The following is a 144,179-nucleotide window of genomic DNA, read 5'->3' on the forward strand; positions in this document are numbered from 1 at the left end:
TCTGAATAAGTGCATGAATGAGTCAATGGTAATAAAAACTTCCTTTGGTCTTTTCGAATGTTATGCTGTCATCACATAGTGGTGTCAGATTTTGTTTAGGGCATCCATCTATTGTTGTGTAGTGGGATCACTTTAGTTTAGAGAGGTACATGTTCATTGAATGACTTGCAACACAGTTTAGTTTAATTTGAAGAGCACTTTATTCGAGAGGTGTTTTGGAGTGATCTCCTCTCTTCAAGCTTCAGATTGCAAGTCTCTTCTCGATGATACAATTCTCTTCATACATTGAATGATACACATTCAATTGGTTATATGGTTGTAACATGCTGTGAATTGGGGTGGAGTCTTCCTGTTAAGAAGGGTTTTCAATTGGGCAAAACTTTGGTTATAGAAACAAAGGCGGGACTAGGTTTAGGAAAGAGGTAGTATTCTCGGATTTGGATTCAACAATTCTAAGTAATCAATGGAGGAAGGGCAGGATGTTTGGGTTGGACTCAGCCTGGTCGTAAATTTAGATGGAGCTACAACAACATTCACCATTCTGTTAGTATACTGGAGGGATGATGGAGGTCGGTGACTCACTGGATGAGGTGGAGAGTATTGGTAGGGGTCATTGCTTGGCCGGAGGTGAAGAGATATATCTGGTCATCATAGTGGAACGGAGGGGGGTAGTGACAGCTTAGTGTATCATTACACAACACTATCCAGACTACTTGATAGCAACCTTGTCAATAATGTGCACTGTTTCTGAAACCCAGTTTTAAAAAAATGGTTCGAGTTTACCAAGTATTCAGACACAAAAATTGGTATCTTTACCTAAAACTGCCAATGGCATTCCATCAGATGCCGAGTCACAAACAGCATGACCTTTCATGAAAATGGGCAACTCTCAATTTGCTAGCATACAAGAGTATGCACATAAAATACAGTGCACACATTGTTGACTGATATACCAGGTTCCCATATGGAACAGGTTAATTAGTTCCTTGAATAAATAAGATCCCTCTAGGTCACCAGCAGCAATATATTTAAGTGATGATTGAAGAAGAATTCAAGGAAATACAGTCAATCTTGATACAGCAAACAGTCAATATGCTGCAGTACACCTATTTGTTATTTTGCACAACTCAAGTAAAAAGGCCAGGCTCAGAAATTATGATCAGAGTTGACAATTTTACAACCTTATGCAATAACAAGACTAAAGGAACTTCAGACATACTTAGATACAGAGATTAGTAAAACTTCATTTGTTTAACCCATTTTAACTACAAGATTCTGAGCCCTCCATAGACTGTGCACCAAAGCCACCAAGTTGTTGTCAAGATAATGAAATAGATTTACACATAACATCTAACCTTTATAATAATCGTCCCCAAGGTACAATAACTTTGAGCATGACCCCCTGTCGGCCTGTGAGTGCAACCCACCGTACAGTGCAGAGAATGCCATCGCTTCCAGGTCTGACCTCAACCCAAAGAACGGGAAGTATCCCTTCTCTGCCCTCGGCCATCGCCTACATGGTGCTACAGACATGAAGGTATCTATCGCACTGATGACGTACATGTCAAAACAATGATGAGACATATAAAACAATAAGATGTTGATGTCTTTTGATGCACATGTGATAAGAATGCAAACAATTGGTTAGCCAAAATACTTCCGTTACAAGTAGCAGTGTCTTTTATTATACCTCTTTTTGTGTGTTTTTGATTCCTTAATTTTTTATGCAAATGCTCACATTTTCTTGACCTGTCACTGAAATATTTTAAGGCAACGTTATTGTCCATGACTTATGGTGGAGCTAAGATAAGTGTTCCTCCAATAACCGAGAAAAATTACTTTTTGTGATATTCCCTTTATATTATCTTTATGTCGTGCTATGACTGTAGCATCATGCATTGTTGCAGAGTTCCACATAGAGAGAGAGACACATGATATTAACCAAAAATTTAAGAATTTATAACTTTTGAACAGACAAAAGATTTCCCTCATATTTCACTAATTTTCTTACATTTACTAAATCCACATGATTTATATGTTTGGGGGAATTTTCCATGTAAAGCATGGCACCATTATCTTCTGTAACAATTTCTTTATCAACACTGATTGTAAACTGAGTGGTTTAACATGGTATATCCACAAAGTTACAGAAGGTGATTTTTGTTAATGATAGCGCAGTTGTGATGTGTACTGAAGTCATATATATTTCAAAGACAATTGACATGTTATATGGTAGACCAGTCTTTTACAATGTAAATTAAATAGTGATTGCTTTCAAGTATTTGATGTGTAGGGTTCTAGGATATGTGGTATATGTCATGGGTATTTATAGTGACACAAAAATACACTCAATGTTGCAAGTTTTTGAAATATAGCATGACATGCTTGCTCTAACACACAATCTCACTCACAATTGTGCATTACTTGTATACTGTGGGATAATTCAAAGACAGCTTCTAGATGTTAAAATGAGTTTCTCACTACTTGTGCTTGACCTGTAGGTGACCACTAGTTCCATGGTGAAAGAGCTGTCTATGGTGGCCGTGTGTGGACCAACCACTGACCAGCAACCTCCCTTCCAGTGGAGCAAGTCGGACTTCAACCAGACCCTTCATCTTGGTCAGCCTGATCTCTTTGACTTCAAGCCGATCACGGTCAAGTGGTCTGACTAGTAAGAAGTGACCCAGAGGAGATATGAGCATCATCACATCAACTGATCAGCAGTGACCAGTGGAGGTGATTATGATCATTGTCACATAAACTGATAAGAAGTGGTCAATGGGAGAGATAGACACTATAATATGGAGATTTCCATTCTTCTTTGCCTCCAATTTGTAATGCACTTAACCCATTGAGGATGGACTGATTTTACTACAACACACATTTCTCACAGACACCTGTCCCAGTATACTTGGGACTCATCCTCAATGAGTTAAGATATGCAGTCAAACCTGTCTAGTGGGCACCTGTAAATAGTGACCTGCTGATCTATGAACCCACACTCCCTCAAAGACCTACATACTGTGTTACAGTAACCACCAGTCTGATGTGACTAGCAGTCATCTGTTCATGTCCCATAGTTGGTATATCACCATGTGAGGTAGCTACTCACTCCATGTTTCACCTTACCTGCCTGTGGTATGACTAGAGTTGTCACGACGCAACCCTTCTAAAAGTCAACCAAACTGTTGCCTTTATAGCAAAAATGGTAAAAAAGTGAAGAAAATCTCATTTTCAACTCATTTGTTTTCTTGACAATTATGACTGATTTTATGTGACAAGATCAAATTGACCTGAGATAAAAACAAATTTGCTGCTAAACACAGCACAAAGCAGTGACCGTCTGTCTAAAAAGGCTCTGATGTTGGTTTTGAAATCCCTATAGACAGGTTTGACTGTATTTCTAGAGTGATTTATGGGTGATTATCAGTCACTCCCAGATTAATATAAGGATATTATCACTTGAAATTGATGCATTTACCGTGTGTGAGACATGATGGGGATGGCAGGGTCGTTTTCTTTGCATGCGAGTTCTTACGAGAACTAAACCAGACATTCTAGACTTGACGTTGTCAGGAATGGCAATGGACGAGCAACATACCATGTCACCATGCAGGAACCTTGCAGGAATCATGCAGGTACCAGCCATCAAACAGCACTACAATGAAATGCAGTGTATATTGACTTTGTTTAATTTTCCATGTAAGCTACACGTAGTAATACACTGTTAATCTTGCCGTGTTACACATCACATTGTATGTTGCACATTTTCAACTTAACTTTAACTGTGAGTCAGATAATCAGTAAAGTCGATGACCTAAAAATATAAACTTAAAAAACATGTGTGTCATGTATACTGTATGCAGGGCTCCACACTAACTTTTTTTTTTGGTGGCCCAAAGGCAAACATCCTACCTTTCTTGGTGGCCCAATCAGGCCACCAAATTCTTCATTTCTGAAATTTTGGTGGCCCGACATGCATTTTTGGTGGCCCCGGGCCACCGGGCCACCGTTAGTGTCGAGCCCTGCTGTATGACATAATTCTCAATTTAACTATTTTCCAAACTGTTCTCAAATATAATGGTCCTCCTTGTTACCACTATATCGCTAAAAATGCTCTCTTCATAGTTGTCGGACATACAGTGGTAACAGAGGTTGATATACTCAGTAAGTGTTGTTTGACCTACAGGAGTGCAATTATTTGAGACAGGGTCATAAGATTCTCTGTTTAGTATATAAATGACGCACAGGTCTGAGTGCGTCAGTCGGAATTGTGTGCATAAGTAACTATGGAATGCTTAATGGAATGGTTTAGGCTAAATTCCATAGTTACAATTATACCACATGTGATCATGACTGTTGCATAGAGAGATGCTGTTACATTCAGTCTTTCCTTAAAGTCTATAACTGAAATTTTTAAGCAGCAGGCTGTAGATTGTCCCTACATTCAGACGATCCCCCAGAAAGCAGGGGAAGTTTGGAGGGATTGTATCTTTTTTACGATCGACCATCCACAGGTACATTGAAATCCCCTGCCGAAAGGGGACAAAATTGTGGCTGGTGGTTTCAGCTGTGTGTTAGGTCACCGTATGTGGCGCTGTTGGGTGCATCATTGCAAATTTATACGATTGCCTGATTCACCACCATATTTCGAACATGTGCACTAATGAGGAAAACAGCTGCGCGAGAGATCAAGGTCAGTTCCCCGCCAGAATTTTGTTGCCGGACTCGACAAGCTTGCCGGGGGAGCAGGGAATGACCCACCGAGAGTTCACACGATGGGATGGCCGGGGAAAGTCCTGGCAAATAGGACAATAATTCCCCGCGAATCAGGGATCATCTGAATGCAGTTATACTTGACCTGAAACTTACAAGTTGCCCAGCACTTCATACATAATTATGTAGATGCGTGAGTCTACCATTAGAATTAAATTAATTTGTGCAGTTGCTGTACCTAGTATGTAGGTATGTCAACCAGAGTTATCAGTTAAGAAGCAAGTATACCAATCCATTCCCTTTGTGAAATCTACAGATTGTGACCATATTATGTCGAAAAAAAAAAAGAAAATTATATGAATTATCACAAGATTTAGGCTCTTTTTGTAGTTTCCTTCTAAAATCAGGTGGGAATAATGTGTATTTTTTATACACACATTGTACCAGGTATTTCATTTTATCTAAAATATCGGACTGAGCATGAATCAAGGTGTGCTTGGAAGTGCGATACAAGGTTTTATTTCTTATTTATTTTTTTTATTTTTTTTTTAGGGCAGTGTTTGGCACAAAGTCCTGAAATATGGTGTCGGAAGCTGTTACATAGTGCAATTTATAGTACACGTATATTGGTAGAATGGGCAAATAGTGATGGATGATCAGTAAATCAACGTACAGTAACTTGGAATACGGTTGATGAGCTGTGTGCTGTCAAAGATGTGCAAAATCTTATGATGCTAGTTATGTGTTAAAAGACTGCAATTATTGCGCTACACTAAAGTCTATGACAGTGAAACATTGATACCCACAGTAACAGTTGGTACTTGTTTGGATATTATGCGTGCCCCCCCCCCCCCAAAAAAAAAAAAAAAAAAAAAAATGAAATGAAATATGAAAAAGAGGTTGAGTCACTCTAAATCATTCACAACTAGGCCAGGCTAGGGTTTTACGGGATTGGGCTGGTAGATTATATGATCAAACTCTCATAGCTTTCTCTAATGTAGTCTAGCAGTCCATGTCATGGGTTTGTGTACAAGTGAAATAAAAGAGTAATTGCCTAATTAACCCTAACTTACCTGGGCTATTTAGCAAGCTTGAATTCCTGGGGGGGGCCATTATGGCCCCCCCTTCAGATCTCGGCCGTTGATCGCGCGATCGCCGCAAAATTTTGCATGAACATAAAGCCGGATGTAATCTACAAGACTGTTAAGTTCAATTTTCAAAAAATTTGCAGTTTTTATTTTAAATTAATTAATTATGCAAATATATGCAAAAAAACTCATTTTCGTCTATAATTGGCTTATAAAAGCTTATGGAATGCTGATTTTTGTTTCAAATTTTCCTAGTGACATTCCGAACATTTGTACGTAAAAAGAAAATCAGTATCAAAATTAATTTCCTATGTTTTCTATTGTTTTATCATTTTTTAATGTATTTCCTTGTTTTTTCGAACTTTTGTTTTTGTTGTTTTTTTCAGCAGAATTTGTCATACACATCTTTAGAAGCATAGCTATACTAAAATACATTTATTTCAGCCATTAAAATTAAAAATATGAATCTTTATATGAATTAATTGAAAAAACACAATTTGTATTGACTTTGTACACAAAATCACGTTTTTGAGCAATTTTGGGGTGGACGAACATTTTTTGAAGGGGCGTGGCTTCGGAACGGTATGCCCGGTTGCGACAAATTTGGTCTCAAAAGTTGCGCGAGACTTGAAAGTAAAAAGTCAGTGAGCGGCGCGGTCAAAAAATTTTGCGCGGCGGAATGGTCGCGGAATTTGTCGAGGGGGGGCCATTATGGCCCCCCCCCCCCAGGTAAGTTAGGGTTAAGCTCTGCAAAGTTTGTGTATTACTGTTATCTGACAACACATGTATAGTTCATTATCATCTTCATGCATTATCTTTCATTGCTTTTATTGAATAGGGCATTAAAACAATCGTATGACACCCCCACCCCCCCCCCCTCCCTTGCAATTTTAAATAGATACACAATGTATTTAAGAGTAACAATGGTGTGAAGATTATAGCTAACAAATGTTTCACTTTATGATGTTGGAACTGAGAATTTTTTTTTTCTGCAATAGAATTGTCTTCTTAATATGCAGTGTGTTTGGGAATACCAAACGTACTTGCACTTGATTATGCATCTATGAGAGTTTTCGAGTTGTTACATTTAAAAGATCTTTATGGTTCATGAGGTTTTTTATGCTAACTCGATTTACTCTACATGTGTAAAGTCTATATTGTCTGTATAATGTAATTTGCCTTTTTGTACCATTAAAATTGAATTGTATATTTGCAACAAACCATATTTGTCAATGTCTGCTTTCTAAAACTAACAAAGTCTGTTTCTGCCAATTTGATTGAACAAACTGTAGTTCCAAAGAGCCAGAGTGTAATTCTGCTTGATTCTCATTTAAAGGACAAGTCCACCCTCATAGACATGTGGATTGAGTGAATGCATTAATATTAGTAGAACACATCAGTGAAGGTTTGGAGAAAATCTGACAATCTGTTCAAAAGTTATGAATTTTTAAAGTATCTGCGCAGTCTCTGCTGGATGAGAAGACTACTACAGTGTATGACGTCACACGTGTTCAACGATACATGTATAAGGAAAATATAAAGAGAATTTCACAAAATTTAGCTTTCTGAAAAAAAGTATACATTTCCTTGACTTGTCACTAATGTATGTTAAGGGCGATGTTCCCCTTGCCTTGCCTTAAGCGAGAAAAGTGAAAATATGTTGAATTTTCTTTTTATCGTTGTACACATGTGACATCACAAGCTGTAGTACTGTAGTCTTCTCATCCGGCAGTGACTGGGCAGAAACTTCAAAAATTCATAACTTTTGAATGGATTGTCCAATTTTCCTCAAACTCTCAGTGATGTGTTCTACTAATATTGCAGCTGCATTCACTCAATCCACATGTCTATGAAGGTGGACTTGTCCTTTAATCTCATTAACTGCAAATTGATGGCATAAACATAGTGTGATACACTGTATACATTGTACATGCAGATACGCACTGTAACTGCATTTCATGCAACTGTTCTTAAGTGTAATCCACATTGGATGCATTCTACTGGACATGTTTGATCACTTATGCACCAAGCTGCCAACTAGTGAATAGCGGTGTTTTTTGTTTTTGTTTTTGTTTTCGTTTTTTGACCATATAGTATGTTTTTCCTGTGTAAAAGATGAAAATACTGTGTGCCTTTCAATTGAAAAGTTACCCTTTTTTAGGCATTTTATTTCAAATGTTTTGTATAGCCGGTACTTCCCTATTTAGAACCCAAATACTTTGTTTTATGCATCATAACCAGAATTTTTTGTTTGTTTTGTCTGCAGAAGTTGGTACAGTAGTCCAGCATTAACACATAAGGTTCTGGTTTCTTGTGGTACAATCGTACTTAGGCTGCGTTCACATAGAAGTATTCGGTATTCGCTATTCGCTATTCGCTATTCGCTATTCGCTATTCGGGCCCCGAATAAACCATCACCCGCACCGTCAACTTACCATCCCATGCAGTGAGGATTTCTTCCTCCTACATCCCAGCAAATCTTATAAACAATTTCTAAACGGCATCAGAATGTCAGTCTACATGCTTATTTTTGCTAAAGGGCAAATCCAGACCAAAATTGTCATTATTTCATAAACGAGAGACGGTATACGCAGCAAGAAAATCGAACAAGTTCGATTCCCACTTTGCTATACTTTTCGCAGCTATTCGGTACTTTCGAATAGTGCCCTCCTATGTGAACCGGTGTGAGGAAATCCTATCATTCGATTCAAGCTATTCGCGTGCCCTCGAAAAACGAGCCCGAATACCCGACTAGTATACTTCTATGTGAACGCAGCCTTAAGTGAACATCATGGCTCACAACTTAGACTATCTTCACCAGTTATTGACCTTCTTATCAGCTTACTTGTGACATGCAGACTTGTATTGTCACAAAGAATGTCACACATGTACAAGATATCATGAAAGGGGTGTAGGCATTGCCTATAACATAACCCATCCGTGTAAACAGTTGCCATTCATTGTTAGCAGGACTTGTTGCCATAACACAAAACAAAATAATGAAAACACAGACTGAACTTCGGAAAATTACATCCATGTACAGTGTACATGTATGTAGATAAGCTCTTCATACACTTATCATACTGAGCTGCATGCATAAGGAAGTTGTGTGTAACACAATTTCAAAAGCCACTGTTTTGGCCAAGAAAATATTTCCAGGTGAACTTCAAAATGAAAGTGGATATACATATGAATGTTTATCCTCATATCTGGGTCATACACAGATTCATTGCACATTGGATGAAATTTGTTGGTCTGTTTGAATTGCATTTATTGCCCAATATGGCAATTCATTGGTCACTGGCTGTCATTTCTACAGATTTTACACATAATTTCATAAAGATGCAAAATTCTAAATATGAAGTATATTTGCACAATCAATACAACAAAATATGTTTACTGGAGTGGTCCAAAGGGCTGTAAATCAGATTGTCTATTCTTAGGCCTTAAAAAACAAAACTGTACCTTTAGGTAATACATTGTACTATTAAATAGCTAATGTTACTACATGTAATTGCACTATTGTAACTAAAAAAAAAAATAAAATCGCCAGGGCATAAAGGGTGATTTTAATTATCCTCTGTTAAAATGATAATACCTGAGACATGCTACCCCATACTGCATAGATACATAATATGACTTGGCTGCTTCCTAAATTAGCATTTAAGAATTGTTGTGTGAGCAGAGACTGTGAAAAGTACAAACAGTGCACACATACAAAATAAAGTCCCACATACATGAATTCCTCATTTTTGTATAGGTATCACATACACTCCTAATTGATTTTCTGTTCATTTTAATCTGCAAAACTAATTACCAGCGATGATCCTCTCTGTTAGAAACAAAACTAATGGGATTCATCATGAATTCTTGATAGACCAATATCTTACGTGTCTGAAATGTGATATTCACTACAGCAATATGATACTGTACAAGTCATATTAACTCTTTATGTGCCACATTCGCACATCCGACTCTGTCGACGGCGTGCCAACTTCGCATATTCCGCTCAAACGCACAAACCCGTCCAAACCGATTGATAAATCGCCAAAAGCCGCAGTACCACGAAAGCGTTTCTCGCGATTACGTTCCTCTCATATATAGCTTGCATCTTATGTGGTGATTGACCAACAAGCAGTGTTTCCTAAAAATTCCTACCCAAGTTTCTGTCACTGCTTTGTGTGCAAAAGTCATACATTTACAGTATTGTAGCTACTGGGCATTTGTAAGGAAAAGAATTATAGATTTGTCATAGAATTTAAATCAACGCAAAGCTTGGCGTTTTCTCTACAATTTTGCTCACTTCGTCTACAATTTAACAGAAATCTGTAAAACTTCTATAAATTTGAAAAACAGAATGTTTTCTCAAAGCATGAATACACTGGTGTGTCAGAATAATGTGGCACACGGGGGGTTTCCACCCTGGCACATAAAGAGTTAACAACGTTTCTACATAACTATAATACAATTACATAAAGTTGTAACACACCTCCCTTTCCGAGTAGCCACCCTCATATGAATGTCAATTGCATCATGCCACGAAAGCAATTTGAAGTCCAATTTTCCTCAAGCCTTCACAGATGTGTTCTACTACAGTTTAGTGTACTGCATTCATTCAATCCATATGTACATGAGTATATGAAGGTGAACTTGTCTTTTAAATTCCCACAGGCCTGGTGTGGACACTCGGGGTTTCCTTGCTTGCATGTGTGTGTACTTATACCCTCAATACCTACAGATACTTATTCATCATAAGCATGCAACAGGGGATTACGTCACCCGAAACACATCACATTATTATAGGATGAGCACAGATTTCCCCGAGTGTCTGTTTTGCAAGAACAATCTTTCTGGTCTTATCTGCTTAATTTGGAAGCAGATAATATGACTGAAAATACTGGAAAGGGGCAGAAAGAATGATATTTTTCGTTTGTGAAATTCATAACAATGAAGAAAATCACATTGTATAAAATGCGTTTGTTAAGTTTTTGAAACACCAGTGCAAATAGAGTGACAAACATGCGTTGTTTACCGTAACTTTCAAGGTATTTTACGCTATTGGTGCCCAGCAAGAATGCGATGATTTCATGAATCATTTTGGCTTAATCTTATATAATGTCATGATCGTTGCGCCCGCAGGGATTAGAAATGCGTTCTTTATTTCCTTCCGAAAATCTCTTCTCGTTTTGTACATCCGTTCTTGAAAAATATGCAACAGGGAATTTGGAAGGTTGTGATCCTTTTTCCGCAAATCTGTACCTCGTAGACCATTCTGAAAGAAAGGAAAATCTTCATCATGAAATGCAGTGTTGAATGATAATGAACAATCGCAGGTCTATTCAAACTGTGGAATGCGTTTGTTTCTTTTTCTGAACACCGACTCAAGTAGATTAACATGCGTTATTCAACTATTTTTACGCTACTGTCATTGGGCGGGATCGCGTTGATTTCATTAATCATTTCGGCTTTAATCATACACACTCATATTCACATTATCATATGTTAAATGATAATGAACAAGGAAAAGTAGAAATTACGCGGTGCGTAATATATGTCCCCGCCGGAAGTAGCATTTAGTAGCAAAATGTACAATGAAGGTAAAAAGATCAAGGTCAAAGGTCAAAGAAGTCAAAGGTCAAAATTCTATGTAGAAGTTTTGAAGCTCTCACCTAGTGCCATCACATAAAGCAAATGGAATTGAAATCGGGTTAGAAATGGCGAAGGAGTAGGATTTTGTAGCCAATGTACAATATAGGTCAAAAATCAAGGTCAAAGGTCAAAGAAGTCAATGGTCAAAATTCTGTGTAGAAGTTTTGAAGCCCTCACCTAGTGCCATCACATAGAGCAAACGGAATCGAAATCGGGTTAGAAATGGCGAAGGAGTAGCATTTGGTAGCAAAATGTACAATACAGGTCAAAAATCAAGGTCAGAGGTCAAAGAAGTCAAAGGTCAAAATTCTGTGTAGAAGTTTTGAAGCCCTCACCTAGTGCCATCACTTAAAGCAAACGGAATTGAAATCGGGTTAGAAATGGCGAAGGAGAAGCATTTTGTAGCAAAATGTACAATATAGGACAAAAATCAAGGTCAAAGGTCAAAGAAGTCAAAGGTCAAAATTCTGTGTATAAATTTTGAAGCCCTCACCTAGTGCCATCACATAAAGCAAACGGAATCGAAATCGGGTTAGAAATGGCGAAGAAGTAGCATTTTGTAGGCAATGTACAATATAGGTCAAAAATCAAGGTCAAAGGTCAAAGAAGTCAAGGTCAAAATTCTGTGTAGAAGTTTTGAAGCCCTCACCTAGTGCCATCATATAAAACAAACGGAATCTAAAACGGGTTAGAAATGGCGAAGGAGTAGCATTTTGAAGCAAAATGTACAATATAGGTCAAAGGTCAAGGTCAAAGGTCACAACTGAAATTCTGTATAGAAGTTTCAAAGCTCCCATGTAGTGCTATCATATAAAGCAAACAGAATCAAAATCGGGTTAGAAATGGCGAAGGAGTAGCATTTTGAACATTTTGATCACACACGGACGTACAGACAGACGGACAGACGGACAGACAGACGGACAGACGGACACACACACGTACGGAGCCCGTTTCATAGTCCCCTGCTCGAACTCGTTCGGCGGGGACAATAAAGCCAATCTATATGCAAACTGTTAAATGCATTTGTTTCTTTTTTTGAACACGGACTTAAGTAGATTAACATGATTAACCTGCATTATTCAACTATTTTTACGCTACTGTCACCCGGCGGGATCGCGATGATTTCATTAATTATTTTGGCTTATATCATACACACTCATATTTACTAACCAGCAAATCAAGTGTATGTCGGAACTAAAAATGTTAACGATATAATGATGAGTTACACACGCATTCCAATTGTACCTTTTTGGCCACGAGTGTCGCTACAATATCATGAAAAGTTTTCGAGTGTGTTATTTTTTTTTCTCTCGTTTTGGTGTGGTCTGACCTTCTATCACACACGCCGTATCTCGAGAAAAAGACAATCGATTATTCAATAACTTAGTATAGGAATATCGGAAGGTATTCCTGTGTCTTATCACGTGGGTTAGAAGAAAACATGGAAGAAACGGTACTCTGCAAAACGGGAAAGACATGGATAACATGAATTCAGTTTTCAATGTTTCGTCTGTCGCGTGTTTGAAAGCGGTAAGTCAAGAACTTAGTAGGAACATCGGAAGGTATTCCTGTGTCTTATCGCATGGGTATAGAAGAAATCGTGGAAGAAACGGTAGTCTGCAAAACGGGAAAGAGACGTGGAAAGCGTGAATTCAGTTTTCAATGTTTCGTTTGTCGCGTGTTTGAAAGCGGTAAGTCAAGAAATGGAACCTCGTTATATCCGATCAAATTGCTTATGTTTTTCTTTATCATGATGCACTGAAATTGTCCTCGTTATAACCGGAATCTCGATATAACCAATTCGTTCTGCCATAGGTTTACACGCAAAGGAAAACGGGACCGACATGATCACCTCGTTATAAGCGGTTCCTCGTTATAACCGAACTCGTTATAACAGGGTTTCACTGTAGTCTTGAGTGAAAGAAAAATCTCTCAATATTTCAAAATGCAAGGCACTCAGTGGAAAGTCAGTGGGCTACTGGCTAGTAATGCAGCATAGATGACCTCTACAACAGGTCAATTCATCCCTACTAAAGCAGGAAAACTTAAAAAACTTCCTAGAGATCATGAGTCCAGCACTGCAATCAGTTCTTGGAAGTCTGTCACAAACCACTTGGCCCCTTCTTGCACCTTGGTTCTGATCTGATTGCCCCCAAAACCAATGAACGCATCCTGGAGATAAAAAGAAAATAAGAAAAAAAAAAATACAGTATATAGATATGAATGAGAAAAAATCTGCTTTACTATATGCCCGATAAAAAAACTGAGCTTGGCACAGATGGTTTGGAGTGACCTTGAAAGGTTGCTAATTATGTATGCTTGTCATCTATTTGTTGTCCGTACTAAGTAGGACACAGGAGTTTGTATCCGTGTAAAGCTCACCAAGATCAACAAATGATTTACTGTCAGTTTCAGGCTGCCTGAACATGGCACAAAGTTTGCTGAATCCCCAGCAATGTATACACATCCTGATTCTATACTGGGAGTCCCAAAAAAAAGCGGAACAGTGGATTTTCAGTACCTTGCGTTCTAAAAGTGATATATTTTTTGACATTTTTAGAAAGAGCATCTTCCGCAGAAGACAATGATACCAAAATCATTAAATTTGGTGCAGAACTTTTTATTCTACAACCACTTCTGTAAATGCAGTCATTTTCAAATTTCGAATCAAATGAGCGAAGTATTTGGGTGCGACACGCCTTCCATACGGTGTAATTATGTAAGCCCGTTGATCCATGTCAACAAAAGATACAGCTTTCACATTGGGCGCGCGCACACACACAAACACACATTTTTTTCCTGGCCCTCATCCTATGTGAAAGGTCTATCTTTTGTTGACATGGATCAATGGGTTTACTTAATACACCGTATAAGGAACGCGTGTCGCACCCAAATTCATTGCTCATATGTCGCAAAAATCCAGCGAAATTTGAAAATGACTGCATTTACAGAATTTGGCGTAGAATGAACAGTTCTGAACCAAATTTAATGATTTTTGGTATCATTGTCTTCTGCGGAAGATGGTCTTTCTAGTGATGTCAAAAAATATATCACTTTTACAATGCAAGGTACTGAAAGTCCACCATTCCGCTTTTTTTGGACACCCGGTATAATTGCCCTTGGCTTGTAATTCCCACAATGCAGCTCATACACAGTAAAAGAATCACGCTCTACTTTAGTTGACAATTTCACCGACAGGCAAATCTATCTCTATTCATAAAGCAGGTCTGCGCTTGTCATGATTTTTGAATGCACCGCTGTGGGCAGCGAACAAATATCAATTCAATGGAAGAACCATAATATCTGATGACCGACTCCCTTTATAAAAAAGTAACTTCCAAACTTCAACCAAGCAGCAAGATAGTTACAGTCTATGCTTCTCATGTATTTGTACACGTGTAGGTTTCAAAATTGTGAATTTGGGTCATGTTACTGTGTCACTTCACATAACCTCTTGCTTATCTTGTTCTAGAAATGTCTGTGAATTTGAAGTAGTGACATACTTTTGCACATAAGGTGTTACTTAACATCCACAGTAGACTCCCGTTTTAACGAAGTCTTCGGGACCGGCAATTTTCTTTCCTTACATGTATATCGAGATTTTATTATAACCGAACAAATACACAATAAAAATATATAGAGTGGATAATGTTGCAGCCTGAATTTTTACTTCATTTTAACCGGAATTTCTTTATTACCGTGTTGGTTAAACAGGAGTAGACTGTATGAATTTGAACTGTAATACCCAACAAGACGTCCATCAATACAAAAGAGTATGTGGAGAGATCCCAAGGGATTACATACTGCTGGAGGGCATGCTTCCATATCCGTGGCTCCGTCACCGATCATTACAAGTCGCTTGTAGCCGTGCCGCTCCTTTAGAATGGACATGACGCGGGGCTTCCCTCCTGTACTGCAAGTTGGCTCACGGTCATCAAACGTCACATAATTCCCTGCAGAGAGAACGATATGAAATGAATTGAACTGTAGGGATTTATGGGATATCCCCAGAATAAGTTCAACTTGTGTATCCAGAATTTATCTTTCTAACAGCAGATTTCTTTCGTCTGACAACATTTGTAAGTGTTTTGCTTGAGTGACCAAACAGCACTCTGGAATATAATATGTACAAGTTGACACATCTTTTTCCTACAGCTTTTTCTAGCACATATCCTCATTCACAAACGCTGCTGTGTGCAATGCAAAAACAGATTTGCCCGCAAACAAGTGAATTCTGTCCAGAATGTTTTTTTTCCCTCTGATCCCTAGTTTCCATCGATACTACAAATTCATGTCTATCGCTCTATGCACTATGCATGAATGGCAACATTACAAGCTTGTTTGTATATACATGTACATGTATTAGAACTGTTTCTATAGTGCCATATTTCTACCATCCTACGCTCAAAACTTACCATCGTAGTCAAAGAGGAGTTTGTTGGCAAAGATGTTGGTAGCAGGAATACCAAGTACCTTGGCAAAGCTCCTGACGATGCAGGTGAAACCACCGGTTACCAGGTAGATGGCCACGCCTAGCGACTTCAGCTTCCTCACAAGATCCCTGTAGGAGGCAAAAAGGTGTCATCATCCACCTCTGAATGGCAAGTTTGATTCATTTGTGACCATGCATCACAAACAAACAAAAAGTGGCATGCAGAGATTTTGTACGAGGACTGAAAATAGGTGTAATGGGTCAACCTAGCCAATCTTGAGTTTTTCATATTTTTGAAAGAGCGATCACGTTTTTTAGCAGTTTTTCTCAAAGACTTTTTTGTAGAATAGTGTGATTAGGTGTGTCTTATAGCAGGGCTCCACACTAACTTTTATTTTTGGTGGCCCAAAGGCAAACATCCGGCCTTTTTTGGTGGCCCGATCAGGCCACCAAATTCTTCATTTCTGAAATTTTGGTGGCCCGACATGCGTTTTTGGTGGCCCCGGGCCACCGGGCCACCGTTAGTGTCGAGCCCTGCTTATAGAGTTCCCTTTTCATTCCTCAAAAACCCTGAACGCACCCTTCACTTTTCACTCTAATAACTTTAAAAAGAATGATGCCACTGCTTTGAAAGTTGGCATTAATCACGGACAGAATAAGTTCATAAGGCATGCTCAATTTCAGCTTGATCTGATAATCCCTTCATTGCTGTTGCTTTGGTGATTTACATCGTGTGTTTTGTCTCTTTCATGGCACAGATAGCACGGCTTTGTAAGGATTAAGCCTTGAATAGGTTGTGTACTTCAGAGCCTCTGTTCTCAGTTCACACTTTTCCAGAGAGTGTGTTTTCTTTCCAGTATTTAGGGAGGTTTTATAGGAAAGTCCATTTTTAAGCTTAGAGTCTGCTCATTCAGAATCTGCCCGTTACTAAAAATCCATGCCTGGCGACTTTTTGTTGGTTTTGTGGTGCAGAGTCACATAATATGGTCAAATATTAAACAGAGCTATATTCAACGTCTTCAAATTCATCAGAATCGTTCTCTAAGAGCAGCGTTGCAGGTAAATTCAAGATATCCAACTAATTTGTTATACTCACAAATTGATGTTGACACACTTGAGATGAGAAGAAATAAACATATGTTGTGCACAATGTATAAAGTCGCTTATGATTTAACGCCTAAATATATTTATAAGTGAAATGCTTGAGTTGATAATGTTTGATTATGATTTAAGGAATACAATGCTGATATTCAAGTTACCATATATCAAAACCTGCTTTAGGCAAAGGAGTTTTAATTTAAATCCAAAATTATGGAATACATTGCCAACATGCAAGCAAACAATTTTTAGCAGTTTAGACAGATTTTAATTTTGTATCTGACACTACAATGATATTGTACCCCTTCCCCATTTTTTTTTTTCAAGTAAACCGAGAATGTATTTTTTTTTTTCCTGTAAATAATTTTTTCTTTCTTTTTTTACTTTAGCTCTGATTTGTTTCATCTACAGTTGAACCTCTCGTATCCGGACAAGTCGGGACCGGGGCTCATCCGGATAAGGGCAATTCCATGGGAATGTGGACATGGCACTAAAATTTCAAGTTTATTATATTGCAAAAGAATTACTCATTATGTATTACCCATATATTGAAGTTGAAGAAACTCAAAGAATTATGTCAATCGGTCAAATATTTCCTGAGAAACAGCTACAAATGTTCAAGACAATTTTTCAGTCATCCAAATTGCTAAAATGCATGCTTAACTTGATATACATTTTTTTAAAAGAAAAATCCTGCTAGCACTTCAGTTAAATCATTTTAAAGAAGCAAATTGGTTCTACTTCAGTCTCCCATGAGAAAATTTCTATGCCACCTTCAAAAAATTTTTATCACCACCTGAAAGTTCAGCCCTTGAGCCATGTAACGCGAGTTACCGAAACAAAAAATATTTTTCATTCTGAAGGAAGCAGTGGAGGTAATTTGTTGGGAATCATAATTTTCTAAATTCATCACACCCTGATACTGTACACAGGATGTTGACTTGAATAAACACTGTCATCACATTAAAAAATGTCAATGAAAAGTGTAACGCGAGTTACCATGTAACGCGAGTTACCGGTATGTAACGCGAGTTACCGACTATAAACACAAGTTTCCACCAACGTAAGCAAATTTTAACACTTAATTGAGCTATATCATGGTGAAAACAATCAAATCTAGTGTTATACATACTATGCTGGACTGAAACAAAGGAGAGTAGCCTAAATAAACTGTGATTGTATAATACTAGCATCAAGGCCACTGATCACATGCCACATTGAGGAGTCTAGCCAGGCTTACTGCATGTGTACATAGTCTGTACATGTACATCCAGCAGTGAACGAGGTTAACCTAAAATTTATCTTCTGAAATTCCTGCATTAGTATTACAGAATTTTTATTACAGTAGACCTATAAAGCAGCAAGTGTTGGTTCTAATACTTATTCGGTGGTCTAGTGAAAATGACGCCTGTCCGGAGATCAGAAGGTTGTGGGTTCGAATCCGGCCTGCTCAAGTACCCATGTGTGCCCATGATTTTTTATCATGGCTACTAATAAAACACTGATCAATTCAGTTTTTATTATGTTGATGTAGGGCAATTTGTCAATTAGTTGCAATAATAACATCTCAACGAAAGAATTTCATGAATTTGAATAATTATGCAGTACCCGCTGCATGATATAAGGATTAGAACCAACACTTCTAGTCGGGCGGAAGTTTGGTGGTCTAGTTGCGAGATGATGCCCGTTCGGAGATCAGGAGGTCTTAGTTCGAATACTGCTCGAGTATGCACGCCCATGACTTTTTTAATCATGGCTACTACAAAAACACTGATCAATTGAGTGCTTATTTAAGTTGATGTAGGGTAATAAGCCAGTTCGTAATTACACTGTAGTTCATGTACACATTGGTACAAATGACCTTTCTTTTCTCTCAGTTGGTTCGGCACTTCACTCTTTTTCAAAGTGACATAATGCATAAAACTTGCCTGACATAACAATTTATGGAATTCATGTTCAAAAAAAGAATGAACTTTCATTTCGATCAGGGGATCAGAATACTCCCATCAGTTTATAATTTAGCAAGCATCCATTTCATTGTTTTGTATTGAATGCAGTAACAGCTTATTTCCTTTTATATTGCAAAATACCATTCTTGCTGTCAGGTGGATGTGCTGGCAAGCATCAATTTAGATAAGGATCACATGAATAATCATCACATCACAGATGCTTATATCAGTGAATTTACAAACCAAAATGCCTGTTGGGACAAATGAACTTTTTCTGCTCATGCGCAAAGTGGAATTACGAACTGGTCTATTTGTCAGTTAGTTGCAAAGAAATTAGAGTTTTCAAAAAGACAGGATTTTAATTTTTGAAAGATTGTAGGCTTTTTTGTAAACTTGTCAATAGGGTTTGATACTTTTATGTTTTGTTTTTAAAAGAATTTCAACATCTTTCATTTTTACACTCTGAAAATTATGTACTTATACACCTAAATCATCTGGGTATATATTGAAACATATTCAGGGTCTCTTTGAGGAGTGAAGCTCTTTTTAGTCTTAAAAACATTCTTCTCTATCAATTGGGTTGATTAGTAAAATATTTGTTTAACATTTATTCATTTTACTATGTACTAAGCATCTCTCAAAATATTCAACACAAGATTCAGTGCCATCAGAACAGTTGTATGTCATCAATTTGTGTCACCCTGTGTTAGTGGACATAATGTAACGCGAGTTACCGTAACGCGAGTTACCGATAAAAAGGCTCCCTACATTTTACCAGGTCATTGTTACTCAACTTTGATAGTGTTAATTCATGAGTCCTAACCCACTATCAATTCAAGGTAGGAAAACTTTTATCAGGATTGTCTAGTATGAGGAGACTTTCCAAAAAGAGGCCTTTATAGAATTGACCATGTCCTTTTTGTGTAACGCGAGTTACCAAAATTAAATGATTCAAGAATCCCAACATGTTTGTCCTTTATTTTTCTTTTTGGATTCATTTAGTTGGTGTATGTCTACTTAACCAATGATGAAAAAAGTAACTTGTGGATCCTTCCAATTACAAAGATATTGGCACATTATCCCATAAATGTACCCATTATTTGTAACGCGAGTTACCGTGGAATTGCCCATAAGGGATTTGGCTGGATACGGGAGACTCAATGCTTTATACATGTACATATACATACACATGTACTGATGTAGCCCATTGTAGTATCGCATGTAGTAATGTGTATACTGCAACCTTTTCATTGTTACATTTGGGGATGTTTCAGGATGTTGAAATGTCTGAAGGTAAGCTTTGGAAGGAAATTTGATGCAATGTATGTTAATCATATTGGAAGTAATATGTAATTCATGTGTGTTTGGGTAGGAGTTCTCAAGGAGTTGGGAATCCCCCTTTCTTCCCGTAATTATTATAAAAAAAAAAATCACGGCGAGATTGCGTCAGGATAATAGAGAGATCCGGATAAAGGGAGGCCGGATAATAGAGGTTCAACTGTAATTGTATTTTGTATATATGTTTCAGGTACATGTGTATATGTTTTGAAAAAAGTATGGCCTTTTTACCTCATGATGCACGGACATGAGGAAGAACAGCCGTCTGGCTGAATCATGTGCCGTGCTGAAATAAATAAGTGAAATGAAATGAAATGATTTTGTGTGCTCCACTGGTGGCTGAGCAAAAAAACATACAAACAAACAAACAAAAACAAACCAAAAAAAAAAAAAGAGAGATATCAAACTCGTCACTGAAGACGAGTTAGGTGATACGCTGGGGGTCATCGGATATCGGTCACGGGTGATCGACAACGAAAATTATGTTAAATAGCGACTTGAAATTATATTGAGAAACACTCGTGAAGTCCAGTTCTTTATACAGTCCTACATAATTCAGATCAAATTGTTTCTGTCATGCAACCAAGTGGAAATTTCATGCATGTGTCAGCGTGTGCAAGTAAGTCGATTAGACAGGCTATGTAACTGAATATTTACCAATAGGTCTTCAAAATGTAAAAAAAAAACCCACAGAAATCAAACATGGTGATAAAGTCTTTTAAGAGTCACCTTCACTTTAACACTTGTATTTTCAAATATGAACTTTGAACATTACTTGCATAACCAAGAGGGCTACAACTGTATGTCTCATCTCATCGTCATTATATAATATGATCAGTTTGACAAACTCTATAAGCCTGCAAAATTTTGCAGCAGTCGAAGCAATGTGGTCTCCAAGAAAGGAATATTGTGTGTGTGTGTGTGTGTGTGTGTGTGTGTGTGTGTGTGTGTGTGTGTGTGCTTATGGGTGTATTTACATGAGAACGTGATTTCTACATTGACGAAGGTTAATTACTCCATTGAAGAAAAAGTAAAAAAATAAAAGTATTTTGTTTCGTGTTCTTGTGGGGTTCAAACCCGCACATGTGTAACCTCTCGTCTCTGGCGCCAGAGACGTCGCCTTTAACCTCTCAGCTATACGTCTCGACTAGAAAATATGAGGAACGTAAGCTTATATGTGAAAGATAAATCAGGAATCGTTTTGTCCACATTCCATTCTCATTTTCAGCTTTAAGCTGCAAAATTGTCAACCTGATGAGGAGATTTGAAAAAATAAAATGCATGATTACTGCAGCTTATTGTCTCAGCTACAACATACATGTACTTAAGTTTCAGAGGAAATGGAGCAAAATCAGCTGAGGTAAAGATGCTTGAACGCTATCAAGTCAATGCATGGTTTTTAAAAAAATCCCCTCCCATAGACATGATACATAAACTTGGCTGATTTTTAGTCTTTGCCTTTAATCACAATTTCCAGTACGATGGCGTTATCAAATTGCAAAACAATGACATGGACTTGAAAGAAAAATCTTCAAAGTACAACATATCCGAATTTGGGATAATATTGAGCTAAAACAACAGAGATACCAGCAAATGAATGTCAGAAACAGTACCTCAACAAAATAAATTCCACTTTTTTGATTTCAGATGACGATATGATGACGTCATCGAGTTTTCCTCTAAATATTGATACTTGAAATGTTACAAGTCACATGCTTTTGTAATATGCAATAAAACATCTATAGGGTTGCCGGCCATTTTCAGGAGCTATGACGAAATAAACAAAGACATGTTTTTCACTATATTTGCACATACACACGCAAGCGGAATTTTAACTTTGACGCCAGTGCATGCCTTTGTTATAGGTCAAAATCGATCGGAAATCAATGGATATTGTTACTTAATGTGTCAGGAATCCAAATCAGTCAAAAAAAGTGCATTTTCATGTTGCTTTCGCGCTGTGTGCGCGAAAACATGTGGACGGACGCGCATGCGCGGAATTTTTTGAAACGCTTAAAATTGTCTGAAACTTCAAGAAAACCAGTCGGGAAGCCGTTTTGAGCATTTTAAATTTTTGACGCACGCATACGCGCACATCATGTTGACCTGGGTAATTAGCATAGTACCGGATGATCAGTCGTGACTTGAACCTTATGTCTACTGAAAATGGTAGAGAAACGGCATTTAGTTATGAAGTTATGATCGATCATTGAAAATCACAAAAATGGCGCCTAGATGACGTCACAGATAAGTCATCGTCATGAAAATGTTGCTGTGACATACTGAGATACACTGTATTGTCATGAGATATGATGACTAAAAATTTCATGTTAATTGGTCAAGTCATTATTGAGATATTTTGTTCACAAAATTTGTCAGAAAGAAATGGGAATTTTGAGCAAACACAATAAGTGATACGCCGTTAGCGTATCACCTAAAAAGCATGCATTTTAAAAGAGCTAAAGTACTCACTCGACACCCTTGGTAAACCTGGGTGGATTCTCCTTGTTGAATCTGTCCATGGTGTCCCTGCTTGGTTTGATCAGATCCAGTCTAGCTTCCAGTGTCTCCTTGTAACTCATCTGACCTCCCATGGCCTTGTTGGTCCTGTTTGGATGGCAGTGGAATTAATTGGATGGTTTACTGACGTTTTCATGTATTCATGGGCTCTTTGCCTTTTTGATTTGATTTGATTTTATTTTATTGTTCCACATCTCAAACACAAGTAACATGATACAATCGATGAACATAAAACTGGACATGTAGCGTCGTAATTACAAAGAATACAAGAGAAGACAGTTTTACAAACATGGGGGACCTACAGTGTTAAAAAGCAAAGCTTGTAATGTATAGGTCCCTATATAGATTAAAATATTGGCCTTATTAAACAAACAACCTAGTAACAAAAACTATGAAAGGAAGGAAAGGGACGTAAAGGAAAAGAAAGCCAAAAGAGCAAGAGAAACAAATAAAATACATCAGAACATAACGAAATAGCCACCTGTAATGCGCTTGCAAGATTCCTTGTCACCCGAGCAACATGGTTAAATGTAACTGTAGGAATGCGCAAAAATGCACGATACATGTTAATTCAGGAATAGCCTTGACATAAACGACTCAGTAAAAAGAACGAAAAGCGAACCCGGAATACCTAATAAACAACGAATCTGATAATGAGGAAGTTCGAATAAAATTGCATGCTGTATAACTAAACATAAGCCTGCATGAGGAATTTTTTTAGTTTACATTTAAAACAATTTAGTGACAATGATGCAGTGATGTTAGAGTCAAGGCTATTCCGGAATGTCAGACCTGTGTGTACTATTGTTTTAAGCGCAAATGCAGCTTTTACTGGAGAAAAATGGAAAGAGTTTTCCTGTCTTGTAGGGTAGGAATGCATAACTTTATGTTTTTTACAAACATGGGAGTAAAGCTCTCTTCAAGACCTCCCCAATTTACCTGTTTCAGAATTACTATCATTCAGAATCTATAAAATATAATTATTTTAATTTTCACATTTCAGTTGTCATCATGTCAGGGAAGGTTCTGTCATTTTTTTCTTGGTGTCAGGAATCTGTTCTTTTTTTTCAATGTATTTATAGAACTTTCACAGGTTAGTAATTTAAAACTGATCCATTTCTCATCTACTATGGGATATTGTTGATATAAATGTCTTCCTATTGCCTTGCATTGTACTTGAAAATAAAAGAAACATTTAATTGATGACCATCAAAATGAACTTTAGTAGAACATGCAGGTACATACAGCTACCTAAATTTAACTACCCTTCTTTGAGTTACACAAGAAAGACGACTACACTGATGAAATCACTGATTTATGTGAAATCCATTTTGATAGATCTAGTATTACAGATCCTATTGCTTTGCATTATACTTGTTATGACCTTCAAAATGAGCTTCGGTAGAATATGCAGGTACATAGGTTACCCAAGTTTAACTACTGTTCTTTGAGCTACACAAGGAAGGTATTACTATGCTTCAATGATGACATCAGTAATTTATGTGAAATCTTGAAAAATAAAATGTACCATATTTATGTGACCGTGCATCACAAAACGAACAAAAAGTCGCACGCAGTGATTTTGTACGAGGACTGAAATTTGGTGAAATGGGTCAACCTAGCCAATCTTGAGTTTTTCCTATTTTTTTAAAAGAGCGATGCTTCTCCTACATTCTGCTGAAGTTTGGGATCATAAATCGAACAGGAAAGTGTATTTTAGCAGTTTTTCGTGTACACTTTTTGTAGAATAGTGTGATAAGGTGTGTCTTATAGAGTCCTCTTATCATTCCTTAAAAACCCTGAACGCATCCTTCTCTTTCAACTCTAGTAAATTTAAAAAGATGCTACTGGCGTCGGGCATATGCGCCCCTTTATTTATTGCTACAAACAAAAAGATACAAAATTGAAAAAAAAAAGGGGTGTGCATCGCCCTTAAATTTGGCACACCCCCTCTCATTTTTTCAAAGAAAGCATTATTTGAGCTGGCCTTTTTTTTTTTTTCTTTGCTTGACAGCGGATGAAACCTGGAAGTGGCACCAGAAATATATTTGTGCCCCCCTCCCCCCTTACAGAATTCCTGGATCTGACCCTGCATGGACAATAAAATTTGTATGACCTGGGAATTAGAACTACACCTTGAGAAGTCGCCATCTGAATAATGGATTATGAATCATTATCACAGTTCATTCTCTGAGGTTTATTAGACTTCTCTGCCAAAACACATTCATAATCGCTTGCTGCTTTTTGTTATTAGATAACTGCTTTTGGACTGAGCGACAAATTTCAAAAAGTATGAATGTTAGTATTGCAAATCAAAATCCTGTTGTATGTCATCTATTCTTGCCCTAACTAGGAAGTGGGGGGGGGGGGAGGGGAGAAGAAGATCAGAGGGGTCTTTACAGTTCTTTAACTTGGTCACCGACTCCGCAGAACTTTGCCAGTTCATCTATGGATTCATCCTCGATGAGCGTGCTATCCACATCAAAGCAGACGGCATCTGCATCTTTGAAGACATTCTTTACTTCATCCAGTGTTGCCATGGCGATATGCTGAGAAACTGTCTTCTTTACTGCAGCCACATACAAGTGTAAATCACTGCAAGGGGTGAAAAGAAGACTATTTTGGATAATAATAATATGTCTTTCATGTCACAAGACAAGAATATATGACTGATGACATTGCTTCTTAAAATTGCTCTGTTTTGAGACAAAGACTCCATGCAATAGATACACAAACTTAAAATCTGATGTTCTGTCATTGTAGCACCTGTCAAAAAGCAGATGGTATAGTATCCAGTACTAAATAGAACTGTCTATAGACTTCATAGAAGACAGATATTCTCTTTCCCAGAAAACCCTAACGTTACATAAAAAGTGATGAAGTCCCTCAATCTATGAAACCACATGTGTCGACCGACCTCCCAATAAATGGCCCCCAAGGCACCGCCAGTAGTTGACCGAAAGATCTGTCTGTATCTGGTCGTTAGGCCTTAACGTTAGGGATATGTTCCGCGGAGACTGCATCTGGCTTCACGGATCCCCTCCTACATTGTCTACAGGGGAGAGTGATACTGATAACGTCAATATAAATAAAAGACTCCTCCGGACAGACAGATCTTTCTCTTCTGTCTACAACACCAGTGCAGTAGTTACACACAACACATCGATCAATGTCAGTTACTTATCGTAATTCAACCTTTAAGTTAACGTTTTATAAAATGAAGCATGCACTTCTCATCTAGGCCTACGTGTCGTATTACATTCATGTCGGTTGCTTGTGGAAAATGAAGCACTTTGCTTCATAGCAGGTATAGCTACATCCTTGTTGTCAATGACCATGTCAGCAAGTATACCAATATTGTCTATCCCAATATAACAGGGCCCGAAAAGCATAAGCACAGACTCGTAGCCTAGCGTAGGGTCGCCATTCCTCAGGCAGCACCCGGCGCCGGCGAGGATCGATTAGCGTCCGTGTAACTTGCATAGATCTCTGCTCTGGTCTAAGCATGAGGACGACCGGTGCACGTAGAGTTCTAACTGTTACTTGTAGATTTCTACTTGAAATTGGACATTGCAGTATGAATATGATCTACAAAATCCAACACAGCAGTAAGAGAAAACGAAAGCTTACCAGTGTGTGACTGTGGTCCTCAGCCCAGTTACCGCAGCTATGCTGTAGTTCAACGGAGATGGTCACGGCTTCTGCACCCGTTGTAGTCCGCGTACGAGACGAGTCGCATGTACGCTCTTTGCTAACTAGCTAGCTAGCTGCATTTTGTTTTGTTAGCGGCGCGGGTATCCACGCCAGGCCGCCAGGTGCCGTGTGTACCGCGCTAGCTGGGCGAGGAGAGTGGAAAACTGTCGCGTGCACGTGAATGACATGCACAAGACACACACACAACACGTGTGCAGATAACTGTTTCCTACGTGTTGTATCTGGCTGGATGATTGCGCAAGCGATTTGTCGGCAAGTGTGGCGAGGATTTCTACTCTCAAGAGCCCGTTCACAAATCATTAGTAAACCCACCGTTGGTAGAACTTCAAGACAATTTCACATCACCATGGCATCTAGTCGGAGACCGGAGCATACGGCTCCTCCAGAGATGGTAAAAGAAAACATTAGTGGAAGTAGCTAACGTTAACGCTGTATAGATGTCAATTGGGACAATAGTCCCACATCTAGATTTCTGCGTCATGCACATTATGAGAATATGACTATGAGGCTCAAATCGTCTAAACTTAATTTGATTAGAATCTAATTCAAATCTTTCCTATATGTTTTGAGGTCTCACTTTGCCTGTGTCATGGTTGTGCCATGAAATGGTTTCATATATGAGCAGCTTATTTTATCTATGTAGAACCTGTGAGTGTGATCGTAACGTTACATGTCATTTGTTGTCATGCTTACCTACGTCAACCGTTGTCAACGCCACGGGTGGTCAATAAAAAGATATAGAACGTTAGATCTAAAGACATTCAAAGACATAGATCTATAAAGACTAGACCTACTTTTAAGGTACAGCTGTAGTTTCTACATTGTAGTAACGTTAGAAGATTGCATGAGCATGATGAGCTAGAGCTTTAGTAGTAGGGTAGTACCCCATCCAATTACCGGACGCTTTTTTTTCATGGCTTTTAATTCCGTACCCAGAGGATGATATTTCGGCTAAAAATAACATCACTTATTCACAGACTCCTGGAAATTACGAATTCAGCCAACTTGTGCCAATTGTTCGTTCCAGTTTTTAGAAAATATGCTTCAAACATACCCCTCTAAAAAAAAGTTGTCTTTTTGTGCTGTGCAAAATCACATTACAATTACCGGACACGATTTTCACAATGAAATAATTGACATCTTTCGCACCTAGTCCTTGCACCAGAATCACAATTTATCCCACAAATCACCGTACACATTCTCACCGAGCGGATGACAAAAAATAGGCAAATGAGGCTCAAATTTCATATTTTGCGGTAAAATGTCTGTCTTGAACATTTTGAACAGTTCACGCAATAAAAACTGGTTAGACCCAGTCTCTACTTCTAGTTTACGTGCTTTGTCTATGGGAGCTGCACGCGCGGGCGACGAGTTGCGGACCGCTTTAATAGCGCACAACTATTCCGCATCGTTTGCATTTGAGAACGATAGCTACAAATTTCCGATATCGATCAGTGAACTTTTGGTTCTATTGGAATCTTCGGCGTTTTTCCTGTATGTGAGTGGGATTTCATAGAATTTCAGTCGTGAAATATGATTCAGACATGCATAAATATTAACTATGATGAGGTGCGGGTCACTCAACTGTAAATTTGAGGTAAAATGTGAATTTCTTTGTGTTTTTACATTTTTATGTCGCGTTTTTTATGATTTCGGTCCACACAAAGTTCTGTGAGGCTAATCTACGAAGTCTCGCGCGTATAGAATGTCATTAGTATGCAAAAATGTGTGTGTCCGGTAATACATGTACCATGGTGTCCGGTGACACCATGCTTGCATATATACTTACAGTACAGTAGAGGCAGCGACAGCACAGTAAGACGAAGAAATGGAATTTACAAATTTTGTTGCTCTGCACTGTCAGAATTGAGGGTTTATGTCGAGTCTTTATGTACATATGTGTCACATTCGCACACCCAACTCAGTCAACGTCGACCCAAGTTCACATATTCTGCAAAATTGCATAGGTCCTGCCCAAAGCAATTAATAAATCGCCAAATGTCACAGTACAATGAAAGCATTTCCCACACTTCCATTCCTGTTGTGTAGCTTGAATTATATGTGGTGATTGACTAACAAGTGGTATTCCCTTAGAACTGGATTTGGGAGTAAATTCTAAGTTCCTGCCACTGTTTTTTTGTACAAAAGTCATCCTTCTGCAATAATGCAGCTGCTGGTCATTTGGAAGAAAAACAATCATTGATTTGTGACACTACAGATAATACAGTTTACATCAAAGCAAAGCTTGGCATTTTCCCAACACCTTTACTCATTACTTGTCCATGGTAACAAAAATATATGAGACTTACATAGATTTGAAAAACAGAGTGTTTTCCCAAAGCATGAGTGACTATGCTGCTGACTCAGAATATTAAATGTGGCACATGGGGGATTTACACCATGGCACATAAAAAGTTGGATGTGCATCTAGATTGTTTGCTGAAGTTATTATTGATGTGGTATCAGAATGATGACAGATGCAGCTGATAGGCATGATCCTTGTAAAGGGTAATAACTTGATGGATGTAAAGGTAGTGTTAGACTATAAAACACTGTTTTCTTAACTGTATTCAAATTATAGTGTTCTATGTAGAATCTTAGTATAATAATGTTAAATGTTCTTACTGTACTCTTTGGTAAGTTCAAGGCTACAAGGCACCAATTGTATTATTCATTCATTCACTTGTTTTTCTTATTTGATGGCATTACTAGGGGAGGTAGACAAACCGGAAATTCTATGGAAAGTTGAGATACCAATGGTTAACTTGATGTTTAATGTTTGCCTCTCCTTCTCTCCTTGGCAGTTTTATAATGACGAAGAAGCCAGAAAGTATACCAGCAAGTGAGTATTCCTCTCAATTTTTACCCCAACTCGATGCCTGCCTCACCTCTTTGTAAGGTAGCATTCTATTGTATACATGGCACTGGGTGACCTTCACCCAATAATAAAGGCATTTGAAATAATGTATATCAGAGGCAAATTCAACCAACATGATTCTTCAAACTGAAAGTTTAACTAGAATAGTACCAATTTTTGATTGTTTTATCATTAATCATCTCAACATCAATGTGCTGTTTGTATGACACTTAATGCTATAACTGCTCAGATCAGGCCTTCGAGGTAAGCTAAAATTTTGATTTTTTTTTTCAACAATTTGCTGGACGTATTTTGCTCTTGTCCTTAGAAAGAGGCTTTTGAGGTAGGCTAGAATTTTGATGTTTTTTCCAACAATTTTCTGGTTATATTTTGCTCTTGTCCTTATAAAGAAGGGTTGCAATGTGCTGCAGTAAAACATTAGCAGAAATGGTTTCATGTGTGTAATGGTCGTTTGATACGACAGTCATTATGGTGCTTCATTGATACTTTTATTCTTTTCTCAGCTCAAGAATGATTGAAATCCAGATGACGATGTCTGAGAGAGCCATAGAACTCCTCGCACTGCCTGCAGACTCACCATCATACATCTTGGACATTGGGTAATTATTACAGATATCACCCTTCCACCACTGCTAGAAAACAGAAGGCAAAAGTAATTTTTGAAGGAAATGGATGGTGCACTGGGGAGGGTAACTAATCAGTCATATTTATAATATCTTAAATTCTAGTTTTGATAAAGAAGTGCTGGAAGAAAAGGTACGGCTATTTACAGCCTTGCTCCATTTCAGGTGACCACAAGTTGTTTTTTTTGTGTACATATATTTTTGTACAAGTTACATGGTTACCATTCCCAACTCATATTTTGTTTTTAAATGTACAACATGTGTCATATCAGGCATGTATACGGTAACCAACTACCATGTTTTCACCATCAGTTAGTAGAGGTGTTTTCTTTACTCTAAAGAGCTAAATGTAGCTTTGAAATGAATAGTATATATTGTTATTCCTTTTCTAGAATTTGATTTAGCATGCTATAATGTTCACAAACTCCCAATTTTTAAGCAAAATATAAACTTTTTGCCTGTAGAATAATTTTTGTTTATTTGTTTGTTTGTTGGCTTGCTTGCTTGCTTGCTTTTTTGTGTGTTTTTAAATGCCATCTTAGCAGCCTTGCATTAAATGTTTATTGCACAGAAACAGGAGATATCAGTCGTCTGCCTCATTTTTCAGATGCGGGTCAGGTCTGAGTGGTGAAGCACTGACCGAACAGGGACACCACTGGGTAGGACTGGACATCAGCCCCAGTATGCTTGGTAAGTAGTAGAGGTGGGCTATAGAGGGTCAATTTTAGGTCATATTTTCAAAACATGCTCATCACACCTTAGTTTGATGACTTTTTGCCTACTGACACCATTTTTGAAAAATAGAACGGAAAAAATGCAAAATCCGGGGTGCCCCAGCCGAAATCGTAAAAAATCCAAGATGGCCGCCGTTTCGGCTTTAAAAAGACATTTTTAGCTCTGGCTCAGCTATTTTTTGGTCTATTGTGATGGTTTTTGTGTCTAACCCCATGTTTTAGGGGTCAAGGAAATGAATTATCATGATAATTTTAGTGGAAAACCTAAGCTTCTACATGACACGAACCTTTTCCCCATATTTAGGGGTAAATTTCCTTCTCCTTTACCCCTACCCCAACCGCCATTTTTTGCCCTTTTTTTCCGCATTTTTTTTCAAGTCATGTTAACTACCATACCCTTAATAACAAGTTCTAGCAATCTGTTTTTTTTTCTACCGACAATACAGCAAGAAATATACAAATAACTTACGGCATACATGTATGTGTCATGCCAATACTGGTATGTGGCTGGTGCATTCAGAATGCATGGTAACTGTGGAACCAGTATAAAATACTGTATCTGCTTTATAGTGTCCATTAACATTTTTGTCCTAAGACCTTTAACAATATAAATAGATAAATATAATAATAAATAATAACAAATAACTTACATTATACATGGTTTACATAACGGTTATTACAATGTTGTGTCATGCACATATCGGTATATAGTGTGGCTTGTGCATTCAGGATGCATGGTACAGTGTACATTGTAACAGAAGCCAGTGCTTATACTGTATCTGCTTTGTAGTGCTGATAAACATTTGGTATTCAGACCTGTAGTGCATGACACATATTTATGTAAACCATGTATAATGTAAGTTATTCGTATATTTCTTGCTGTATTGTTGCAAGAAAACACCATATTGATAGCTAGAACTTGTTATTAAGAGTATGGAAGTAGTTAACATGACTTGAAAAAAAAAATACGGAAAAAAGTGCAAAAAATGGCAGTTGGGGTAGGGGTAAAGGAGAAGGAATATTTATTATCATATCTATTTATTTATATTGTTAAAGGTCTTAGGACCAAAATGTTACTGGACACTATAAAGCAGATACAGTACAATACTGGTTCCACAGTTATCATGCATTCTGAATGCACCAGCCACATTACCAGTATTGGCATGACACATACATGTATACCGTAAGTTATTTGTATATTTCTTGCTGTATTGTCGGTATAAAAAAAAAAAAACAGATTGCTAGAACTTGTTATTAAGAGTATGGTAGTTAACATGACTTGAAAAAAAAAAAAATACGGAAAAAAGTGCAAAAAATGGCGGTTGGGGTAGGGTAAAGGAGAAGGAAATTTAACCCTAAATATGGGAAAAATGTTAGTTTCATGTAGAAGTTTAGGTTTTACACTAAAATTATCATGATAATCCATTTCTTTGACCCCTAAAACATGGGGATAGACACCAAAATCATCACAATAGACCAAAAACTAGCCGAGTTATGGCCAAAAATGTCTTTTTTAAGCCGAAATGGCAGCCATCTTGGATTTTTTACGATTTCGGCCGGGGCACCCCGGATTTTGCATTTTTTTCGTTCTTTTTTTCAAAAATGGTGTCAGTAGGCAAAAAGTCATCAAACTAAGGTGTGATGAGCATGTTCTGAAAATGTCACCCTCTATAGCCCACCTCTATAAGTAGTGGACATTAGTTTGTGGAAAGATAAACCTTGAACTGCTGTTCCAACATAAGTCCTTATTTTTACCCAGCTCATTGTCTTTTGGTATGTTTCTACACATCCCCAAATTTGGGTCTATCGGATTCTGTCCAATAGAAGAGCCTGTAGAAACGCACCAGTATCGGATTTTTCAGATTCCAGTAGCCACTAAAACTCTGATCTTCGTAACCGTCTCCTGAGGTAGTTCTTTCAGGTTAGTTCCCCGTTTCAGCGCTGTGGAAACATGCCAGGTTAAATAATCTGATACAGCTCATGTGAGGTCGCGTTATGACCCGGAAGTATTATCTGAAGTTTCCTTTGCATGGGTTGTGATGCTTCATCAGATAGTGCCAAACTAGACTGAAAAAAACACCATCGAAAACGCAGTTGAATGCATTGATCAGCAAATCCTACCAGCCACCATGATGGATGTTTATTTACCCCCAATGCACTAAGCCAACTTTCCAGACACCCAGTCACAACTGCATACAGGTGTAGAATTGGATACTAACCAATCATAAGCTTTCCGTGGAAACAAGCCGGGTCTGCGTTAGCGCAGTATTTACCGTAATTCCAGGTTTTCAAAATTCTTGGTCTATCGGATTCTCTGTGGAAACAAGTTGTTTGTTACTTTGTCACAAAGTTTTAGTGCACTAGGCTGTGACTTTAGTTTCCTGTACGTGACTCTCTGTTTTATTCAATATTTTCTCCCATCAGACATTGCCATGGAGAGAGAGGTGGAAGGTGACGTCTGTCAGGCAGACATGGGACAAGGAGTCTTCTTTAAACCGGGAACATTTGACGGTGCAATCAGGTGATTGAATGACATGTTTACCATTCTTACCTTTGTCTAGTAAAGCATTTTTAATACCAGTTGCAATATTACATGAATTAAAATGATGGATCAAAGCTTCAATACATTGAATTTATAATGAAACATCATTTTGATAAAATATATGGGACTGAGCAGATTCATTTGGGAATGCATGTGCAGTGAAGAGAGACCATTGTCCCCAGCAGAGAATCTATTAAGTTACCTATGTACCTGTATTCCCCTAGATGTCGGCATTCAAATACACATTGCACTCTTGCAAAAGTTGCATGGTTGCAATAGCTAGTCAGAGTAATTACATAAATGTAATTAATGTAATTTATGAATCTTCCAAAAAGTAATTTTGTTTATAATTTTCTCATGAGTGTCAATTACTCCTGCCTTCAATACTATCATAACCACATCACTGAAGATAAATTTGCATATCAGTAATGTGATCTGCTTTCTATTCTTGTATACATAAAATAGCTGTTTTTGAGTATTTGTTTTGTTAACTCCACAGTATCTCAGCATTACAATGGCTCTGTAATGCAGACAAGAAATCACATCATCCACCTAAAAGGTTGTACAGATTCTTTTCCACACTCTATGGTGCCTTGGTGAGTCTTGTTCTCATTGTTATATGTAGAGAAAGAATGTTTTTGTTGTTTTTCTAATAGATATTTTTTCTTGTAGATTTTGTTGATGTTCATCAAATGTATGTTAACCCTATAAAGCCCAAGCTATTTTGACCCCTTCCAGGCCCAAGGGGGGGCACATTGTGCCCCCCTATATAACTTCTTTATTATATGATGTATCACCGTCATATTTGGCACATGGGTAGAGCAACTCATACTCTACATGACCCAACATTTAAAATTTCTCAAGGTCACCTATTGAGGGCGCTATTTGCCAAAATACAAAGAAATACATAGGAAATATGCTAAAATCATATTTTTTCTTTATATATCTTTATCCTATGTGTATATGTTTTTATTTTATATCAATCATTTTTACATTTGGCACAAAGGAAAAGCAAGTCAACCTTCATTATTTGTTATGGTTAAAATTTCTCAAGGTCAACCTGTGGGGGCGCTATTCATTACAAAATAAAGAAACATATGAAACCTATGATGTATTGCTTGGGATAGGTACAAATATTGGTATCACATCTAATATTTCCATAATATTGGAATTCTGAGTTTGCAGATTGATAATATTATCAACAAGTGATATTACAGGCAAAGCTCGCATGATAATGTCACAAAATAAAAGGGTAGTCTTTGGAAAATGCTGTATTTTAGATTATTTCTATTATATCTATTGTTTGATGCCTACGTCATATGAAAATAAAGGAAATAATAAGAAGACCATTTCAGGGTAATATTTGACCATAATTACTTCACATTTTGGTCCTTCAGCAAATTACAGCCAAGAAAACCCTCATTTCATTCATTATTATATTGTTGATTGAAATTTGAACAGAAAAACATGCAAAATCTGATGAACATGGTTGTCAGGTTACGGTTGCCATGGCAACCAGCAATATCAGACATAGCTAAATTATATATCAAAATGTTCGCAATAAGATTTTAGGAAAAGTCACCAAATTTGGTTGAAATCAGGTAAAGGGTGTAGGAGTGGCGAACGAAAATTTGGTAGGGGGGGCACAATGTGCCCCCCCTTGGGCTTTATAGGGTTAATGATAGTCATTGATTCATCCATAAAGTTACAAATTAGTGTGTCATTACATGCAGCTTTCATGCTTCTACATGCAAGTGGTGTACTCATTGTACACTACATTGGTTTTAGACATTTTTTGCAAGAACTGAAAGTGTCCTTTTTTGAACCCATCCCATTTGAGATTCTCAAATATCCGCAGACTTTGTCCATTGAACGCTGGGTTTTCACAGACACAAGGTGAATATCTCTGCTTATTTCTATTAGTGAGATGCAGCCAAAGTGTCACATGGATTTGCGTCAGGATTTGGATTTGCTTTTGAAAGCAATACGCACTTTTTTTTTTCATTGTGATATGATGAAGTGATCTGTGCTAACATTCTGTTGTAAGCATGATTTCATGTAATTCATTATTTTGTTATTTTACCCCATTTTACTGTATTTCAGAGAAGAGGCAGTCGAGCTGTTTTCCAGTTCTACCCGGAGAACCCCAGCCAGCTGGAACTCATCACATCTCAGGCAATGAGGGCAGGCTTCACCGGAGGACTCGTCGTTGACTTCCCCAACAGTACCCGAGCCAAAAAGTGAATATGTCTAGAAATATTGTATTGTGTGCCATTTGTATTGGTCTGTGCTCTTGTACAGATCACCCCCCCCCCCCCAATGTGTGTCATGATGTAAACAGCAATGGTTATTCATCAAGAAGTTCAAATATTCAAATACAGTTAAATCTGTCTGTAGTGGCTACCCAAGGGATACAAAAAGAGTGACTGTGCACAGGGTCTTTCACATGGCTGCTTCTCAAGGGGGTGGGGGAATTTTCAGTGGCCACATTCAGCTGGTGGCTACTGTAGACAGGTGGCCACCAAGGCAGGTTTGACTGTATGTGTATTTGGGCATACCGCTGCTGCAGCATGTGTTTATGAGCTAGGTAGCAATGTTGGTATGTTTATTTGCTGGTGCTGCTAATTGCTATGTGCCGTGAATAGCAGAGTGTCATGGACTGTGCTTAATGATAGGGACATGTGATGAACAAGATGTATTTAAAGATATCTCTTTGCATTTTGTATTGCAGGATGTTCCTGTGCTTGTTTGCTGGTGTGTCAAATCCACAGCTACCAAAAGTAAGTTTCACTTGAAAATACATCTACAGTTAAACTCGCATAAGTCGATCTTCTCGGGACTGAGCAAAACACATCGACTTAGGCGATTTTCGACTTGTGCGTAAGTCGAAAAAAATCGACTTACAGTTTCACCACACGTACATACATGTATGTATAATGTACATGTATGTTGTCTACTCTGGAGCCGAGAGTTGGAGCGGTGTGCCGCAGCACGGGTCGCCCGGCAGGGCCGCGGCTAACTTTGCATGGACAGTGTATTAGTATTGGCACAGGTCCGATTACATTACACCCTTGTTAAACCTTGGGGAAGTGAATATGAACGATATTTGAGCAGTGATTGATTCCAGTTTACCATACCGTGGCTTGAAATGCGTGTAGAGGTGCAATTCAGATTTACCCGTGCCCGTAACTTTCCCCCTACTTTCCGCTTTGAAAACTCAGCAGCTTCATCCATTATACCACTCCACTGCGCAGCGCTGCAAATGCCAAGCTACACTGCAAGCTCAATACTGTACATGTAAATGAACGCATGTGTACTGTACGAACGCTGTACGTACATAGCGCGACAGCTGACAGGGCTGTACCAGCGGACCTCGAAACAAGAAGAGAGTTCAACGATCCCATGATATCGCTTTGAATTTTGATTTTAGATCATTTTTTTGTCACCTCAAACTCATCTGACAAATAAAATAATGATTGAGTAATAAATAATGAATAATAAATGACAGTGATTTATTACACAATAAAATCTTATTCGACTTAGGCACAGTAAATTCAATGGTTTTTCCGTGAAAGTGTTCTTGGAATTTCATCGACTTAGGCGAGTATTCGACTTACAAAATTCGACTTGTGAGTGAATTAATACACGTAAGTCAATGGGGAAAAATCGGGACTTTTTAAAATCATCGACTTACGCGATTATTCGACATATGCGACGTCGACTTATGCGAGTTTAACTGTACTTGAATCATACTGCCATTTTCATAAGTTTAAGATGGTAATATCCTTTTATTTATGACATTTTATTTTGTGGTGTGGTTTTATTTTCAGTTGAAATAAACCATAGGAGATCATAAATGAAGCATATTACCTTCTTACTTGTTCATTCATTTATTTACGTATGTATCAGTCTCTCAATCTACCTTTCTATTTAACTGTCTAACGTTCTCTCTATCTGTTCATCTGTTCATCTATCTGTCTTTCTATCTATTTATTTGTCTATCTATTGATCTCTATATATCTATCCATCTATCTATCTCTATCTATCTATCCTAGCTATCTATCCTATCTATCTACGAAGTATCAATCTAACTGTCTTTCTATCTATCTATTTCTATGTATCTATCTGTCCGTCTATCTATCTATCTATCTATCTATCTATCTATCTATCTATCTATCTATCTATGTATCTTTCTCTGTCTGTCTGTCTATATATCTGTATTTTTATCTATTCATTCATCCATCTCTATGATATTTGTTAATTCAGGCCCTTGGAACTGAATCAGGTCATGGTGTGCAAACACAGGCCTCGTTTACAGACTCCAGGATGAGGTTCAAGAACATGAAGGGGAAGAATGTGAAGAAGAGTAGAGACTGGATCTTAGAGAAGAAAGAGAGAAGGAGAAGACAAGGAAAGGGGTGAGTTATCACTGGTGTAAACAGGGTACCCTGACTGGGAGAAAACTGATGCAGATGTAAATGATGCTGCACCACTTTTTGTCTCGCCCACCGGAGGTGAAGGCGAGACTAAGGGATCCAAATGGCGTCCGTCCGTCGTCCGTCACAAATGTTAAAGTTTACCTGCAAGACTCTCTTATGATGCATAACTTGGCAACTGTTACAGCAATGGCAGCCACACTTGGGTGATAGAAGCACTAGGGGTATCTTCATGTTATGGTGTTGTCGGAGGTCATGTTATGATGTCAAAGGTCATTTGAGGTCATATATTAAAGAGTATGTGCAAGACTCTCTTTTCTATGTTAAAGTTTACCTGCAAGACTCTCTTTTGACAAATAACTTCACATAAGTTGCTTGGATTACAACCTAACTTGGGTCATAGATGCATTGGGGGTACCTTCATGTTATGGTGCCGTTGGAGGTCATAGGATAAGGTCAAAGGTCATTTGAGATCATACGTTAAAGTTTACTTGCAAGACTCTTTTATCACACGTAACTCGACACATGTTGCTACAATGGCAATCAAACTTGGGTGATGGATGCACTGGGGGTACCTTCATCTTGTAATGGTGCCGTAAGAGGTCACATGATAAGGTCAAAGGTCATTTGAGGTCATACGTTTAAGTTTACTTGCAAGACTCTCTTACCACTCGTAACTCAGCACACGTTGCTATAATGGCAATCAAACTTGGGTGATGGTAGATGTCTCTTGGGAAGTTGAAGGTTACCACAAGGTCAAAGGTCACAGACAGTGGTCAACGAACTTTTAGGGCCCAATGTTAAGTTTTTAGGGCGCATTTCGTTTATGGCTCATAACTTTTGATCCCTTTGTCCGTTTGTGACCAAATTTGGACGGAAGATGTCCCTTGGGGAGGTGAAGGTCGTCACAAGGTCAAAGGTCACAGACAGGGATCAACAAACTTTTAGGGCCCAATGTTATGTTTTTAGGGCGCGTTTTGATTGTGGCTCATAACTTTTGATCCCTATGTCCGTTTGTGACCAAACTTGGATGGTAGATGTCCCTTGGGGAGTTAAAGGTCATCACAAGGTCAAAGGTCATAAGCAGGTCAATTAACTTCTGGGAGTTATAAAAAATAATAATTCCTTGTATGCGGATGGGCGAGACACAATTTGGCACTTGCCTTGTGCTACCAAGGTAGTGGAGTGCTATGTCTGAAAATGACTTTTTTTTAGCCTACATTTCAAATTTAAAAGGATGGTATAGGGTTGGTGGAGATGAGGATTGGGCTTTCAGCTTTTTGTGAGATACCAAGAAACCACTTATAAAAGTAGAGAGCATACCATTCTAAGAGGAATTAAAAGTTTATTGGATGAAAATTGGTTTTGGAATATCCTGGCTGAGACATCCAAAAGCAAGGTAAAACAAAGCAATCGTAATAAAACGTGGGTCCCACCTTTTATTGGGATCACTCTGTTATGGGTATCTCAGCCATTCAAAAACCAATTTTCATCAAAGAAATGTTGAATTCCTCTTGGAATTACATGCTCTTTCACATTTCGTAAGAGATTTGTCATCATCTCACAAAAAAAAATGTTGGAAACCTGAAGTTAGGTCTCAACCAAAACTATACAAACCCTTTGAAGGTTGTTCACTAATTCCACCCTGAATCAGTCTGAATGGAAATCTCTTCAAAGTTTTGCCACACTATATGTTAGGATGAATCATTCTGATCTGTGTGCATCTAGAGAGAATGATAATTATACTTCTTGAATACATATAATAGACTTTACTCTCTGTTTACATTATGTTTAGCCGTTCACTCAAGTACCTTTGATGCGTCATGATTACAGTAGTAGGGAAAGATATTAAAAGTTTCCCTTAGTGAAATCACAACCAAGCAATTTTCATTTAGTAACACATTGAGTGTAAAATATGATATGCTGTCTGTGTTATTTTGAGGAAGTCCCTGAAACCTCTTGCTTCTTGTTTTCTGCTCACAATTGTTCACCCAGGGATGTGAGGCCAGACTCCAAGTACACAGGAAGGAAGCGTTCTGGAAAGGCATTCTGAACGGGGTCATTGGACGTCTTGCTTACACCTACGGACAAACACTGTGAACCAGAGGCGAGGAACATTACAGGTGCATGAGCGGTGTATGAACTTTTAGGCAGCTGCTTCTACTGAGAGGAAGATCTCGTTCAAACTTTGGAAATCAGGAGCAGTTCTAGTAAGAGGAAGACTTTTTGAAAGGCTGTTGGCATGACTGGCAACCATAGACAAATGTTTCAAAGTAGGACCGAAACATTGCAGACGCGTGTGTAGTGAATAAGCTTTCAGGCTGTTGTGAATAGGAGAAAAGCCTTGTTCACGCTCACGATGGTCACAGCAGAAGAATGACACTAACCATAGCAAATATGCACATTTTAGGCTTGAGTGTGAAAGTGTAATCTTGCCATTAAGTGTTAACCCCAGCGCACTCGCAAGAGATTAATGTAAACAGTCTGACGTGGGAGCTTCTTACACACCTAGAATCTTTGTGTGTATACGGTTCAATCATGACCAAAACTTATTTTACAACCCTTAGGGAAATGGCATAAAAGAGATATTGCAAATCAATTGCCTTATTCATGTCTTTTCTTTCCCTTTTTCTTTGGATATGTCTTGTTACTTGTTTTTAATTGTTTTATTTTTTATCATTACATGAGCATGTAACTGGTTCATCCTTATTAGGTGCATATCATTTAACCAAAACTCAACTGGTAGTGTTACATGTGTCAGTCACATTCTTTGTTTGGACGTTGTGGTTTTTCTTTCCATTTTTCCTTTTTTTTTTTCTTTCTTTCTTTCTTTTTTTTTTTTTTTTTTTGCGCATAAGGTCACAGTGGTCAAATCTCTTACCAAGATGTGGTTAGTTATGATTGATGAAGATCAAAGTGATGAGCAACAATGGGGCAAGTGGTTATAGAAGGAATGCTGGCTGAAGGAGTTTACTCTCTTTTTGTTGGGTATTTGGGAAGAATACTCACTTAAATAGATTGTCCACAGTGTGTGCTTTGGGTAAATATAGCTTTCAAGAAATTCAAGGGAGTTTGGGTGCAGATTCAGCTGTTTCCATCTTGTGATGGAATATTGCTAATACTGTACAGTGTACATGTTTGTGTCAGACATTTCAGTATATTCCTCACTCAAAAATTGGTATGACTCTTCCATACTTTGACTTACTGACACTCAAATTTAAACTTCCATATATAAAAGAACAGTTCTCAGTAACCATAAAACAACTAAGACTGGCTTTATACAGCTGCATTTCATGTATATGACATTTACAATGGATTTTGGAAAATTCTGGAAAAAGTGTGCAAAAAATGTGAACAGGTTTAATGAGGAGCTCATATTTAGGAGAAATGCCCATGAATATGTGGACATCATAAACTGAGATATTTTTACATTGTAGTTCTTAACTATGTGTAGTGATTATTATGGTGTTGTGAGTGAGATCTGTGGAAGGGAACATCAGTAATTTTGACCATTTGTACTGTGTCTTTCACAATAGAGTGCCACATTCAATAAACAAAACTTGGCAAGTGCCAAAATCAGGTAAACCTTGTGTGTGGGCTCCCTGAAGGCATCACCTAATAGTTACGACTATTGGCGATTGTGGGGGAAATACAGAATGTCTCCAATGAAAAGTTTGAAAATGCTGTTCTTGGAGGTTGTTATTGTCTGAAAAGGCACTCCTAGAAATGTCGCATAACATTACTTTCTCAATTTCAAACACCGTACATTGCACTCTTGTGAGACGAAAATAAAGTATAAAGTACACTGTATCAATGAAACAATGTAAGTATTCAGGTCCCAAAATTCTTATCTATGTATATCCTTGCTTGAACAAAATTTCAATGCACAGTATACTGAAAGAAAAATGTTGGTCTCGAGGACTTCCTTATAGCAGGAGTTTCTATAGACAGAGAAGATTTGATATTTTTTAATGGTGGCACTAAAAGTATCATTCTCATTAATGTGCCCAGTGTGTACAAGAAATTGTTCTGTCAAGGTGAGAATATTACAAATGATCCACCATCAAGAAATGATTTTTATTCAATATGTGGGCTGGAATATTACACTTTGTAAGGGATCACACAATATGTCAGGACTGAGAGTTTTGTATGGGGGAGAGGAAGCTGCAATAAATCCAATACAATAAGTAAAGGAATTGAAGAAACAGTGGCAGTTGCTTTGTAACAAAAGCAATAGGTCAGTGAAAATTTTGAGCAAATCGAAAGAGCAAAGGAATTTGTACATGTACCACCCATATAATGCTGCAGGCACGATGAAAGAAGTCCACTCTGAAGCGCCTCCATGATGTTGTATACCATTATTGGCTATATACAGCTGTATCAAGTAGTCACCACCCCCTTAGTTTGACTTGGCACGAATGGTTTCTTGTAGAAGAGCTGTTGTGTTTCACTGAATGCATTGATCCTCACACTGGGACTCAGTAGCTCCTCTGACACCCCCTTCATCAAGATGCATTAGTTTATTGAGCTCTCTGGGCCCCGTTTCATAAAGCTGTTTGTGAAGATACGCACGACTTTACAAACAACTTAAATATGGCAAGCCAAGTGGGTTTCCTAATCATTGTTAATTTCAATAGCTGAAGTTGAAGTTTGCAGATGATAATGATTACTCTTAGATGTCAACACACTTTTCAGTGGAAAGTGCATTTTTGCCCCAATGTAGATGAAATGTGGACATACAGTCGTACATTTGTACTTTGTTACAATGTAAGGGAAAAAAAAATGGGCACACATATTGGTCCTTGTACTTCATATTCCAGTCGTTGGTAAAGTCGTGCATAACGTTATGAACAGCTTCATAAAACAGGGCCGTGCTTCATTTGTGCATACAGTGTATACAGGCAGTGTTGTTTAAACCTCAATTTTAGCATCATGGAACAAACAGTATGTCATACTTTGCTTTCTGTTGAAGCATCAGTTTGAAATAAGCTATATTTATACAAAATACATTGTACATTCATTTAAAAAAAAAAAAAAAGAATAGTCTCTGTACACCATCATACTTTATTGTTGTATGTACAATGTATTGTGTACCATGCATTCATGTCTGTCCAGTGCGAGTGAAGTTGGTTGTACATTTGTACATGAAGTAATGCAAGTGTCAAATTGTATTTGCATATGGCTAGGATGGAATTTAAGAGTCCCACTCATAACTTTGGATTTTCATGGTACAGTGGAAACTCAGTATAACAAGATACAGTGTACATTGTACTTGGGACCAAGACAATTTGTTCTTTATATCAGATACTTTCTTATGTATCAATAGTCAATAAATGATACAAAACAAAGGAAATTATTGGGACTGGAGAAATTAGTTTGTTACATCAGAGGTATTTTGTGATATCAGATCTTTTTGTATCAAGTTTCCACTGTGTGATACATGTACATGTGCAGGGAAATCCAGTGAGAATTACCATGAGCACATTTCACCTATTAAAGGTCCAGTTTACCTTTGGGAGCAGTGATTTCAAAAATTTTCAAGATTTCATATTTGATGCATATGTGTAGGTCTGTTGTATCATAAAACATCCTACCATATGAAATATTTGCAATAAAACCTAAGATATAAGGAGATATCAGGGTTTTTCTCAATAAACCGTAACTGTATACGGTTTAGTCTGGAAAATTGTTTATTATAACTATTGTTCACATTTTGTGTATTTAACAACACTTAACATCGATTATACGGATTCACATTTTGACAGTGGTTGTTTCTATCCCTAACTCACACTTTAGAACTATTGTACAGCACTAATGCTTTCATCTGCAAATGGTAAATTATGCCTTTAACCCTAACTTACCTGGGGGGGGGCCATAATGGCCCCCCTTCAATGAATTCCGCGACCATTCCAGCATGCAAAATTTTTTGACCGCGCCGTTCGCTGACTTTTTAATTTCAAGTCTCGCGCAACTTTTGAGACCAAATTTGTCGCGCCCAGGCATACCGTTCCGAAGCCACGCCCCTTCAAAAAACTTTCGTCAACCCCAAAATTGCTCAAAAACGTGATTTTGTGTACAAAGTCAATACAAATTGTGTTTTTTCAATTAATTCATATAAAGATTCATATTTTCAATTTTAATGGCTGAAATCAATTTATTTTAGTATAATTATGCTTCAAAAAATGTGTGTGACAAATTCTGCTGAAAAAACAACAAAAACAAAAGTTCGAAAAAACAAGGAAATACATAAAGAATTGATAAAACAGTAAAAAACATAAGAAATTAATTTTGATACTGAAATTTTTTTTTACACACAAATGTTCCGAATGTCACTAGGAATATTTACACCAAAAATCAGCATTCCATAAGCTTTTATAAGCCAATTACAGACGAAAATGAGTTTGTTTGCATATATTTGCATAATTAATTGATTTAAAATAGAAAATTTAATTTTTTTGAAATTTAACTTAAAGGTAGGGGATACCTTTTACAGACCTCCCAAAATGCAGCAAAACATTAAATATGAACATCAGGGGACTTGTTTAGGCCACTGCTGAGAAATTTGGAAGTCAACAGTTATCTACAATTTGAATAATGCACAAAACTCAACTACTCAGTAGTTCTGTGTGTCAGCCACATTTAAGCCTTTTTGTAGCAGTCTTCTGTATTTTTTTATCTATAAACACAAATCTAAAAGTATAAGAGCTGATGTAATAACATATAGAGTGTGTGGCAAGAATGTATATAGAAATGTTTGTAAGTTTTGATGAACTTTCTTCACAAAATATACATGATGGACACACATGTAGTGCATGGGTCTGCAAAGGTAGCCTAGTAATGTACTGGAATTTACAGTGAGCCCCGAAAAAATTCAATTCAAAATCTAACGGTCAATAAAAATGTACTAAATGTTACCTTCCACTTTCAATACTTTATGGGAGTTTCTAAAATGAACCTCTCTTCAACATACCACTGTATTTATACAACTCTTTATTTAAGGCATGCAAATGGGATTCCCAACAGTCTTGTAGATTACATCCAGCTTTATGTTCATGCGAAATTTTGCGGCGATCGCGCGATCAATGGCCGAGATCTGAAGGGGGGACCATAATGCCCCCCCCCCCCCCCCGGGAATTCAAGCTCGCTAAATAGCCCAGAAATAGCCCAGAACTGTTACCACAAATAGATTTGGTATAAAGAATCAATTTGTGGACCTTTTTATGACTTGCCAGATTCCAAAAACATGCTATTTCTGTGTTGGCTGCTTGATATTATTCATTGCTACTTCACTCATATTTCCTACCGTGAATGAAAATTTCTTTCATCAAGGCCTTTGGTCACATAGCATTATTTTTTATTCACTGCAGAATAATAAGGAGAAATTTATGACCAGATTCTTGAAAGAGCATCATATTTTAAAACTAAGTACATGTACATGTTTCTGTCTCAAATTGGCAAAAACTGTTTACAAGTACTGTACATGTGCTATTTTCTGTCTCATGCTGAATTCCTTCCACTTCTCAAAATGCACATACATTGTACATTTACATGTACAAAGTTACCAGTTTAGTGACAAGATTTTATTTTTGCAGTTATAGCAAGGAGGTTCTAGAGAATGAGGTCACAATCGTCTTGTTTCCTTTGCTAGATGTTTGAAGCCGCCGCTCAAAAATATTTGAAGCATGTGCCAAACAGATACGAAGACAATCGACTCGTGTCTCATTGCATAATCACCAGCCACTTTCAAAGGAAGATATGTCTTTGTGATGGTAATTATGTACTTTTCGCTATCCCTTCTTCTAAAAGATAGGTGGTACAGACACGAGGATGCGCAAATAGAAATTGAGCAAAAAACGCTGAAATAAAGATGAAATTACTCGACTGGGCATGCCCGGGCACTAATCTGATATATCTATCAATGAAGAATTATACTTGAAGATTATTCCATATTAGTTTCATTTGTGGAAATTAAGCGGAAAAGTGATAAAACCAGCTTTCCAGGATGGTACAGTTTTAAACATTTTCACGTGATACAGCTCTGATTTACACTTTTGCACAAATTTCTGGACGGGATTGACTTTTGTTTTACATGCTTTATCATTAACTAAATAAGCAAAATATGGTCAACATTATGAAAATGTTCAAAATGAATCTTCAGATTGCTCAGCAAGACGGCAGCAACATGTTTTCACTTTTCTCGCATAATAAGAGAATGCTTGACTTCCCTCTTTCAGAAGGCAGGGGGAATGATATTACCCTTAACATACGTCAGTGACAAGTCAAGGAAATGTTCACTTTTTTCAAAAAGTAACATTTTGTGAAATTCTCTTTATTATTTTCCTCATACTGTTGTACGCATGTGACATCATCAGCTGTAGTAGTCTTCTCATCCAGCAGTGACTGAGCAGACACTTCAAAAATTCATAACTTTTCAAAAGATTGTCCAATTTTCCTCAAACTCTCACTGATGTGTTCTACTAATATTGCTGTATGCACTCAATCCACATGTATATGAAGGTGGACTTGTCCTTTAATGATTGTCACATCTTGATACTGTATACACGTGTATATCAAAATGTTGTACTAGGTGTTAATACTAAAAACATTTCCCACTTTTGATGCTCGATAGCTCAAAAACTATATACACTGTACATGTATCAGAAAAAAAAAATGTCATCGATATGAGTAATACATGTACAGTGTAGCTGAATAGTGTACAATTTAGTTGGAGTTGATTTGTATATGAAAACTTAGATCAGTTTCATGAAATCCATGATTAATTTCAAAGTTAGGTTCCAGATTTTGGTCAAAGTTTTACCCTCTGTACAAAATCTGAACTTTACACAGGAACTAATGTGTATGTGAGTGTGTACACAATGACCATGAACAATGGACCTGGATACCACCTGTTCAGAGCTCCGCTCCAAGGCACATGTATGCTTTATTAATTATTTATGATGGATTGTCTGGGCACTGCTAGTCTGAATTCCTAGCAAAGGGTGAAATGCATGCACATAAAAAAAGTAAGCACATGTTTCCAAGTGCTTGCATACACCACATTTCAGAATGAATAAAGACTAGCTGTGATAGTAGAATTTCTCATGAATAAATAATGAGCATTCTGATCTTGGTCATTGTCCAGGACCATTGTCTGGGTGTCAACTACACACTCCCATACACACCAATGGACTCCTGGGCAAAGTTAAAGTTTTGTACAGAGAGTTGAAAATACAATGTAGAGCAAAATCTGAAACCCAACTGAAAAATTTATGTTTAATATAATGAAACTGAATTATGCTGTCATTTTGAAATTGCCTTCAACAAAATTGTACACTATTCAGCTATTGCTCATATCAATGTCAGTGTTATCAGATATATAGTTTTTGAAATATTAAGGATCAAAAGTGGGAAATGTTTTTTGTAACACCTAGTACTGGTGCATGTATTACAAAGTGAATTCCTTGGTTCTTGGGAGTGTGTAATACATGTAAATGTTCAAGATACCAAACATTTAACATACTGATATTGAAGTACAGTACAAAGTGCCATCTCCAGCTCCAAGGGGTTTGGAAGAAAAAGAATGCTACAAATTGAATGAGCACTTGCTGGATGATTTCCAAGAAGCTACCAAGTTACAATGAAGTTGAGTATAGTGATTTTACAGAATATATCTGTACAAGGAAAAACACTGCACATACTTTCCACATTACACTGTATGTGCAGTGTTTTTCCTTGTACAGATATATTCTGTAAAATCACTAAACTCAACTTCATTGTAACTTGGTACATACTGTATGTACAATGTACAGTCAACCTTGCCTAAGTTGAATCTAGTGTGTATTTGGACTGAAGAAATACAGTATCGGGTAGCTTTGACTAAGACAAATTCAATTTATGAGGGATTAAAATCAATAGAATATAAAAAGAAGAGGACTTGAAAAGACCTCTGACTTTAGGCGATTATTCAACTTATGCGAGGTCAACTTAAGCAAGGTTGAGTGTATGTTGTTCACTTGAAAGAAAAGAAACACAGGGAACACATACATATCTGCAAATTCAAACATACATTCTGTTTAATTTTCGTGTTAAGGGACAAGTACACATGGAGAAGAAAAAAAAAAAGGAAAAAGCATCCCACATACATCTCTGGGTTGTGCTTAGTGTTTCTGTTGCTTGCATGGAGAAGTCCCATACCTGTACACACATGTATGTCTATAGAATTTAACGAAGTCTAATTGAACTAGGATTTTTCAATGCCGAGATGAAGGGGAAAGCAAAGTGCCCACGCAGACTATGTTCTGGTGCATGACAATGATGCAATCCGTTCAGCAGAAAGACTGCTTCTACCAATAATTCTGCTCCTGTAAGTCAAGTTTCACATGCATATAAGATATGGAATATAATCAGTGACAAAAAAAAATATAAGAATGTAATTTACATCAACAACATAAAGTCGTATGTGTGCAAAAATACTAGCCTCGAGAATTCTTGTAAACACTCATAATTCAGACTAATTGCATATACATGAAACTTGTGAACGGTACATGATAATGAAATCATGCATTAAATCGGACACCGGTAGGATGAGTATTTGAGTCATACCCCCATCTTGCACACAGATGTACATGCACATTTAATAAGGGTCGACACTCGGCTCTCTGGCTCTAAGTGTATGAATGAACAGCAAGCTTTCAGAACTACTAGCTCTCTGCCTTCTGTAGGCTAGGCACTCATCTTCCAATGGAATCACCACATGAAACACTAAAATCTAGGTGCTGTACCTCAGTTTGTTCATTAGCATATCCATGTCATGGTTGGGTTTGCCTTCCCGAGAATGCCCCCCTCCCCCCCCCCCCCCCCCCACACACACCTTCCAACAAATAATAAAATACATCATCCAAAAGAGGTACAACCTTTATCAAAATTTAACCCACAAACCCAAAGTATGTTACATTTGAACGTTCATTATGAGTTTATCGTAGTTAGCATGTGAGAACAGGTACTACAAAGGCCATTTGTTTTGTTTTGTTATTTCCAAATGACCAAAAAACAAGTGTGTCATGACGGAGAACCGACCTTCACTACTTTAGGGCATAAGATGTGATAGCTGTTTGTGCAAATGTCTGTTTGTTCAACAGAGCTCCTGTGCACTGAATCACTTTCATGTTTATCCAACACACTGAATGGCTTCTGTGGCATTTGTACAGCCAAAGTCTGAACCAGACCAGGGAGTGTTTCTACTCATGTTCTATACAGCCAAGATCTCCTTGTGATATTAGCCTAGAATGGGATCTGCCAAGGTACAACACTACAAATAATTGTCCACCATGTGGACACGCCGAGCCTGCACTGTACAGGTGAGAAAAAAAAGAGGAAAAACGGAACAAACAAATTGTCGCAACATATCGGTATAAATTTGATGTCCCTTTAGCTTGCAGCTGGCTGACAGTATCAGACAATAATGTCAAAACTTCATGAATTAGATAATGGAACACACATACATCTGGTCAGTTATCAAAGCAAATGAAAGAAATATGATTCATTAAAAGGTGAATATCATTTCATATACAGCTATGATACAATGCTTCATTTTTAAAGCTTGGCCATGGGCACACGTTTCCTCTACATTGATCAGAAGGTATCTGAAGTGCACCTGTAATTTACTTCACATTTCAATTCTCAAAACGGAAACACACTATAAATGTGCAGTCATAGTTATTATCATTTGCTTTTTCATTTGTGACAATGAATAAAACATCCTTATGACCAAAATATCAAAAATGTTCACACCACATTGATACAAAACTTCAAGTCTTGCTTTTACTTCACAGAGAAATATAATTACAATGTACATACAACCTTGGGAAGGTTGGGTCGTTTTATCATCTTTGCTTTACAGAAGGCAGTTAATGCTACCCCTCATGGAATAACACCATTCCTTTGAACCAAACTATCTACAAAGCAAATACATGTATTAAAATTCTCTCTCTTTGAGGTAATGTGTCCCGTCACCTAACACGACATGCATCTTCACACAATTCGTCACTGAAAACGTCTCTTGCGCGACTAATTTCTCATTACTAATCCAAGGAAGGGATAACAGGGAATAACAGGGAAGTACTCTACGAGCTATGGCCGAAATCATTCTCGAAAAATGTCAGTGGAGTAGAAAATGTCACATATTGTGAGCACATAAATAAAAGCGGAAACAAACAGAGCTATAAATACCATGCCTCAGTAGATTCCACTCCTTTGCGTGTAATCATCTGGAACTCCCGCTGACTCCTACGAAAAGATTTCCCATTCTATTATTATCTCTTATCTTTCTTTCTTTGCCTTTTTTTTCCTGATGAATTAGTGGAATGGGTTGCCAGCATAAAACAGAGCCCAGACTGTGACAAGGAATCCAGATGATTACATAATTGACACACAACTGTTACCATGGTAATTACATGTTTTTATCCTGGCTAGGAATTATATCTCCTCGTCATCATCAGGTAATGCAGTGTTCTGGGCTTCCTGCAGGGAGCAAAACATAAAGAAAAGAGAGGTAAATTTCACAGTAATCAAGTCTAGTAACATGTTTAGATTTTCATTAGTTCATTTTTCATTAGTTCTTTCGGATGACTAGAAAAGATGGCCCCATGCTTACCTAACATAGCACTTGACACTGCATGCAAATTAGAATCTCCCATGTTTTGACATTTAGCAGATACAGGTGACTGGATAAACATTATAAATGTTATAATGAACATGGTTATAACGAAATGTCGGTTACAAGGAAGGTATTTTTTTTTTTTATTGTTCATTCATTCGGTTATAACAAAGTTTCGATATAGCAAAAGAAAAATGCCACTCCTAAGGACTTTGTTACAATGGGAGTCCACTGTACTATATTCCTCTAGCAAAATATCTTGAATAACATGACATGTTTAAGAGCCTTGGTTCAACTTTCTAATGAAAACTAACATGGACAAATAAACCATGAATTTCATTTCCTCCACAAAATTTATAACCATCTTAAGTCAGGTGTAATGCAAAAGCCAGGCCTGATGATCAATCTCAGTGTTCCTTGAAACCCCTTTTAGAGAGTGCCCCCAAACTTACTTGAAGGTCTGCCTCATATTGCGATGCCAATGTGGGGTCCATGGTGATTTCTGGGGGCTGGAGTGCAGGCATCTCCACAAACTGCAGCTCAGCCTCTCCACACAGCTTACGGGCCAGCCACAGGAACGGCTTCTCAAAGTTGTAGTTGCTCTTGGCGCTGATGTCGTAATACTGCCAAGAGAGAACAGGTATTAAGGAGACATTGGTTACATGTGATACTTTCTTTGATCTTGTGTGTGTGTGGGGTGTGAATTGCATTGGCATAAATACATTTCCTATACCGTAACATAGAAGCAAGATCAATACGACATGAGTAAAGGTCTAAATCTGATCGATCCTATGTACTGTATATATATGCATATGCCTTTGCCACAATTCACCTTTTATTGGTATTATGTTTCTTCTCACTGAGGAGCCTGCTGGTTGCACAATGCACAAACCCACAAGAATGAAACAGAACAGTCAAGCACACAAGCTATTGTGATAGATAAAGGGATTGGTAGGATTGGTTAATCTACATCTATTGTCAGATGAGACATCTGCACCTAAACAGGCATAAATCCATGCTCATCAACACACAAACTCTACAGAAACAAATTCTAGTAGATATTATACAGGTAGCACATAATAAATAAGAGAAAGACATGTACCATCTATGACATATTTCAAATCTAAAACAGTCAACATCAGAGAAAAAAAAAGATCTTTTTTGTTTGTCCTGTTTTTGCTAGAATACCTTCAGCCCTTTACAAGTACATTGTACCATCACATTTTCTGCTTTCCCATCCATCAATATCATATCATACTATGTGTGTAACCCTATCAAAGCAGAACATGTTCAGAGGGGAAATTTATGAGTGTATTTCAAGTGTACAGATACGACCTCGTTATAACGGGATTCCCCTGTATGACTGAACCATTTCACCACGGAAAATTGTTCCTTCAATCTGTGAAGATGTTGTCCCACAAGAAGAGTAACACCACACTGGCAGACCAAAGGTTGGATTCTCTTGCAAGCTGGTTCAACTCTGATGGCAATGAGGTTACCGTCAGAGGGAATATGCTTGCTTTCAGAGAGGCAATGATTGCATGAAACTGTACCCTCTCTGGACCACTATTATAAAAGTCAGAATTTTATCAAAACTACAGTATGGAATTCAATTCACTTTTTGAGAAAGCATTCATTATTTTGTTTCTGCTTTCATCAACTAAAAGCTTAATGTGGGGCATTTGGATAAGTGTATCAAAATGTGCTGCAGGAAAAATTATACAGTCCATATCATTTATCAAGTTTATTCTGTGAAACAGTTTTGAAGACTTAACTCTAATGACCAAGCCACCCAGCAGAGTAATAAAGTACTAACCAGCCTACATGTATTTTGGCAGGTGAGAGTACCAACACTTGTGAAAATACTCTAACAAGGATCTCTCATTGGTACCAAGTGACAACAGCGAACTACATTTTGAAACAAATTACAACTAGTAATTTATCAAGAGGGAATCCTGCTTTCTCAAGTTCACATCTATGAGGTAAACGAATTTCACAAATGTCCCTTTTTTGCTGTTCCTGCATTTCTGAAAGATGTATCAGCAAGCCAGGACCAAGACAGGAGAGAGAGAGACAGAGACACAGAGACAGAGAGACAGAGATACAGACAGACAGAGATACAGACAGAGATACAGACAGACAGAGATACAGACAGAGATACAGACAGACAGAGATACAGACAGAGATACAGACAGACAGAGATACAGACAGACAGACAGACAGACAGACAGAAAGACAACCATAATGAGCTGATCTCTTTGATACCTGGAGGTTCTTTTTCCTGTGGAAGGTGATGGTCTTGGCCTTGACCTTCCTGTCTTTAATGTCCACCTTGTTGCCACAGAGGACGATGGGGATGTTTTCGCACACTCGCACCAGGTCGCGGTGCCAGTTGGGCACGTTCTTGTACGTGACTCTTGATGTGACGTCGAACATGATGATGGCACACTGGCCTGGAAAGAAATACATAGGTCATCTTTTTAAGAACATCAGTTGTGCTTATACCCACCACATTTTTGCAAATGCTTCTAGCAATAAGGCTTCTAGCCATCATAATATTCATCAATCATACATCCTATAGGATTTATTACAGTGGACTCCCATTATCACGAAGTCCTTGGGACCGGCAGTTTTCTTTCGGTATACTGAAATTCCATTATAACCGAATAAACAAACACTAAAAAACATAGAGCAGATAATGTTACGGCCTGAATTTTTACTTCGATATAACCGTATTTGTTTAACGGGAGTGCACTGTATTCAATTACCTTCAAGCCACTGTGACTACCAATTTACCATCTGTAATCCTTACCTGATAAACCTGTTTTATGTCAGTCATAAAAACTCTTATTTTACTCCATACTCTATTTTACAGAAGAGGACAAAAAGCCTTTGAGACATTGTAATGGCTAGCTTTTACCCTAAGAACAAAGTGTAAAAAATAAAAACCCTCTGTCCCCTTCTGCACTATCAATACTGCTACTAATTAAGTAACAGATTTTCCAGATCTGTGTTGCTATACAGACAGACGGACACGTGACAAAATTTCAGACTCAGAAATGGCTTACCTCTTTCACAAAGCACACATTTAGAAATTCTTCAGAAAACTGTGCGAAATGCACAAGGACACTACCATCAAGTAATAAAACGTTTAGTCTGGATATTAATATTTCATCAACTTGGTGTTTCTTATAGTCAGCTTTTATCATACAACATCAGCCAAAACATATAGTATTACAAATTGGTTAAAGGAGAGCCAACATAATAGGAGTTGTTATTTTTGCCAGGATTTAATCTTTACAAATTTTGTTAATCATTATTGAGCTGCAAATTTAACAACACACAAAAATATTGGTACCCAGAGAGGCATTAGTGCACTTGTGATAGTCTCGATTTTTAATTGCAAAAATGACATCTCGCAAAAATGTCTGTGACCTCCTCATTCACACAAATATCTGTAGGCGAAAAACAGCTTTTTCAAAATCACTTAGAGTCCATGCCTACCCTGGATGTAATAGCCGTCCCTCAGACCTCCGAATTTCTCCTGACCTGCTGTGTCCCATACATTGAACCTGATTGGTCCCCTATTTGTGTAGAACACCAAAGGATGCACCTCAACACCAAGGGTTGCTGCAGAGTAAAAAAAGAACATCTTTTATTCATAATGAAATTAATCACAAGGAAAAAACTCCAGAAATTGTGGGTTTTAAATTTCTCCTTTGATTGTATCTTTGTTACACGGTGGTATTTTTTTTTTTTTTTTTTTTTTTGCACGTAGACCAATATATTCAAAATTAACAAACTTGCAACGATTTGCTTCCTTGAAACAGATGTGCTGTAAATCGTCTGCAAGGCTTGAAATCACTAACCTTTCTTCAACAAAGGGAGAACCTTTTCCTCTCATTTTGTTACTGCAATTCTTATTCATGATTTTGACCACTCTCAAAACTGCCTTACAGGTCCCAATTTACCAAATAACATATCCATATATTATATGGTGGATACCGTGTATGTGTGTAAGATGGGGTAAAACAGGGGAAACTAGCGACGAAAAGTGAGTTTGAATTCATATTGACAATTTTCCATCAGGAAAAAAACAAAACAAAAACAGACCAACAAGTCTGTTATGATTCCTGCCAACTGAAAACTTTAAGCATGGAAGATGACATATTGAGCATTGAGTTTTGTGGAAGCTAAACACACATAGAACCTCGGAATAATGTCACTAGCTCAAGTGAGTCAAAAATCTATGTGAGAACTAAGTGCTTCTTCACACAGAATTGTCAAAACGACTATGTCACTCACCAATGTATTTCTTTTCAAACTCTCCTGTGAGATGACGTTTAACAAATGTGGTCTTTCCTGTACCTCCATCACCAACAAGAACGAGCTGTTAAAGTGGAATCACAAAATGGTTACAAAATATATCTTTTTCTTTGGAGTTTACTGACACTGAACAATGGCACATGATAAAGCTATTGGGGAATGTATGCTGGATGATCTAACCAATAATAGACCTTTAACCTTATGAAAATGCGCACACACAATGGAATGATGGCATAGGAACTGACAACAGTGGAGTTTATTCCCGTAAATCAACATTTTGTGTGAAGCCATTTTTTTTTTTTTTTTTTTGGTCATGGTATCATTCTGTTTTAAACATCTTAAAAATAATACTAGCTCATTATTATTTTCTCATCAGTTCAGTAGAGCAAAAATTCAGACATTTTCAAACTGCAAACTCTTAGTGTAAAGTACCAAAAAGACAGCCAACACCATGACTGGCAATCATTACAGCCGAAGGATGAAACAGGACCTCACATTTACAGATAAAGTATATATAGATATAAAATAAAATCAGTAAATAATAATAATAATAATAATAATAACAATAATAAAAAACTAGAAATGTCGCAACGGCGACTGGTGTATGCCTCCGCCATAATGCATGGTTCTCCTAATAGGTCTATAGTACAATGTCTTGACAATGTGTGACGACAGTTTCACACAATTGGCAAAATATTAAAATGACAGGTTTGCCACAAATGTGCCGAATGTTCACTTTCCTAGAACTAGGTTCAATTGGATGAATGATTAAAACGTCAGAGAGCAGGTATTTGGGGGAACTGATGATTTTCACTTGACTTTTGACCCTTTTACAAGTTTATGCATTGAGTAATTTTCAAGGTATTGAGAAAAAGTATAATTTCAGTATCAAATGGTAAAATAGTATTATCGAAACCTGGCCTTTGACCTTTGACCCCACGGTTCCAAAGAGAATCACTGTTAAGTAGAACATGCATAAATATGTAAGTTTCATGACAATACCTTGAGTTACTTTTGAGATATGGAGGAAAAAGTGCAATTTAGCACTTTCACTTGACCTTTGACCTTTTGACCTTTGACCTTTTGGCAACAAACTTCTCACAGAATATATATTGGGTTATACATGCATACATCAAGTTTTAAAAAAGTCCTTCAGGCATTGCATAAATATAAGGAAAGTAGTTATATTTTGAGGAGTTGACCTTGACCTTTGACCCCTGACCTTTGACCCATGACCCCCAACTTCCCTAGATAATCACTGCCCATCGGTACAAGCATACATACTAAGTTCCATGAAGATATCTTGAACCATTTGCGAGATATGGAGAAAAACATGAAATTTCATTTTTTTTTCACAAAATAACCTGTGACCTTTGACCTTTGACCCTGTGACCCTAAAATCCACACAAAGTATCATCCCCCAAGGATATACCCTCATACCAAGTTTGATGCAAAACCACCACACGGTTCTTGAGATATTGACAAAAACAAAACGGGACGGACGGACGTACAGACGTACGGACGTACGGACGTACGGACGACCCGAAAACATAATGCCTCCGGCCACTTCGTTGGCGGAGGCATAAAAATAATAAAGTAAACACTTGGAACAGATGGAAATCTTTTTCTTGCAAATTGCCATTTTACTGAAAAGGTGATGGCTGATTCAGGTTCGGGGGGGGGGGGGGGGGTGGGGGGGAGGGGTAAGGGGAACTTGGGCAGAGCTTCTGACCAGAATGCATTCTTGGGGGAGGTTGAATGTCCTTACAGGAATTGAAAGCCAAAGCCAGAGTCTACAGACACTACAGTGGAGCATAAACTACATTCAAACACGGCCATCCATCCCAGTGGCACTGGCCAATGAGAAAGAGTGTCTTAAACCACACACTGCAAGCAAATAAATTCTCATTGATCGTAAGGTGGAAGGGCAACTAGACCTTGCTCATCTCAAAATTGCATTGGATTCTTTGGAGGCATATGAAGACCTGAATTTAGTTTCCCTCATTGGAAATCTCTTGACTTAAAGCCCCCCCCCCCCCCCCCACCACATCGCCTGAAGACATGTCATGTGCACTCTGAGTTTGTGTGATTGCTTTCAGAATGAAATTTATAAGACAACAATCTTCTGCACTCACCTTGAATACAGCCATCGGCTGAGCAGGCGCTGCCATTGTTTCTGTTTTTTACGGTGCTGAGAAAATGAAATCTGGAAAACAGAGGGGATGAGAAGGAAAACACTACATGAGCTGATTATGTACAAAGTTAAAACTGGTTACATAACAGGACTACTTGTAAAAACTTCCACTGGCACTATTACAGACAATAAGGATATGATGGGGAGCATTATAAGGCCAAGTGCATCCAAGTACTTGCACCAATATTGAGATACAAGCGACCGAATTCACTTGCGTCAGGGTGACTGATCACTCATTTCGTCAAGTACTTTTGATAACTGAACTCCTTCAGCCACATCATATTTCCCTTGAGAGCAAATGTCATGCTCTGAGCGCAGGCCAACTTTTACACATCAATGTTAGGAAGGTTCCACTGAATAAACTGGGAGATACTTGTGTGCAGCATGTATCGTGTTCTCAATAGGAAAAACATACAACAAAAATCCAACATCAAATCACGGTTGGCTTTTATCTTGTCTCGACAGGAAAAGATCAAGTTGGCAAAGAACACTCAGCAGAATCATGGGAAATTGGTAGGGGACCTACATGTAGATTTGATTTGATTTATTTATTCTCTGCATGGCATCAATTCATTTTTTTTTTTTTAGTTCTGTGAATGCAGGTCTTTTCATCTTCTTTCTTTCCTTTTTTCTTTTTTTTTTTTGTTTCATATTCTTCTTTTGGACATGTTACCAAGAATGACCCACACCTAACATTTTGCTTGTCAAGCTCCAAGCAATCTGCAGCATGCCTAAGAGAGCTTTTCACAACACACCATTTCCCCGAAATACATAGTATTAGGCGATTGCATTTCATTCTAGTTGACTCAAATCTGGGGAACAGCTACTACTCGTACTAGAGACAGCAGACAACAAAATGGCCTTTGCCATGGTATTTGTGTGTGTGTGTGTGTGGGGGGGGGGGGTTATGATCAACAATACAATGTATGTACAACATTAACAGAATGAAAGTCAATGCCAACTTTATTGTAAATATTGGAATGTCCTTGACAAAATTCCATTTTACCCTGCAAACTGCAATCTGTATAAATTGGACAAATACAGAGCTGTGTTTCACATATCAATTCCATATCTGGCAATGACATATCACTATGGTCTGAATGAATTGAACAAATGCTATATAAATATAATTCCGTGAAGCCAGACGCAGTCTCCACATATGTCCCTGACAACCAGAGATAGCCTACACTACACTAAGTGACTAACAGGACAGACCGATCTTTCAGTCAAGTTAAAAACCATGCTGAGCTGATCGATTGCTCTTCTGGCAAATTCTGGCCATATTAGACTTCTTCACATGTTCTTGCACCACACTTCACCGTCTTCAGAGTAATCCATGTAAATCAGAATCAGATTTAGCTTTTTCCGTTCTTACTTTAGCTAAACTTTACCTGTAGGCCTACAAGTAATTTACCATTGTCATGTCAAAAGTAAAGGTGGCAAAAGTTGACGCGCTGTTACTCAGCGTAGAATATAAAGAGAATCCTGATGGTGACATGACATAGCTAGTTTGACTTTTATGATCAATGGTTTTCTACAAAACTTTTGTAGTTATCATCGTGCCATATCAATTAGAGTTGATGTTATACCGAGCACGTTTTTCCAACCCGCATGTGGTCAGTATTGCTGCTTGCAATCACTCAGTCGCAGTTCATGGAATCATGCATCCATGCACATTTAGGGAGCATGCACCATGCACCACGAGCACATTGTGCGACTTGCATTGACCAGTACAGCACTCACACACACTGCTCAGTTGCGGCACCCATCATCAGTCAACAAAAGGTCAAAAGACATTGCAACAAGGAAGACAATATTACTCCAATGTAGCTTGTTACTCTTACCACAATAAGTAAAATTCAGAGAGGAGGTTCCATATAACAATCTCAACTCTTTTATCATACAATCTCAGATAATTAATATTACTTAGTGCTTGAATTGACTTACCTGAATAAACGCCCGACTTAGGGAATTCTATACTATGTAATGCAATGTCGCGCGCAAATTCAGCTCTACACGTGAGACTTGCCCATTCACCGCTCGCCTAATATAGTCTCCCCTCAAGGCAACGCTAACAATAGGGAAGTCGTTACGTGGAAGAACAGGCTGTTTCAACACAATGAAAGTTTTCATTTTGACGAACAGCACAAACAACGAGCAACAAAACATGAGGGGAGAATTTTTTTTTTCTTCAGCTGATCAATATTCAAATACATTTCCTTTTTTATCAATGTACTCTCAAAATCAAGCAGAAACAGAAAAAGAGAAAGATTGAAACCACCATGACTTGATTGTGATTCTGTTCGAAACTGTTAATCGTGAAAATGTATACTCAGTTTTGCTGCAGTAATAAATTTCAATCTTATAACAAAGAAATAATGCTCATATTATCATTGCAGTATTGTTACAGCCTGGCCAGAATTTAATGCAATTTTGAAAAAAATGCTCTGAGTTTTGGGCGGTGGAATAGGTAACAGACAAAGAGCTCACTGAAGTAGGCCTATGAGACTCATAGCAGGCAAGCTATTGAGTATATTGTGACTGTAATTTTCAGAAATATTTTGCAGTCACTGACTGATCAAGAACTGTATGATTATATGGATATTCCTCCTTAACCTGAGTAAATGACATGGTCATTATGAACGAAATTTCACATCTTTTATAAAGCCCCACGACAAAGGGCTAAAATCAGTCCCTCGCCATGTTAACAGATTTTGACAAACCAACTTAAATCAAGTAGAATAATATAGAAGAATTGACCCCCCCCCCAAAAAAAAAAAGAATACGAAGTTGCAGAATTTTTATTTTCGTAGTTGTTATAATCATCCCTTTTAAAATAAGAAGGAACATTCAAATCGCTTTGTTACTTTTTGTTACTTTTTGCAATATAATAGACCTAATCACTTTTGTGAGGAAAGAGTTATAGTTGCTATAGAGCATGGGTCAAAACATAATTTTTACTGATATTGCTTTGTAATACAAACCAATAGGGTGCTGAGTTGATATCATTTCTCGGAGTGCAGCTCTGTATTTGAAACAAGTGTAACTCTTCTGGTGAGCTTGTGTAAGGATTCTGCAGTTTTCCTAGTCATTGTGATAAAAATTTATGTGTTTTTTTTTTTTTTTTTGTCTATTCTTACTCATTAATATAGAGTCAATTTAAAATAAGTACACTCGTAGGAGTCAGATCGAAATGATGGCGTTATCTTTTTGCATGGACGACCGAGAGTAAGGCTACCGAAGAGAATTAGTGCGCATGTCACTGAAAGGAGTTACAACGCATGCGCATATTGCGTCATACCATTCTAGCTTGTAGCGGTTTCTGTCCGTCCGAATCTTGTACAAGTTGAACGGAGACCGGACAAAAGATTTGGCAGCAGTCAATCGTCGTCTGTTGGTGCGCTCTTCAGTACGAACAAGTTGGTTGGGTTAGCGTTTCTCTTCGCGCAATTAAACGTTCCCTTTACGTCGAATGTTCAGCAAGTTTTCAGAATTCCATAACACGCTTTCATCGATGGTTGCAACCGCATACAGTTCACAAACTACAGTGTACTAGTAGTTGAGATGTGATGTCATCACCTGAGAACTCTGCCACAAGTAAGTGTGTGCATACACACACGTCCCAAAATACGGGGAAAAAAAGAATAATTTTATATATAATGATTGATATACATCTCTGGCAAATTAAATTCAAAGTGTCTTCTGTTACTTTGTTTGTATTTCAAGTCAATGATTTAGCAATTCACTGCAATAAAACTTCTAAAAATAGGGCAACCTGTTCAACAAAAAACAAACAATCAAACAAACAAACAAATCAGTTCTCAACATTTGTTTTTCTTTCCACATCTCCATTGAGCCACTCTCAGAATGCTGGAATTCCACAACAAATATGATGTCTGATCCCAGAATGTGTTAAGACGCCAGAACACAAAGGAAATCAAAAGAAAAAATGGAAAGACCCCCCCCCCTTTTTTTTTAACGGATTTCCTGAATCCACACCTGGAGAAGGAATTTCACAAAAGCGGCTGAATCTTTTGACGACATTTAAAGAGCACCTAGGCCTAATTTAGCTCCCTAAGAAAGCATGACTCCATCTATCATGTTATATTTCAGTAGCAGGGCAAAAATGAATGCCTGCTTTCGAGAGAGAGGAACATTTGTAAAGTTGGTTGTTCCGTTACTGTTCGGGAAAACATAATCAGAGGAAACCATGAAATTCGATTTTTTTTTTCTCACTTACGCGGATTTTCGAATTTGTTGGAAGCTCGTGTAATGGTGTTTCTTCTTCTCTTTCTTCTTCTTCGTCTTCTCCTCCTTCTCCTTCGTAGGCCTATATACTCTCCTCCATTGATTCTTCTCCATCTTTTCTTGTCTCCATCTCCTACTTGTTTCCAGAGTCCCTTTGCTCATTTTTAGCTGTCCCAGCCAACGATGGTTTTCGTCCTTCTTTTCTTTTCGTCAGTCTCCAGATTTCATTATAATCATGCACCCAAGGCTCATAATTATTCAGTCGCGGATCCAGAGGGGGGCGCACCGCTCGCGCGCCCCTCTTTATTTTTCGTTAAAACAAAAGAAATAAAAAGAAAAAAGGGGCGTGCGCTCCCCTTTAATTTTGTAAATACGTTTAATTATGCTCCCCTTTATGGAATTCGTGGATCCGCCCCTGATATCTTGGCCTACATCAAAGCTTGATATTGTAAATGTATGCTGTTGAAATTAATTCATACACTCATTTAAACAATGACATTGTCATTTCAGAACTAAAAGAATTAAGAAATAAAACGTCTATCAGAAACGAATAGGATATGAAACTAATTCTAACCCATTCTATGATGTTAGCTAAACGATCACACACATTCTTTTCTTGTTCAGATAAAAACAAGATGAAATCTCACCGTGAAATCATTTTCAATGGAGGGTGAACGAAAAACGGAGGTCACAGTAAGCCATCGCTGTGTATAACATGCAAAGCAAGCTTTTCTCAGGAAAGATGTTGAGGTCCTGTTTACCTTTGGGAACAGTTACTTAAAAAGATTTCAAGATATGGCGTTACTGCATATGTGTAGGTCTGTCTTACCTAAAAACATCCTATCATATAAAATTTTCGCAATAAAGGCTAAAATATAAAGGAGATATTTGTATTTTTCTCATTTTAAACCATAACTGTAGACGGTTTAGTCTGGAAACATTTTATTATAACTATTGTTCACATTTTGAATATTTAACCATACTAAACATCGATTTTAACTATTCAAATTTTTGCAGTGGTTGTTTCTATCCCTAACTTACATTCAAGAACTATTAGTCTAAAGCACTTATTCTGGGTTTTTATTTCATTTGCAAATGGTAAATAATATGCCTTGAACAATCGGTCATAGTTATTCCTCGTTCGTATTGTCACTCATTTGACAGACAAAATGAAAAATCTGAAAGAAGAAGAGGCGTACTGATTTATAATTAGTTTTTATAGGTCAACTTCTTTAAACAGATAAATAATTCCATGTACGCGCATATCGTGTCATAATTCATATACAATGTACCATAATTTGCATGTTCTTCGGCTTGGGTGATGGGTTTAAATAGGAAAATAATTGTTGTAAATCATAGCTGGTTAGTAATCATGAAATATACTGTCAATATCAAGGTTCTAAGCATATAATTATGAGCCAATTTGGTAATATTAGGCCTATATCGTTCAACGTTCTTACGAAGGGACGAATAGCACATACGAAATACATACGAATCCACAATGGATTCAAAGCAAATTGTGAATTCGCGATATAGGCCTAACTGCTTTTGCGATGATTTCACGATGAACTGAATAAATAATGAAGTGCGAATGTATTCACAATAGCTTAAATTGACTGGTACAAAATGTACAATGAATGTCTAAATACAGCAGCTGGGCCCCGTTTTATCAAAAGATAAAATTGATTTTAAATTTCCTTACCGCACAGGTTGCCATAGACTTATAGTTGAAATCAACTTTATAATCAATTTTAACTCTTCATAAAACAGGGCCCAGCTGGTGTATCGCAATCACAGATTTGTGATCAGTCGCCCTCTAGAGGGCTTACACGGGTAAATAGTTCCCATAGAGAATTCAAAATTCAAAAAAAAAAAAAAAAAAATCTGTAAAATAGCTGGGAGAAATGAGATGTTTCATTTTCACTAACCTGGACAAGTGAGATATATCGTTTCAGCCATCAAATTCCCAAGGCGGGTTCTTCTGCTCAAACTCTGTCCAAGGGTCCGCAAAGCCAGACTACGAGTTCTTTTCACTCAAAATATCACATATTTTCCGTACATGTACCCAATGAAACATAGTCCCTTCAAATCCCATGAGAAAAGCTTTCATCTTCCAACCAAAATGCAGTTTGTAGAGGAATTCATACTCAATATCTGCAGGCATTCAGTTTTTTGCCAAATTTCTTTTCTTCATTTATTTTGAATTTGTGAAGGGGTCTGGGACATTCCATTTTATTTACAGGCGTGAGCCCTATGGGACGATGATTTATATTAAGTCGTGAAGCGCCACCAATTTTGGAAGTTGCCCAGTGCCTCGGTCTGTTGAAACTTTGAACCGTAAATTATTTTAGTGCACGAGCCCCGACTGGAGTTTCATGCGATTTAATGCATATTGTGTCATTCATTAGTACAACATGTACTAGCATTTTTTGAAGGCAATCAACTCCATTATATTAAACTTTCCAGTGGCGGATCCAGAGGGGGCGCACCGGGCGCGAGCCCCTCTCTCTCTCTCTCTCTCTCTCTCTCTCTCTCTCTCTCTATATATATATATATATATATATATATATATGAAGAGTTTGTTTGCAAAAACCGATGTCCATATTTGCCAAATGGAGATATTTGCGATTAAAGTTCAAGAAAAATAAAGAGAATAATAAGAAAATTTTTGCTTCTTTTGACCATAACTTAAAAAATATACCTTTATATATAGTGACCAATATATCATTTAAAAGGTATTATTATTTACTTTATGACAGAGATCGTACTTCAAAATCTTCAAAAATGGACTTATCGGTTTTTGCAAAGGCGCCTCCCCTTTACGGAATTTCTGGATCCGCCCCTACTTTTGTTCCCATTACATGGTTAATCACTTGAGAGTATATTTCATGCAAAATTAATACTTTGTATTACGCATACTCTTATGTTTATCATAATATATATTGAAATAAAGATACTGTTTTTGGTGCTATGACAGTGTACCCGGAATATAGAAATCCGCCATTTTGTTGAATCATTTTTGTTAAAAAAAAATGTATTTGGTTCTGTTGTTGTTGTTGTTGTTGTTGTGTTTGTTGTTGAACATTGTTGTTGAACAGTGTTGTTTTGCGCTGTGACCTGGTTCACAAGATTTTGTTCCACTAAATAAATGTACAAAAGATATATATACATTAAAATGAAACCAATTCATATATATATATATATATTTTTAATCTCAGGTCTCATGATGTAAATAGGAATTTATATTCTGTTCACTATCAAAGATAGAATTATAAGTGTCAATTTCTTTCATTTAATACATGAATGCTATTATAGTAAAGGTGTGTCCACTTCCTGTGCATTCCCTCAAACCTCTGTAACAAACCTTTTTGCCTTTATAATCAATTTTCTGAAATTACCCAAAACTTCTTGCACAGATCAATGAGTGATAATTAAAAAAATTAATCTTGTCAACATTATTGTTATTATTATCATTATTATGGGCTATTATTATTCTTATTCTTATTATTATTATTATTATTATTATTATTATTATTATTATTATTATTATTATTATTATTATTATTATTATTATTATTATTATTATTAATATCATTATTATTATTATCATCATCATCATCATCATCATTTGATTACGTTAAGCTCATCATAACATTGATGAATTGCCATTGGGATAGTTATCGCGTTGTGTCAGAGGAGGAACTAATGCAAAACCCTGGGGTTTGGAAATGGAGATTTTGTTTAAATGTAGTTCAAAATCAAAGTTTTGTCAAAATATACATAGAAATATACACAAAGAACTTAGCATGTTTATCAGATTTTGTAAGTCAAGTTTTAAGCTTTTATCTTATACTGTTAAATTAGTGACATTCAATTAAGTCAAGATGACATGCGCTTAGAAACATCAGTATTAAGCGCTATATAAATGTTATACATTATCATTATCATTATCATTATCATTATCATTATCATTATCATTATCATTATCATTATCATTATGACATGACAAGACGCTGACGATCATGCTTCCGGAAAACACATTTCAAGGGGAAAAAAAACCACATAAAAACTCGCTTCATTTTGCCAAAGTATAATGCAAAATCCTGCATGTTATACACTGTTAACCCTTTTTGTGCTAAGGACTTCGGGCAGTATGTGCAAACGCTATGGGGTTTTCTGTGCCAATAAGCACTCAAGGTACACAAAGGGTTAAGTTTCATCTGATATCATGTTGCAGGATGACTCTTAGCAGGGTCCAAAGGCTCCCACAACTTCCATCTAGTCGATGACAATCGCATTAGCAGATTAGCAGACTGTACGTGGTGGTCTTCTGCCGCATTAGATTTTACGTTGTCAAATGACAGGAGTGAACAGGTTAGCCATGGAATACACACACAAAAAGAAAACAACAACAACAGCAAAACTACGTGTAGGCCTACTTATACGACTGAAGACGAAATACAATGATGATTGGCGTGAAAGGATCAGCCTTCGCTTGTGGCATTATAGGATTATAGGATTTTTTTTTTATTTTTTTTTTTTACAGGAGTGGTTGTCTGTTTTCAACTAATCGTAGAAGGATGGTGACAAGGTTAGCTCATTTTTTTTTTTGGCTGCCTAATTTTGTGTAAACCAGTATGTGTGTGGTGTGTGGTGTGGTGTGTGTGTGTGTGTGCGTGTGTGTGTGTGTGTGTGTGTGTGTGTGTGTGTGTGTGTGTGTGTGTGTGTGTGTGTGTGTGTGTGTGTGTGTGTGTGTGTGTGTGTGCCTTATCCTATATAACATTAACATACTTCCATTCTCTAAGTAAGTTTGCTGCACTGATCATGTCATTGCTACCAACTGAATACATGAAATACTAAGGGTTGCAATAGACCAGTAATTTTGCACTTTTTTCTGTACGACTATAGGTGTGCAAAAAGAACATAAATTGTAGCTTATGTGACCAAAGTATGTAATTTTGTTACTTTGTAGGGTATTACCAATTTGGATTAGTGCCCTTATTGTTTTTCTGAATGAAACTGAATTCGCGTATACTATTTAAAGAAAAGTGTGTTTGTGTGATTATGCGAGTAAATGTGCATAACAAAATGTATTCAGGATTTTTCGTGCTGGCCCAATTTGCTTTACCCGTGAAAACTGCCACGTGCATAGAGCGGCTGTATCAACATTGGTTGCTGTATGTGTGTTGACATCAAAGAGATTAATCTCTTTGGTTGACATATAGACAGTAAACAACGATACGAACATTGATGCGTGTGCTTTAATGTGTTCCTGACACATATGTGTCCAGTTTGTCGATGCGTGTGCGGTTTTCATGTGTTTCATAACTGTGTGATGAATGATGCATGACGAATAGCGATAAATAGTGTTTCATGTCCTGCGATTTTATGGTCCATTTGACCTTCAACAAACTGCGATGATTTATATGCGGATGACAACAAGATGATAGAGCCTGGGCTGTGTATAATGATCCTTTAGACTTCTCTTGATTTATGAACATAATTATTCAGCTCATCAGAAGCGTTGTTTATTGGTTGCGTATCAGCGGCCATGATCGCCATAATGTAAAAGAGAGCTATAAATAATAGCAAATCACATTTATTCATCATAATGATATAAAATTATCTACAATTACTAATCGGATTATTACTGGCATTTATGATGATTATTTATATCAAATCTTATCCAAGAAGACTGAATGCGCCGATGAAAGTTTTAGCATTGTAGAAGGAGTACCTCTGTGGCCACATTAATTTTCTGTCCGAAAGTATGTCTTTATAATCCCGATGGAATCCCATTAATTTCCTTTGCTCAATTTTCCAATAATCTTTATAATCTATTCACATTATTGACTTATTGTCACAGAAAGAGTCAATCGGAATGTTTTGAGAAGTTAGATTATAAACAAAAAAAAAAGAAAAGTAGAATTAAGAAAGAAAAAGAGGAATATAAGAATTATTGCAAGAGATACAAACCATATGAAGAAACGATTAACTCTTTGACACGAACGCTTTTACTTTCATGTCATTTGTGGATCAGAGATTATTTTCTCTATGTCGTCCTTCACCGGGTCGAGTGTTTCAGCTTGATCGATTGCAGCGGAAACTAATTAAGAACTGGTACCTTCGGTAATCAGATTATGAGCCATCTTTAATGTAACATAGTTTGGTGCGAAAGTTGTTCCGTGGTTTAGTGTTCCTCGAATCCAACACCATCTATAATGTTTCTGCATGATCTCTCTCAGAAGTGGACAGCTTTTGTTCGGTAACATTGAAAAGGCAGCTCAGCAAAAACGCGGATGATGAGTTCGGGCGATGCAAAGTGTGCTGCCGCCCCCTTTAGACTCGACGATACGCAGTGTTGAGCACGAACAATCTCCATGCCTTGTCGATGATGCATACGATGCGAGAGCATCTCACATGCAACGCATTGACGTGCGTACGAGAAGCTTGATCGCACTCGTGAAAAAAACATGGATACGGTAGCAGCCGACAGCGACGGGAAGGGGGCAGGTTTGTCCTAGACCCCCATGTCTTCTATGAATCGACAGACCCAACATGTGCTCGATCATGGATTAACAACTTTTCTTGGCGAACAAATGGTGGGATACCGGCAGCTGCCCTAGAATTCAGCTGCACATGACAGTTCCTCTGGAGAAATAGAGCCTGGAATTTGCATCAAGTGGAAGGTGGCCGGTTAATCATCGTCAGCGTCCCCGGTAGTCGCGGCGTCGCGTTCCGTTGCTTCCCCGTCCCACATTGCATTAAAAAAAAAGAGAGAGAGAGAGAAAAGCAGAAAAGGGTTGGCGTTAAGGGGAGAGCGACACAAACCCCCCTGAGTGGAGAAGCCCCCCCCCCCCCCCCCCCCTTGGGAGTATCTGTCACCATAGGAGCTTTGGTAACATCAATGCACGCCTTGCGGTGTATTGACCTGGTGTTGGGTTCGTGGCATCCAACTTGTTTTAGCCGCCTCAGAGCCGAGAACTGGATCGGATACCTAATCTCATGTGAGAATTCTTGTGACACCTTTCCTTGCTGCACCTACGTCGTACAAACAGGCGACACTGGTTTGAATTGCGTGAGTGACCTAAATCATACCTGCTGGAGTTGCTACCCCCATTAAGCTCCATGTCAAACCCTCCACAGCACGAGGCTGACTCCACGAGTCTTGGTGGCCATTTTGTGTGAACGTCGAGGGTTTCTAAAGGAAAGGAGATCGTAGAAGAGGAAAAAAAAAGGACGAGAATCGGAGGAATAAAGGTGATACTAAAGCAACATGTTGGGACCACTCCACAAGATGACCGTCTGGTGGTTACACAGCGCCTTCATTTACATCTCTCTGTCTATTACAGGTAAGATATTCTTTTTGTCATCAATCGATACACACTGAAACGACCCGAATTCATATATCAATACGAGTGTCCGGAGGAACTCCTGACGTAGCGCGCTGTCTATCGTTGATGACTACGTATATCGGCGACGATATGTTGCCGATGTAAAACTCATTAGTAAATGCATGAGTCAACAAGTGAAATGATGGAAAACCAAGAGGGAAGTAATGAGGTATTGCCAGGTTCGAATATAATATGGATAAATGAATGAAAAGGAAACAGATGAAACGAAATCGGAGAGAGTGATTAACCTATTATTACGTCATAACCATAAAGAGATCATAGAGAGTTTGCAAATTGTATTTAAGTCGCAGAACTTAAAGACCGCTCAAACAACCAATTACAAGATACCGTTTGCCTCTAAATAAAACTTATTGGGGGAAATGTTCGGTGTACTACAATAATATCGCAAAACTCCCTTCACCACCAAACCAAATACAACTATTAAGATCTTATAGACTCTTCATGATAGAAGAAAAGGTCAAAGGTACGCTGCTCATGTATCTCTATATGTTCATTTGGTACGAATAGTGTACACAGAAATGCAGTTTTCCAAATGATAAGAAACTTGATAAGGAATGTGACAGTTTATCGAACGTTTCATTTTGTATAGACGAATAGGTATAAGCATGCATGATCTCATATTAATGTTTTCATATGATTTTTAAGGAGGTTGCGGCTGGTGCATGTCTGATGATGATGATGATGGTGTTTCCTTTGTTTTTTTTTTTGTTTTTTTTTGCTGTTGATAGGTGACGTCATCTTTATATAATTCACTGTAATTGCAAACTTCCATGCATCGTTGTTTTCTGGTGTACCTGTACACCCCTCCACCCCCCCCCCACACACACCCCTCCTCTTCTCTTCCAACATCGCTCTCTGATGATCCTTGTAAACTCTCGTCAGGGTCTCATGGTACTGCAGGACGTACCGACTGTTGGTGGTTGGAACCATCAAGTAAACTCAACAACTTGAAACATCTTCAGAACTTTTATGATATATACTCTCTGATATTCAATGTTGAGTATCGATCCAACATTTTGAGAAGCATGAACTGGAGTATGTTGGTCGAATCCGTTCAACATTCATCGAGAGATAAATGCCACGACCTATAATGTCATGGCAATAGAACATTTTTATCTACAAGGCTTAAGGTGTCTTGAAAATTGGCAACAATACCCGGAATAAAATTAGGCTGAGTTGATGTGCAAGACGATTCTTATCAAAGCAACAGGTGAAAGATTTATTCCTCGTGGCTGACGCTACAGGTAGCTGCATGGGAAATGACACGTGGAAAATCACCACGAAAAAAAAAAAATGATAGATGAATAAATTAAAATGTAACAAAAGGGAAACTATCGCATATCTCGATCGAAAAAAAAAAATGTTGGTTACTCCTCATGTTCTGTGGATAAGTCCAGCAGTGACACAAGATGATTTTGGGAAAGAATTAGGCGACATATTCAACGAGATGCGCTTATCACGGTACAGACGTTTAGGGAGAAACGGCATGGACAAAGAACTCTCATATTCACGAGATAAAAGGACAGTTGATGAGTGGCCGCCTCTTAAAACAAACAAACAAACAAGCAAACAAACACACACAAAACAAGATAATGATAAGTGAAAGCAAGGAAAATTATGTTTTATTATTCCGTGGGCGTGATAGTACCCTCACTTTCACTCATCCTTTCGATTACGTCAAAATGCGATTTATGGACACACCTTCGTACACATTCTCTCTCACGTACACACACTCTTTTACTCAAACGCAACTGCTATACTATGCTAGCTAGCTGCATATAACGGCAAAATTTTACACCCACGTGCATGATGACGTCACATATATGTGCCTTTTCTTTTCTCTTTTCTTTTTCTTCTGAAATTTATCCTCGGCAATGCAGAAAATGCACGTTGCCACTGCAGATACGGTATCATGATAACAAATACACGAGGAGGAATCGAGTATCCTCGCATACGTGCATCATTTCGCTATAATTGCGTTGTTGGTTACTTTGTTTTTTAGGAGTTCAGCGATAGAGTGTCCATATAGACATGCTAGAGATTGTTTTGTTTGTGCCTCTGTTATTTGTTTTTCTGGGTTTTTTTTTCCATAATCTTTTATTGATTCCATATTCAATACAATTTCATAACAGATCAAATCACATGTCTTACAAAATCCACGCTTCAGCAAAACACAATTATAATGAAATCAAGCCAAGCTCTACTTTCAGCAGAAACAGTACATTCGTAAAGAATATATGTTGCACCGGAAAAAAAAAACAAAAACAAAACAACAACATACACTGCTTACTTACTTTCATTAAAATCAAATGGAGCTGTACTTTCAGCATGACAGTGCATTCATACAAAAAAAAAAATACTTAACACATTATCAATCTATACACCCAAATAAAATCGATATACACCCAAATGGAATCGATATTCCCTTTAATTACCCCCTCCCCCCCCCCTTCCTACCCTCCCAACTACCCTGCCCCTCCCTTCCCCCTTCCCCGTGGACATCTGGCTCCGGGTCCTTCCATACTTACTTTCAAATTTTCCCATTTACTGAAATGAATGGTTAAAGTTCCCCTTGTTGATGCTAATTTCTTTTCCTCAAATCTATCCTCTAAAATATTGTTTTTTATTTCATTATATGTAGGCGGCTTTCCATATTCTCTGCTTTTAAAAATCAAATATTCAACCAAAATTAGAATATGATTTAACAACTGGTGTTTTCCCCTATTACCCTCCTTCCTCCCAAACAGAATTTCTTCCCAAGTACAATTTTTTAAATCAACATCCTCTATCATTTTTTCACATAATTCCCAGATTGATTTCACATGCTCACAAGTGTAAAATAAATGTTTGTATGTTTCTTCTTCTTTTTCACAAAAAGGATATAAGTTTCTTGCAGCAAAACCAAACCTGAAAAGATGGTGATTTGTATAAACAATACCATGCACCAATTTAAACTGAAACTCTCTTAATCTGCTATTTAATGTACATTGTCTTGGCCTTAAAAATATATTTTGTATCTCCTTAACAGAAAACCCATAATTTTGTTTACTTCTTTCAAAAATCGGTACTGCACTTTCTTTTTCCTTAAGAAATTGCAAATACATTTGTTTTGATCTTAAATTGCTAATACCAATTGTTTTGCCTCCTATAATAAAATCAGTTTCCAAAATATCTTTTTCTTTTTCTCTCATATTTCTCCTCCAACCCATCGGTATATTTTCATAGATACATCTTAACAAAAAAAAAAAAAATCTTTAACTCCTAAACCTAAATCTCTAAAATATCTATCACATTTCAATTCACCATTATTCCCTAATACATGTTTTAATCTATAAACTCCCTGTTTATGCATATTTTCATCATATATACAATTTCTATTTAATCGTATATATTTATTATTAAATATTATAACATTACCACTATGCAAACTATTACTCACATTCCTTCTCATACATTTCGTATTCACCCACACTTCTAATAAATCCTTATAAAATAATGGAGCTTTCACTTTCAACAACACTGGTAGTTAATCACACAAAAATATAAATTCTCCTCCTATGTCTCTCGTAACAAAATTAAAATATTGATTCCATTTCATATTTTCATCTTTATTAAGAAGTTTCTTTACCCACATAACTCGCTGTGATTTAACTAAATCAACAAAATTCATAATTTTTAACTCGCCTTGTTTATAATCTAAAAACAATACATTTTTTTTTCTAATTTTATCTCTTTTTCCTTTCCATATAAAATCAAAAACCAATTTATCTAAAGAATCAAAAACCCACCTGGGAACTGGAGTGAGAGAAGCTCGATATATAACTTTTGAATAAATGTGTACTTTAAGTAATTGAATCTTTCCCATCAAAGTTAAATCTCTTTGCTTCCAGAAATTTAAAAGAGATTTTATTTCTGTTTGTTTCTTGTTATCGCATACTACAAATAGTAGATTAAAAAGGGATTTGTGAGCAAAGCTATGTCGATAGTCTTTATACATGCTTAGGTCGAAAGAGGATCGTGACACATGTTCAAGGTTTATGAATGTGTCTTTGCGACAAATATATTTTCTAGTTTTCTTCTCATTATTATGCTGCATGGTTATATGATGCAATCCATGTTGAGTACATAACGAGAGAATAGCAGACAGGTTTATAGACGATGGGTTTGGCATGTGTACCAATATCAACCCTTATAACAGGAACTCCGCGCCTAATGTGGATGCGGAGTCATTAGTTAATTCTTTGCGAACATTATTGTGGCGACGCGTTGCCCATATTGTTTTTGCATTTCCTTCCCTTCGTATAAACTTCCTCACATTTTATGAATAGAGCAATAATTGAACATTAACCGACGCAGGATCTCTACTTGAAAATGCCACAGACATACATGATGTTTACTTGTTCCTGGTGATCACAAATTTATGTGAGGGAGAAGGTAAAGTGATGAACCAATATCTATACCTCCCCTCCCCCTCCCCCTCCCCCACACCCAGCCACGGAGCCAATTATTTCTTTATGACTGTCAAAGAGCGATTCACCACTCAGATCGTTAACAACCAGTGTTGCTCCGAGCCTCAAAATTGTATCCAGTGTAGGGTTTGATGTTGGAGTGGGAAGGACCTCATTACTCTTATTTCAATTATCATCTCTTTCTCTTTTTCTCCCTCTCTTTCCCTCAGTTTGCCCCTTCCCGTCTCTCTTCCCTCCCCCCCCCCCCTCTCATCTTCTCCCTCTCTCGCTCTCTCTTAACCATTCCTTCTAACTTTGGTGATCAAAACTTGTTGATTAACATATAGAATTCACGAATGAATCAGATTTAGCCTAACTAGTATAATTATGTTGATTTAACCCTCGACATGAAAGGTGAGTAAAGAAAAAGAGGGACACGCTGTAACTTTCCCCGTCAGTAATTATTTTGAGTAAGATTTGCTGAATTTCCTGAACTGCCTCCTTATTCCATAGTAATAATAATAATGATAATGATAATGATAATGGTAATGATAATGATAATACTAATAATACCAATAATAATGATAATGATAAATAACACTTACATAGCGCTTAGTAGATGACGTTTCTAAACGCATTAATATATATGAATAAAAATGAAAAATATTAAGTTAAAATAGAGCATTATGTACATTATATATACCAACAACAACAAAAATTAGGATTGAGTGAATAGAAAAGTTTTCAGCAATGACTTAAACTATCAACACTTTCAGCATTTCAAATATAAAGAGGGAGTCTTTTCCATAGAGATGGAGAAATGACTAAAAAAAAAAGCCTTATCACCATAGCAGGTAATTATATCCCTCTCTCAATAATAACGACAACATTGCAATCCTGTGTATAGATCTAATACTCGTCATCTCTCATTATACTTGAAGTTTGCAGCGAATGATTTGTGTGTGTTCGGTTCATGAGTCAAGTTGTTGTAAGGGTCTTTGTTTCGAAAGTTCAGACTTGCTCTTTAAGGGCTTGATTAATAGTGAAATATTTCAAGCATGTCATGGAATGCCAGTCTGAGATGAGTTTAATCGACCATTAAGAAGAGTGTCCTACTTACCATGATGGAGGAACGAGGTGATTCAGTTGCTGCGTCCTTGAGGGACGTAGATATCAATTTAGGTGTTTAACATTGGTATATAACGACTTTACATTACAAACTTCTAATTTGCTATACCATGTTCATCATCAATGAGTGTAAATAAGAGGTCACAGCACTTTTGCCCTGGCCTCGTCATCATGCGTTTATTGGATGTCGATGTTTTGCAAGAGGAATTCTTGACGCCACTGATGATGACAACGAAGGCTCGTGGTTTCGTGTTAAGAGGGCGTGGCTGATATTCTTGTTCGTCCTATATTTTTCTCTTTTTTGCAGAGAATTGAGAGAGATACAGAGAGAGAGAGAGAGAGATCATGTACTCACAATGTAGAATTCAAGAGTGGTTATTTGAGTTTGTAGAGTTTGAAGTAAAGTAAAACCTTTAATACTGATAACAATGATAGTAATGATAATGATAATGATAATGAAAGTCGGTCCATTACTGTATTAATAATAATAATGATAATAACAATGATATCATTATTATTATTATTATCATCATTATCATTATCAATATCACCATTATTATTATTATTATTATTATTATTATTATTATTATTATTATTATTATTATTTGTTTTTGTTTTTTTATTACCATTGTTATCATCATCACCATTAGCATTATTAGCATCATATCTATTCATTGTCAAAAAAGTACAATATTTGTACCAAAGATAAGAACGTGGTTTGTCTTGTACCAACGATGTAATAGCCGAGATCTATCCTGATGATATAGAAGGCCCTGTCATAACGCTAGTTCGCCATTATACCCAATAAAAAAGCACACACAGACAATAACAACCAAATCATAATATTATTTCCTTGTGCACAAGGGAAATGAAAGTTTCTAGGTTGGTGACGTCACTACTCCTTGGACAAGATGGCTATTTTGAGATACCTCCATAACATGGAGACGCCATGTTCGATGACCTACTGACATTCAAACCGTCGTAGCTTTCTTAATGTCTGCCCGATTTCTCTGATCAATTCGCTGTGGCTCTGATGGCGAGTCTATTCAAAACAACATTCTCTCCCAGCAAATTGATCCTCTATCTGAAATGTATCCTTCTACTTTATATACCCCCACCTTCACATACACACACACACACGCACACACGCACACACACGGGAACAAACACAGACACACATACTGTACGTGCAACCACATTCGTGGATTTATATTACTAGTATACTAAAAGTACTCGACATAACGATGATCACAAAAAAAAAAGCCGAAGGTGACCGTTTATGAACATTCTCACGTAAAAGGCAATGTCAGAGCTGAATAGTAATTGTATGATAATCTTCATGGTGTTTGTGATGATGGCAATATGTATAAAATACTAGGAGCATTGATGAATTGTTTTTATGTTGATGATGTAAAATTTTTCATGAATTGTGGTTTTCATTCAATAAGGCGGGGGATGTCATCTCCCTATCAACAGCAAATTAATACAAAGCTGATAGCACTAGTGTCTTGTTCAGCACAGTGATAACTTTGGATCAGAATTAGGAGTCAGATACAGTACTCTGAACTCTGAAGTAAGGATCTTAGTGTGTGGGTGTGTGTGTGTGTGTGTGTGTGTGTGTGTGTGTGTGTGCGAGTGTATAAAACAGCCAAGGATTTCTTTATCCCCTTCTACAATTTACAAGGAATGTTGACGTGATGTTGACATAGTGGACTTTGCTACACCTTGTATACACAAATCGTGGCGGATATAATTGTTCTAAGATGGCATCATAAGGATTATTACAAAGTCCGTGTGTTTGTGAGTGTGATTGGACCTCCTTGCCTGACGAGTTGTATTCTCTTTATTCAATGTATATATTTTAGTCTGTTTCTTAGAGTGAGCTTGAAGAAATATAGTCTATAATCATCAGGGAGGAATTCTGAAAAAAAGCGGCAAAGTCACAAAGCTCTATCACGAAACGAAGCCCCCTTCTCTATCCCAAACCCTACCCCACTCTTCCCTTTCCAGACCAGACGGAAAGCATCGAGATTATACTTTTTTTTCCACTTACAGCATGCAAAACCTCCAGCATGTTGCACAGCCCACTCAAGTTGTCATTCTCGATGAGGTGGTACCTGTATCATCATATTAATCAATACCTAAGCAAGGTCTATCTCCAAGGTAATTATAAGCAGCGTGGGTGAAACAGCGAATAACATGTCAAGCGCACCTCAATACGTTGAACCATCTGATACTGATGGGCAGTGTACTGGTGCTGGCTAAGACTTCCACTACAAAACGCAGTACGTACCTGCTGAAACGCGCAGATGGCCACATTGTGGCACCATTTTTTTTCCGGAGTGTTCCTTTTTTTTTTCTTCAAATCTATTAGAGGATGAGAGGAATTTTTATTCATATATTTATAAAGAACAAGTCGTGCATGACAATGAATTATTAACATCGATGAGTTATCCTTGTGAAGTATGAATACTTTAATTGCTGCTGAATCTTCCAAAATCATACTCCATATAGAAACTGGTATACATGTAACAGCCCAATTCCATTGACAATAAGTCATGATGAGTTTTATTATTTCAGCAAGTCCATTCTTTCCATGAAGATAGTTAACATTAGGCAACCTAATACAAGCACAAGATGCTTTCAAGGCTGCCTGGCTCTCATTGTGAACGCCGCTATTATATGTTTTTGTGTTTTATTTTGCCGAATAAATGGCCTAAACTGGCCTCAATCAATCAATCAATCAATTACCAGCTTTCAAACATGGATGTTCCTGCTAATATCATCTTGGCTGACAGGCAATTGTATTCGTAATATGGTTACAATGTTTGCAACATTTTCATATATTTCATTAATTGTACTCAGCTTGATATATGAAGATTTAATTTTCTAACATTAACAATCATGAAAAGAAAAGAAAGGCGCATCCAACAGAAAACCAAAGGCTTCTATTATCTCATAAAGGGCGATGAATTATCCTTGTAAAGTATGAGTACTTTAATTGTTGCTGAATCTTCCAAAATCATACTCCATAGAAACTGGTATACAAGTTACAGCCCAATTCCATTGACAATAAGTCATGATGAGTTTTATTATTTCAGCAAGTCCATTCTTTCCATGAAGATAGTTAACATTAGGCAACCTAATACAAGCACAAGATGCTTTCAAGGCTGCCTGGCTCTCATTGTGAACGCCGCTATTATATGTTTTTGTGTTTTATTTTGCCGAATAAATGGCCTAAACTGGCCTCAATCAATCAATCAATCAATTACCAGCTTTCAAACATGGATGTTCCTGCTAATATCATCTTGGCTGACAGGCAATTGTATTCATAATATGGTTACAATGTTTGCAACATTTTCATATATTTCATTAATTGTACTCAGCTTGATATATGAAGATTTAATTTTCTAACATTAACAATCATGAAAAGAAAAGAAAGGCGCATCCAACAGAAAACCAAAGGCTTCTATTATCTCATAAAGGGCGACCTGATTCTAGAGAAAATCTTTTATTTCTCATCGCCCACTGGAGGCAGATCAGAGGACAGTTTTCGCAAAATGAATGTTCAAAAATACCTGAGTGCTAGTGATATTCACTCACAGCGTATCACCTGGCGGTCGCCCGTTCGTCCCAACTCTTAATGCAATTACGGCCAAATAACACCTCGACCCCTTTAAGATGGGTCATGTACGACAGCGGCTCGGACTCGACCGCGAACAAAGCCTATTAAAGTTCGCTCTCTGCTGACTTTAGCGGTCGTTCATTTGGCGTGTCACGATAGAATATGATAGCGATAATTTCTCTCAGCTATCGACATCGGTCAAGTGGTCACATCTATAGTAGGGACTGAGTAGATTGTTGAGCTTCTCATGCTTAAAGGATGCCAGAAAAGAAAGAAGACCCTGTTTTATGCCCGCAGATATCTAACTTATCCAATATCAAAGAGTTGTGAATTTACCATGCCATGTTTAAAGATTTTTTTTTTCAAATATACGAAGTAATCTTCTTCCTCATGCATTGTACAATGACACCATTAAAGTAGAGCAATATATAATAAAAAACCATGTGTATTGTTTATTGTCAAATAAAATATCAAAAAATGAGATGAAGGCAATGTAGGAAATTAGAATAAAGTGAGGAATTCACACGTAGAGGATAAACCTTCGGATGCATTGATATAGAAGAACAACAAGAAGAGAAAAGAAATAAAAAAGAAGGGAGGCTATTGTATATATAATTTTTTTTTTCAAATCAGAATGTATAAACAGGTCCACGGTATAAAGAAGGCAAATAAACAAACAGACATACGTGCAAGGCTGCGGTGTGCCTGTTTAGCGTTGTATCATGGAGTACATGCAGAAAGCGAAACGCGGTTTATTCGGGCGAGTAAGATCGGGAAAATTCGTAACTCGATTTCAGCGATGAGTGAGTATCGTCTGCCACGTTCGACCATCTCAATTCGCACGACGAGTTTACCGCGCGTTCGCACCTAACGCAACCTCGCTTCCACGCTGCTCTGCAAGTGCTCGACTGTCGTGTTGTCACGCTGTGACTTGAGATGGTATCGGGCTGGAATAATTCAATGATCGCACATCCTCGCCACCAGTTTGCCGAAGAAAGGGACGATGCTGCGAGTAATAAATTGGATCATTTCGCCTGGTCGCTCGTCACCAGCCGTCTCCGTCGTGTCTACTCACGTCAAAACTCCGGTCTTGTTTCCGCTTCATACCCTGCTTCGCTAAATAGTATGCATACCAACACTGAAAAGAGAGAGAGAGAGGAAAAAAAAAAACAGCAACAAAACACCGGCTACAAAATCTGCCCCAAACATGATTTCACACTTACACCCCGATGGGTCTGACGCGGGTTAACACGAGTCAAGTTATACGTTATTCCCCGTCGACCTCCAACCTCACCGCATCGCGCCGCCCGGCCCCAGTGAAGATTCATGATACAATATAGTATCAGGCTCGGCGATACGGTGCAACAGCTTTCGCCCTCGCAGCCTAATTTGCATAAAGTAAACAATTTGTTTACCCTATGCATATAACAGTACGTTGATACACGCCATAAAGTGGCCTGTACTTGATCGAAAGAATATACACTTACAATAAATCGCTCGATTTGATCTTGCCTGAGCCATTTATCATCTCTGAGCACAAACTGCGGAAAAGAAGTGATTTTTTGTTTGTTTGTTTGTTTGTTTGTTTGTTCGTTCGTTCGTTTGTTTGTTTGTTTGTTTGTTTACTGATTGAACAGTAAAGTGCTTGTCTCATGATGATGTACCTGAGCAGTCATGGCTCGTGCTGTTTGACGAAATAAGTCATCATAATATCGAGCTGGTATTATTAAATGAAAAAGAAAACTCATTTTGGTCAAAATTTGCAGCGCGGCAAATTGACCTATTATCTTCTGAAACGTTGTGCCCCTCAATCGGTGAATTTTTTTATTGGCAGTAGAACATAATATCAACGAAATTTCGCTTTGTTCTGCAAGACTATAATATCCTGTTGTTGGAATAAATGGGCAGGGTAATCATGTAGACGTAAAGAATATGATACCACCTTTTAAAATTTGAATCACTTTGGTGATAAGACAATCTAACTACCGGGCAAAATACAAAACTGTATTTACGATCCACTGTATGTAGAGTGGGGCACTGTGAAGGCATAGTGGGTAAAGCTCTTGATTTCCGATCGGAGGTCTCGAATTCGAATCCCGTCGAGTGACTTTAATCGTCTTTGGACGAGACGTCTTATACCTGCCACCTCCCTCTTGACCCCGTGTATAAAATGGGTGCCTGGCAACACTAGGGTATGATATAGGAATGACATGCATGCAGGCCCTCTGGTACAGCTCCAGTGACAACAATGAAGACTATCAGAGGCTATCACGGATAAAGAAGGTCATTAGTACTTCAAAATTCTCGCGTTTTCTAATCTAGGAACAATGTCACTACTCGAGTGCAAAGTTGGACAAAGGAGTATGCCACCACTACTCGGCTCTCCTAGCATATGTCCGACGTCCTCCTTGGTCGGACACGTTCTTACCCATTGTCGTGTGGTGGTAATACATTTGATTATACATTCAGTACTCCAAAGAAAAAGAAATAGGAAAAGAAACTGGTTCTCCGTCCATTAGTTTATATCCAAACATAGAGTATTAATGATATGCAGCTGGTTTGTCTCCGGGCTGCTCGTCAATCCTCAGCCGATGGACTGGCGCCCCATCCCTCAGAGAGGCCGATTCAACTCTGCCAAAGTACTCGCATGCATAACCCAGACAGTTGCTGTCGATCGTGTTTTATCTTTTTATATCTGTATAATAACCTACTTACGTCAACATTACCTTGTGCGTAAGCACTGGTAAAGTTAGGACCAACATGACGACGTTCTGTATGTGCATGTTTGGTCTCATAAACAGAGGTCCATCTATAAAACTTTATGATAGTTTTTTCAGATTGTCGATTGTGCCGTTAATCAAATTGTGTAAGTTACCTGCAGTGTGCGCGAGATAACCCGGTACCCTACACTCGCACGTTTTCTGTATGTGGCCAATATTATGATATCCACGTTTTCTCTGACTTGATCAACGAGTAGGTTGCCATTGATGCCATCCATGATGTACTCCATGGTGAGGATGCGTTCCTATAGAAACCCAGGAGTGTTTTGTCGTTGTTGTTTTGTTGTGAGTCATTTTGTTAATGTTTTTTTTTTCTCAACATCCATTCAGGATATTGGAAATAAAAGGAACCATAGCTTCTGATGAATACATTGAGAAGAATTTGAAATGATTGAACTCAGAGTTTAGATGATAAACGTCCACTAAATAAATAAAAAGGTCCCACTATTCTTCTATTGAGCTGTATATGCATCTTGATCAATGCTATCAGATGAAATGCTAACCATCGCGGTGTATTGTTAAAGTTGGTCCAAAGCAAAAAGTATACCTTGCAGCAACATTTCCATGAAAGGAGGAAGTCCTCTGTAGTTGAAAAAGTTTTTCAATTCACCCTGTTACCTTCTTGTAGAGTGCACTCAGCTGTATTTTCGCAAGGCATATATCCATGCCCCGGAAAAAAAAAAAAAATCTCTTTGTAAGCATCCCCTGAAGGGGACAGTTACATTTTAAGTCCCATATCCCTTGAGATTTCCAAAATCCAATACTTTAAGGACCAACCTAATGATGTCATGACATCGTTATTCTTGCCATTCCTAATTATGTCTTCAAATATATCGGCGGCGCAAACCAAAAAGAAGTTGATGTGTTAATTATTAATCCCAGTAGTACGCATTACATGACATTATATTGCCTCATTCGTGAAGCGGTCGGTAGTCGAAACGCCCCTCCTTCAAAATACTCTCGTAAAATGGAGCGTGCATAAAAGGCGAACATCGATTTTCAAATTACAGCTGCCATTCGATCCACTCTTAACCTCCTTCTGTGCGTCCATTGTGAGTGTTATTTGCTCCTGCGATGATAGTTATTGTCATGTCTCATTGAGACGACTTCTCTATCATTCGGTCGCATGGATCTTATTACAATTCCAATATTAAGAGTCTTTTTTATCAATTGCTCTTTCTCTTTTTCTCTTTTTCATCTCCTCTCTCTCTCTCTCTCTCTCTCTCTCTCTCTCTCTCTCATACCTTCCCGCACCATAATGTGAAATAGATAATGTGCAACAATACCTCCACCGCGGCACTCTTAACGGACAGTTATGGATCTTGTTTGAAACTCTTCTTCCCAACCGAGACTTACTGATGTGTAAAGTAGAGCGATGTTAATAAGTATAAGGATATGATATCGATATAAAGCTGATTCAATTGATTTATTTGATTGATGTGGGCAATGTATACTTCCAACTTTTTGCAAAAACATCGTAATGAAGTTTCATCATGTGCAAAAAGATGACTTCAACATGATCAACCTATAGAGAATAAAATGAACTCAATCATGAAATCAATCATGACTATATATCATTTACAAATATTTGTAGTTTGGCAGTTTAATTATTATTCCTTAGATGTCTGTAACGTTTCATTTTGCAGGGAAACAAAATGGTTCTCAGTACGCGATTTGACAAAAGTAGGCGACAGTGTTCAATCGATGTACAGATTCTGATAACAAGGAGTGGTTTCGATGAATCATGTTGTTTGAACAATGAGGATGTCATCCGTCTTTGTCGATTAATTTGTAAAGGCGGTGTTTTGAGCTAATCTTGAGGTGAATCTCCTTGTACACCGAAATAACTTGATCGATTAAACAAACGTCAGCGGTGCTATGGGGAGAAGTGGGCAAGAGCGAACCGGATACTTTGACTACTCATGGTATAGAAGCATGGAGCTAGTAAGAGTAGCTCCATGCTGGAAGGTAACTCAGTTGGGCCGTGACTCTCTGCAGATTAATTGCACGAATTCGGAGAAATATAATTACTTCTCTACTCAAGTGTGACTGTGTGTTTTGATTTATTTTCTCATGGCGAGTTATTTAGGTTTCGAAAAGTAAAATTTTTTGTCATTTCTACTCCGTCTTGTTCTGTTTCACAATGTATCATACTGGGCATAAATCAAACGCCCTTATCAATATTCCGTGTTGTCACAATTTCTGGGTAGCAGATCGACATGCTTGAGAGGTTGTTGAATACGCAATCAAGTGAATTTTTTTAGATTGGGTTTATTTAAGCTTTTTTCACAATGTCCGCCTCTAGCACAGCCATTATTAAATGAAAAATGAATGTATACTTCTTGTGTAACACAGGTTGATGTGCAAGGGTACATTAGTAGCGGAAGATTCCGTTCATTACTCCGTAAACCGTATAGCCTCTTGATAAAATGCAGTGATATTTCAAGACATGACAACGTTAGGGACTCGTCGTTTTGAATGAGACGATTTACCAAAACCAAAGTGTGACTTGGTTCGCAAATAGCAACAGAAATGACGACAGAAAAAACACACCAGTATTTACATTGAGCGGATCAATTCTGGCCACTGGCCAAACAGATCCAAATCCTGGATGTATCATTTCGGTATTAGAGATGACAATACTGTGTACCTTTGTGATATTGACGATGATTGAGTCTTTTTCTATACTATATGGCTGAAAAGTCCTTATTAGTCCGCGCTATGAAATACTCTCATTTTACGGTCCTCTGTCGACAACACTGCATGGTTTTCACTCGATGGTCAAAGAAAACTCAAGTGTAAACATGTCACATCGTACTAACGAGTGTGACACTGTAGCAAGTTGGTGACACTTGGATCCACTGTATGACAAGCCCCATTCTACTCCCCCCCCCCCTCCCGAATGGTGGAGCATCTATATGAGAAGGAAATCATAGGCAAAATGTGATAAGTTCCAACAGGGAACTTTCTGCATAGCTGTCATTGCTTTCAAAATACCCACCCAGCGACAATCTCTGTTCCTCGTCAAACAATGAGCTCGCCCTGTACGAATTTCTGCCCGGAGGGTCCAGTCATGATTTCGTATGACCAGGGAGTTGGCCACCTCCCTGTTATGACACGTATTTCACCCAAGAATTATTGTATCTCTGTCCAGTCATAGTTCAGACTGAACACGTGACACTTCGTATCACACCACATCGTTCGCTGCCCTTCCCTCTCGGTCAACTCGTCAATAATCGAAATTGCAGGCGACTGTCTTGTTGTTATTACTATTATTCCACCGAAATGGAAGTTTAATTGTCCAATCTGAGCCAATTAAGTCTGAGTTCAATCCCAATAAAAGTCTACCTACCGCCCGGTAATTATCTTTGGCCACTTCTTCCATCAGTGCTAGAAGAAAGGAATGCCGAGCGGTCGTCGCTTTTTATTTCGCTTTCTTTTCAGCGCGACCCTACAACTTCTGTCGCTTTGGCGACCGGTGCTCATGCAATTACACGCCGAAATTGCCCCAGTAAATTACCATGCGAAATTGCTTGTGTGTTTCGTCTCATCGGGTTCGGTCCCCGGTCTAATCAAGCACAACAAGTCCTAATCAGAATATTATTGCGAACCAACACATCGAAAGATCGTCTCTTTCTTTGAGAACCAAAGGGTTGCCTTCCAAACGGATTACATATATTTCATTATATTGCATGTCTTACTGGCGTTTCTCTACAATGAAAACCAACACGCTTTCCGTGTTAAACATTGTCTATTGTTTCTTCATTTCCACGTGTCACTTAACTTGACTGGATGCATGTCAGATTTTCCTCCTTTATATTAACAGTACTCTGTTGATTGAATGGTTTTGTTTGCTTGGTTTGTTTTGTTTTTTTTTTACACTTGCACAATCAAATATCTGTATACATGTAAGGGTTTGTTATGCTCTCGTGAGTATCATCTTTGAGACACAGTATACTTTCAAATGATGTATTGATATGTCAATATTCTGTATATTAACACTTTGACAATAGATTCATATCTTAGAAAGATCGTTTCGAGAGCCCAGTGCTAATTCTTCAACAACAACAAAATAGCAACACACACACACATACACAAAGAATATGAAGGTAAACTAATGTTCACATATGGCAGCCTGTATAGCAATTTTCGTATGCCATAAACGGGAGTGTATATCAAGATAGATACCAGTCACCGTTGAAAATTCCTTGAGCAAATATCTTTTGCTCAAAAGAGTAAGAAGTTGATAATCCTCACGTCAGTTGGTACAGAATAAAGGAAGAGAAAGGTGTTCACATCACTGGTTACCGCTGGCTCACGTCCATGGGAAAGAAAATGAAGTGTGAAAATGACACAAGAGTGGAGAAGTACCTGTTTACACAGATCTTCAACAGTTCTTTGCGTTTGGCTTTGGAAAAGAAAATAGCCTCCAGGGCGCCGAGGCAATGCTAGACAAAGGAGATACTGATGTCGTCATAATACCCGTCTTTTAAAGAATATCACGGGACGCCATTTACCCTCGAACTTTCCAAGACTTGTTGTTGTTTTTGTCAGTGCCATTAACTGGAGTCCTTTAAAATGCTGGACAATTATTCGTTCAAGAAAAGGGTCAACGGGTATACGAGCTCTTTATATACCAGCAAGGAGCGGACGGTCTATTTGGTCTTTTCAGCAGCTTACAGTCTCGTAGCATCCTTGGCTTAGGGAACAAAAGGAGAGCGACTCCCAGAGGGTCCCTGTCTTTTCTCTTCCTTTCTTCCAATCCACTGAGGGGGGATAACTTTCATCATTCAACAACAAAACCGATACGGGATCGTCGCTTTCAGATCCACTACTTCTAATAGACGTTAGAAATTGGATTTACTCTTAGACAGTGTTAGAGCTTGACTGTAAAAAGGGGTCTAATAATGAGAATACAGTGAAGTGTAGGGATGGGGGTTGTTGGGGCGGAAGATTTTCACTCACTTACCTCACCTATACCGTATAGGCTATAATCTGTCTTTTTATTAACTTTGTTTTGCTAGTTCTTTTGAAATTGAAGAGATAATCAATATTTCTCCCCTCAAATAAATGTTGGATCGTCAACGCACAAAGCCAGTTCACATCTGAAATGTTTAATAGGAAAGTCTAACCAAAGGAACAGTGTAAATTTCATCAACTTTCGTTTATAAGATAGAAACGATAATGTATCATCTGTGATCGACTGCGGAAATGAGCGAAGGAACTTTGGTGAAAAACACAAAGGAAAGTCATAAAACAATTTCATGATACTAGTTGTTTGCCCAGGAAACATTCTACTCATTCGAACATGCACTGATTTGATGGTGCCGATTCTGAAGATGAGAAATTCTCTGGAATCAAGGACTCTTGCTGAAGAGGTATACATTCATACATTATACACTTGAGTTGATAAGGCGCCATTTTGAGAATCTCAGTCACAGGATTAGAAACCTAAGCCCCTCCCAAGATGACACATAATTACCCGTCATTCATTCTAGTCACCTCTGACAGCACACAGTTTTGGGAAATCCGTCGCCTCACCCTAGCCAATCAATGTATGACATCGATTTTTGTCACGCTGCCTTAATCATCATTTACACTTCCGATAAGTATATAACTGTGCAAAACATTAGAGTCTGTTATGAGGCTAAATGACAACATTTGGAGGAATATACAGACAGAACAGGCGGTGCCCGTACTTACGGAGATAGTAAATTATGATGGGATAATATCCCATCATAATTTATATCTGAGTACGGGACGCATGTATGTTGATATTTTAAAGTCGTATATAGTCATAACAAGATTAATAAAACCACATGTTATCCCTTACAATACTGTCATGTGAGTCATATATCAGGAAAAGATAGATACACTATGATATATGCTTGTACTTTATAGCTTGGTTTATGTCGGCCCGAGTTCACGAAGGTGGTACAGTCTTGTCCATGGTTTAAACCATGGACAAAGGCCATAGTTTTGTATGGGGCGCCAAGTGTCGCATGGCCTATTTCGTTACAAAATGACTGATTTGAAATGACACACAAAACTACGGCCTTTGGACAAATTGTACCACCTTCGTGAATTCGGGCCATTGTGTTTGATGTAGAAAAGCACTGTCAAATACGTGTTTAGAGGAGGTTTCACATTTTCCAACACTCAGCGTCTATACACTGAGACCTGAACCATTGGTGAATGCAACATCGAAAAACGGTAATGGTCTACTGGTGATTGTACATTATAAAAAATTGTTCAGAAATCTTGTATACCGTTAGCTTGGTTATGTCATGGAGCTACGTTATCAGCTCCGCCATTGTATCCACATGATCACGTCCATGCACGTGTACTGATTTGATTAAGTACTCCGACCTTGTTGTCGAGATTATTGCTAGGAATATAATAATAATAATAATAATAATAATAATAATAATAATAATAATAATAATAATAATAATAATGATAATGATAATAATAATAATAATAATAATAATGATAATAATAATAATAATAATAATAATAATGATAATGATAATAATAATAATAATAATAATAATAATAATAATAATAATAATAATAATAATAATAATAATAATAATAATAAGGTCTTATTTACCCAGGGTAGCCTCTTCAGTGTTGCCACTGCTCTACCAGAGGGCCCTGCTATTATTATTACCCTAGCGTTGCCAGGTACCCATTTATACACCTGGGTCGAGAGGGACATTGTGGGTAAAAACATCTTGTCCAAGGATGTAACTCTTATTACTTTCCTAAGTTAAAAACATTGATAAACGACATTCAATTTAGACATGATTGTAAGAGGATGTAAGAGGATGTAAGAGGATAGATATTAGTATTGTGGTAGTACTCTATAACGATCTCCAGCCACAATACTAGCAGGTATCAGAAATGTTGATGCGAGGATGTTGAAGGTCTAAAGGCATGAATTATTAATAAGCCAGTTCGTAATTAGCTCAAGTGCACATTTCTGAAAATTAGCTTCCTTCTTCTTTGTTGGTTCGACACTTCTCTCGTTGCCAAGGCGACATAATACACACGCTCATGTAAAAAAAAAAAAAAAAAAAAACACCAACAAAACAAAGCAAGAGGTGCTTGCGTAGACCGGCTAACCAAATTGGTCCATCAATTAACTCTCGGTGAAGCATCCATTTACCGCACTGTTTTCAATGAATGTATTAACATTCGATTGCTATCATTATTATTGCCAAATACTATGGACTAAATTAATAAACACGTTGTTGCTAACGGGTGATTGTGCAGCCAATCACTATAAGGATTGCATGAATGATCAATGTATCAAAGATGCTTATCTCAGTAAATTGTAAAACCAAGATGGTTGTTACTACAAATTACCTCTGTTTTTGTTAGGCTGAAATCATATATAATTTGTGTTTGATTGATAATATTTGATTCACTTACAGTTGCTTTGTTGCCCGCCTGTTAAGAAGCGAGGAAGGGTAGGGATATAAGGGGTGCTGTATTTTGGCATGAAAATAACTTTTCTCATTGTTTAACCAGTTAACTGTTGTAATAAAGATGCATAGTACAGCGTCTCTTGATTCGGGTTGCCAATGAACAAACTAACACTATTTCTTGCTCTATCCCGGATTTAACTAGTGTCGATATCCTTTCAGCATTTTTGTAAAAAAGTGGAATTGTGTCTATTACATGTTCTTGCTTTTTTTTTTCTTCACGGAAACATAAGGTCAAAATTGATCTTGGTATCATGTAACCTATCATTTAGCTGTTATTACGTGTTTCTGTCTGGATGAGAGCATAAAAGTATTAAATGTGAGCCCACATGCGTTCGATGTACTATGCATGAGTTCTCAAATACGCAGCTCCTTTGTGCGATTAATTATTTTTATTGATTAATAACCCCGCCGCTGCAAGTTTCCAAGGCTAATTGCTCCGTTCAATTTATCCACTGCCGCGTGGGGAATGGGGACAGGAGCAGAGTGGAGTGAGATGTGTGTATGTGTGTTCAGACATGTCAGACGACTGTATTTTGTAACCCAGTCGACGAATTGAATTGTTCCAGTTTGGTTTAATAAAAAGGGATTACCGCTGTTTATCGATCAAACATTTAGAACTCGGAAATGTATCTATGTAAGGGAACAATAATATCCAAGAACCTTTGCTGCTTCGCCCTGCAAAATGTGTGAAACTACTTAGAGATGACACAATTTACAATCGGGCAGTAGATAAATGTCACTCAAACTATTGTTTGTCACGCACTCTTCATTGCATATCGATCTTCCTGTCTTTCTTTTCTTTTTCTTTTTTTTTCTTCTTTCTTTCAACCGATTCTCCCACTACGGTACTTGTGCAGAAAACGAAAATCTTCGTCTGTACTCGTCTTTCTTTTTGATAAACTCATTCAAATTTGCAAGATCAATAAGTAATTCTGAGAGGGGGAAAGGTGTGACTACATTCTGGGAGAATCTTGATTTGTCCTCCGAAGAATAATACTGAGATCCTTGTCATGACATGTTGATTCAAAGCGTCTATATATGGCGCAACAGAAAACAACAACAACAAAACCGCCATGGGATGACATCACTCTCCAGTCACGTGGTTCGACAACATCTGAAATTTCTTACTGGATACATCATTTAAAGCGTTAAGTGTAAATCAGTTCAAAGTTATCATTGAGAGAAACACTGACACAGCCATTCCCGAAAGTACAGCCTATTAATTATTATCAGAGGAACAGTGAAACCTGTAGGTTCAAATAAGCACAGCTTTACATCTCTACATCCAAGTAAATCCAGGTAGAATCAGTAATTATCTGATCATTGTATATTTAGCCGAGGATGCGTCAGAATGATGATCATGATATTTGAGAGTCTTTAGTGTAACCTGTGTCGAGGTCAACACACACATTCATATGTCTTCCTTTCATATCGAGCATTATTTTTCTCTAGGTGTGAAAAAGGTATACGATGGGCTCATGTTGTATCACTGTTCTGTGCACACGTATATCTTTCCACCTCCCTGTTTCAAGAGGGAACAAACAAATAGGAAATTGGCCTCGATCTTGTCACAAAAGGATTTTGATATCGTGCTATAATATCTTTGGGCGATTACGTAATCATGGTGACATCTCCTCATGTTTTCTCCTCCCCCTTCTCTTTCTCTCTCTCTCTCTCTCCGCTCTCTCTTTCCTCATTCAATCCCACAGTCGACACGAACAGGAATGTGGTCCTATTGTTATTCTACAACATCGTTCTATGATTGACAACTTTTGTCCTGCCGGGTTTCACACGCGTGTGTACAATGTATACTGACTGTATCTGGCTGATGGTGAGCATCTTGCTGTAATATGCTGTAAGCCATCATCATAAGTCTATCGGAAATGATGAACTGGGAATTTATAGTTTGAGTAAAGTATGATTTATATACTCACAGTCTCATATCAGAGACTGGCACAGGATGGCAATGGGAGGAAAAATATTCAAAGTTAATCAGCTAATAGCACGCCAAACAATGCAGTAGATAATGAAGATTAATGAAATCGCGTCCTTTGCACGTGGTCTATGATGCTGATCCGTTTTCTATTGTGATTGCATCCAATATTGTATTACTTCCCTGTTGCGTTAATGACGACAAATGGGCGCTAATGTATCTTGTTCATACTTTCCAAATGTTTCAATATTCAGAGGGGACATTAGAGCTGAAAGATTCAAATTTGCCACGTGTGCTCACCTGGTGGTTTGTCATTGATTATAAAATATTCCTTTACAATATGCTTCACATCAGCGTATACTGCATGCGCACGGTCCGAAATGAAGTATGTTTAATCAATGCGTTATGGATTGATTGCTTACCTGCGTGCGATAGCAGCTTGTTTGATTTCTTTATTCTTTTTTTAAATCACTGAGTGATATTATTAACATCAAGTTAATGTCCTCGTTGTGGGGATTCCAAACGGCGAAAACTGCAAGACTTGACTCGGTTTGTAAGCTATGGCAGGATGCAAAACAAGAGATTTCACAAGTGGTATTGTCGAGACTTTATTGGAATAATTAGATTCAACCTTTGAAAGAAAGCAAACTGCTCCGTTGAGACCTCACCTTTCGAAGACATTAATTGAGTGTGGCCGTATAACTATACAAGCAATCGATGGCGGTCAGAAGAGTAGATAGATTAAAGTGGTTCTAGGTAATGGAGAAAATGCAGTAGTATGGACATGAAACATATGCCGTATAAAATGAGTAGTTCGTAAACTCTTGGTAATAGTGTTTGTTGTGATAGAGCTGCGTGTTTATATTAAAGTTTTATGAAACAATCAATAATTAATGAAATGACGATGAGCTGATGATCGACCTGACGATGATGAAACGAATAATTGTGACGGCCAATGTGATGAGCACCGGAATTCTGGGAAGTGGTGTCAAATTAGGGATTAGGATAAAGACGGGATGATACATTCCATATGAATGTGGATTAGGATCGCAGTTCTATGACAAGGCGTTAAGGAGTGGTTCATCCAAACTTTCATCTCATCCTATCCTGCCTCTTGCACGAGATAACATTTGAAGCAGTATATACGAAACTCGGAGTTACTCCTTTTTCCCCCGTCAGTTTCCACTCCCCTTTTCAGACTAACGTCGAAAGGGATTTGTAGCCAAGAATGACAAGCGACACAATTAGACTGAGGTCAGTCACTGATCAATATTTTCATTGCCAACCCAACCCCGAGTCGGCGGCCCAGAACGGATTTGAATCGAAAGATCTTTATCCGCCAACTTTTAATGTCCACAAAGATGCAAGTCCCCAAAACAGCGTTGCTTCTAATGGAAATTCCTCTCCGCATAATTACATTCAACAACAGCAACAAGAAACCTAAGTGAATCACTGAATAGGAATAGAATAAAAGGAAGCGCCTGGAGAACAATGGTTACATCTATTTACTAACGAGCTATATGCAGTCTTGACTGTGGTATTGTCTCCACGCCCGGCTGACGATTTGGCCTGTGTTTATAATCCCATTCTATCTTGTAGCAGGTTTTCATGTAAAAAAATGCTCACCATTACAAATGATACGAGATAATTTTTTATTTCCTGCCTCACCCCCCCCCCACACACACACACATACACACTCTCTCTCTGTTGATATATATACAAAATCAGTACTTAAAATTGTAATGTCTTTCAACGCTATGTGCCTCCAAAATAATGGGAAAATGTGAAAGGATATGGTAGTAGAATGCTGGAGGTAATGCTGCATAAAGACGGGATCAAAGGTTACGAAGTCGAGTTTTCCCTTAACAAATACACAGATGAAGTCTATTGGAGAGAAAAAGTGCATGAAACTTCCTTGACCGATTTCTTATCCCTTGTTGGGCATCTATCATTGCAGTAAACCGGACTTTGGCGATCGCTGGTCACTCTAAAGGTCTTCTCATTTATCTCCCAGCAGCCTGGGTTCCATGGTGAGAAAAGATAGTTAGACTGGCTGAATGATTCATCACCATCACCTTCTCGACAAGAAATGGATGTTTGGATACTCACGGGTGAATGACCTTGATTTATGACCTTCATTTCTCATCCGTCGAGCAAAACGTCTCGACGAATTCACGTCGCGGTAGAAATCTATTTTCGAATGCAAATGCGATTTCGTTATTGAACTTTTGCGAACCGCTTTAAGCATGTACATTGGTACACCCGCAAATATTTTTGTGGTGAGGAGTTCTAATGCATGGCCAACTATTTAATGACCTGTTTCTAGATGTTCTGGGCTATTTTTTTTTTCCTGTTTTCCTTTTTATGGTCAGGCATTGTTAGCATAAAGGTCAACAAAGATAAAAATTCAAGCAACTCGTTGCACGTATTGCAGCATGACACTCATTGTACCAAGATCGTAGCTTTGTTTTCTGATTCTATCAACAAAACAGCTATGTTGAAAGTCATTTTCAGTGTTACGGATATGAGACACTTCGAATTTGTGTGAACGCATTGTATCCTAATAGTTTATTATCAGGGGTTTTGCAATGGACAATGCATTGATGTGTTACTTATATCATGATTTAAAGTCTGGACCGAACAGAAGAAATGGCAATATACTTCATGTAAACTGATACGCCCAACTGATGCTGGGCCTATCCAGCTATATGCTGTCCTGCTACTTTTAAACCGTTAAAACGAATCATACGTCTAGTATTACTGATAATGGTAATGGTAATGATAATTACAACAACAACAACAATGATAATCATAATAATAGTAATGATGATAGTAATGATAATAGTAATAATAATAATAATAATAATAATAATAATAATAATAATAACAATAATAATAATAATAATTGCAGCCTCTTCCACATCAGCAACATCTACCACTGTCGCGACTATCTGTAGCTCTGTATACGATCTATCTATCCATTTTCTGCTGTGACATTTGTGTAAGTGCTACCAGGGAGGTGAGCTTCGTCTATACCTCCCTGGTGCTACAGAGGTTCTAGCCTGCCCGACATCTTGTGTCACTCTCACCCGTCCATCTTGACTGGCGCAGTAATCAACTGGTAATGAGAAAGTAATGGATTGATTTTCGCGGAGGCCGTTATCTGTTGTTCAGATTACCAGGACAGCATACCGCACTGTATGATCTACAGCGTTGCTTTTAATCATTACGCGTTCTGTGCACTCTTTACGTATTGCACTCCGATCAAGGAGGAACCGAAGGCGAGCTCGCCTGGGACCTCCTTGCTCGGCCATGATCATTTCCAAGAAGAAAACAAAACAGAAACAAATTGATTGTGTTCATTCTTCTCCTTGTCGCCCTATCCTCGAAATGTGAAGGCAGCAAGCTAGTTAAATAAGCAATATGCCAGCAACCTGAGCGAAATCATTTATGCAAAACACCCACCAATCACGTATTTGACGCCACGTTCGGATTTTCCCTGTCTGATCCCAGATCTCTGCGGATCAGTCAGTCCCTCATGCACGTTCTAGGCGAAATTTGCTTCTAGGAAGCTGTCAGGTAAAAAAAAGAAATCTGGTAATTCTGATGACAGCCCCTGTCGACGACCACTTCGAGTTATTCACTGGAAAAAAATGACGTCGACGCAGGGATTAAGACGGCTTCACGTTGGTGATCCTCTTCCCTCGGCAGGGAGTCTTTGATGTATCGAGTAGAAAGTCAATGGATTCTCAAGATACGACTCTCGAGCACAAAATGTTAGAACGTTTGATTCTTACTCAATGTTCTTACTCGATGCTTTTTAGAGGAAAAGATACTTCTGTTCAGAGACGTCTGAAAAAAAAAAACCCTTTGGGAGCACAAAAAAAAAGAGGTTTTAAAAACTTTATGTTATACTACTTCGACATCTACCTAAGATTGCTATTTTTTGGCATATGAATCTAATACCTCAAACAAATAGAGTAAAAAGTAAATCGTCCGAATCAGCCTTTTGACCTGAAATCTCTTGAAATCAAACTACGAAAGAAGAGTTTCGTTGAAATGCACGTAATTAGTTAGTGTAATCATTGAAGTAGATGGCGTGTCATTCAAGAAAACGTTATAGATACGACTGTGAAATTACATTAGTTTAAGGGAACTGATATTTATAATATCATATAATATGATAAATGATACAAGACATATAGGAATGAGTGCTAGACATAAAGTACAAGTTGAACATGTCTAAACACGCGAGTTGTGAAAAAAAATTAAGAGTTTGATTGCAAAACGACTTAACTCCATTCCTCTAAATTTGGGATAAATGCTATTGAAGCTGCAAAAAAAAAAGTGATAAGAAAATATGGGATTTTTTAAAGATCATAATCTCAAGAATATTCCGTGTCACGTAACAAGTGAGATGTCACTGGGAGGGATTATTTTGGTTTATTTGATGATAGACTAACAGTATAATTTTTGATATAGCGCTTAACCCGTTTTGCCAACAAAGTCTTCAAAATTACGGAATAATTTCCATGATGCTACGCTGTATAGATTTTCAGACCATCGAGCAAACACTAATTATATTTAGAATATTTTCGAATAGGCTAGGTTATACTTCAACACACTGTGCAACTAAAACAAATTGAGGTTGTTCTCTACAACTTAACAACTTTACTCAGACTTTTCAAGCCCAACATAGCAACAGCCAATGTGTGCAAACTAGAATTCAGAGTAATGACATGTGTTCATTAAAAAGAGCAGGTGAATCGAAAGCTCGTTGCGAGGTCCACAGTGACTAAAGATTCATGAATTTGCGTACATTAAGTAAACTGGTACAGTCAAATTACCTTTAGCGCGCGGGGAACAAGATTTGCTTCCGTCGCGTTCGTAATCAGCAGCTTCGGTCTCACCGCATGCATGGATAATGTTATATATTCCTCGTTGACCGCTGCGGCTTAATAGTTTATTGCGATGGCTGAGACCAATTTGCCGTAATAGGTGCGAGACGATGATAGCCCGTAAATTGTCATTTACCACCGTCGCGCATGCATAAGACCGTGTCTAATATGACAAGCTGCGAAATAGGTTTGAACATAGACTCGCCATGGAAACTATTTATCACTATGAAAGCGGGTCGGATGGTATGGTGACAAGTATACAAATAGTATAGTATTGAATCAAGAATGTAGAGAAATATATATTTACACCTACTAGCACCTGTGCTACCTCTTGGTTCTTTTAGCAACCTCATTGTGTACAACATTGCCATATTGTAGCTCTTTATAGATTAATAGTTTTAGATTACATAATCATTTATCAATTATATATTATAGATTATATTCAATATGTTTTGTTTAGATCGGTTAGACAGTTACATGTGCTATGTATTAATATTGATGTATAAACATGTATTTAAACTTTCCTGTACATATGTTGTTGTTATAAATAAACTCAAATAAACTCAAATAAACTCAAATAAACTCATATTTGAATTCTCCTAGTATAGGATTCTATTCACTCTACTTATTTCATATTTATCCCTGGGTATCGGAAAAATGTATTACATGCATGCAGCAAGAAGACATTGAATTTGTCCACTGACGTCTTTTGGTACTAGTTTCTTGCCTCTAAAGCACCGCAAAGGTCAAATCGGTTTCGCCAATTACGGCCTGGGCAACCTTTCGAAATACACAATGTATCGCATATGGACAGTTGTTTATTTGACTATGAATCACTGTATGAGGCAGCATGAATTCGCTAGGGCCACGTCGGACTGCAACATTTTCCTGAGACAGAATATCAGGGAACAAGATCCAAGCAAAGTAATATCAAGCAGCCTCGTTTTGAGTAAATAAACGTAAACGTAAAAACAAGGCAAGCACGTTTCCTTTCGAGCGAGTTTCTCTTAAATCAGCCGAACCGATGGGAAAGGTTGGCTTCGAATTGGCAGAGCTACCATGCGACGAACGTCTTCAACAACAAGCAGTCAAACAAACGATGTAATCGCCACACATTGTAATACAAGGTAGCTGCTTGACATCTATAAAACTCATATTCTCCGGACGTACCATGTCACGATCTAAAACGGAAAGAACATTAACCTCAAGGGGACAGCCGTTTTGAGTGAGATCACGATGACCAAATATACACTAAAGTTAATATCAGTGTGGAAAGGTACGGTGATATTTCCGTTTTTGTCAGAATGTACGTGACATTATTGCAAACACACACACACGCACACTCACACACATACGCACACACACATAATTACTGTTTGCTTTCTTTAGTGAAGATGTATCATAACAATTTTTTAGAAGATTACATTGATGATGATTATTTCTTTTTGCAGATAGTTCATTTCCAAAATGTGATCATTAGATCATTATGCGTGTGAAGTCACAGTAAGGACAGCTTCACAGAAGTAGGGACTTAATGCACAGCATTTTAAAAGCAAACAAACAAACAAACAAATAAACAAACATTTTCTGAAAAATGCCTCTGTGCACCATCTAAATTTAGCTTTAATTTAATTTCACAAGGGATCTCCAGACAAAGTATCATATCAATACTCTTCAAGCAAAAGTCGCAAACACTATCCAAGATGAAAAGCAATCACTGACTCCATTAACTGACTGATGATTTTACCAGACATATTATCATGATAGCATTTATTGACGAAGATGAATTATCAGAAACTTCACCTCTCGCAGGGGAAATCATGAATGAAAACAATTAATTCAACACAAAAACTATCAATATTATTGTTGCATACATTGTTTCTTTCAATTTATGATGGATGTTGTGCACACCGATGCAAAATTGCACTAGATAAGAAAAAGGAAAAAAACCTGCTGTTTCGTAACTTTATAATCACGCAAAAACATAAGTCGCACACACAATTACTACTTTGCAATCATTTTAACTATATTATTGATTATGATATGTAATTAATCACATTCACACACACACAACAAAAAATGGTGGCAACTTGCATTCCACTCCATTCCACAGTTCTTTTTGATCTCATGAATTCGTGCATTCAAAGAATACATATTTACCAGATTAATGCCTGAAGTTGTACTAAGACCTTGCACCATGTAAAATATACATAAAACTCTTAAAATAAATTACCTTGATCAACTTAGATCAGCTTGATCACACACACACATCGACACAGTATACAATTATTGTATACATATCTTTACAAATTGCATATTAGTACATACAGATTTTTGGTTGAGCAGTCACAGATCAAGCGGCAAAGAACTAATTCTAAGTCCACAAACAGGACCAATAAGACACAAAAAAATTGTTCCATACGTAAAAGAAAGCAACACCTTGATTATCTGTAGATCTTGATCATGTTGATAGGTTATATATCGTTTGAGAGATAGGAGAGAGAGAGATAGAGAGGGAGAGAGAGTAGATGATAGATAGATGGGATATCAGTTAACATCGTAACGAATTCATCTTCGTCGCGGGATCGATCTAGGATATTACTAAAAGCTGGTCGACGTTCTACCCAGACAGCCGATATTGACGCTGGTGATGATGCGCGAATGCTCGTCAACCCCATCCCACCCCATCGGTTCAACCCCACCCCACCCCACCCGAACACTTCCTCACTTTCAATTTCTTCCCGCCAACACCCTGTGGAGGAATGTCCATGAGAGCAGGGGGAGACAGACAGCACCCTCGCGTCTTTTCTCTCCCCAGCTGTTAATTTGAAGACACAAGAAAGCAACATGTATTTCAAGATGCCCGACCCGAAGATGATGAATGCAATCAACGAGATTAAAATGTCAACAGCTGCAAGGGTAGCATACGATAGAAACGCGTCGGCAGAGGGAGCGGGTGTTAGGGATGTCTCAGAGCCTTAGAAGGCTCTGGGATGTCTTCTCCAGGCAGCCCAAGAGAGAGGGAGTATGTGGAGGGAGAAACAAGATGGAAGTAATGAATAGAGACAACCAAATAGGGTAGATAGATAACAAAAATAGAATTACAGAGAAAGAGGATGAGTAGGCAGAGTAGGAGATTGAGGTGAAGGTGTATGTCACACAGAGAGTGAAACAACAACAACAACAATAACAACAACGAGATGGGGGTGGCTAGGAATCCGAGAGTTTGCGACACGTTCCACTCAATGAACTGACGCAAGTTGATGAAGTTGTCGTGTATAATTATTCTATAGGAAGAGAAGATGGAGCGACGTTATAAGAGGCATGTATAAAAAGACAGTTGTAGAGAAGCGGAATAAAGCCGAATAGCAAATAAGTATGATTATATTATTATTTCATTTGTATTTGTTTATCTGTACATTATTGTGGGTATGGTTGAAACAAGGAAGGGAGTGTCATGACAAGAGAAGGCCAATGAAAGCAGGCAGAGAGATGAGACTGCATTCGTTGTCATTAGAAAGAAAGAAGAGATGATAAGAGTTAAAAGAAATAAAGAAAAACAAAGAAACTGAAGGAGGGAAGACAAAATGGGGGACAGCCGGGAGAGTGAAAGAAGACTTGATAGTGGGAGGATGGAGGAGGAGGAAGTAAGAGAAAAGAGAAAGGAGAAGTTATCAAAATCATCACCACCGTGGCTGTCACCGAGAGAAAATGTTCAATATTATCTCTATTTGGGTCGGAGCTTAGAGGGTATCTCAATCCAAATATTGCCGTGGAAGAGGGGAGCAGAGGAAAAACACATGACGGTCATTACCAGGCGATCCTTTGGCGAGCTTAGAGACTGTCGCTGACGCAGCTGCCCGACTAAACGGTTTTAGGCCTATTTGACGATAGATTCGTCCTTGCTAGTTATCACTTTACTCCATTGTAGAAAAGGTTTGATTGACTTTTACTTTCTATTTTTATATTTATATCTATCATGCATGTGTATAATTAGTGTATTTTCCGTGCTTAGTAAGGCATTTCACGATGAGAATAACTTTCCAAAAGATGTCCCCATGAGGAAAAGGCGGTTTGCCGTGGTGACGAACAACCGCCAAATTTTCATTTACTACTCATTTGCGTGAAACTTTGTCAGACTGCATCATAATATATAAATGTTTGCCTCCTTCTTGCATTTTTGCTTCTTCTTCCTGCTTTTAAGAAGATGATAATCTCTTCGGAATAAATATTCTTTCAAAAACACCTTTCAAAATGTTCAGATAAAGCGAGAAAGTCGTGAGAGCAAAGACCCACTCCCGAATCCGTCTCCCACCCACACTGGGTTGGTATAGCTTTTCTTCCTGTCAAAAAACAAATCCTTGTTATTTAGCGACCTAATTAAAGCCAGGGCAAAATGCAAGCCTATCTGACGGGATGGGTTTCATGGCGGGTCAGGGGAAACATTCCAAGCCAGATACCAACCCTTGTCACGAGATCGGTGAGATGGCTTTCACGAAATCTATCCTAGGGCATTGATTCACGTCTTAGGCAGTCCGAACTTGTCAACCAACCCCATCACATTGTCCGAGGAGGATCTTGAGTTTAACTGAAAGGGTGTTAGGGTGCAAGAGGGAAGATGGGGGGGGGGTGGGACGGGGTTAGTCATTGTTTAATATGCACTCGTTCTCTGTAATACAAAATCAATATACTATAACACATACGATAACACTCTTGCTTACGAAAGAAACGTTCCTATTTCGCTGCGCGACTTCATTTTGAATGTACGATCCTAAATGACAAACGTTTCTTCTCCAGTCCATCTTCTTCTAGTTTCTAATAAACTAAAAACACTTTATATTTATGCCAATTATTTCTAACATCTTGATAAGTATATAGGCAAAATCGCACTCCATTCTTTATCAGACAGAAAAAGAAACATGACATGGGAAACTATATTTGCATCCAGAATCTTCTCTGTAATTTTCCTCAAAGATCCAGCAAGAGGTGGCAAACCAAGGTAGCCGGTGCTTCGAGCTCTCCCCTTGTATCTACCATTCAACCCTCATCCTAGCCGCGTGGATGAATGCCTTACATACCTCGAACGATAAACCAGCGTGCTGAATTTCAATCGTCACCATCTCCACCTCAATTCAATCAGGATGAAGCACCCATGTATTCCAGTCATCCAGTAAACCTTTCTCCAACTTCCATCACCCCAAACACTTTCTGCTGCTTTTTTTTTTTTTTGCTACATACATGCAAAGGTCACCTCCATCAAGTCGCAAATTGGCAGAGATTTTTACTCCGTTTCAAGATGACTCCATTCAGCCCCTTCCAGCCTGCCCATTCAGAAAAGCACTCCCCCTGCGCATTACGATTGCATGATGCGAAGCTCATTGAGTAAAGTACCAAGTGGTTTCCTCGTCAACCAATGTTTCGTTGACGAGAAGACAATACATAATGGCTTCCTTCTGTTTTATGCAGATTTCCTTTAAATCAGTCCAGTCACTCGCTCAGCCTCTCTCTCCCTCTTCCTCTATTATTTCTTCTCACAATTCACCTCATTTTATCCTCTCTCGCTCTCATTTTGTGTGACTGAAACCAATCTCGGCCACTTCGAGTGCATTCATGAAGAAGATGAATGGGATCCATTGCAGCTTTATTCAACACGTAAGTCTGTTTTCTTCACCTGAACCCGGAGAGATGCCATGTTCTCCTCATTCTAAGGAGCTGAGCCCGATGTGCTGTAGCTTGCACTATTCATGATGTCATTCTTTGAACTCCTAGTGGACGGGAACTCGATGTTTTATGTTCTCCGTAGGGAATTACAATGCATGTAACTCGAATGCATTGAGTGAACTTGAACAATCGCGCTGATTGAATGCACGTTCGAGTTTAACTGCCCTCCCCAGATCTCACTCTACGTGTGGTGTTGCTTAGGCGCATACCAATGCCAGTATTCTTCTCTATTGCAATCATGTAAGGGACAACTGTAGTCAATTCTCACACAGCTTTACTGAGAAACTTGAACCCAACTATGCAGGTGGCACGTTTAGTCAGGATACAGAAAGATAGATAGATATCTTGTTCAGTTGTTGTCGTTATTGCTTCTTTTAATGTTAGTTATTTGGAGCTTGCCTGGGCTCTGTTAAGAATTTTTTGTCGTTGCGTCCGACGTACTTCATGCATCCTCCTCAAAGCCGCGCGGCGCCGGGCCTCCATAAAAGAAATGGCGCGAAACGCCGGCGGCGAAAGTTTAAGTGGCGTACCCGATCATGTCCCTCGGGCGACGGAGCTTGCGTTACGCTCACACACGCCTCTCAACTCGTCGCCGGATTAACATAAATCGTGCAAGGCCAAGGGCATTTGCAATTTTGGTTTTGTTTTTTCGGCTCCTAATTGAAAACAAAAACATGGATCGGCTTTTTTCTATTATCGTACGAGAGTATTGCATTATCTCCAGGCTTCTCTGCCTGATGACTAAAAAGAAATGATACATAGTGGTGAAAATGTGTCTTCCCAATAATTTTTTGTTTGTTTGAATCATCTCGTGTCTGAGGGCGATAGACGGTGCGATTTTTGTCTAGTTTTGATTTTCCCTCGCTGCAGCCAAACATGATAACTGTGTCCCCAAGATTGCTTAGTCTAACAATCAGTGATAATGGACACGATTTTCGTTGTCAGAGATCATTTCTTCAAACATCCCATTTGGTGGGATATTGCTAGAGGGTTTTATTTTTTCAGCAAACAGGGAGAATAATGATTGTAACAGACAAATTCATGGAGAAACGAGCAAATATAAACTGAAATGTCTGGGAGGGACTGTGTGAGAAAACTGAATACGTTTTTGTTTTGTTTTGTTTTTTCTTTCCCCATCCTGTGTGCTAATGACAAACTGCACAATGAACGTTTATTGCTTGTTTGTTTGTTTTCACAATAGCGATCATGACACCGTGTTGGCCGTGACTGTGGATTAACATTTTTCGTGAGTTTACGTTGGGACTGTTTGTAGGGGTCTGATTTGATCCTGGTCCGTGGTAACTTCAATTTATGGAAAGAAATATGGGTTGAAGTTTGTCATTACAAACAAAACCAAACCAAGCAGAAAGAAAAAAAGAGCACATCTCTGTTACTCGGTTTTATTCCTTTTTATTTTCACAGGGTAGCTTAGGTAGAGAACTGATTTACAAAGGGACCCTACATAAGAACAACGCAAAATACAAACAAAGTTATATTCAAAGTAGAGTATGATAATGATAAGAAACTGAATACAAAATTAGGATGAGAATGAAAACAAAAATCTCAGAGTAACGGCGACAGAAACGCAGCAGGCATTATTGACCAACCACTGATATTGATCGTCCATACTGTACAATCCTTGGGACTTGTTCCATAAAATCCGATATGCTTTGCGCTTCCAAAGTTGTTTCGAAGGATGTACAGGTTCCTTACATTGTAGACGCACTGCATTATCATAGTTATTTTTCAGCGAGACGTTCAAAAACGTCATTCAAAAGTCATTCACCATGTACGAATCATCAACTAGTTGCCTAACTTTGATCGTTCTTGCAAGAAAGACAGGATAACAGCGAGAAAATAGTTGCCTCGTAGAAGTATTGACCAAGAAACCGAAAGTCTCATTTCTGTGCCGTGTGTTGGTTTCACATTTAGATTGTCTGTCACCCAAATCGATGCCGTCATCATTAGTCTTACGAAATATCCCCAAACGTTTGGTCATGCCATGTAGTTTAAGAGAAGTGGGCTGGACGGTTTTTAACGTTCGAGTAGACAGTCAGTCAATAAAGGGAACACTTGGTCGATTCCTATGTCCGTTTTTTTTTTCCTCGAGCCACCAGCTAAACGAAACAATAGCGACGACTTACACGGGCTGTCATTCGTAAAACATACGAGAGAGAGAGAGAGAGAGAGCGATGAATAGAAAGATATATATATAGAGAGAGAGATAGCTAGATGGATATGTATACAGATAGATAGATAGATAGATAGATAGATAGATAGATAGATAGATAGATAGATAGATAGATAGATAGATAGATAGATAGATAGATAGAGAGAACATAGAGAGAAATGAGAGAGAAAAGAGAGAAATGAGAGAGACAGATTTAAAAAAAGAGAAAGAAAGGGAGAAGGAGAGAAATTGAGGGAGAGATAGACAGAGAGAGAGAGAGAGATAGAAATAAAGAGAGAACGAGGGGGAGAGAGAGGAGAAAAGTGTTTGTGAGACCGTTGTGCACTAACAGGTAATCAATAATGGAAGCCACTCCGGCTAAGTGCTTGTAGAGTGATTAATGTTGGAAGACTTTTTGTCTTGGGCTTTTTAGAGACGCGGTCACACTTAACGAATTGACATAAGACCTCACTTAACACGCACACAGACAGACAGACAGACACACACACACGCACACACACACGCACAAACACAAACACTTTCTCTCTCTGTATTTTACCCCTCCTCTTTTTTTTTTTTGTCTGCCCGAAAAAGAACACTTTGCAGGAATGATATTGATAATGATATGCATACTATTATGAGGACATGGTGTTCCGTACTTGCGGAAAGAGATCAGAAAGTGAAAGGTTGTATAATTCTTTATTTTATCAGAAAGATGTTTGTTGTGTATTATTTGTATTCCAATAATGTGGCTCTCGAGATCATTGTGACAGTGATTATGAAATCAGTGCACACGATGACATTGGTACATTAGTGTTTAAAAAAAAGTCAAATAGACGACAGCAATGTTGACATCTCAAACATATTGATAATGAGTATGATTATGAAAACATAATGAAGACGAATTCTCTCTGCCTTGAAAATAAAATCACACACACATACACTTTCCTCTTTTACTCTCCCTCTATTGCAATATATGTAATAAGACATATTTATCCTAATACACTGTATATAAACTGAGGGAAGATGTAAATTGCAACGTATTCATTACGATAAGAAGAGTATGCGTATATACAAAGTAGCTCTTGAAGGGAAAGGGGAAATAAAAAAAAAAAATGTCTGTGGGCAACGAAGTAGGCCCTATGTTCCACCACCCTCAGAGAATTCGGTCTAGTGGGCTGGTGTTCTATTCGGACTTTCTAATCCTGGTCCATTCGAAATCTTAATCTCAACTCTTGATTGTGAGGTTTAACGACCAAACCGCCTCAAATTCATCGATCAACGAATCCTTGACAATGTGTGAAAGAGGCATGCGATGATGACAAGACGCAACGTTATCCCATCTTCACGTGGATAAGTGACGAAAATCACCGAAAGCAAACTGCCATAGATAATTCTACCCGATGACCCCTTACCCCTTTTAATCCTCCTCAGATCAAGTATCCGCTCGAAGAGATTAAGTAAGCTTTATCTTTTCTTTTTTTTTACGCCAAATGCTCGTGAAGCCATAAGGTGTCTTCATAAAATTCCTGCCCGGAAACATGGTGGGGCAAATCATCCCCTGTAGACTGTGCTTTCATCCTCTAGCTGCTGACTAATGCCAAAGAGAAATCGATTGATCCCTGATTGCTGGAATGTCACCTTTCAATGTATCTTGCAGGAAATTGCATTGATGACGTTAAAAGGGGCGCATCCCGCTCAGGTTGGACGACCTTTTTTGTGTGTATTTAAATGACTACTTCTTACGATGGCACGGTAACCAAGCAACAACCCTAAGAAGCTGGGAGTGTGCGTAACAGACAGAAATCGACATTATTGTTATCCCCTCTCCCTAATCGCTCACCCGCTTTGTTTTGCCATTCTCAATTACACGGCAGGGGTTGATTTATAAGCCCCAATAACACCCACTAAACTGGTATCTACCCCTCCCGGTAGCAGCGTCGTTTTGTGCCTCCACTGACATGCTTTTATGGTATTTACTCAAGCGTAGTGATGATCACACAGCGACAAAAGAGACTCACATATAATCTTTTTTCAGCTTTAAAAGGTATTCCATCGATATGTCGATTTCTATATCGATCCGTCTGAACCTATGGATACCAGAGCTGGCTCATTTCAACGGCAGTCAACGGTTTTTACAACATAAAAAAGATTAACGCTGGTCAGCGCACTCATAATGCCTAATGGTTTGTGTCTCAGGGGAGTTGTGACGATGCCATTTCTTGAAAATCGTGATTCAAAAGTGAATGACGCTCTCGGTTAGTTGTGGTCACGTTTATGTCACAACTCTGCATAGGAATCGTTAGAACCACAGGCGGGCTATTATATTCAACAAGCTGACGTCTTTTTGCGTCTCATTTTAGTGATTTAAAGGAAACAGAGTTGAGAAAGAGAGTGGCTGATATCAGCTTAGAGAGTTTAGATTATTTGTGCCACAAATGGGTCAATTTTGGGTTGATTTTGATTTATTGTCAAAAACGTTTACTCATCAAACACAGAGTTTTTCATTCCTTAAACTAAAGTGTCAGCTCCTCCAAAGAATTCGTCACCTGTCAGTCAGAAAGCAAGCATACTCAACGTAACTCAATGGAAAAAAAGATTTATAACAGGTGTAGATGGCGCACCGATTAATGAAAATATATGAAATATAATATGCATGTCTTTCTTCACCCAGATATTCTTCATTATTGATTAAACGAAGCGTCGCGACACCAACGCAAATGTACCAATCCCTCTATAAGATTACTGAAAATACCCTAACACACACAATCCATCTTTCAATTACTCTAGATGCCCTTTCTTTCTTGTAACTGCATGTTGCATCAAGCACACTATATGTTGTGGCTGTATGACGAAGTACTTATTTACTGATGAGTTAGCTTCAAGATATCAAACGTAAATGACATGTATTGTCTTTCCTAAGTTAGAACTGTTTTGCGATAGATATTCAGGTCTTAACCAGATCCTACCTAACAAAATGCATTGTATTTCGAGGTTTTTTAGTTCACGCATAAGCTTGTTGGGATATCAGGACATTAATGCCAGAGTTGTTGTGTATACGTATTCTATCCATTTGTATGAGGAGAATCATACTGTCGCTTGCAGTTTCGATTAGCATGGAAACATTAATAGCAAAGATTCGCAGAAGATAAAACTAGGGTATTCTTCGATGGTATATAATAACTTGGAACTTGCGCGTATGAATCGGCGGCTTATCACTTTACTTTAAACGGTTAAGAAGATCTAAAGATCGTAGACAGGTGCGCATCCATCCGCATTCTTGGTGCGGTGAAAGGCATGGTAATGGGGTGAGGGTGTGTTGGGAGGGGGCGGTGTATAGGGGTGTGGTGGAGGGAGTTGTTGTGGGAGTGGAAGAGAACGGCTCGTCGATATCGTCACCGCATCGTGACCGGAATAATGGATGTCTCTAGCCCTCCTACGTCTCATCAACAATATCGATACAGTGAAGCGTCAAATTCCTGAACATTTAAACCCGCTATTACCGCTCCTAATTGATTGGTGAGTGGTTTTCAAATAGCCGCGGCCGCTTGGTAACATGTCCCAATTCTGAAATGCTTTTAAAGCAACAAGTGCACACACAGTATGCGATCAATTTTCTCTCTGCGTTAATATCATTTCCATAGATAAAGTTAATAATGTAAAAATGTTCAACCATTTTTAAGCTGTTCAAAAATGGAAATATACCTTTGAAAACCTTTGAAATGGCTTCTTGTGAAATTCAGAGAGTCGAATGCAATGTAAGTGAAGGCTAAAGCTAACTCGGACAAACATAAACACAATGCAAGGAATTATTACTATTATGAGTTTTCTAATACTTAGTCTGTGAACTCATCTTGCTTAGAATGTAACCGACGAATTCAATTGTGTTTTTTTTTAAACGACAAAGATGTCGGTAGCGTAACTTGTCATAGTCATCGATATCGCATTTATTTTTCACTGAAACAAAGAAGGCCTACCACCAGCATGACTCCATGAAAGATGAATTATGTAATTGTTCTGTGAGCGTGTGCTTGTCATGGGAAGTTGATCCCTCTTTAGAAATTTACAAAACAGAGTAATCTTATATAGCTTGGTTCTTGTGATCACAATATCTTAAAGGCATAATTTACCATTTGCAAATGAAACAGAAACCCAGCATTGGTACTTTAAAATAACTCTAAATGTAAGTTAAGGATAGCAACAACCACTGTAAAAAATTGAATCCGTATAATCGATGTTAAGTATTGTTAAATTCACAAAATGTGAACAATAGTTATAATAAGAATGCTTCCAGATTATTAGTGCCTACAGTTACGGTTTATTGAGAAAAATGTTGACATCTTATATTTTGGGCTTTATTGTGACAATTTTGTATAGTAGGATGTTTTGTGATACAACAGACCTACACATATGCATAAAATGCGATATCTTGAACATTTGTTAAATCACTGTTCCCAAAGGTAAACTGGACCTTTAACGGAAGAGATGTCACGGCTATTTTAGGAAGACATCAACTTCGAGTTCCCGCATTTGGACGCCATGTTGAATGATGTTACTATCATGTAAACCGTGGTAATTTTCCTAACACTCGTTCAGTTTTGTCTACTAATTGTACATGTTGTCGCTAGATTCCGCTACTTGATTTTGCTCCTGGGTAAATTTCACACTAAGTTATATCTCCGTCCAAGGTTTGTTTGCGTGAGGTTCTATCATTATCGCCAAAACATCGCCCTTACTCAGCGCTTAACACAGCGACCTCCAGGCTCTTTGTATTCACTTTTTCGCTTCTTATTAATTCCAAGACAAATACAGAGTTCGTTCGGATAGTTTGTATTTGCAAAGAAGTCCATGTAATGTTTCTCATTTGCCTTTAGCATACCACGAAACGCTGAACTCAGGCCGGTGAGCTCTTTCAGGAAGACAGGACCAACCACTCGCCCATGTCAACATGCTGTTCCAGTCTCATTTGCCAAGAAAACTAATTTTCCCTTTCCTTTGCCAATAAAAAGAAATAAAAAAAGAAGTACCGTCACTCTGATTCCATGCACCTTGTGAACCACTGATTAAACGGTCAGTGGTGATTGTGCAAATAATGTATCTTAATTGTTCGCTGGTTCCCAAATCTTCTCAAGTCTTCACTTTTTGTTTGGCTTCTAACTCGCATTATTCGAACATCTTCTAGTAGGGCGCGTCTGAATACGAGAAGCCGTGTTTATCCTCAGCGGCCGCTCCCCCACGGAGAGAAAGCCGATTGTCTGGGTTGAGTAGCATGTTTCTTTGTGTGGTTGTGTAATTGTGTGCGTATGTGTGCATGTGTGTATGTGTGTGTTTGTGTTGTGTGTGTGTGTGTGTGTGTTGTGTGTGTGTGTGATGTGTGTGTCTGTGTCTGTGTTGCAGTGCAGAGTCATGTACGTATGCAGCAAAAGTTTTGTCTTATGACCATATCTGAACATTTTCGCGCAAAGTTTTAATCTAAGTTGCTCAACGTGTATGTTCGTGGTTTTTCGAAATTGGGAAAAGGCGTTGAAGATGGAAACACACCACATTTAGAAATTTCCATAGATCGTTATGCTAGAGACATGTATCGAGTGTAAAAATGTTAATGGTCTTCTTGTTTCATTTCCAACATAACAAAATTCTTTCAGATACAAATTCTTGCGTATGTGTTGAGATGTTTAACCCGGAACCCAATATCACATCATCTATACTTTGATGAGGATGTATCGATAGTGATGACCAAGAATGTGAATATGATCGACATGAGAGAAGTTGCACCTTTGCCAAACTTCCCCTCCCCCGCAAAAAGCAACAAGGATCTGCCTGATAGTGTTGTCTTTTCTATAGACTGATGCAAAAGTTAACAGGGACAACAAGTGACGAGAATTTCATGATCACATGCTTCCAGGTTTCTAAAGCTGCATAGACACCGTCTCTATACGTAGCCGAGGATGAGAAACATCTAAATTATCCGAAAATTGTCACAAAACAGAGGAAATGTTGAAACAATATGATTACCACATCGGTTTTCATAGCGTGAGAACGATGGTTCATATCTGGACATGCCACACCCCCACTATAACGTTTTGCAAAGGAGGCTGATCCAACTGTCAATCAAATTGCACACTGTAAGAGCCAAATATTTTGTCACGATGATGTCGTCTTTTAATACCAACATCTCACGACGTGTACCCGCCCCTGAATTCCAATATTTAGCTGACAAATGAGGGCGCAATTTGGTAACTTGTGACAATGCATTCTTCATTACTTACCTCTAGATGATTTGATACAACCATGGGCGCTATTTAGCAAGAACTAGCTGGAATGACTTTTTTTTTTTGCGACACATGTGAACAAGATAAGGCCATTTCTTTTTCTTCTAGCCCGAAGTAACTGAAATTCGGGAGACATTATGATAGCCAATTCAAGTAGTGGTCTTTAAGGTTTGCTTTCAGATTGGTATTAGCAGTCTTTTTAAGTTGACCCTGTGCAATCGAGCGATTCTATTCAGAATTTGGATTTGAAAAAAAATAAAAGAGAGAAGGAGTTAGAGAAGTAGGTTTTCCTCCCGCTGCGATGTTGGTTGCTATTGATAACAGAGCGTTGATTATTCTCAAGAAGCCATTTTCGAGAATGCCGAACTATTGAAAATACTGGTTCAGGATTTTTCTCTTTTTTGTCCAGAAATCAGCGGTTCTTTTGCAGAAACCTTCGAAAGGTATTATCGGGGGTTGTTTTCGTCTATACAAGCGTCTGTGGATTTCTGACATCACTGCCTTCGAGCATTTTTATTTTCGTTGTTTGCTGTGCGTAGATATCTTTCTTGTAAATTTTATACCTCTCACCCTACCTGTCTACCTCTTTGTATTTACAATCATTTGTGCATGTTTTACATAATATAGACATATATCTATTTTAGAGGGAGAGAGCGATACATACACCACTATACATGGTGACAGGGACAGAAAGAATAGAATGCACGTTTTTATGCCCATGCTGAATATTGCTGTATCATATCATGAGAAAGGACACGTGTTTATGACATTGTTGAGGAAGAGCGTGTGTGTGTGTGTGCGTGTGTGTGTGTGTGTGTGTGTGTGTGTGTGTGTACAAGAGTGAAAAAAAGAGAGAAAAGTGGCGCCACAGTGGGGAAATAGTGTATCGTGTAAACGATCATCTCGTTGGTCTATCGCCGGAACGTGAGATGGGTAAAAATGAGTCTCGTTCAAATATCCGCCCTGACTCGGTTCGTATCGCTCTGTCTGGGTTCCACACTCTGCTTTGCACTTTATGATGGCGGGCCAAAACGATGACGGTAGACAGAGCAATAAGATATGCCTCTTTGTAACTTTTTTTTTTTTCGCCTAGGAAGGAGAAGGGAAAAGAGGCGAAATGGGGGAGGGAGTAACGATCGAGATCATGGGGTTACCATGCGGTTCATGTGCGTTGTAATGTGCCGTGTGGCGTCACCAAAATAGTCCCAGAAGAAATTTCAAGAGTCTAATTGTGGAAAATATGTTATGTATAAACATGCGAAGAAGACATTTTGTAGTGTACACCCACATACACTCACATGTATTGACACACAAAACTGGAGAGCTTGTAAGAAGCACTGGCTCAATGCAGACGATATTACCTGAAGTTATTGCTTAGAAGATGCACTTGTCAGAACTGTTTACAGTCGTCGGCGCGACAATCGCTGGAGCGGTATATTGCGAAATGAGTTTCCATGAACCGTAGTATTCTCGATGTAACTCCAACAAACACCTCTATTAAAGGCGCCTTCATAAAACGAAATTGGCAAAGCACGCTCTGCAACTGCCGAATACATATTGACCATTGTCTTTAAGGTCTATAGTTATCTGATCTCATTTGCATGTCTTTTAAAACTTATTCCTCTGAAACCCATCGACGGTGACAACTGTGATCTAATATGGATATTAGACATTATTTCTATTTTCTCACACGCGCGCGCGCGCACACACACACACACACATTATCTCTCCCTCTCTTTTCTCCCTCTATTGTTTTCTCTTTCCGTCCCAGCAGGATGGTATGCAAAGAATTTAATTACACCTGGCCAGCTGGCAACACGGTCGCTATAGCTTCTCTGCTCCACGTGTTTTCCGCATCATTGCAACATCCCTTCCACGCGTTACAGCAGGTGTTGCAGAAATTAATATGTCTCGCCTGATGAACTTTTTTTCGGGCTTTCTCTCCTTCTTTCTCTCTCTTTCTCTTTCTCTCCACATTATGAGACATGGTCTGAAAAAAAAATAATCTGAGAGCGCCCCCGCACAATAATGTGCATAGACTCTCGGCTGTCCCAAAATGCATCAACGTAGACTAACCCGTCGCCTACCTGGCTCGCTCATATCTGATGACAAAATCAGTCAGTCAGTAGCCAAACAAGCAAGAAAATAGATGAAATGATGACAAAAAAGATAACTGAATATATACATAGATACATATAGGTTTACATAGATAGATAGATAGATAGATAGATAGATAGATAGATAGATAGATAGATTGATAGATTGATAGATACATCGATCGTTTGTATGAATGTATGTATGACAAAGTTAACAAATTAAAATATCTCGATGATTTTGCTACCCTTGTTGATCATGTTCCGTTGATCGTAAAGTAGGAGAAAAAACCTTCACATTGTAAGACGACAATTCATGAACTACGGTGCGTTACTGCTTATCCTTTTAACTGCTCAGTAACCTCGCTGGAAAAAAAAAAGAACTAGTCCGCGCTAATTATCTGCCAGTTCATTATACAAAAAGAGTATACGCATGATTTGGTTTCTAGGTCTTGTCAAAACTTACATGCTCAGGTATTTTCAAGAATGGCAAACTCTTCAGATTGAGATCCCGTGTAATATTCAGCTCTTCCTGTCTAAATGAGTCGTAAGTTCATAAACGTCAATGTAAGGTGGATTATAAAACTGACGTTCCCGATCTTATAAGGATCATTGATTCGTTTTTATCCCTCCTCCGAGAGATCTGAAGGGCTCGATATTTCCCAAGAGTGCCTTAATATCCGACAATTAATCTGGGAACAGTACAAGCGCCCTCCTACCCGGAGCACGCAATGACCCCCAACGAGGGGCTATCAATCCTTACCAATTGCTTCCCGCCTTTTATCACGAGAGATCTCAGGGCGTATCTCCAAAGGAGATCATTTTTTTTTTCTGCCTATATAGTCACTAATGACAAGGCTTACTCGAACTTTTCTCACTGTCTCATTCAATGTATCTATTAGCCTATTTGTCTGTCTATACACCTGTTTTAGTTATCACCAAACTTTTTAGCTATTAGTCATCCATCTCTCTGTCTAATCAATTTCACTCCTGCTTGCCTGTATGTCGATCTGTCTGTGTGTCTGTTTGTAAGTTCGTCCATCTATCTTTCTGTCTGTATCTACTGGTCATGCTGTCTCTTCGTCATTCTTCCATTCAATTTGCAGAAACGTTTTTGATGACATTCGCGCAGTAACTGTATGGTAAAATGATCATTGTTTCTCTAGCTTTGATCATTCACCTATATCATATGTAACAAATTGTCATTTTGGTTTCGCTCCCCCCCCCCCCGTGTGTGTGTGTATGTGTGTGTGTGTGTCTGTGTCTGTGTGTCTGTTTGTCTGTCTGTCTGTCTGTCTGTCTGCCTGTCTATTTTGGTTTCACAAGACCCAGTTCTGCTTGATTGTAGAAAAGGACAACTTTTGAGAAAGTATGTTATAAGTACTCACGGTTTCTCATGAAGATGACAACTGAGCTTATAATCGTGAATGTGTGTATGTAAAGTGTGATTTGCAACTGATTGACAAATTGCTCTACATAGACGTAAATAAGCACTGAATTGATCAATGTTTTAGTAGTAGCAGGTTCGAATCCTGCTCGAGTATTTACGCCCATGATTGTCATGGCTACTACTAAAACACTGATCAATTCAGTGCTTATTTACGTCGGTGTAGGGCAATTTGTCAACCAGTTTCAATGAAAACATCTCGACGGAAGAATTTCATGAATTTGAATAAAATGTGATTTGTCGCTAATAATCGTGTTTTATTTTCTCTCTCTCTCTCTCTCTCTCGTCACTTTAAAGGGAGTCTTGCTTCTGAGGCAGCTGAGCGACTCTACGCCGACTTGACGAGAGACTATCAGAACATCATTCGACCCGTCAAGAACGAGACGGACCCAGTCGTAGTCTACTTTGGTCTCTCCATCTCACAACTCATAGCAATAGTGAGTATTGACTTGTTTCGTTTTACGATCAATCGTAACACAGTCGCAAAAGGGTAGAACGAAAGATTGTATTTTTTTCTTTTCAAGTTGCATAAAAGATGTAAAAAACAGCAAAAGGAAATTTCATGTTGCATGTTTGAGTGTATTGGTTTGTTTCGCATAAATTGTATTTGAATTTTAGTTCAAGTAATCATCACTCCTTTGGTCAAGTCTTTTAAGACATAGCATGTGCGCTCATTGCTCGTTGGCTGTTGTGTATGTATGTATGTTTATTTGTTTGTTTGTTTGCTTGTTTGTTCGGGGGTTCGATTGATTAAGAAGTCATCATAATCCTGAGATAATGCTAGTGCAAATAAATTATTTCCCTTTTCCTCAAACTACAGGTACTTTTTCAATATTTTCAATATCCTCTTCAAATGTCTCTTAATGTTCATGTTCTCAATTGTCTACATAATTTTGTTAAATTAAGGCTTGCTCATTAACATCCATCAGTCTGTCATCCACACATTGTTGCATGTTGACTGTGGTAAGTCTTGATTACAAGTCAGATGATTTTATTACAACATTTTACCCATAGATATCAAAATTATTAGCTAATATTACTCTTAGGTAAATCATTTGCTAGGATACATTGTACACCTCGAGTTGTATCTGATATGACAAGCAATTAGGCTTCTGTAAGTAAAGATAGATAATGAGGATGAGGATGTCGTGGGAGGACGGAATAGAATTGCTCAAAGACTCTGGGGAAGACTCGCCCAAATTGACTAATTGAAACACAAACCTCTCTGCCTGGGGCTAACAACACATTCAACCGAAGCCACTTCCGAGGGAAATCAATTAGGGCAAAAAGAAATAATCGAACATCTTCTTTCGAGTTGACTTGGCACGCTTATCGAACCCAGCGCCCGATATCCGCCGAACATGAGACAAAGCGAGGAAATGTTTTCCCTAGCTGACCTTGGGATGACCAGATAATGTCTTTTATTGTGTTTGTCCAGCGGGAGGAGACAATCAGAAATGCGTGTCCGAGTGTCATTCTGTCCCTTTTAACGCCTTTTGATCACTGCCCTGCCCCCGGGAGGTCTATTTACGGTGGCTATCGATCTCTGGCGTTAAAAACAAAAACCTGCCACGGAAACAGTCGTGTTCAGTCCAGAGTTTACGATATCGTGTCTGGAATTTTGAAAAATGTATCGTCGATTGTACGGTACACCATCCCGATGACATCACCTACACGTGGCAAAAGTCCTTCCGTAGGATGTAAATACAACTATATAATCCGTTCAGCATAATGATCACAATGACGCAATGTAGATATTAAAATCAAAATAACTTTGGTTCAAACTGCATCATAATGACACAGATAATTTTGAAATATCTCTTAAATCTCTTAGATATAACAAAGTTTAGTCGGATTGAAGCACGCATGTACATAATTATTTTGTTACCAACTTAAAACTACATGTCCTTATAATCTTTCATCGCTTGAATCTTGTAAGATTTTTTCTGAAGGCTTACTTCTACTAGACTTGTAACTCTTTCTGATTCTCTCTTTTGTGTATCCTTTTTTTCTAACACCGTTTTATTGAAGGAAGTTGTTGCATTACTTTCTCAACTTCATTCTTATTAAACTGTCTAATATATAGTTGGGTTTTTTGTAATCATTATTATAGTGGTTTTATAACTATATCAATACAGCAGCCGCAGCAACAACAACAGTAGCAGCAGCAGTAGTAGTAGTAGTAGTAATAGTAGTAGTAGTAGTAGTAGTAGTAGTAGTAGTAGTAATAGTAGTAGTAGTAGTAGTAGTAGTAGTAGTAGTAGTAGTAGTAGTAGTAGTAGTAGTAGTAGTAGTAGTAGTAGTAGTATAGTTGTTAACTTGTTGTTGTGGTGGTAGTAATAGGGAGCTTTAGATTTTAGACGCGCGGACGTTCAAAGGGAAAAAAAAAATGGTCTGAGCGTGCGCAGTAGCGCACGTCAAGTTAATACACACGCTCAGACCATGTTTTTTTTTTTCCCTTTGAACGTCCGCGCGTCTAAAATCTAAAGCTCCCTAATATAGTAGCAGTAGTAGAAGTAGTTTTAACAGTATCATTATTATCATCATAATAATCATCAGCATCATTATCATTATCATTCATATCCACCATTATTATTATCATTCTTGAATTCAACTGTAAGCACTGCCTTGAATTACAGCGTGACAAGACAAAAACCAAAGCGACTATACTGTAGAAGGAAGAAACCATATTTTATGTTCCACCGACTCCTCGATTCTATTAGCATTTTATCTAATTTGTTTGTTTTTCCTTCTCCTTCTCTCACTCTCTCTCTCTCTCTCTCTCTCTCTTTCTCTCTCTTTCTTTATCTCTGCCAGGATGAAAGGGATCAGGTCATGACTACAAGTGTCTGGGTCAAGCACGTAAGTACAAACAAAATGAAAATAAAAGAAGAGAAAAATGCACACGTTCGGTTGGCCACGCGTAGCTCTCAGTGGGATTGTAATCGTGGACACCTTGCCGTTGAACATTGAGTAGTATAGTAGTATAAATCTACCGATCTACCGAATATAATACGTTGATGATAATTATGGTACTCTGTTGCCGTCTAAATTGCGAATTGGTCCTCAGGGCTAACTGCAACACGCAGGGGGAAGTGCTAGTTGAGTACCTTGTGAATATTGCTGCATAGCAGCAGCATTAACTAGTGCTGCACTGTATTAATTGTGTGACTGTGTGCCATGCCGTACGACAAATTTGTAATGCTTAAAAATCATTTGCACCATCCCCTCCGACCAATCATATCTCGAGGATGTGCTCTTCGTCCAATCAAATAATATATTGATTTAAGAAACTTTTTATGTTTACCTGCGATGGCGTGCAATAACGTACTTTTGATAATCGCAAATTAGATCTTCAAGTGTAATATATCTGTGAATGTACGATTCGTCTTAGCTGATAACCAATTTTGAGTTCGAGTCAAAACACCTCTGTGACGGGTGTGGCAGTTTCACGTAGGAAGGATAAATGGTAGTCTTCATTGTTCAGACCTTTCTACTTTTTTTTTCTTCCATTTCTTGACGAACTTTTTTTTTTCTCTTGATTTATTCTGCTAGGAATGGAAGGACCATGACCTCATGTGGGACCCTGCCGACTACGATGGGATCAAGGAAATCCACATACCATCCGTCGAAATATGGCTCCCAGATATTTTGCTGTACAACAAGTAAGCTGACACAGCGAGATATTGAAATTTGTATACATCCAATTATTATCTTCCCCATAGGCAATACAATGTAGCATAACGTGCAGAAAATGAAAAGTTTCAAGCCGTATGGACAGCCCGCTGCAGAGGTAGGAATGACGTCATAATGATTGGCCTTTACGTTAGGTTCTCTTCGGTTGATTTACCCAACCAAATAGAAAAAAACAACGACATTTTTTAAGTCTTTAAGCATGATTGTTTTCTTTCCTATTTGCTGTGTAGGTCAGTATTACGTATCTTTTCAGGTGAAACCAATACGATATGTCCACACTTACGTTACAATTGCCTCTTTACCCCTGATGTCTAAAATGCCGTTCATTTTCATTCCATAATTTTCTAATGGTCGCCGTTCAATGTGTCATGTTTATGTCAAATGGAGGAAATAATATATGAAGAGGAAACAAAAGAAAAATGTTCGTGTCTGTCGTACGATAGAAGGTTATGCCAAACATTCATTTGATTCTCGAATAAATGTGGCAATTATAAGTTTATATGCTTCATGGTAGTTTTATGATAACATAGCGTTATATGTGGAAAGCAAGTATTGATATTGTTCTAGTGCATTATTATATTTCACGGGATGAAAATGAAATGCCTTAAAAAATGGTTTCATTCGTACACTTCTCCCTAAGTGATCATTTATTCTTGTTCTTTCCATACGATATCTTTTATTTTTTCTTCCTTCGCAAAGTGCCAACGGCAATTATGACGTGCAATTCAAGGTCAACGCCATCGTCAAATACACCGGGGATGTGATGTGGCTACCTCCAGCCATTTACAAGAGTTCGTGCAAGATCGACATCGAGTACTTCCCGTTTGACGAGCAGAGCTGCCTGATGAAGTTTGGTCCGTGGACGCACGACACCATGAAAATCGACATGAAGGCACAGTCTGAAATCGTCGACCAGGAAGATTATTGGCCGAATGGGGAGTGGGAGATCGTGGAGTCACCGGCGAAGAAGAACGAGATCAAGTACCCGTGTTGCGCGGAGATCTACGCAGATGTGACTTTTTATTTTGTGCTGCATAGAAAACCTCTGTTTTACATCGTAACATTAGTAGTGCCTTGTCTCCTTATCTCTTTCCTCACTATACTCGTCTTCTTCCTTCCGTCGGACGCGCAGGAAAAGATCACGCTTTCCATATCTATCCTCCTCGCGCTCATCGTGTTCCTTCTCCTCATCCCCAACATCATCCCACCGACGTCGACCACGCTGCCGCTGATCGGTCGCTACATGCTCTTCACCATGGTGCTGGTGACGCTCTCGATCACCATCACCGTGATCGTCATCAACTTACACTTCCGCAACGCACGAACTCACGAGATGTCGCCTCTGATGAGATACCTCTTCCTTAACCTCCTGCCCAAGGTGCTGTGTATGCCGAGGCCGGGGAAGCCGTTTGAGCATGAAAAGTACAAATCGGCCAGGAAAATGAAGAAAAAGTTCGCCTCAGCTGGTCTGTGCGGGCGCTTCCTCGGCACGTCAGGCGACAGCAAATTTTTGCGCTCCGGAGCGCAGTACGTGATCGATACGATCACACCGTCATTGCTGGAGGAAATCGAGAGCAGAAACCGAGGTTTGAACTTATCGGACACTTCCTTACCTAAGGAGTGCCTGGAGATGCTGGATTGTGTGGAGGTCATAGCCAGGCACATGCAAAGAGAAGATGACGAAAACCAGGTAGGTTGCTAAGCAGTTGATATGATCATGGGTGGCATTAGCCTCATACGTGCAGAAGACCGAACGCGCGTTACAGCTTTTAAGTCAGGCACCTACGAGCTAATCAAATCATCAGCTTCTTTGGACTTCAATTAGTCAATTTTTATACGGAATATTGAAATCGCCAATGCATCGGCAGTGTAGTAAAATGGTAGATACTTCAAACTAGAGTTCACAAGCATGCTGTTGGTATTTGGTCTGAATGATTTTGCTGATTATCTTTGACCAAAATATATTACTTTCAATGCCAATAGATACTTGTCTAACCATTAGAGATGAGGTGATACATGACTACAAATATAAAAATATATAAATTTGCTGCTCTTTCTGTTAACAGATCAGTGAAGATTGGCGTTTCGTTGCCTTGGTGATCGACCGAGTCTTCCTCTGGGTGTTTTCTGTCATGTGTCTGAGCGGCACGCTGGGGATCGTGCTTCGCGCCCCCATGCTCTGGGAGACAGCCAGCAGCCACAACACCACCAACTACACCGAGCCTCTTGTCTTAGAGAGACAGACATACTACGACTTTAACCCTACCACACCCTCTCATTGAGAGAGAGAGAGAGAGAGAGATAGAGTGTGAGAGAGATAGTGAATGTGTGTGTGTGTGTGTGTGTGTGAGAGAGGAGAGAAGAGATGAAAATAATAGTATAAGAATATGACAAGCAAACAAGAACAAGAACGCATGCTGCGGTGAGCTCCATGGCTCGCCGCGTACTTCTACTTCCGCGTTGTATACTCTATCACGTGTGTGCATGTATGTAGTGTGCGTGTTTGTGTGAATGTGTGTGCGTTTCATCCCATATATTCATCTACGCGCATTCATTTTGGCGATGATGCATTTGTTGTGTATTTTTATATGAAATGAGTTTGCAAAGTTAAAGAAAACAGCTGCTACAACAGATGATCGTTGGGTTTGATATCTTCATTACGTCACAGATTAAATATGAAAGAAAAAACTGACTTGCTGTATTCTATCGTCTTCGTATAGGCAATGAATATAGAAAGTTGACCATACGAGAGAGTTGACGATTAACAAACTTAGTCTCACCACAGGTTTACAGCATAATGTGATTTTTTTTTTTACGATACAACAATCTCATTAACACTAAGCCGACAACCTGGCAGTCATTTATGGACCTATACGTAGCAAAACACGACGCATTTTAGCTCTTCTTCCTTTCCCTTTCAAACGTGTAGTCACATCAACACATAACTGACTTCATTGGAGGCAAACGCTCCTGATTTATTTTACAAGCATTTTTCTGACTTGTTGCTCTACCACTAAAGAGATCACAGGTAAATAAACATGCTATTGGGCAAGATAACATTTCCACACACAAGCTGTTCAGAAATTGAGCATTCATGTGCGTTTTGGGTGGAGGGTTTTTGTTTATTTGTTAGTTTGTGTCTGTTTTTTTTTTTTTTTTTAATGAGAGATCCGTGCAGCAGATGAGGAAGGAAAAACTTCCACGTTTTCGTACTTTTTTCATCGTTCTGTTTTCAAATAACTGGACTGGCAAGATGAGTGATTTAAATAATCATAGCTGATGCTGCCAAAGTTCAACAGAGTTAGACCTCCCTTGAAGGAGACCACCGGATGATTTTCAGACTTTTACATTTTAACAACTATTAATACGTTACACTGAGTACAGAGTTTCAGAATTTATAGTGATTGGGTTGAGGAATAAGAATGTTTTCAAAAGTTACAACAAATTGCAATGAACAAGGATGATGACATGGCAGCTTTACCATAAAAATGCATGAGTGAGGGTTCAAGGAAGCAGAACAAAAGAAGAAAGCATGCGTAAATTTCACACATGTGAACTTGTTAAGCAAGTGGTATCGTATTGACTGCTACATTTCTGGAATACTTGAGTCTCCTATGTCATCAACACTGTTCAGTGTAATTTGTTAAGATTTTTTTTTACCGTATTGTTTCTCTGCTCAAGGACCACAAAGAATTCCACAAATCTATACATGGAGTTGTCTATTTATGTACTACATGATATGAAATTATGAAAATCGGTTGGAATGCCCCTTTAAATTGAAACCAGAATCCGGTGACTCTGTCCAGTACTCCGGACATTTTCCGGATCTGGTTACAAGCTGCAGTACCGGGTTCTTTGTACAGCATGAATCTCATGGGTGGCTGGCATTTCAAGCAGCTGTGTAAGGAAGCTGTGTAAAAGATTGTATGACGTGTGTTCGCACGAACAGAAATTGTGCAGAGAATAATTCGAGGGTGTACCCATATTTATTGCAGATGAGTGTTTTACCGACACATTGTTGGAAATCGTGCAATTTTACGACGTTTTTCGTCGTATGGATCCTAAGCAGCGTACAATAAGCAAAGCAATAAAGCAACAAACAGTCATGACCGTCTTTAGCTATTAGCATTACGTGAGTTCAGAACCAACGATAACTCTGTAAATTCACAAATTCCATAAATCTACAAAAAACGTAATCTATTTTTCATATATCTCTGATTGGACTGGTTTTCTTAATACGATGAAATGAAAAAAAAATAATCATCTTTTAAGATTGCAATGTGCAATTTTGAAAAACACGATGCGAATAAATATATTTCTATTCTAGTTCTATACTCAGATTCTTTGGTGAAACATACATCGAGTCTACAAATCTCGGTAAAATGAACAAGACTATCACTGGCTATGACAAAATTTAAACGCTATTTGAACCACCGAATCCAAAGATACAACCACTTGATGCGCATTACTTCACATTGTAACGTGTATTATTTCATAACACTCATTTGATTTATGTATTGTGCGTGCGGCATGTGTGTATTTTATCGATATCTTTGTTGTCGTTACGTTTTTCTTACTCAAATGCTGAATCATTTTTGTGAATAATATCTTCAATTATTATAAACGGTATGGCTCTATTTTCCTGTGACTGTCTTTCCATTAATAACAATTTTGCATATTATCATATCAGTGTGTTGTTTACATTTCGTATATTCTACAATCTAATGTTTTATTCACATTCTGTAGTGTGATAGTTTCTTTATATCCAAAAGGAAAAACTCTTTTTCCTACTACAGCTATACTTTTATCTAAACATCTCAGTTATCCGTATGCCATAGATCAAATCTAACTTGTTTTATCTTACGTCTCTTAAAGTATAGTTAACAAAATACGCATATGACAGTCAGAGAAATGATTCTACGAACAAGAAACACAGTGGAAATCATAAAGTCTTAATTATAATGCCACATCAAGTTACCATGGTTACTGTATGTGGAAATCGTGTTTGTAAGAGCGCTAGCGCTACATAAGACAAGAAATTGCTTTCCTCAGTTAACGAGGAATGTTAAAAAAAAATCAAATCATCACTGCAGACCCTATGAAGTTCAAATGAATGGAAATCGATAAGTTTGATGAATATACTAGAAGCTCAGACAACAATCTCTTCCCAGACAAACTAAAGTATAAATCTTCTACAAGAGAAATAATTACATGAAAAGATAATAGGGTTAAATCAATGTGCTTGATTTTTAAATGAACGTTTCCGGAGAACGTGACAACGGAGGGAACGTTTGGAAATCATGAAAACTGTGTGGAATTGACATTTACATGTCATCTGACTGATGTGACGTCTGAAATACTGTCACTTTATTAAATTGTTTCAGGAAGTGTTGCATAATCAGCTATCAAAGCGGCGTTGTAGTCTAAGTTTTTGACATTGACTAATCTGTAATCACTCACTTTAGCTTGATCTGAGCATGAAGAAACTCAATTCGCGTTCATAGATAACAACCTCATTTACAATGCGCGAGAATGACGTCAGAGTCATGTGACGAGATAAGTGAACACAATATTATCGGGGTATGATATTTTGGATAACTCGCTTTATTCGTGCTTAACACATTGGCCCGAATTCACGAAGGTGGTACAAATGAAACCATGGTTTAAACCATGGACAAAAACCATGGAGCGCCAAGTCTCGCACGGAATATTTCGTTACAAAATCGGTCATTTCGTCGACAAAATGACCGTTTTGTTAAAACAAAATTATCATTTCGTGGACGAAATGTTCGTTTAGTTACAAAATGTTGTCATTTTGTTACAAAATAATCATTTCATCGACGAAATGACTGATTTCGTAACGAAATATTCCATGCGACACTTGGCACTCCATGGTTTTGTCCATGGTTTAAACAATGGTTTCATTTGTACCACCTTCGTGAATTCGGGCCATTAAGTTTAAGAGCAACTCGCCATTTCGTTTTTCCTTTTTTTCCCGTCAAAGATATGAAGTGAATTGAATTAAAATTGAATTAAAGTTCCATGGGGGAGGGGGGGGGGTAGTATTTTCTCCGCAGAAAGTGTCAGAGCTGGTTGAATTTGGCATGTTGATATTATAATCAAAAGAACGTAATCTTTGCATCATTGTGTATATAGAACATTTTATGAAATTGTTCACTATTATAGCAAACACTACGAAGTACTATTTATGATATGAAACAAGCATTTGAGGTTGTTTGAATAAAAAATATCTTCAGATTCACAGACATCTGAGTTTTCATTTGGTAACATTTGTACTAACACTTGAAACTTCGAAATTCAATAACATTTTTATGTTATATCTTGATCTCTTTGAAACTTTTTGTGGTCTGTGTGATTGATGATGCTGTATTTCTGAGATTAAGCTCTATCTATGGAGTTCCTTTTAAAGGAGACCGGATGATTTTGAGACTTTTACATTAACCGTGAATAACTATATAGATTAGTTCTATACTGAGTACAGAGTTTCAGAATTCACAGTGATTGGGATGAGGAATAAGAATGTTTTCAAAATTCAAAACAAATTGCAATGAACCAGAATGATGACATGGCAGCCTCACCATAAGAATGCATAAGCTGGGGCTCAAGGAAGCAGAACAAAAGAAGAAGGCATGCATAGATTTCACACAGGTGAACCTGTGAAGCAAGCAGTATTGTAATGGAATGACACCGCTACATTTCTGAAATATGTGAGGCTCCTGTGTCATCAACACTGTACAGTGTAATTTGTTTAAGATTTGTCTCAGAGTATTGGTTCTATGCTCAAGGACCACAATAAATTACACAATCTATACATGCAGCTGTCGATTTATGTACAGCATGATATGAAAATATGAAAATCGTCTGGAATGCCCCTTTAACTTCAGCTGGTCTTAAAATCGGAGTCGGAAGGGGCATGTGCCGGAGTATATACCCATCATGGTTCTGGTACTTTGATACCAAGGCGTGTGTCCGTAGATGTCAACACCTCTAATTAGACCGTTCTTCATGCGTTAGATTGCTCCTACGTGGTGGTATTTATTGATGTTCGGCGAGCCAAAGACTCGCTGCGATTTCCTCCTGTTTAGATCAGTGTAATCGTCTGGACCATCAAACGCTGATATCTGTTCGCGTGTTTTCAGCGCACACGATACTTCGTATTTCGCAAGTTTGGCGAACTTTATGGGAAACAACCTCAATATCTTCTTCAACGATGCCACTCAGTGGTGGCGTCATGGGTCATATCTATGCTTTGGACGAATCACTAATCAAATTATCATAGAAAAAACAAGTTAATGCATACACTTACCATCATACACACACACACACACACACACACACAAACAAACACACGGTGCATATATGTATATGTATGCATACATGTATATATATATATATATATATATATATATATATATATATATGATTATATAGATTAATGTATACATCTATATGAATATATAAATATATTATATTTATACATATTTGCAATGCAGCGTATGCATACCGGTATAAATACTGTGTGTGCTTGTGTGTGTCTGTTTTATTGACGTTCATTTTGTGTGTGTGAGTCTACATTCTAACGTCATGTCATATTTTGACAAGAGGGACAGTTGACATATAATCAGAATCGAATCATAAATAATCGAATTCTTGATGTGATTATAGAATCTATGACAGAGAGAGAGAGAGAGATAGAGAAAGAGTAAATGCATATTGCTTGTATGCCTCTTGACGAATAAAGAACTAAAGAAAGAACAGCTATCTTTCTTCCCTCTTGTACCGTTCGTGTTGATGTGGGCTCGACAGCTGCCACATCTACGGGGAGCCTGAGGAACAAATTACAGCTCCTCCGCCGTCTAATAGAAGACCTGCAGAGAGCCAATGTGACACGGGGGTGAAAGCTAACCCGTGACACGGCCGCTGGCGGTGTTTACACACTCACCCCGTCACGCACGCAGTGTCCCCCCGGACGACGCGGACGCATCGACCGCGGTAACACCGAGCGTACGGCCACGATGGGTGGTGGGCGACCCCAGGTTCCATTTCGGAGGGGGGACGGAGCAAACACGCCGCGCGATTCAATATTTACTTTTGTAAAGTATACCTCGTTCGAAGAGCTGTGAATAGGCGGACAGCTTCGATGTTTTCATATCTGCAGTAGAAGTGAGCTGTAATAAAAAAAAAGTGGGTTGTGATCTAAATGTGTATGTGTTGGTTCTTGTCAAAGCAAACTAGATTGTATGTCTCTCCTTAACTCTTCGTCTCTCACTCTACGCTGCTTCCATTCTACATGTAGATAACATTTATTTCTTTTCTACTATTCGGAGCATGAGTTTATGTGCTGTTTTGTTTAATCTGTTTTTGGAAGTCGGATGAGTGTCCTCAAAGTTGAATGTGAGGAAGCGGAAGTGTAAGTAATAATAATAGGCAATACTTATAGAGGTAACTCTTATAGTATACACCATTCTCGTATCTTTAAATTTGGCACAGTCCTGAGCAGTTCGAAGTTTTCCGGGAAAAAAAAAGTTTAGCGAGTATTTTACTTTGCTTGACTATGTCAAACTTTGAAATACTGTAGAAGTTCCGATCTCATAGAGAAATCCTCTCCGATCAGACTCTCTAGCCGGTATCGTTGCCAATTTAAGAATAATTCAGTGGTCAGACGATGTCTCTAGTTGGTAGGGCCCATCGATTAGGGTCTCCACTGATTTTTTTCTTAATTACTACAGCCGAGGATGATGAGGTACAGCGAATTGGAGAATTGGAAGACGAAAAGGTCAGTTGCGAAAAAAGTTGCGAAAGTCTGCATGCTTGGAAATACAGTGCACCATTCACATCTATTCCATGACATGCTCATTGCGTCACGCGAGTGACTAATTCACGCCACGATACTATTTGAGCTACTCCCACATATTTTGCGAATTTAGGCTAATTCTTTTTAACCGGATTCACGCTTCTTTCTTAATTGAGACTTTGTTCATGGAAGGTGACATGGGATTGTTATCACGACTGTGTTTTATTTATGGAGACTGTGAGCTCACCGAAATCGTGGAAACAGTAAGAAAAAAAATCCTATACCATTATCATTTGATTTAGAGACCTTTTGCCAAGCCAGTGCAACAATTCTTATCATCGAAGATCGTTACCCAATTTCTCATTTTACAAAGAGGCTTTCTACTCTGTAAGTTAGATATCTTTGTTACATTCTCTCTTCTGTTGTACTGTCAAAAGACACAGCATCCATTTTATCGGGAACTATTGTTCTGCTTTTTTTTTTGTCTTAGAGCAAATGAGTCTACGTGATCTGCGAGCAAAAAACTTCAGGAAAAATGTAATGGAAAAAGACACCCAAACGTGGGTGTTTTGTTACATCAGCGCAAAGGCTAAAATTTTCTCTGAGGGATCCTACGCCCTAATCACCACAGTCTCCAGAACGTTTTTAGGCGTTCATCACTGATGCTGGAAGGAAAGAAGGGGGGGGGGGGGGGTTAGGACGAGAAGAAGAATGAGCAATCACAAAGTCGGAAGGCGAATTCAATTAAGCAAAGACCACGGAAGCATCAAACTGCCACTCTCCAATAACTCGTGACAAATTAAAAGCAGCCGAAAGCCAAGAACCCACTCTCCTTATTCTTCATGTTTGCCTAGAGATGTAATGCAAATGGCAAGGACATTGATTTTATTCTTCATCGTTGTTGCCCCCCCCCCCCAACCTTCATCTCCATCTTGTACCTCTTTTAGGAGGAACACTTGCAATCCCACTTTTATCCTGTTTAGAGTCTCCCATGATCCCCCGTAAGATCGGTGCAATTAAATTTGTCCGTCTGATGTCAGATGCATTACTCTATGGGCCACAGCGGGGAAGAGATCCAATTTCAAATGAGCCGGAGTTCAGCTGGGAACGACAACCAGAAAAAAAAAATTACGATGATGTTTATGAATTCATAAATCAAAAAAGCTGACACTTATCCTAGAATGTCGCAGTAGATTTTCATGCCGGAAAGATCACTAGATATCGGATGAAACATTGAATCATGCGAATGGTGTGTCTAATTCACCACGTCAGCATTTTGTCATCTTTTTTCTTCTCTGTCCTGTGTGAGACTTAATTTCTGCAAGAAGATGATGCCAGAGTCTACACGCCAATTCCCGAGGGACCCTGCATCCCCCACCCCCTTCCAAGATATTTGATGATTTTCATTACTGAAAAGAAACAAAAGGTCAGAAAAGCAAGGATCTATATCCAAGCCAACTGCGTCACTTTGGATCATAGTGGTCGCTTTGAAATACACACTGGATATTCGACCATGCGAACCGTTGGTCAAACTTTACAGCGATTTGTCCACGAGGCGCCATCTTGACAGACTTAAGTTTGAAATTTACATACATGTTTCTCAGGTGACCAATGAGAAGGGGAGAACAAGAGATAGGGGCGTGTCGTAAAGAAGATTAATTCCAGTGAGCTAACATCTCGCAGGGCCGTCTTAATTAAACCTCCCACTCCCCTCTTCTCTTTATGCTGTAGATATTGTATGCCCACTGGTCGTCGATGGCAGTGTGAGGGTTAACTAAGCTGCTAAACCTTGGTCATCTCAAGAGGCCATTGACCCTCTTGACGTGGCGCTGCTGGTTTCAATTTTGGCGAGATGAAAAATAAGCACGTGTGTGTCCTGCTGGAGAAAGAGCTGTCTAGATGGAATCAGATTTCAGGTCCTCCTCAAGCTAAGATATTTTCACTCAGGTCGCTGGTTATTTGGACGACCTTACCGTTTCGAAGAATAATCCTTGAAGATAAGATGGAGACTTCGCCATTTCTGATGGTTTCGAGTTCTGGAATAGAAGATGGATCTATATCACGTGTTGCAAACCAGCCTCTGTTTTTACTATTATTTCAATAATGATAATGATAACCAATCATGAAATATTGTTGTTGTTTTATCTCCATCATTCTTATCATTATCAATGAAATTATTATTGTTATCATCATCGTCATGATTATAAATACAAGAGGTACTCGGTCTGCATTCTCTGATGAGAGATTTGTCAATCATACTACATTGTTTGTGAAAGACCATTTGATTGATTTGATTTCATTTGATTTGATTTCATTTCATTTCATTCAGTTTGATTTGATTTATTGTTTAGTGCATTGTCATTGCATTTCGCTGTATGAGAGGCATACAAATTAATTTTATCAAATTTACATGTAGGTCTCATTACAAGAGGCTGGTTAAAAAGTATATCAGCAATGGAGAGTATGTCAGTGTTTTAGCGCTACTCAAGAGAGATATGGTTGGTTACCTTTCACTGAAATCAATCCGCGTTCTCTATCAAGCCATGATTAGACTGTCATGGCGATCCCAGTTCGATATTAGCAGGAAATGTCTTCCCGTGACGCCTTGAGAAGCGTTGACTGACAACCATCCGCCGTGTAGCTAGTCCCCTAGGACCGGCCACATCATCCTCCTTGGTGGGATGGATGCTGATTAATTTGTTCCGACGATGCTGCCAATGAGTTGGTCAAAGGCTAGAGATCGCTCCGGACCTCCTTCAACGCCTATTAAATCCGGCCCGAGATATCCCGATGGAACGTCCGAACGGGACGGGATGACTCCCGGTCCATTCGCGGTATTCTCATCAGCAGAAATGGATTCGGGGGGAAATAGTACAGATGCCGAGCTTGTTACGCCTGGAGGCACAGTATAGAATACAAGTCATTCTCCCTCCCCCCCCCCCTTCCTCTCACCTCTCTCATAAACTCTTTCTCTCTCTATCTCTCCATCTCTTTCTTTCTCTCAATATTTTTATATTTCTCTGTTTATCTTTTATTAATATATTTCTCTCTTCCATTGCTTATCTACTAAACATATCAACATCTCCCCTTTTCTTTCCATTATTTTTCTCCTTTTCTCTATCTCCACATAATGATAATAATAATAATAATAATAATAATAATAATAATAATAATAATAATAATAATAATAATAATAATAATAATGATAATAATGATGATGATGATATATATATATATATATATATATATATATATACATACATATAGATAGATAGAGGTATAGATGTAGATAGATATAGATATAGATATAGTTATAGATATAGATATAGATATAGATATAGATATAGATACAGTTATAAATTTAAATATAGATATAAATGTGAATATAGCTACAGATACATATATGGATAGATATAGATATAGATAGATAGATATGCTTCTCTCTACACATCCACAAATAATTTCATATTTCTGCATCTTTCTCTTCTCTATCTTTCCAATTGTCTCTATTCATATCTCTCTCTCTCTCTCTCTCTCTCTCTCTCTCTCTCTCTCCTGATCTTTCCAGTACATATATACTCCTCTTTTTATCTCTGGCTCTTTCTGTATATCAATCTATCTCCCTCTCTCCGTCTGTCAGAATGTTTACGGTGAATGTCATCGTATATTTTAGACAGCGGAGGGGCAAAAATGTAATTAGGGTAGTGACAGGGAGAGATTGGTATGTCTTTCACCCAAAGCCCCAACTTAAATGACAGTGGCTGAGACACTCTTCCTCCCTTTCCAAAGAAGCGCCATCAGTGCGGTGAATGCGGACAACTAGAACCACAGATCAACCTAATATGAACCCGACGCAGGAGCTAGACCACATAAATCTCGATCATTACTGTGGCCCTGCCGCTGCCAATCTCCTGGAAATAACTTTCATTGTGAACTTCCCTCTTTATTAAAGAGTAAGGAAAAGAGAAAGACAGGGTGAGTCGAGCTTGAGTTTTCTAAATATTGATCTCTATACTCACTCACCATGAAATCTGTCGCCTCTTTAATACTGTAAGCTCAGAGAGTGGTCAGAAGCGTTGACGAAGAAAATAATAAAGTGGACCCTCAAGTTATTAGTATCATCAGACACTGGGAGTCTGGTGCTTTTTTCCGATCGAGAATTCACAATATTCTGTTGGACAGAATTGATGATCATTATTACGTCGCAATGACCCGTCTTCACAGGAAGAACAGTGATATTAAATTTTTCTGTTAATTAGTCTTCAAAAGATTATTTGCCTTTACAGTACCCCAAAACATATTCATAAGACCATCATCTTTAAGGAATCTCGATGAAACAAGCACCCATGTGTCTAAAGACTTATGAACGTAGTTTGTGTTAAAACTGGGCATGTCATAATAATCTAAATCACGTAAGCTACCTCCCCTCCTACCGCCCGAAAAAAAAAAAGAAATCATCAAATTCAAATGTGATTTTAAACGACATATCGAACACATTTTCGGGGGTGGGGGGTTATGGGAATACACCTGGACCATTTATTAAAAAAAAAATTATAATAATACTGATTACACAAAAAAAAGTTAGCAAAAGACTTGCTCTTGTGCTTGTTTTTCTTTTCTGTTCTTTTTTTCCTCTTCAGAATTCATATTTATGCTGATAATAAAGAAGTCCATCAACACCGGTATATGATTGTCAGATATCAATCATCTCCGCAGTTTATGGAGTTTTTGCCCTCGCTGGAGCACCAGGAAATCATTTGTAGGTTCATAAATGTCGGTCCAGTTTAGTCTTTCCCCGCTTAGCGTTCCCTCAACATCCGCTGTAATAAATTCTGATCAATGTTACAGAACTATGACATTATACTGGCGAGCAGTTTGGAGTAATGTCACCACGATCTCCTGATTTCCTTCTTTCTGTTTGTCTTTCTTTCTTTCTTTCTTTCTTTCTTCTTTCTTTCCTTTTGTTGTTGTTTTTTATCTATACTTCCAGCACATAGTCATGCAGAGTGTAGCTGACCCCCCCCCCCCCAAAAAAAAAAAAATAAATAAATAAAAATACGGAAGCCTTTCCATCAACGATGCCCACAAATTTCATTTTGCATTATGGGGGCGGTTAACTGATATACAACAATATGTGGTGGTTAGACAATTAATCAATAATTCATATTAAATTTGAGTAGGATGATGATTTTATGATATTGTATGAATTATGTATTTATCCATGACGTGGTGTTACATTAAAGCTGACCAAGAAAGATTTACGATTGAGGGAAAAAGAAGAAGACGATGCGGGGGATTCCTTACAGAGTAAAGTGCCACAAAGCACCCTAACGTCAACCTGATATCTCCTACGTCACAGTCCATTAACTTCTGGGCATGTTCCATCAGCGGCCGCATTTATTTGAATTCTAATCACGTGACAAACAGCCTCGGGCACGTGGTTTCCGGTGGCGCTCTGATTTTACTCATGTTTTTCCCTTTGTACGTCTCGTCTCTGATCCATTCAACCTGTCGTTGCTATAGTGGTAGCGGCACAGTTTCGAGACGAAGGGTGTATGGTAGTAATGGGGGGGGGGGGGGTTGAGGGAAGGAGGGGGATAAGGGGGCTATGACTATCCGCGTTTCTAAGCAGAATTTGATCAAATAATGAGTCTCTAGGAAAGGAAACCTACAGGTGTTTTTGGTGAGCCTCAGACGCTTTCGCCGCTTCAGGGTTCTGAAATATATTCCCGTGAATAATTCATTCGAATTATGCATCCCTTACAAACAGGATGAAGTGACTTCAGTAACTCGTATCCAATTATGACACTTACTCAAGTTGTTTTCCCTTGTCCCTAGCAGAAACGAATCTGCAAACTTAATATCTACCGTAGATAGAAGCATACAAGCACAGGAGTGGATAATTGAAACACTTAAGGCGTCTCTTTGATTTGAAGAGCAGACAATACACGTAAAAGTAAAGATTTTCTACACCTATCTGCATTTCTCTGTCTTAAAAGGTGCTCCACGTGAAGTCTGATCGTCCGCAGCTATTGTAAGTTGCTACAAAAATTGAAGGAAATTCACGCTTTCTTCAGAGGCAGCCCCATTTTAAATAAAATCCCCCTTTACTGACAGCGTATTCAACACTGTGTTAAGAGCGTTGAGTGTTTTCGCCCACTTTGTTTTAGCATCACATTCCCTGCACCCGACTCCCCACACTCCCCCCTCTTTCTGCCTCCCCACCTGACTTTAAAGTCCCCCGCACGCCGCCGTATATTCATCAGTAACTAAAAACGTGATTTTACCCTCACGGCCCAACATCCATCGGTCTAATTGACACCCGATACCACCCGATCGATACTATCGATAAATGCCGCTCGCAATCACGGCGCACACACGCGGTGAGTGGCGAGGTAGGGTATATTAAGGGTAACAAAACACGGCTGGAGGAGGTTGAAGTGATACACAGCGAATCGTGCTCGCAGGCTCGACGGCCAGATTTTCTCTCTCCCTCTCTTTCTTTTAGTTTTATTTTTGTTTCAGGAATCGAGAGAAAAGAGTGGCCGGCTCGTTTCGGCACTTATTCCACTCGAAATGCGTATAGTTCATCAGCTCTACTTCGCGTCTTCTCTCTCTCTCTCTCTCTTCCTCTCTCCCTCTCTATCTTCCGCTTCTTCCTCTGTTTCAGAGAATCGAAGTATGCCACTATCATCCCCTACGAGCTTTTTATCCCTCTTTTTTTTTTGAGAGAGGGGAGGGGCTAATCTACTTTCATACGTGTAGCATCTCATAGGCATGTTACTAAATCAGACATATTCGGAATTGTGGGAGCTGAACAAACCACTGTTGTAGGTTTACAGATTACAGTTTACGTAGTGTTAATGTATACATGCTTTATTTCATTAGAACCCACAATAACGTATCTCTCTCTTTCAGTCAAAGATAAACATAATCATTAATCATTATAAACCTTAAAATTTTCATTTCTTGGCTAACTTTATTTTTGGCTGTTGCTGACCAAGCAAAATAGTTTAATATATATGTGTGTGTATTTGTGTGTGTGTGTGTGTGTGTGTGTGTTTATTGTGCACTTTTGTCAGAAATGTGTTTGTGTCTGTGTAAGGGTGTGAGGTATATGTGCTTGTTTGTGTATATGTGTGGATGTAGACATATGAGTTTCAAATTATTGTTTCTATTTTGTTCATACGATTGTTCGAAGATCTTATACTCTACATCTTTTTCTCCAACAATTGAATTGTATTTGGCCTTTCCACCTATAATAAATGATAAGACACCTCTATAAGGTTTGGGATTATTTTTCACACCTTATTTGAAAGCAGACATCGCTGACAGTGACTGATAGAAACACACATAGTTCAACCGCGCTCAATCTTAAAATTCATCTTCCCCTTCTCGCTAAATACAATATGTCTTGCAATATTATTTTACCCACCATGGCCGACAGGAAAGCGACGGCTCTCCATGCTTTTGTCGTCTGTCTTGTGTTTTCCCGCCTTTAATTTGCCCGCAATTAGAGCGAAGACGCCATTAATCTTCATTGGCAAACACAGCGGCAACTTTCTCACCACTTCTTTCACCCAACGTGGATGCAGTCACCGATGCAATGTTTTCCCCCCTTTTTTCCTATCATTGTATAGGCCTACACATAGCAACTTTTCATCTACAAATTACATTAGCAATCAAATTCTGAGAGAATTTTCGAGCAGATATTCTTATCGTGTCATCATTGAAATAATTGTCATCTCTAAATTACATTGCGTAGCCGGGCAACAGCTAAATTCATGATGGCAGGACCTATGTAAAAGTAAAAAAAAAAAAAAAAAAAAAAAAAAAAAATCTGTATTTTAATCAAATTCAATATGAATCTTTATTGTAGTAATTATAACAATAATAAAAAATAATAATGACAATAATGATACTAATAATGACAACAACAAATTTGATAATAATGATAGTAACAGCATTATTACTATAACCATTGACATAATTCTAACTATTGCTATTTGACATGTTTGATATCACAGTCATTATTGTTGGCATTATGTTAAAAAAAAATCATCATTACATATACATTAATTGTCTAGTATACTATACATACATGTACAATACATAATAACATCTTATGTGCGCATTATGCTCTCATATATACATATATATATATATATATATATATATATATATATATATAATATGCGTGTGCGTGTGTTTGTACACATACAAATATTGTACTATTTTATTGTATTATTTTTCTGCACAAATGAAATAATTAAGAGATAAGTGTTGGACAGGATGATCATATTAAAAAGAGAAAAAGAATGAAATTCGAATACAGCGACATGTTTCCGTGTGTGAGGGTGTGTGTGCATGTGCGTGTGTGTGTATGTGTGTATGTGTGTGTGCGTGTGTGTGCGTGTGTGATTCGTGTTTCTGTCTCATTGATCTGTGCCAGTGTTTACACAATCCTACAATTAGCTGACAGTGCCTTCTGTCTAGACACCAATTGCTTGTTCTTGTTGAATGCCATTCACTTCCTTTAAGGCGGTTTTCCGTTTTCCCCTTCTCTCTCTACCCCATCTCCCCTTCTCTTTCTTTCGTTCAATATCTCTTCTTCTTTTTTACTGTCTCTATCAGTCTTTCTATTTTTTTTTTGTTTCTATTTCAGCCCGTCTCTGTCTTCCTCTCCTCCTGTTTCCACACGGCCGAATACTTCTGAGGTTAAAACTGTTTGTTTTGGCTCGTGGCAGAGCAAAAAAAGTTTGACACCGTGTGTATACGCCTGTCTACATTTCTACCTGTCTTAAATTGATGCGTAATTCCTCGCTCATTAATCTTCCTTACTTAGCACCCCCTGCTTTCCACGTAACACGCAAGCAGTGATGGATTCTACCGTCAGTTCGTATCGACTTTGCCATCCCAAACCATATTATTTTTGGACGCCAAAACTACGCATCGCGCAAGCAGACGTTTTATATTTTCGGTATATCTTCGCGTTCAGTAACGAGAGAGTAGTAAATGAGAATGTCAGCATTCACGACAGCGCTAGATTCAGTAATATATATATATATATATATATATATATATATATATATATATATATATATATATACATATATATATATATGTTATGTCAATGGCAGTTGAACTTAGGCAAAGCTTATGTACCGTCTGTGAATTGTTTAGAGTCTTATGAAGCAGTATGACGGAATGCATGAAGTAATTATATTGGTTTTCCGTACTGTTCCAACGATATAGTAAAAATAACTTGTTGAATTTTAGCCAACAACTCTCCCCAAGTATTCATTTTGCAACTATCTCCTTATTTTTCTTTAGCACTATAGTTACTACATACATTCTGACATTCGATACTCTTGCGCGACACTCACAAGATCAGATTATCTATATTGATGCATTCCAATCACATTTGATATTCAGGAGTAGATAGCTGTGGTGTGAGAACGCTTTGGACTCCATGGGTCACGTGCTAATCAATTAGGCCCATCCTCTTGGTAGAGGTAGTAGAGCTTTCTAATTGATTAGGTAAAACACCAATCACGATGAGGACGAAGTGGGAGGCTGAGAGGGGAGGGGGTAAAAGGAAGAATGGATCAAGACGAGTCCTGAGTGTGTTTACATGCTAATGTGTTAAACACAATCATGACGACACCAGTTTGACATTTTTGTGCAGTAGCATACCAAAGAATGCTCTTTCGATTAGTTGGCTTGATGGCCCGTATTGAGCCCACGTACTGGAGTAACGTAGAACATCGACGCGAGTTGGGCTTACGATCCTCAGTGGAGGTTTGTTTTATCTCTTCCTTCACTGCGTACATAGGGAGTGTCAGATCAAAAACGCTGTAAAGGACCATATTAATTTTGATCTTAGCGACCTCGTGAGTGCAGTAAGATTTATCTTCAACTCGCATGCCCTGATAATAGCAACATCGAGTTCAACGGAGTTGTACCTTCGCCGGTTTTACGATCTGGCCACCAACCAAAGGCGCAGGCGCAGACAGGCGCCGAATTCTTCAAATGCCCACGAAGATACCTCTCGATGGGATTATCAAACGATCAATTTCAAGGGCCTGTCTCGTGTTTGGACGCTGTGGGTGTAAATTTCACCGACAAGCAGTTTACCTGCACGCCCCTCGTGTCCGAACTGGTCAACGCCGAAGAACGACGACCTTTTCCGTAGTCGTCAGCTGCCACACGACTTTGTTTTCCTTTGTAATTTCTTCTCGGTTTTTCTCCTTTTCTCCACTCCTGCCATTTTCCTTCCTAACAGAGCACAAACATTTACTTTTACTTACCATTGTTTGCAAACGATTTACGGCTGTCTGACAAAGTGACTTTATCTGTACACGAAACCTTCTATTCCGGGCTTTCGCGAAAGGCTGTTTGTATGAGTAGCTAGGACACTCGGGTGACGTGCCGGATGGCACCTGTCACACATGCTACGAAACAGGCCTAGTTACGACACAGGCCTAGTTGAGACTTCTTTGCACTAATGCATACAAATCGAAACAAAAAGTATGTGCATGCAGTGTGCTTCATGACAGTTTTAGTGTTTATGCATCTAGGCGCCTGCCCCGGTATATAATAGATTGGTGGCTGAAACTTGTGCAGAGTCCGCCATCTCACTAATGTATTCGAATTCATGAGTAAATCTGGGACGAGGTTATTGTATTTTCTAATCTTGATCTCTTTTTTTTTTATTCTCCTTCACAGTCTGAACTGAAATTTGTCTCCCCCTTGCAGATATTATTGCTCGGAAACACACAACAATGTTCAATCTCAAACACATTCAATTTGTCAAAAAATCAATTCTATCAGAGAAATTGCAAAATATAAGAGATGTTGACGAACAACTGACAAAATAGAGTCAAATCAAGCAGCAGTTATCATACATTTACAGTCCACTTCTGTGCGTCCATTGATGATTCCGTTCTATTGGTTTTTCCTGTTAGCTGTCATGTATGAAATGACGTCATGAATGTATAAGACACATCTCCTGCTACTGGCCTGTATTGCTTTTCTTTTTTGTTTGCTATACAGCTGTTCTCTATGGGGGAAATGGAAGAAAGGACTTAGCTCTACCTCAAAAATTAGAACAAACATTTTTTTTTTTTAAATCCAAACTTGTTTTGAAAGTGTGATATATTCAATTTGTCATACGATGGGCTGCTTTTAGGTGGGGGTCGTTTTTAATAAAATTTAGATGTCCAATCTTGCCTGCTTTTATCGAGGGATTAGCAGTATATGTAGAGCTTGTTCTGAGGTTGACATGTTATTGCTGTGCGAGGGATCAAAGCAATCTTCGCAGCAGCGAGCATGTGTGTGTGTGTGTGTGTGTGTGTGTGTGTGTGTGTGTGTGTGTGTGCGTGTGTGAGTGTGTCCTCAAGACAATCGAGGTCATCTTCAACACGTACAGAGTGAGGTGTCGTACAGTAATTATCACTCTGCTTCAAGATCCAGAGAGAGAAGACGAAAGTAAAAGAAAAAAGTTGACCTTTAATGGAGGAGAAGACGATGGCAAACGATGGAAATATCAAAGCGAGGAGGCGGGGAGGTCATAGTGAAATGAATGAACTATTTCTTTTGGAGGCGCAGGTGTTTTACGCATCGAGTTGGCGCCAAATATTAATGGAATAACGATTAATGTTGACTTAGTCACGTGACGGGTTGATAACTTCACGACCTTCCCTCCCCTTCTCCGACATTTCGTTCTTTCTTCTCTGCTACTGTCCCTGACTGTTGCACGCATTAGAAGTTACAAGTGGAAGCAATGTTCATACGACGTAAAAAAAAAAAACGTACCATAGCTAGTCTTGCTGTCTATTGAGTTTTTGAGTATAATCGATGTTAAGTACTGTTAACTATACAAAACGTGAACAATAGTTATAATAAAAATGTTTCCAGACTAAACCGTCCACAGTTATGGTTTAATGAGAAAAATAGTGAAATCTCCTTATGTTTTAGGCTTTATTGCAAAAATTTTATATGGTAGGATGTTTTGTGATACAACCGACCTACACAAAAGTGAAATCTTGAACATTTTTAAAATCACTGCTCCCAAAGGTAAATAGGACCTTTAACCCCAGACTAGAAGAGACTCTCGGAAGTCCTAACGCAGAAACTTTAGGAATTTCAGAATCTCGATTGGAATAGTTTAATTTCTCACAACTACTTCTCTCTGCGTAATGCAGCATACTATTTTTGAGTCATCACTATGTCAAATCCAATTGCAGTTCCTCTAACTGATGACATTAATGTGATGGCATTAGCGGTATCCAGAGATATATCATATTTTGCATTGGGGATTATGGTAATCTATTAAATCATTTGCAACTGTATTGCCAAAAAAGATATATATAGATATTTCTTCTTTTATTTTGTAATTGTGGCAAATATAATGCCACTTTTTGGTGACGCACATGAATTATCAAAAGCAGGAAAATTAAAAACGGCAGTGTTTTCATTTTTGTTTCACAAGAGAGATAGAGAGATAGACAGACAGTCAGAGAGACAGAGACGGAGAAATGCGTGGGCGACAATCAAACACGTTTAAGGTATGTCTTTCTCATCATTTCCCTCTCTGCACGTGAATCTGCTCGTGATAACAGGATAATCGCATGATTTAGTTGTAACACAATTACCAGAAATAAAAACTATTTAGATGGTTTCTCTCGTTCCAAACTCTCTGCCCTCTGGTGATTTGTCGTGCAAGAATTAGAGCTAATCACAGACTTGATTGCTTCCGACAGGGATCGTCATCCCCACTCATTAACAGAACTTGGATCAAGTGTAGACAAATACGAATTATATCGAGAGGATGTAAAAACGTTTTGGGGCCGGTATAAAAGTCGATCGCACAGGGTAGCTACATAGCGACTTCAAGTATCGCTGACTGTAGTGCGGCTCAAGAGCTTTGGGTTCATCTCATTGTTTCTTTGCCATTACCCTACTTTTGGTATTTCCCCTTTTTGTTCATGTATCTCACATTCTCGTCTTTTATATATTTCTCCCTCTATCTCCCCATTTCATCTATATCATCCTTCTTCTATTCTTCTCTTTTATATATATATATATATATATATATATATATATATATATATATATATATAATCCCTCTTTCCAATTTCATCTATATCCTTCTCTCTTTTCTCTATTTCTCATTCTCTTATTCTCGTTCAGTCCAATCATACCAGTTTCTCTATGTCTACGATTCTTCATATCGCTTTCTATCTATATATCCACTTCCATTTATATCTCCTCTCTCACGACTTTAATCTACATCCTTGTCTTCGGCTTCCTTCCCGATTTTTCTCTGTCTGTCACTTTCCTTCTTTATGTATCTCTCTCTCTCTCTCTCTCTATATCTCTCTCTCTCTCTCTCTGTTTTATTATGTCTCTGTCGGTTTCTTTAGCTGATAAATAATGATGGACTCTGTGGATGTATGTCCTTCACTTACTAGCACGTTATGATTGCTGACATTCTCTCTCTTTTTTTTTCCTCTTATTTTTTTCTTTTAGGGGAGATAAGATCAGCTTGTTGACGTCAACATTGCACCTCGCTGAATATAGAGACCACCATAATATCTGCCATTTCAAAGAATAACATGAAAATACGTCAAGTTTGACATTTACCACCATATTCTCATACATATTGTGTCACTTTGATTATAGCTTTGACGACAATATAGCAAGGGATGCGTTTTCCACCAACACGGAAACACAGCTCTCAAGATGGGGAGTTCTGTCCTATATTCCCGGTACCATTTCGCCACAAACGCGGTGATGCAATGTTTCCCTGTAGGACAATTTAGTGGTAGTCACGCTAGGTCCTCGGTAAACAATTTTTCGATTCGACTTCGGCTGTGAGATGGTAGGGCGTTATTTACATTTTCCATTTCTGCGCAATTTAGATCCAGTTATTGCGTGATTGAAAACATATTGACAGAAGGGGTCTTCATATCTCCCTATTACGCCGAGCACGATTTCGATTCATTATGTCTCCCTCTTGGATGCACTCCTCTTCCTTCCACCCCCCCCCCTTCCTCCCTGCGCTCCTAAACCCATTTCGCTCTCTATTAGATTGCGCATTTCTGACGGAAATGATAGCGCAAGCAAAACGAAGTACAAACCGCATGGGAATGTGTCTTCTTTTTATCTTGCATGAACATTCAGTTGCGCTCAGCTCGCGCAGTTGCAAGGGAGAACCTGCACAAAACAAACCTAAGGGACCACAAGCCGAACGTCGGCAGGACCGCAGCTAAACGTGTCTGACACATGGAAATCAATTATTAACAATCCCCACTCTACCTCCTCATGCTAGATGCCGTGTTGTCATTGTTGTTTTTATCGACTTTTGGATATGATAATGATAATGACAATAATGATAATGCCAGTGCTAGACCCGCGTCCACGTAAGCTGGATTTACCTGCTTCTTTTTGAAAGGAAAAGCTCTCTTTTCCCCGTCCTTACCAATAAATCCGATCTGAAGAAAAGACTGGTCGTGTGCAGGTGTTCTCTGGCATCTATAACTTTCTATTACTCCATTCTCCTCTTCGAAATGGGTTACTTGAGGAGATGGGTCAATATTTTAGGGGCAATTTGGGAGAAAAATCGACAGCAGCGGGTACATTACCGAGGCACGCAGCCGCTCCCGGGAGGTAATAAACTCGATGGAGATAGAAATCTCTGCTGCTTACTAGGGCCAGACGTTCAATTTAGCATCCCAACATCTTGGGATGTTGCATGTTGCCACCGCGCAAAATATCAACAAGAAAACATGAACAGTTGCAAATATGGCAACTTACATTAGATGATGGATGTCAGCAATGCGAGTTGAAGGGAAATCACAGTTGTTGCTGTTTTCTGGTTGATGTCCAATAGCATGTTACTTTTTGTTCTCCAGGGTACAGCTGAAGCCAGCTGACTAAAGAAAGAAGACAGAAGGCTGGCAACGAGACGTCGTTGAGATCTACGTGGGGCCTCTTTCCTAAGACTTTAACCATCCAATTTACCTTGGTAGATGATTGGGGGCTCTTTACTATCACTGGATTTCTCCCAGGCAGCCAACAGGTCACATTAAGAATAAATCAAATTTGTTTTAACGTGGAAAGTGCAGTCTTATTAAGTTTTAACGTAGGTGAGCGGTATTTCGGGTCTAACTTTGGATTTTTAACGCAACCGTGTTTTCTTGCACAAACGGTAATTCAGCTCTTAAAATTGGACACCTATCTACATAATTAAATAATACAAATTACAATAATATCACAATAATCTCCTTTGTTTGCATTTTTCGAGATTTCGATATTCTCATGCTAATCTTTTAGTTTGCTTGCAGAGGTGGTACAGATAGATCAGAACAAGATATATTACCGTAAGTGTACCGTGCATTATTTTGTTATACGTACATGACGTACGTTCCATTTATAATATGATAACTATTCTTGAGACATTAAAAATCCTGAACCCATTGATTGGCTATTTCAATACACGAATGAGTTTAGCATTTAGATGACACAATCTACTGTATATACAGAACACCGGGTGACTGATGTAAATGAATAACAAATATTACAAGGATTGTTTTGTCATGATTTTATTTTTTCTTAAAAGTCGAAATTAGGATTTAGTAAATGATCTGAAACGTTCGTATTCTGGAACTTTGACGCACTGTCTAATGTTCCATTTTAACGTTATTTTCATATATGTTTCGATTTGACTGATGCATCTATATACACATCTCGATTTATAATATGATTTGATAGTTGCAGACTTTGACACTGGGCGAAGACGATGGTTACAGTGAGAAATATCGATCAGAAATCAGCCTCAACTATCACATGACATGTATGAGAATCAATCTTTGTGGTAAATTCTGTTATGGTGCCACGTAATGAGTAATATACATGTAGTTTAGCATTTAGTTAAGTACAATCCTATTTTTATTTCTCATTGATGCACACACGGAAGAAGAAAAGCAAAAATAAACAAATAAAAGCAAAACAATTTTCCTCGAAAAACTAATACGTGTATTGCAATGTTTTACGATTCGGATGTGATAAAACGACCGAAAATGGGTCATATTTAGCTGAGTTCTTTAAGTCTCAACAAAATAGAACATATTCACTTTGTTAACCAAACACACACGCACGCACACAGTATTAAATACACACACAGAATTGGGACAAGATTGTAACGCGAATGTGTAATATCTAAGTATTCTTATAGCAGGAGAGGTGATGATTGAAAAGAAAAACATACACACACACGCACACACAAATAGAAATTGACTTTTCAGAGGTTCAGTACAAAATAATGTAATTTCTTTCATACAGCGGAAAAAAATCGCTTTGGTACATTTTGTATATACGCTTCAATATTTACTCCTGATTTTGGATACCGCATAAACGTCATCAGGTCATTTTTCAGTTTCAAAATACATACAACGCTCGTGTATCATCTACACTGAAGTCAAACAATGATAACCTCTGATCTACGCTGCTAACCAAACGCCGTTCTCTTCGCTGTAAGGAGCGCGGGAAAACTTGACTGATCGCCTGTCAGCCCAAATCCTTTCTGTCCCAGCGGGAAGGTCGCAACGTTACGGCGAGGTCGGCGACAAAGCGAAAGCGCATCGTTTGATCTCCGTTTGATGCCGATGTCTGTAGACCGACGGGAAAGAACAATGAGAAATGCAGCCGAGAAGACACGAATTACGATCGTTGCCTCGTCGGCATCGTGGATGATCAGGGTCGAAGTCGTTACGATGAAATTTGATTTGTAGTACACTTGGGAAATTTCCACAACGCAAAAAAACCCACAACAAAACAAAACAAAACAAATAAAAACACACAATCATCATGAAAGGGAAAGTACCCCGTGAGTATTCAAAGGTCATGTACGCATGCGCAGAAAGGAGTTGCTTTTCTCTCTTTCTCTCTTTCTGTGTGTGTGTGTGTGTGTGTGTGCGTTTGTGTGTGTGTGCTAGAATGTGTGCGTTTTTGGGAGGGAAAGTGAAAGCTTGAGGTAAAGCATGAATATGGCATGGATGTATAAGGGCCCCAAAACGATATATCATGACCATCGCTTGGCGCGTATATACAGTAGTTAAACTTATTAAATGAGGGCATTTAAAGCTGTTATACTTATACGGCCGGTTTGTTACAAAAATGATACTCTCATATCCATGTTTCAAAGAATAAACGTTTGATATTTCATTCATTGTGAAGTAAATTGATATAATCCTGTAAATTTCATAGAAAATTTATAATGAAATTAAGATTCAAGGCCCCATGGATTTATTTGTCTTGATGATATTCTTTCGAACCATGAATTTAAAGTGAATAATAATTGTATGATATATTTCTTTACTCGTTGTGTGTCTAGGTTGTTTTTCCGAATTCAACAGATTTCCATGATAAAACTTTCTTGATGATTTGTTAGAAACAAAGGAGAAAACGTTAAATGTAAGCTATTCAGAAGAGAATCTGGAGCAGCGAACTGTCGGTTGAACTCTGCTATTTTGTAATTGATTGGAATTAATGATCCTGAATTCCATTCGCGGGCAAGACATTATTCCCCCGTGGAGAATTCTCAGGCCGGGAGTATCGGCCTGCGTTTATTTCGACGATTATGGAGGCTGACAGCTGCTCGCTCGTGCATCAAGGAACAGACCTCAGTTGGGAAGAAAAAAAAGCGGAATCTTTTCATGCTCTTAGGGTGGATTCGATAATCACGGTGACGGTTCTGAGTAGCCAGATCTTCACAAGCAAGATTCATTCAGCAGACCACGCTTGATTTTTCTGAAGCCAAGGTGTGAGAGTATACATCATACCTTTTTTAACAGTTGCAAAAGCTTTCGAATCTATAAACCAAACTTTTATGCATCAATGTTATTTATCGTGTTTTTGTCCTACAATGTCTTTGGCAAACTTTAACAAGTGATGAAGGAAAAAAAGACTGTGCGTCGTGTTGATCAAAATTTATATTTCCCATTCCATGTACGTATGTTAAAACGGTTTTTGTTTGTTTGCTTGTATCTTTTTCTGAAAAGCTTTATTTTTGTGTTGTTGACTATGACTGTCCTATATTTTGGTATATACAAGTTTTCTTCGCAATGATTTAATGATAAATTTGTAGGACGAATCTCGACTAATCGTTTTTCTTCTGTGCTGTCAGAGTGTTGATTGGGTTGGCATCCTCGCAGGATTTCATATCTTTCATCTGCCAAAATTTAATGCTTGTTTGAAGAGCGAGGTAAGTATTCACTTACTTGTCTCTCCATCACAGAGCACTCAAATGATTTTATGGGCACTGAAGTAGGGGCCAGCTAGTATTTATTGTACCTCACATGCTAAAGGTGGCGATGGGAATAGGTAGGGGTCGGGCTTTAATACACCACTACTACTACTGGGGTACATGCAGAGTAATAGAGGGCATGAGAGGTAAGGGGTCTAGGATTATAGTAGGGAAATCTAGGGGATTAATCTCTATGGGGATCCTATATGTTCTAATGTTTTTTAAAGTTTGTGGAAATAAAAGTTAATTTTTTCGTCTTTGCAAGAGGATTTATCATTTTCTTTCACCTCAAATAAGAATTGTGTGTGTTGTGTGTGTGTGTGTGTGATGGTGTGTGTGTGCGTGCGTGTGTGTGTGTATGTGTGTGTGTGTGTGTGTGCGTGGAGGGAGGGGGAGTTGTGTCCTCAATTCCTCTTTTCTTGCACTCATTTAATAATTGTACCCGCTCAAATCAGGGATTCGTTGACTAATCATTTCTCCAACGTATTAGTTTAGGCATCGTCAAATCGAGAAATGCAGCTTTATATAGTGTTAAGCTAAAAGGGATAGATCCCAAATTGGCCACAGATATTTTAAAGCACTCTGGGAAGCAAGGAGGGAGCCATCAGCGTGATATAATAACTGCCTGGGCAGCTATCAGAATGATAGGCTAGAATAGTCTCGAAGGGATATTATGCAAATTTGCAATAGCAACATTTACCATTTAGTCACAGCTTACGGATTAAAGTGTGGTGAGCATTTTCCTTCATCTACTCTTTTTCAACTCACTGAAAATGGCTCGCTTTCACTCTTGAG

At 38.2% G+C, this 144,179-nt stretch overlaps 5 protein-coding genes across 5 annotated transcripts in view; 3 read left to right on the top strand and 2 right to left on the bottom strand.

Moving 5' to 3' along the window:
* The window catches only part of LOC140226746 (putative phospholipase B-like 2), an 11,560-nt gene extending 8,837 nt beyond the window's left edge, over positions 1–2,723 (top strand). Inside the window, exons 10-11 of the mRNA XM_072307178.1 lie at positions 1,378–1,537; positions 2,502–2,723. Of these exons, the coding sequence (XP_072163279.1) occupies positions 1,378–1,537; positions 2,502–2,672 (331 nt within the window). The 3' untranslated portion in view covers positions 2,673–2,723. The remainder of the gene's footprint in view (positions 1–1,377; positions 1,538–2,501) is intronic.
* Positions 2,724–13,245: 10,522 nt separating this feature from the next.
* Positions 13,246–25,380, bottom strand: LOC140226747 (phosphoserine phosphatase-like). Its single transcript, XM_072307179.1, has 5 exons — positions 25,191–25,380; positions 22,743–22,877; positions 15,869–16,014; positions 15,258–15,406; positions 13,246–13,625 (listed from the first exon to the last, which is right to left on the bottom strand). Exons 1-5 carry the CDS (start codon positions 25,328–25,330, stop codon positions 13,518–13,520), a joined length of 678 nt encoding a protein of 225 aa, XP_072163280.1. The 5' UTR covers positions 25,331–25,380; the 3' UTR covers positions 13,246–13,517.
* A 1,360-nt stretch (positions 25,381–26,740) lies between these two features.
* Positions 26,741–40,491, top strand: LOC140226748 (18S rRNA (guanine-N(7))-methyltransferase-like). Its single transcript, XM_072307180.1, has 10 exons — positions 26,741–26,895; positions 29,309–29,346; positions 29,886–29,981; positions 30,613–30,695; positions 33,164–33,260; positions 33,781–33,877; positions 35,385–35,521; positions 36,013–36,061; positions 37,548–37,699; positions 39,713–40,491. Exons 1-10 carry the CDS (start codon positions 26,851–26,853, stop codon positions 39,768–39,770), a joined length of 852 nt encoding a protein of 283 aa, XP_072163281.1. The 5' UTR covers positions 26,741–26,850; the 3' UTR covers positions 39,771–40,491.
* Positions 40,492–47,766: 7,275 nt separating this feature from the next.
* LOC140227509 (GTP-binding nuclear protein Ran) lies at positions 47,767–58,928 on the bottom strand. Its single transcript, XM_072307910.1, has 7 exons — positions 58,840–58,928; positions 56,834–56,904; positions 54,678–54,762; positions 53,877–54,002; positions 52,638–52,825; positions 50,825–50,995; positions 47,767–50,236 (listed from the first exon to the last, which is right to left on the bottom strand). Exons 2-7 carry the CDS (start codon positions 56,867–56,869, stop codon positions 50,192–50,194), a joined length of 651 nt encoding a protein of 216 aa, XP_072164011.1. The 5' UTR covers positions 56,870–56,904; positions 58,840–58,928; the 3' UTR covers positions 47,767–50,191.
* A 9,152-nt stretch (positions 58,929–68,080) lies between these two features.
* On the top strand, positions 68,081–118,541 carry LOC140226749 (neuronal acetylcholine receptor subunit alpha-3-like). Its single transcript, XM_072307181.1, has 6 exons — positions 68,081–68,492; positions 112,861–113,000; positions 115,381–115,425; positions 116,119–116,228; positions 116,959–117,949; positions 118,326–118,541. The coding sequence occupies exons 1-6, from the start codon at positions 68,417–68,419 to the stop codon at positions 118,539–118,541; spliced, it is 1,578 nt and encodes a 525-aa protein (XP_072163282.1). The 5' UTR covers positions 68,081–68,416.
* The last annotated feature ends 25,638 nt before the right edge of the window (positions 118,542–144,179 follow it).

This window comes from Diadema setosum, chromosome 4 (genome assembly GCF_964275005.1).
Source record: "Diadema setosum chromosome 4, eeDiaSeto1, whole genome shotgun sequence".
NCBI classification, from domain to species: Eukaryota; Metazoa; Echinodermata; class Echinoidea; order Diadematoida; family Diadematidae; genus Diadema; species Diadema setosum.

Excerpts from the sequence above, each read along its gene's own strand:
- LOC140226747 (XM_072307179.1), bottom strand. The coding sequence starts at position 25,330 with ATGGCAACACTGGATGAAGTAAAGAATGTCTTCAAAGATGCAGATGCC. Across the intron at positions 16,015-22,742 it reads AGGTTTACCAAGGGTGTCGA|GGATCTTGTGAGGAAGCTGA; the intron begins GTGAGTACTTTA and ends TGCCTCCTACAG. Across the intron at positions 13,626-15,257 it reads TGGAAGCATGCCCTCCAGCA|GATGCGTTCATTGGTTTTGG; the intron begins GTATGTAATCCC and ends TTTTATCTCCAG.
- LOC140226748 (XM_072307180.1), top strand. The coding sequence starts at position 26,851 with ATGGCATCTAGTCGGAGACCGGAGCATACGGCTCCTCCAGAGATG. Across the intron at positions 29,982-30,612 it reads TCATACATCTTGGACATTGG|ATGCGGGTCAGGTCTGAGTG; the intron begins GTAATTATTACA and ends CTCATTTTTCAG. Across the intron at positions 33,261-33,780 it reads ACATTTGACGGTGCAATCAG|TATCTCAGCATTACAATGGC; the intron begins GTGATTGAATGA and ends TTAACTCCACAG.
- LOC140227509 (XM_072307910.1), bottom strand. The coding sequence starts at position 56,869 with ATGGCAGCGCCTGCTCAGCCGATGGCTGTATTCAAG. Across the intron at positions 54,763-56,833 it reads AGCCGATGGCTGTATTCAAG|CTCGTTCTTGTTGGTGATGG; the intron begins GTGAGTGCAGAA and ends CCACTTTAACAG. Across the intron at positions 50,237-50,824 it reads AATATGAGGCAGACCTTCAA|GAAGCCCAGAACACTGCATT; the intron begins GTAAGTTTGGGG and ends TGCTCCCTGCAG.
- LOC140226749 (XM_072307181.1), top strand. The coding sequence starts at position 68,417 with ATGTTGGGACCACTCCACAAGATGACCGTCTGGTGGTTACACAGCGCC. Across the intron at positions 113,001-115,380 it reads TCTCACAACTCATAGCAATA|GATGAAAGGGATCAGGTCAT; the intron begins GTGAGTATTGAC and ends TATCTCTGCCAG. Across the intron at positions 116,229-116,958 it reads GATATTTTGCTGTACAACAA|TGCCAACGGCAATTATGACG; the intron begins GTAAGCTGACAC and ends TCCTTCGCAAAG.